Below are 143,533 nucleotides of genomic sequence, written 5' to 3'. Positions count from 1 at the left end.
ACATTAAACCATTGCCCAGATGGCTTCTAGAGCTAGAGCTTTTTCCTTGAAGTACATGAGTATGGCTGTCAGACATCTGAAAGCCGAAGCCATCTTAAAACATCATTTTGATGCTACCCACTACCCGCCTTTTTTTTCCATTTGTAAGGGGCAAGGATCCAGGAAGGGAAGTATCAGCTTACAAAGGCTTTTGTTACAATTAATCGTTCATGTTCTTTTTTTTTGGTATCTTATTCTCTGTTTACATTTTATTTTTATTTTATTATTATTTTTTTTTGAGACAGATCCTTGCTCTGTCACCCAGGCTAGAGTGCAGTGGTGTGATCTCGGCTCACTCCAACCTCTGCCTCCCAGGTTTAAGTGATTTTTGTGCCTCAGCTTCCTGAGTAACTGGGATTATAGGCGTGTGCCACCACGTCCAGCTAATTTTTATGTTTTTAGTAGAGACAGGGTTTCTCCGTGTTGGTCAGGCTGATCTTGAACTCCTGAACTCAGGTGATCTGCCTGTCTCAGTCCCCCAAAGAGCTGAGAGTAAAGGTGTGAGCCACTGCGCCCGGCCGCTGTTTCCATTTTGTAACGCTAGCGTCACCCCAGTGTAGGGTGGCTAGGGGTATTCTTCTTTCCTGTTTCCTGGTGTATTTTCCTCTAGAGTATTGATCTCTCTTTAACATACTTTTTCGTTGTCTGTTTCTACCTACAAAAATACATGTTCCCTGTTATATCACCAGTGCCTGGCACATAGATAGTTAGTCAATATTTGTTGAATGAATGAATGAATGAATGAATGGGCTGAAAGAACCTTATTCTTCTTTCTTCTGTCACTTCCCACCAAATGCTTTTGGAAAACGCTATGTGAACAGGGATCGTAAGCAGGAGAGGTTACACACATGGCTGTGGGATAGCCCATCATCCTCAGATACTTGTCTGGAAGGAGGTGGAGTACTTGAGTAGAAATGATACAAGATAACTTCTTCAGGAAATCAGCCAAGTGTCACAGTTTTTCACATAGGCGTGTGATGTTTGCGTATGTGTGTATGAAGAGCTGTCGTGGCCTAGAATCACGAGCCTTTAGATCCCCTGTACAGAGAGAAAAATAAAGGCCAAGGCCCAGGAGTGCTGCAGACCACCGAGGTAGAGTCCCTGTCTGCCCTTCTCAGTGTCCGGGCACTTCTCACTGCACTCCCCTCTTTACTGCTAAAGCCACCTTCCCTGACTCTGAATGTGTAACCACGAGGGAGAAAATGTACTCCAGGCTCACAGTTTGTGGAGAAAAAGCCCAGCAGCTGAAAATAATGTTCACAAAGTTTGTACCTAGAAAAAGTGGCCATTTCTATCATGTCTTTAAATTTCCCTGTTTCTCATACATTTTATAAACAAGACATTAGAAGGAGATTCGGGAACAGCAACTTTAGAGCAAAGGGTAAAAAATCAAACCTAGAGCATTCCAGTTTCTGTTTTCTTCTCAGTTTAGGGCTGAGGTACTTTAGCTTCCTGTCTAAGGGACTACTCAAATCTGATTAGAAGCCATTGTGGGCTGGTAATTATCCATAATTTTAGGAAGACAGATGCAGCACCAACTCTGTTCTCTAACAGCAGGCTTATTAATTTTAAATTTGCATGGCAGGAGAATCAGATGGCGAGGCGGGATAAGTGTTCAGATGTTTGGTCATTGATAGCTTTTTACTTCCACGTATCACATGGGGATTTGGGACTCGGGGAGCCCACTGAGAACTGATGATTGTCTGTCCCCTAACCAGCTGGGTTCTTTTTCCTCCTGAGCTCAGAAAGATTGCTCCTACTGCAGCCAGGGAAGACAGGTTGTTGACTGGTTAGAAATCATGGCAGGTTATTTTCTTCACCCGCAGTTCGCAGTTGGAAAGCAGAGCTATCGAAAGTTATCTTCTCTATTGTATTTCAAATCTGGGTGTTTAAAAAATTATATAAGCAAATTAAGCATTTATTTAATGGTAGTTTTGTGTGTTCTTGATGTGAACGAGAGGTGCATTCCCTGGTAAAATCCCTGGGACTTTATAGGAGGATGTGAGCCTTAGAAGAGAAGTTGCTTTTCTAGATGATCACGTAGACATGATGCTGAGCACTAGACAAAAATGTTGATTGAAGTGATTTAAAAAAATTTTGTCTGAGTTCAGATTTTACACCAATATTTAGAAAATCAGCAAAAGAACTTGGAGGAATGTTCTCAGGCATCCAGTTCAGCCCCCTGCGCACATTGTCATAAAATCCGAGTGTGCGTACAGGGAGACGCATTCCATTCTGTTCTCATCACAGGTCCTTCCCTGGCTCTGCAGCTGTCTGTCACGCACGTCCGTGTGAGGAGACCACCAAACAGGCTTTGTGTGAACAATAAAGTTTTTTAATCACCTGGGTGCAGGCAGGCTGTGTCCGAAAAAGAGAGTCAGCGAAGGGAGATAAGGATGGGGCCGTTTTATAGGTTTTGGGTAGATAAAGGAAGATTACAGCTAAAGGGGGGTTGTTCTCTGGTGGGCAGGAGTGGGGGTCACAAGGTGCTCAGTGTGGGAGCTTTTTGAGCCAGGATGAGCCAGGAAAAGGAATTTCACAAGCTAATCGCTTAGGGCAAGGACCGGTCATTTTCACTTCTTTTGTGGTAGAATGTCATCAGTTAAGGCGGGACAGGGCATTTGCACTTCTTTTGTGATTCTTCAGTTACTTCAGGCCATCTAGGCATATAAGTGCAAGTCACAGGGGATGCGATGGCTCGGCTTGGGCTCAGAAGCATGACATTGCCCTCTTCCCGACCTTCCCTACCTTTTCCCTCCTGTGCGGTTCTCTCACAAAGTGAATGGCCTCAGCCACAGCTTCTCTGCAGCTGCATCAGACTGTGGAGACAGGAGTGGTGGCTCCTGCAGGGCCTGCTGTCCCCACGGAGCCCAGTCTTGCTTGCCGCTGCAACCTGGTCACCATTTTGCACCGAAAGTATGTAATTCTACGGAATGAGAGCCAACATGCTGGGAATGAAGGCATCTTTATCACGGTGCTCTGCATATTTTAATCTTGGGTGGAAAGTATGGAAAAGTATGTGACACCTGTGGTTTGATGTCAGAAGGACGTTGTGAACTTGATGTGGACTGAGGATGTTCAGGTGCAACAGGCACCCCGGCTTCATTAAATGAGACTTCTCCATCTCCCTGCCAGGCACGCACAGGTGTATGGCCACATCTTATGTGTTATCCTTATCTAGAGTGTGCCTTGGCATCATGCTTAAAGTTACATGATGATATTCTGCCTCATAGGGTAGGTCCCAAACCACATTCAACACAGAAATGTACTCTTGCTGTTCTACATCGAAAGTGCTTTCATATACCAAGTGGGAGAGCAGTCCTAAAATCCTAAAATCTGGGCTGGAATCACAGAAGGAAGGCTTTGGGAAGCAACAGATTCCCTAGTCCAAAGCTGGGTTTTGATGAACCTAGAAACAGGACCAAGAGAAGTGAATTTGCCTAAGGCCCAGACAGTGTCTCACGGTAGCATTTGAACGTGGCAGTTTCTTGACCTATTTCTTTAAATGATTAGTCATGCTTCCTCTGATTCCTATATAAACGTATTCCTCATTCATTCTTTGTTTCAGTGAATTATCGCAGTGCTACCACGTAACAGTATTTGAGTCAAAATGTGGCAGTGTTTATCCCTTTCCAAGGTTTTTAGTTTCACAGTTTGTCAAAGTTGTGCTTACAGTTTCCTGTTGGTTGCAAGGTGTCCTTTCAGAAGCCAATTGTGTGGTGTATTTACATTGCTTGTTGGAGGTAGTTTGGTTAGAACCTACTTTGAGTGTCTGATATGGGCCTGGGGGACAGTGACAACTACCTGCTTCATGGGCAGAGATGAAGTAATTGCTTCCCAGGAAGTACCATCCTCCTGGCCACACTCTCCAGCCCATTTCCTTTGTGGTGGTTTCCTCGCATCTGCACGTTTCTGGCTTCATGTGAGTCTCATTGATTTTAGCATATGACTTCAGGCTGTGGGGAAGAATGGCCATGTTAGCACAGAGATGCACACAAAGGAACAACTGGCTAAATGTGAGGGAAGACATTCTTACAGGGGGTTTCATTTCTTTTATTCTGTAACAGGCAGTCTGGGAAGCATTCTGGACACTTGGCCTGCACTGTCACAGCTCCTCCCTGCAGGATCGCAGATGTTTGGAGATTGTAGTGATAACTGTTATCATTGAGAATGTCATTCTCACAGGCTCTAATAAGTCAGGATTTATTCAGTGTTAATTTGTTAAAGACAACTGTATTTCTAGCCAAATCCATGGGAGACGTTTCTCCTGGCAGTGTTGCTGGGGGTATTCCCGTGGCTTAGTCTTAGGGAAGCACACGCCTTTGAATACTGCTGCAGCTGTGAGTACCCAAAGCGCACCACAGTACTTTTGCCATACGGGGTGTTAGTCACTGATACACGTCTCAGTCAGACCTGAGGCATTCTTGACCTCTTCCTTTTTAAATTTTTTAATTTTTATTTTATTATTATTTTTTGAAGAGCACAACCCCTCAGGTGGCCACCATGAATCTCTGGTGTTTTCAGTTGGCTGCAGCCTATTTGCCGTCTCTGGTTCAAACATACTCGAAGCCTGATGATGCTTGCCTCGGTTGTTCTTCTGCTGTGTGACCTCCGCGCCCGCAGGGTTCAAGACTGTCAGAGCTGGGAGCCACCTTCACAACTACCAGGGTTTCCGGAACCTCCTTTATCTAGCCCTGGGGATGGAAGAGGTGTCATCAGAGGCGGAGGCTTATTAGGTTTACATGCCATTGATAACGAATGAGGAGGTTTTCTTTTATATAAGGGGAGCTTCTTAGAACGTGCTTTAGTAGAGTAAAGAAGCTTTTGAGGTTTGCTTTCTCTGGAAAGATAATTTGTGATCCTGCTGTTGCTTTCAACAAAAATATAATTTGCATACCAGTGCATGTTGTATTACTGAGCACTGGCTGACAAGTGGTTCTTAACTCGTCATTCACTCTGCCACTGTTTCTTGAATGGCATATGTTTGCCAGCTGTAGTAGGAACTTGCTAGGCTCTAGGACTAACCGTTATGAAACGAGGGTCCTGGGGGAAGCAAATGCATATAACTATAAAGGTTTGAGGGGATATCAGAGGGGGTGCCTATAGGTGGAAAACTTTGTTCATTCATTGTCCCATCTAGGAGGTTTTGTGTCTTAGCAACGTGTTCCATAGCAACACATCCCTCTGTCAAAATATTCATCATATTAAATTGAAATTCTCTGCTTAGGTATGTATTTTTCCGACTAAGTTTAGAACTGGTTAAGGACAGGCTATGGGGTATGTATTATATATATCTGCACACACACATATATTTATATATATACACACATTACCGTTGTAAATATACAATATATATTTATATATATACACACATATATATTTCTCCCTCTCTATATGTACATACAACCCACACATATATATGCACACACACATATATATGAAACGCACACACACACACACACACACACACACACACACACACACACTTCTGCTGCCAAGCACAGAAAGTCAAAGCTAGGCAACATTTCTTTTAGTGTTCATGAAAAAATAGATGTGTTAGTTGAGAGCGTCCTTAAGTTGCCAGGGGAAAGACAGGATGGATTCACAAAGGGAGATAGTGTTTTTTTTTTTTTTCTTTGTTTAATTCTTCAATTCGAAATAATCCAGACTTATGGAAAAGTTGCAAAAATAGTACGGAGAATTCCCATATACTCTTCCCTCAGATTCCCCAAACATTTCACCCCATTTGTACTTTCTCTCTCTGTGGATATAATTTTTTTCTCTTCTGAAATGTTTTAGAGAGGAAGGTAGAATGCAGGGCAGGGTGAAAGGTGGAAGGAGAGAGGTGGGTTGGGAGGCTTTTTTTTTTTTTTTTAACCTCCTGAGATGGAGTTTTGCTCTTGTCACCCAGGCTGGAGTGCAACGGCACGATCTCGGCTCACTGTAAACTCTGTCTTCTGAGTTCAAGTGATTCTCCTGCTTCAGCCTCCCGAATAGCTGGGAGTACAGGCACCCATCACCATGCTTGGTTAATGTTTTGTATTTTTAGTAGAGGGGTTTCACCATGTTGGCCAGGCTGGTCTTGAGCTCCTGACCTCTGATGATCCACCTGCCTTGGCCTACCAAAGTGCTTGGGATTACAGGCATGAGCCACTGTGCCTGGCAATTGGGAGGCTTTTGCAGTAACTCAAAGTGCTATGATGAGGGCTGGACCTGGTTGGAAATGATGAGGAAGGTGAGAAGTGGTTAGGTCTGGCATATATATTGAAAGGAGAGTTTAAATGGGTTGGATGACAAGAGAGAGAAAAAGAAGTTTTCAGGATGATGTCAAGGATTTTGGCCTGAGTAACTGGAAGACTAGAGATGCTGTTATTGGGATCGGGAAGACTATGGAAGGAGTGGGTTATAGCAGGGGGAATCAAAAGTGTGTTTTTGGCATGCTAAATTTGAGGTCCAAAAAGAGATGTCAAGAAGTGTTGGCTGGTCACGGTGGCTCACGCCTGTAATTACAGCACTTTGGGTGGCTGAAGTAGGCAGATCACCTGAGGTCAAGAGTTCGAGATCAGCCTGATAATTATTAAAATCGATCATTGATGTTTACTAATTAATCATATTATTGCTCCTAATACTGCAGGGGATGTACACCTAACTGTGGTGTTGTTCCTAATATCCAGGGACAGAGAACATGATCTTAGTTTTAATATCGCAGTAGGTGTACACTCACCCTGTGATACTGATCCTAATATCCAGGGGGTAGAGTATGACATGACTCCCAACATAGGAATGAATGGACAGCCACCCGGTGACATTGCTCCTAATATTCATGGAAGAAGCACATGATATTACTCCCAATATCGCAGGGAGGGTACAGCTCTTCTGTGATATGGTTCCCAGTATCCGGATGGGGAGAGGATGATAATAGTTCCAGTATCGCAGGCTGTGTTCACCCGCCCTGTGATATTGTTATGAGTATCCTGGAAGGGATATGACTCCCCATAGAGCAGGAGGCGTACATCCAGCCTGGGATATTGTTCATAATATCCACGGAGAGGAGAGGCTGATATTACTCCCAATATGGTAGGGGGTGTACATCCACCCTGTGATATTCTTCTTAATATTCCAAGGCTGAGAGGTTGATATTACTCCCAGTATCGCAGACACCGTACACCCCCGTGTGATACTCTTCCTGATATCCAGAAGGGGAGAAGATGGTATTAATCCCCATATCGCAGGAGGTGAACACCCACTCTGATATCTTTCCTAGTATGCATGGGGAGAGGGGTTAATATTATTCCCAATATTGCAGAAGATGTACACGCCCCCCCGTGATATTGTCCTTAATATTCCAAGGCACAGAAGACGATGTTACTCCCAATATCGCAGAAAGTGTACACCCCCCAGTGATGTTGTTCCCATGATCCAGGAGGGAAGAGGATGATATGACTTTCAACCCTTGCACCCTGCAATGCTCTCACCCTGCAACACCGACACCAGCTCAACCTGACATGGGAGCAGAGGTGCTGGCTGGGGGTGTTCATTGCTTCTCTTTTCTCCCTTGCCAGACTCAGTAGAGGAAGCTGAGACCGAACAGCCACAGGAACAAGGTGGGTTTTGCCAGTGGCTCAGGCTTCCTCTGGTTATGAGTTGGGCCTTGGGGTAATGCCGGGGGAGGGGACAGAGCTGAGTACAGTGGGCATTGGATGCGACAGTCACCCCTCTGTGGTGCGGGCTGGGGGCTTGGGGGACGTCGCCAGAGGTGGGCCTGAACCTCCCGTCTACTCTGGCACTGGAGGCTGTGGGGTCCCACACTTCTTCCAATGAACATGCTGACCAGCGCCTGGTCCCCGACCGAGGTGGGGCATCCTTTCCACTGCTGGGGCCCACACGTAGCTGTGGGTTCCTTTTTCATGACCTGGAGAAGCTGCAGCTTGCCCTGTGCTCTGCCTCAGAGATGGGAGGCCACACAGTCCTCAGCGGGGAGCAGAATTCAGAGCCTTAGGTTGCAGGGGCCTCGACTGAGGTCCCTGAAGGGTCTGCTCCTTCCTGAGGGGCTGATTCAGGGAGGCCCTCCCGTCTCCCCTGTGCGACTCTGTCGCTTCCCCTCACACAGGGCCCACATGTGGACAGCCTGGTGATGTGGATGCACCAAGGGCCCTTGGAAGTTCCCTGGGAATGGGATCCATCCCAGTACATTTGGGATGCAGGCACAAGGTCCCAGAGGAGGCCCGGGAAGCCAGTGGGGAAGGGAAGGCTGTTGTAGTTTTGCCTCAGGGAGGGGGTGGTTCCACTCTCTGCCAAAGTCTCTGGAGCAAAGGCACGTGGCTCTCCAGCTGCCCGGAGGCCAGGGTAGTGGCTGGGAGGGGCTGTGTGCCTCTGCCGGGTGGGGGAGATTTCTTAGCTCATCTAGTGTAGTCAAGTCACATTTGCCTCTAAATCATATTTATTTATTTTTTTAATTCCAAGGCTTTACAGATGAATAAGGAGACAGTTTGTATTGAAAATAGTTTTTACATGTGAGCTTGAAACAGAGAGTCTGTTTAAATCTAGTTTTTTCCTTCCCAGTAATGCCTCCTTTCATCCCAGGTTTTCCAACAGGAAATGCGCGTGTTTGCTCACCTCTGGGAGGGGGCTTTGGCTAGGAATCCAGCAAAGCCAGCAGACACCAGTGGGCTGCTGGAGCAGTCTGGCCTTTGTTTACCCTCTAGGAACCGTGGGCTTCAGGTTTTCAGACCATCCAAGGTGAAAGTGGCCACAGGGGCCTGGAAGCTTTCCCATCCTTCCTGCAGGGATGGTCCGTTTCCCTGCACGGAGCTGGGTACATGGGTACAACACCCCTGTCCTGTGCCGTCGGTGGCTTTACCAATTTTGCATAGCAGCTTTTGAGCTGATCCATAGCTCTGATTGGCTGTTGAGGATTTCATGGATTCCTGTACCCCACCGGGGGGCCCAACATGCTGACAAAAGTTACATTTGTAGTTGTTGTGCTGCATATACATGGGTCCAGTTAGAAGGCTTTGATTCTTTCTAAAGGGAAAGGCATCTCTGAGGGATCACTGAGCTGACATAGTCTCCTAAAACCATGCTGTGAGGTGGCGACAAAGCAGGACAGAAGGGTGATTTTGTAGGAGAGTCGGGCCACGGGCCTGCGTGTTCTGTGTGTCCCCGGAGTTCGTACGTGCTCCAGACCCCGGGTTTGCATTGCGCATAATTCTCAAGGGCTCATGGCAAGCTGCTCCAGGGACACAGAGGACGGGGATGTGGGGATCCTGCCCCAAGTGGACCAAGGACTCACTGTTGGACTCTAATCTGTCTAGGTGTTTTTGTGACTTGCAGAAATACCTCCACCTTTCCTGGGCCTGGAGCCACAGGAGACCCTGCCGAAGGTGAAGAATGTTCTGGAACAATGCAAGACCTGCCCAGGCTGCCCCCAGGAGCCAGCGTCCTGGGGTCTCTGTGTAGCATCCAGCAACGTGAGCTTGCAGGACCCCGAGGAGCCCTCCTTCTGCTTGGAAACTGAGGACAACTGGGAGGATCCAGAGGCCCTGAGATCACTGCTGCTGTTCCTGAACACCTCTGGATTCAAGGCCAGCTTCTGTGGCCTGTACAACATCGCGCTGCCATGGCTGAGCAGCATGTTCAGCAGCTTTAGCGACGAGGAGGAGCTGACTGGGGGCCTGGCACAGGCCCCAGGGGCGGCCAAGAACGGTGGCCTCCTCATGGCCCTGGCCAGGTTCTGCTTCCTCCTGGGGCGGCTGTGCAGCAGGAGGCTCAAGCTGTCCCAGGCCCAGGTGTACTTGGAGGAAACACTGGGGGTCCTGGAGGGCAGCTTTGGGGACCTGTTCCTGGTGGTGGCTGTGTACGCCAACCTGGCCAGCATTTACTGGAAGCAGAACCGGGAGAAGTGTACACAGGTGGTTCCCAAAGCCATGGCCCTGCTCCTGGGGACGCCCGGCCACATCTGCAGCACCGAGGCAGACGGGGAGCTCCTGCAGCTGGTGCTGCAGTGGGCGGTGGGTGGCCAGAGCCAGCAGGCCTAGGCCCGGGCCTGCTTCCTGCTGGCCAGGCACCACGTGCACCTCAAGCAGCCTGAGGAGGCCCTGCCCTTCCTAGAGCAGCTGTTGTTTTTGCACAGGGACTCGGGAGCCCCAGACACTGCGTGGCTCTCAGACTGCTGCCTACTCCTGGCTGACATCTACAGCCGCGAGTGCCTGCCCTACCTGGTGCTGACCTGTGTCAAGGTGGCCTCATTGAGGACACAGGACTCGCTGGCTGGTTCGCTGAGGAACGTGAACCTGGTGCTCCAGAACGCCCTCCAGCCCCACAGCCTCCCCACCCAGACTTCCCACTACCTCAGGCGAGCGCTGGCCTCCCTAACCCCAGGCACAGGCCAGGCACTGCGTGGCCTTCTCCACGCCAGCCTGGCCCAGCCGTACAGCCACCATGGCTACCATGGCCCAGCCATCACCTTCATGACACAGTCGGTGGAAACCAGTGCTGTTACCAGAGTCCGTGCCATCGTGGACCCCCTGGTGGCCCTGGCCTGGCTGCATGTGCTTCATGGGCAGAGCCTGGTGGCCCTGAACATCCTGCAGTCTGTCCAGGATGCAGTGGTGGTCAGCGAGGACCAGGAGGGTGTGATTTCCAACATTGGTGGCCGTGGCTCTGAAGAGGACGGGACGGACGAGGCAGGCAGCCGAGGGCTACTACCACGCCCTATGGGTGGCTTGGGACCTGGGCCAGCGGAGGAACCAGGCAGTGTTGCTGGCCAACTTTGGCACCTTGTGCCTGCACGCGGGTGCCAGCAGGCTGGCCCAGCACTACCTCCTGGAGGCTGTACGTCTGTTCTCGAGGCTTCCCTGTGGGGAGTGTGGCCGGGACTTCACCCACATACTCCTGGGTTACCTCTTCACCCGCTAGGGCCCGGCCCAGCAGTGCAAGGGCTACTACGAGTGGGCCCTTCTGGTCGCCGTGGAGATGGACCACGTGGAGAGTGAGTGCCCCAGTTCCTCCTGTGCGCCTTCTGGGACCACTTGGGTCAGGGCACACCTAGGGTTTGTGATTCAGAAACAAGTGGTGGTTTTTCCACCATCGAAAGTGCTGAGTCATGGCCAGCAGCAGATGTTTGCAAACGCCCTGGAGACAGGCCGTTCCCATGCAGGGCCAGGCCCTCTGTGCCCTACTGAAGCAGCCAATTCTTCCTGGTTTGCCCAGGGACCATCCTGCCTTGAGCATGGAAAGTCCTGCATGCTGGGAATCCCTAGACATAACCCTGGGATCAAGGCATGTTGTGCTGAGCTGGGACTTGGGGCCCCTCCATGAGCCAGGCCCTGAACGCCAGTTCTTGTGCCTGTGTTTGCTTGGAATCTCGGCAGCCCTGTGTACCGGTCATCCCACTTCACAGAGGACACGGGGCCGGCGATTGCCCAAAGCCGCAGAGCAGTTCACGCAAAAGCAGCTTGTGCTGAGTGTGCCAGGCCACACCCACAAATGGGGTTTGTGGGGTCCTCGGGAGGGAGGTGCTGAGCGTGGGAATGTGAGCTTCAGGCCAGAGAAGCCACAAAAGGGTGAGTGGCGTGATGGCGGGGCAGCACTTGGCCCCGGATGAGGGAAGCCTCTTTAGTCTGGGACCAGAGGGTTGAGAGGATTTAGTCAGGTAATAGGTGTGGATGAGGGGCTGGTGGTGTAGCCTGTGTGAAGGCCCAGGGGTGAGAGAGTGGGGGTGAGTCAGCGAGGATGGGTGGGGTTTGAGTGGTGGTGAGTGGGCGGGAGTGTGAGTGGGGATGAGTGGGGTGTGAGTGGGGGTGAGTGAGCGGGAATGTGAGTGGGGATGAGTGGGGTGTGAGTGGGGGTGAGTGAGCGGGAGTGTCAGTGGGGATGAGTGGGGTGTGAGTGGGGGTGAGTGAACGGGAGTGGGAGCGGGGATGAGTGTGGTGTGAGCAGGGGTGAGTGAGCAGGGCTTGTGCAGGGAGGTGCAGAGTTGGGAGTAGGTGGGCTGGGTGCTGGATAGTGAGAACCTCTTCTGGAGAGCTAAGCAGGGTCTGGGGCCTCAGGCTGTGGCTTGGCCTTTTCCCCAAGAGCACTGGGGAGCCATGGAGTGCTATCGAACAGTCAGTGCAGACCGAGCAGTGAACGGACAGTAGGTGGGCAGGGCTGTCCGAAATGTAGGCTGCAGAGAATAGATGAGGAAGTTGAGTGCAGGGAAATGGCTGAGACAAGGGATACTGTTGACTGCCCTCTGCCTTGCAGCGCTTTGTCATGGCATAGTGAGACCACTCAGAGGTGCCTCCTGTGGCCTGGACCAGAGCTCCAGGGGCTGTGCCCAAATCTGAATGTGCTCATTTCCCAGCACAGGCCTGGCACCCACTCTTGGCCCTAGGAGGGATGAGATTTTGGAAAGGACCGTGTGAAGGGGCCCCGGTCCCACACATCTGCCCAAGGAGGGTTGGGGGGTTCAGACCCAGGCTTCTTCCCCAGGGGCATTCTGTGACTGGAAGGAGACCCTCCAGGAACCCCGCGCCCCAGCCCCCGCTGCAGCCTCCGGTGGCTCCTGGCACAATAGTCTGTGGCACCTCCTCCTACGAGGCCCTCCCCTGGGTGCTGGGGGATTCAGACTTGGAAATGCAGGCCATGGAACGGGGATCATGCTTCCCTGTCTCCCCACCCTGCGCTGAACGGTCGAGGAGACGGAGGGCGGGGCTGACACCCCACATGCTTCCTTGGGGTCATTTTTGAGTCACTTTCGGTAGTTTGTGTCCTTCTAAGAGTTTGGCTGTTGTGTCTAGATGGTCTGGTTTCTTGGTGTACAATTGTTCGTAGTGTTTTTATGGAATCCTTTTATTTCTGTCAGGTCGGCAATAATGTTTCCTCTTTCATTTCTGATTTTAGAAACTTGGGTTTGTAATTGTTTATTTATTTTTATTAGAGATGGGGTCTTATCATGTTCTCCCAGGGGGGTCTTGAATGCTGGCCTCAGCGATCCTTCCCCCTCGGTCTTACAAAGTGCTGGGATGACAGGCGTGAGCCATGGTGCTCAGTCTCTGATTTTAGTCGTTTGTGCCCCATCTTTCTTTTCTTGGTCAGTCTGGTGAAAGATTTGTCAATTTTGTTATTATTTTCAAAAAACCCACTTTTGGTTCTGTTGATTATCTCTTTTGTTTTTCCATTCTCTGTATTTTTACTTCCCATTTCCACTCTCACGTTTATTATTTTCTTCCTTTTATTCACTTTGGGTTTAGTTCATTTTCTAGTTTCTCAAGGTGCAAAGTTAGGCTTTTGATTTGAGATTTTTCTTCTTTCTTTGAATGTAGACATTTACAGTTATAAATTTCCCTTTCAGCACTGCCTTAGCTACATCTTGGTGTTTTTGATACACTGTGCTATTTTTTGTCTTTTTAAAGTTTTGCTCTATTGCCCAGGCTGTGTTGCAGTGGTGCAATCTTGGCTCACTGCAACTTCTACCCAGGTTCAAGTCATTGTCATGCCTCAGCCTCCTGAGTAGCTGGAATTACAGATGTGCACCACCACACCCGGCTAATTTTTGTATTTTTTTTATAGAGACAGAGTTTCACCATGTTTCCCAGGCTGATCTCAAACTCCTGGACTCAAGCGATCCTCCCGCCTCGGCCTCCCACAGTGCTGGGATGAGAGGCGTGAGCCACCGTGCTGGCCCGGGCTGTGCATTTGTTTGTATTCTTTTCAAATTAATTTTCAGTTTCCCTGATGGTCTCTTCTTTGACTCACTGGTTGTTTAGGAGTGTGTAGTTTCCACATATTTTTGAATTTCCCACGTTTCCTTCACTGTCGATTTCCAGTTTCGTGCCAGTACAGCTGAAGAACACCTCTGCTTTGGTCTCGGTCCTTCTCCCTTCACCGAGGCTCATTTTGTGGCCTGGCACATGGTCTGTCATGGGGGAATGTCCCATGGGCGCTCGAGAGGACTCTGTATTCAGCTGTTGTTGGGGGGCGTGTGTGACAGATGTCCATTCGGCGTACCTGGTTTCCAGTGTTAATCTTCGGAATGTTTCTGACACTAGAAAATCAGAAGCTTTCCACCGTTCCCAGCGCCCTGGCTTTGGGAGAGGCCAGCGAGCCTGTGGGTTTGGAGCCTGGTTGCATGAGAGAAGCATGTGTGGAAATGCCAGGGGCCGGCTTTGAACCCCATTCCCCCAACATGATGCCATGTGTGGCAGACATGACGCTTGGCTTTGCTCTCTCAGGGTTCCATCTGCGACAGGGGCTACTTGTGCCCCTGGTCTCATCATCTCAGGCTGAAGACGGCCCTGGTCCTGGCCAGAGGGGCTTTGTGAAGCAGAAATAGATGGCCTGGTGCAGGGGCCGAGCCTGGCCAGGACCTTGGCCCTGGGAGTTGTAAAGAAGGCCAGCCTGTACCATGAGCATGTGCACCAAGCTGTGCCCATGTCACGGTGTGCTCGGCGCCTGCCCTTGCACAGGTGCATGGCCTGTCTGAGCCCAGGCTCCCCGCCTATGGGGCCCAGGTTCACAGAGGTGTGAAAGAGACAAGCACAGAGCAGGGGCCTCCGAACCCAGCCAGCCTCGCTTCGATGCTGGGAGGCTGACGTCTTCCATTTTGTCTTCTGCCCAGGCCAGCTGCGGGCCGTCCAGTGGCTGTGCTACTTCTACAGCGTCGTCATGCCCAGCGAGACCCAGTGTGTCATCTACCACGAGTTCCAGCTCTCCCTTGCCCGCAAGGTGGCGGACAAGGTGCTGGAGGGGGCAGCTCCTGGAGACCACCAGTCAGCTCTACCGGCCCCTGGGCACCGAGCGGTGAGGGCTGGCTTTGCAGTGGTGGGGGTGTGGAGGGGGGCAAGGGGGTTGGGGGGGCTGGGAGGGGGGCACAGGGAAGCTGGCCCAGGGCCTCCTCAGCCCCTTTCCTTTGGATCATTTGGTTCCTTGGCATCAGATGCTTTGAGCTGGTGGGTCTGGGGTCGTCCCAGGGCTGCTGCTGGCTTGTGAGTCCCAGCTTGAGTCTCCCTTGTTGGGTCAAAGGTCATCTCAACCCCAGCAGAGACAGTACATGCACACTGGGCTGTTCTTCCTACTATGGTGGCCTTTGTCATCTGACCTCTGCCTGCCCCGAGTCTTCACTCCTGGCCTTCATCTGTCCCCTTAAATGTGACCACAGCAGCCACCTGTGGCTTCTCTCCCACATAAGACAGAGCCAATTGTGTCACCTGCTTCCCTGGGGCAGGGTTTCAAGGTCTCACGTCCCATATGTGGCCCACTGGGCTTCCCCCGAGCATGCTGACCTGGTGGGGTAACCATGGCCCTGGCCACCCCACCCACAGGGCCTGGTGACATTGCTGCAGTCACAGCCCCTCAAGTGTTGGACTTACTGAGAGAGCAGGGAAGGGGCCAGATTCCATGGGGACCCGGGAGACTGGCTCCAGTCTTGGCCTCAGGTTCACAGAAGGAAAATGGGCCAGTGTGCTAGAGCCATACTTCTCAAAGTGTAGTCCCTGGACCAGCAGAGCAGCATCCATGTCACCTAGGAGCTTGTGGCAAGTGGGAGTTCTAGGGCCTGCCCCAGGCCTGTGGAGCCGGAAGCTCTGGGGGCAGGGCCAGCAAGCTATAAGGACAGTCCTCCGGGTGACTGTGATGCCTGCACACCTTGAGAACCATCGGCCTAGATAGCCTCTGAACACTAACGGCTCCTGGTGCATCTGGAGAAGACACAGGCCATGTCTGGGAGGCAGGGGAGATGGACTAGCACACTCCTCCTGCCACAGGGCAGCATGATGCTCGATTCCCTCAGAAGGATGTCCTTCATCTTTTCCATGCCGTGTGTGTTCACCCTGGCCCTCCCAGCAGCCTGGGAAGGGCAGAACACTGCACACACAAGAGGGCCGTTCCCAGTCCCCACATGCCAGATTCATCTGTCACCAGACCCACGGGAGGAGGCAGACTGGTTCCAGGAGGATGAGAGCCCTTGTTCTGACACCTGTGTCTGATTCCAGTGATTCCAGGGCCTACAAATCCGCTCTGGACTACACCAAACGAAGTCTGGGCATTTTCATTGACCTCCAGAAGAGAAGGAGGCGCATGCCTGGCTGCAAGCAGGGAAGATCTATTACCTCCTGCAGCAGAGCGAGCTGGTAGACCTGTACATCCAGGTGAGTGGCAAGGGATGCAGGAGGGCCCCTGTGCTGTTCACTCTCTGTCCATCCACCCATCCACTCATCCTTCCATCATCTATTTACCTGTTCATCCTTCCATCCATCCATCATCCATCCATCTGTCCTTTCATCCATCCATCATTCATCCATCCTTTTATCATCCATCTATTCACCTGTCTATCCATCCATTCATCGTTCCGTCATCTATCTGTTTACCTGTTCATCCTTCCATCCATCCACCAACTATCCATCCATCCATTCTTCCATCATCTTCCCATACACCTGTGGGTCCTTCCATCCATCCATCCATCCATCCATCCATCCATCCATCCTTCCATCATCCATCCATTCACCTGTTCATCTTTCCACGCATCCATCATGCATCCATCCATCATCTATCCATCTTTTTATCCAGCTATTCACCTGTTCGTCCATCCATCCATCCTTCCATCTATCTTTCTGTCATCGATCCAACTGTTCATCTATCATTCATTAATCTGTTCACTTGTTCATCTATCCATTCACCTGTTTGTCCATCCATCCATCCTTTCATCCATCCTTCCATTATCCATCCATTCAGCTGTTCATCCTTCTATCCATCCAACCATCTTCCATCCATCCATGATCCATCCATTCACCTGTCCATTTATTCATTCATCATTCATCTTTTTATCATCCATTCATTCACCTGTCCATCCATCCATTCATTCACCTGTTCATTCATCCATTCACCTGTTCATCCATGCCTCCATCCATCCTTCCATCATCCATCCATTCACCTCTTCATTCTTCCATCCATTCATCCTTTCATCATCTATCTACTCACCTGCTCATCCTTCCATCCATCCATCCTTTCATTATCTATCCATTCACCTGTTCATCCATCCCTCCATCCATCTTCCATCCATCCTTCCCTCATCCATCCATTTACCTGTTCATTCTTCCATCATCCATCCTTCCACCATCCATCCTTCCATCATCTATCCACTCGCCTGCTCATCCTTCCATCCATCCATCCACCCATCCATCATCCATCCATTCACCTGTTCATCCTTCCATTCATCCATCCATCATCCACTCATCCATCCATCATTCATCCATTCTTTTATCGTTCATTCAGCAACCATCCATCCACCTGTTCGTCCGTCCATCCTTTCATCCATCCATCCTTCCATCATCCATCCATTCACCTGTTTGTCCTTCCATCCATCCATCATTCATCCATCCATCATTCATCCATCCATTTATCCATTCGTCCATATATCCATCAATCTATCATCCATCCATCCTTCCCTCATCCATCTACTCACCTCCTGTTCATCCTTCCCTCATTCATCCATTCATCTATTCATCCTTCCATCGATCCATCCGTCCATTTATCCATCCATCCATTTATCCAACCATTCATCCATCATCCATCCCAGTGTCCATTCATCCATCCATCATTCATCCATCCTTTTATCATCCATCCATCCACCCGTGTATCCATCCATTCACTTTTTCATGTGTACATCCATCCATCCATTCATCCTTCCATCATCCATCCATCCATCCTTCCATCATCCATCCACTCACCTCCTGTTCATCCTTCCATCCATCCATCATTCATCCATCTATCCATCCATCCATCCATCCTTCCATCATCCATCCATCTGTTCATTCATCCATCCATTTATCCATCCATTCACCCGTCTATCCATCCATTCATCTGTTCATCCATCCATCCGTCCATTCATCCTTCCATCATCCATCCATTCACCTCTTCATCCTTCCATCCATCCATCATCCATCCTTTCACCCATCCATCCAGCTGTTCGTCCATTCATTCATCCGTCCTTCATCCATCTACCCACCAATCTACCTATTAATCCATCCCTGCATTCATCTATCTCTCCATTTGTTTATCCATACATTCGTCTCTCCACCATCTATCCATCCACATGTACATACATCATCTACCCTCCACCCATCCATACATTGTCTATCCACGCATACATACATACATACACACATCATTCCACCCACCCATCCATCCATCCATCCAAGCATTAATCTATCCACACACCCATTCATCCATCCATGTGTCTACATCTCCTCATCCATTCATCCATCCACCCACTCATTCCTAAGCCACTGCTGAGCACCTGTTGTGTGCCTTTTCCCTTCCTCCAACTGGTTCCCTCACATCCTCCCCCGGTGGCCAGCATCTTCTCCCTGAGGGCAGAGGCGCGGCCCCTCACAGTGCACAGCACCTGCTGGTATACAGCACATGCTCAAATAATGTGACCACTCAATTAACACACAGAAGAACTTGCTCCAAGCCACATGTGGCACATCTACTTACAAAATGAATCTATCATAGTGGCTGTTTTCAGAGGCTTTCCCAAACACAGTGTGATCTGGAACAAATTGTGAAGCCCACGAGACTGATTAAGCTTTCATTATTGAGCACCTGCTGTATACCTCCTTGAGCTGAGGAGAGGGATGAAGAGCTTATGGCCAAGAGGGGACCAGGCCCACCCACAAACACTGCTGATGTGGCAGGGATGTGGCAACGCAGAAAGGAGCCAGGGGCTGGGCTCCCAGCAATCTGGGGGCCACAGAGACTGGTTTGAGTGCAGGGGGAGTGGGCTAGGGCTAGCCCTGGTGGTAGGATTCACAGGTGTCGGTCTCCTGGGCTGCAGCTGCTCAGTCACTTCCTAGCACTCAGGAGCATACTTCATTGTCCTCATGCCAGTGGTGGGGGCAGCCCTCATGCACAGGTTCTGAAAAATGCTCAAGTGTACCTGTACTGTGGGAGAGGAAGGAGCCTGGCAAAGATGCGCATAGCCACCTCGCCAGGTGTGGGTCTTGAGGGAACTTCTGTCTCCTCTCAGGTGGCTCAGAATGTGGACCTGTACACAGGCGACCCCAACCTGGGACTGGAGCTGTTTGAGGCAGCTGGAGACATCTTCTTCAATGGGGCCTGGGAGCGGGAGGAAGGCCTGTCCTTCTACCGGGTGAGCTGGCCTGTGGGCTGATGTGGGTGGGCCTCAGTGGGGCACCTGGAGGGCTGAGGCACAGGTGTGGCAGGGTAGAGGCCTCCCAAATGGAAGCAGGGCCACCCATGCACATGATGAGTTTCCAAGTGGTCTGACCGGGAATGATATTGACCATGCCCCTGCCTGGAACAAACTCTCGGGGCCTGGACGTGATAATGGCTCTACCCTTGTACCTGATGACCTCAAGCAACCATGAGTGGGAAGTCCTGTCCCCATCTTCCAGATGAGGAAACTGAGGCTCAGAGAGGCACAGGGACATGTCAAAGGACACACAGCATATCAGTGGGAGGCCCAGGTCTGCATGCACCCCGAAGTGGGACGGCTTCTCCCTTCCTCTGAGCTCACGGTGTGGCTCAGCCCTGGGCACAGATCAATGTGGTGTTTTTAGAGCAGAGAGGAGTGCTGGCTCCCCCCAGTCAGACCTCCGGTGCCCAGGTGGGAGAGGCTGGTCTGCGGCTATCGGGTGTAGCTGGATGGGCCTCAGGTGACTCTTCAGCCCCCAACTTGGATGTCTGAACTGTGTGTTATCCCAGAGCACAGAGCTGTGTCAAGGTGCAGGGGTAGCTGGGGTGTGGGAAGCTCCAAGCACGTGTTTGAGCTCTGAGGAGGGCGCTGGGCAAGGTGGGTGCTGCGGGAAACCTGACCCCACCTACCTGTGTGGTAGGACCGGGCCCTGCCCCGGCAGTGACTACGGGCAACCGCAAGGTGGAGCTGCAGCTACAGCTGTGCAACAAGCTGGTGTCACTGCTGGCCACACTGGAGGAGCCCCAGGAGGACTTGGAGTTTGCTTACATGGCCCTAGCACTCAGGATCACTCTGGGTAAGTCCCCTGAGCCCCCGCCCTGCCAGGACCCACACTTTGCCAGAGCCCAGCCTCCAGGTCTGCAGGCCAGGAGCTGAAACAGCTGCTGGATTTTCCTGGTCTCCTGTCCAGGCAGGCAGATCTGCCCAACTGGCTTCCCCGTCCGGCTGTGGGGCACAGCCCGAGGTCTCTCACGCAGTGCAGAGCTCCCTGCCTGACTGAGCTCTGCTTCCTGTGCCTGTTCCCGCTGCTGACCACAAGGGCCGTCCAGTGTGCCCTCTGCCTTCCAGACATGCCAGGCATCTCGTTGGTCCCTGTATGTGCCAGACTGAGTGGCACATTCCCTTTCTCTTGTGCCCTTCCCACCCTAATCAACCACACGGTTCTCTGCCTGATAAAATCCCAGTTTGCCTTCCAGCAGTCTGCCCCTTAAGGCCGTGCATCCCCTGGTGCTGTGCCAGGGTTGTCTGTCCCCCTCCAGAGACAGGGAACCCTAGGCAGGCCACATGCCCCAGCGCCTTGTGCCCCGTGGCCCAGTACACAGTAGGTATGCAGCTGACTCCCCAAAGTAGGGGGCTCTGATCATGACACACCCAGGAGGAGTCGGATGTCACGTCTGTGGGTTGCCTGGAGCCGGGGAGCCCGGGAGCACCTGCACTGCATGGCTTTTGGGCTCCCCTGGTTAAAACCAGTGAGCAAAGGCAGGTGGCTATGTGTAGGCACAGAACTGGGCCATCCAAGTCCGACTTTGCCAAAGCCTCTCAGTAGACAGGGGCAGGCCTTATTAGTTCTGCTTTGCAGATGGGAAAGTGAGTCTGGGAACCTGGAAGGGAATGGCCAGAGCTGCCCGGGTGACCACAGGTGCCTGGAGACAAGCCAGGTGTGCTGCCTGGGATCTGTATACCTGCTCCTGAGGGGCCTGTGCCCTCCCTGCCCCAGGGAGCCACATCCTCACACCTGCCCCTTTGGCCTGCTCCCCAGGGGACCGGCTGAACGAACGCGTGGCCTACCACCGGCTGGCCGCCCTGCACCACCGGCTGGACCATGGCAAGCTGGCGGAGCACTTCTACCTCAAGGCCGTTTAGCTCTGCAACTCGCCGCTGGAGTTCGACGAGGAGACCCTCTACTACGTGAAGGTGTACCTGGTGCTCGGTGACATCATCTTCTACGACCTGAAGGTGGGTGGGAGGAGCAGGGCTCGGGGTGTTCCTGGCCCCCTTGGAGTGGGATCTCCACCCGGACCCCAGAGGCCTGGGTTCCAGCCTTTCTTAGGAATGGCCCAGTGTCCTCCCTCGAGCTCTACACCCAGCTGGAGGAGCCGGCAAGGTTAGCAGGTAAAACCCAGCTCCCCAGATGGCCAGGCCCCACCCTCAACTCAGTCTCAGCCAGGGAGGCTGCCACATGAGTGGGCAATGGTGGCCTCTGCGTAAAGAAGGGGGATTGTAGTCAGGGGGCCCTCCTGGAGGAGGTGACACCAAAGCTGAGTCTTGACAGTCAAGTGTCAAGGTGCATTTAACAAAGAAAACAGGGTCGGGAGAGTGACATTTCAGAGGACGGCATCATCCTCACATTGAATCCACGTTGCAAGATCCAACCCAAATCCTGGCGCCTCCTCTAGGAAGCCTGCCCAGGGTGCCAGCCTGCACTGAGCAACTCCTTCCTGGAGTCCCGAGACACCTTGAATCTTCACATCACCCAGGAAGGGTGGGGTGAGACCAGTGTCTTACCATTGGGTTCACAGACAGGGAAACCCCAGCTCAGGGCAGGTGCAGTGGGGCGGGGCCCCAGCCAGCCAGGCTGAGGCCTTGTTCGGTCGGGTGTGTCGCGAGGGGAGGTGCTGTGCTCCCTCTGCCCCCAGCCCTGTAGGGGTGGAGAGCTGAGATTGGCAGACTGAGACCTGTGGTGTCTCCACCCATCTGCCCAGCAGGCACCGCCCCTCCTTAGCATCACACCAGCCTCGTGTCAGTGCTCCTTACGGGCTGAGGGGCCAGGGCACTCCAGTCCAGGGGCTGAGATCTTGGGGGCCTTAGAACAACATGGGGAGCTGGGGCAGCCCTAAGACCCTGCCCCGTATACCCCACCGCAGGCCTGGGGCTGCCCGGGAGGCCCCCGCCCAGTACTGGCGACACCTGGTGGTCAGACGTGATTTCTGTGGCCTCCCAAGTCCCAGCCAGACAGGGAGGTGCCAAGTATCAGGCCCAGGGGATCGCTGCTCACCGCTCAGGGGCACGCCGGGGACCCAGGGGGACGGACCTCCCAGAAGAGGCCTTTATCTCTCTTGGTCAAGCCTGCCGCCCACTCCGCCCGTCCAGGAGAAAGGAAAGCGCCAAGTAGTACCTGAGAGACCAAAGTCCACGGTTGGGGTCGAGGGACAGAGGCCTCCTTCACCTCCTTCCCATGCACAGCCCTCCTTCCCATGCACAGTCCTCCTTCCCATGCACAGCCCTCCTTCCCATGCACAGTCCTCCTTCCCATGCACAATCCTCCTTCCCATGCACAGCCCTCCTTCCCATGCACAGCTCTCCTTCCTATGCACAACCCTCCTTCCCATGCACAGTCCTGCTTCCCATGCACAACCCTCCTTCCCATGCACAATCCTCCTTCCCATGCACAACCCTCCTTCCCATGCACAACCCTCCTTCCCATGCACAGTCCTCCTTCCCAAGCACAGTCCTCCTTCCCATGCACAGCCCTCCTTCCCATGCACAGCCCTCCTTCCCATGCACAGCCCTCCTTCCCATGCACAACCCTCCTTCCCATGCACAGTCCTCCTTCCCATGCACAGTCCTCCTTCCCATGCACAGTCCTCCTTCCCATGCACAGCCCTCTGGGCCTCATCGTGACTATGCTGTCAGCACAGGCCAGCTTCCCAGAGGGAGGCCCCCTTGGAATTCCCCAAGGGCGGCTGTCTTTCCAAGGCTACACCCTCTTCCTTGTATAGGAGGCTCTGGACCCAGGGCCCAGAGGAGTGGGAGAAAAAGCCAGGCTTGATGGGACCTGGAAGGCTGGCAGAGAAGCAGGGGTAAATGAGCATCTTTGCCAATTGCCTCTAAAATGGGGTCCCCTGTAGTCTACACATGAGAGTGAGCCCTGGAATAGGGTGGATTAAGTGTTCACTGGCTCACGCTGTCACTCACTAGCTGCAGCACACACTACAGGCACATGGAAATGCACACGCAAATGCACACAGGCACACGCACACGCACACACAGGCGCGCACACACAGACATGCACACACAGGCACACACACAGGGACATGCACGCACAGGAACACAAACACGCACATTCACATGCACAGGCACACGCAGAGACATATGTATTGCCTGGCTCCTTCCTGTTTAGTTGGGAAGCCCCCACCCCTTCAGGAAGCCTTTGCCTTCCACCCCCGGCTGAGTCTGGGGCCTCCTGGGCTTCCCTCTGCCACAGCCCGGGCCACCCTGTGTGGTCAGTGTTCACTCCCACGTCCCTCAGACTGGAAGCAAGGACGTTAGGCTCAACCATGCACCCAGCACAGAGTCCAGTGTTCGGCTGGGCCAGGGGGCATTGGATGAGCAGTGGCGGTGACTCGGGGCCTTCTCACGCCCCTGCTCCGTGTGTGGGGCGGGGCAGTGAGGGAATGGACTGCTGCATCTTGGACTTTGTCATTGGCCCTGGGAGCCATCTTGAGATGGTAAAGAGGGACAGGCCAGGCATGGGTCTTAGAGAGGTCCCTTGGGTGACCGCCATGTGGAGGAGGTGCCTGGGGAGAAGCCGGGTGGGGGATGGGAGGGTGAAGGAGGAGGTCTGGGAGGCGGCATCCCAACCCAGGGATGGTGAGTTTGAGCCAAAGACGCATTGACAATGGGAGTGGATGTCTGGGGAGTCACGCTCCGTGAATATTTCGGGGAACATTGCCAGAGAGGACACCTGTGAGATGGTTTTGTACCTGGCCTGGCCCGTGGAGGGCCTGGAAATGGTCAGCATGGACAGGGGCCAGAGGGGAGCCTGGGTCACTCAACACCGTGCCCCTGCTGTGGCTTGGAGCCACGAGTCCTGCATGGAACTCTCAGAGCAGGCAGGATCTGCCCTGACCTCAGCCCATGGGGGAAGCAGCCACTGCCTGCAGAGAGGGTGGCACTGGGGCAGGAGGCTTGGGGTGAGTGGGGCGTAGGGACAGTCAGGAAGGCTTCCAGGGGTGTCAGGGTCATCCCCACCTCCTGCAGCTGAGACCACAGCAGTGTCACAGGCTTCGGGGCTCATGGGGCGAGCCAGCATCGGATGGACATGTGGAATGACCTGGAGACAGGAACGGCCTCTGGGAAGACGGGTTCCGAGTCCCCCTTTTGCTGACCATGACCTGTCCCCTTCAGGACCCGTTTGATGCAGCCGGGTACTACCAGCTGGCACTGGCAGCCGCCGTGGACCTGGGCAACAAGAAGGCACAGCTGAAGATCTACACGCGGCCAGCCACCATCTCCCACAACTTCCTCCTGGACTGCGAGAAGTGGCTCTTCTACCAGAAGGCCAGGACCTTCGCCACAGAGCTCAGCGTCCACAGGGTCAACCTACCTCCTCTGCTACTCTGCGGGTGGGCCCCCTGGTTGGCCTCCAGCCACCCTCGCTGAGGACAGTATCCGAGGGAGTGGGTTTTGTGCAAGGAGGATGATCTCCTGCCTCTCCTGGTGTCTCCCGTAGCTCATTTTCTGGGTAATGGAAGCATAAAAGCAGGGTTCAAATAGTAATAAATGTTGTTTTTTTTTTTTTTTTGCAAAAACATACCGAAGTCCCCATGGCATCCTTCCCTGTGTGCTTCCTGGGCTGTGTCTAGGGGCCAGCTCCTTCCCTGGTGGCAGCCCTCTGATCTTGGGGATGAGAAGGACCGTGAGTCCAACAGACCTGGGCCAGGTCACCATGAGCCTCGGTTTCCTCGGCGGCCAGAGGGGAGATGGTGATTGAATTCTGGGCAGCTCCCTGCTCTCCCTGCTCAGAGTTCTTGCTGTAGGTCTCGTGCCACCCTTGCCTTTAACCTTCAGGCCACTGTGCCCAGATGTGGGAGCTGCTAGTGTCCCTGTTCGCCATTGAAGAAATAGAGGCACAGAGAGGTTAGGTGTCTGGCCCACCGTCACACAGCAGGTAGAGGCGGACACGCAGAGTCCAGTACACTGACCACCACACCACCCTGCCAGCCTGCAGCCAGGAAGGTGTCCCCCATTAGGACCCAAGGTCAGCTCCTGGACCTCTCTCGTGGTGTCAGGAGAGCCGCAGGCCAGTGAGGGTGGCCCCGGGGATCCCTCACTCAGTGTCCTTTTCTCCCAGACTTGGTTGGGCCGAGCCTGGCCAGTCCCACTTCTGGCCACTGGTCAGCCCTGCGGGAAGTGAGATGCAGGGATCTCCGCCTGTGTAGACGCTGCTACCCAGTATTGAAAGCCTTATCTGGGCTGCCCCCCAGCTGTCCCCACCCACCCCCTCCCCTTCCGGACCCCGGCCCTCATCCCAGTCCCAGGAATCCCAGGTTTTCCTTCTTGGAATCTCTTGGCCCCAGGGAATACAGTTCACACGGTCTCTTTGCCAGTTTACGCAAGGAAACTGACGTTCAGAGACTGTGGGTGTCCCACGTGATTCTCACATACACTGCACTCTCCCAGACCCCTCTTTTAAACACTTTAAATGAGGTGATTTTCACATCGCATGCAATTAACTATTTCCACGCAAATAATGTGGTGGCATTTGTACATTCACAGTCCTGTGCAACCACCCACGCCATCTAGTTTCAAAATGTATTCATCTCCCCAGAAGAAACCTCCCATCCTCACTAAGCAGTTACCCCTCCTTGGTATCCCCCAAGCCCCTCGTTTACTGGAAGGAGAAGCTGAGGCCCGGAGAGAGACTTGCCAGTGGGCAGCGCTCTGATAATAAGGAATCAGGCACCCATCTGCTGCTTCAGCCCTGGGTTGGTTTTCCACCCAGCAGAGGTGACAGAGCCAGGAAGTTCTGGGAGCGCCACAGGTGTCACTGGTTCAGTCCTGGGTTGGTTTTCCACCCAGCAGAAGTGACAGAGCCAGGAGCTTCTGGGACCCCATGCTTGCAGCCAGAGCCCTACCCTAAGCCTCCCCACCAGGGGGCAGCAGAGAGCTTTCCAGAACCGGCCGCGGGGCTGGCGGGAAGCAGCGGGTCAGAGCTGCTGACAAACCTCACGTAGACCCCAGATCGCTGTCTCTGTGGGTTGGGTTTGGGAATTGGAGGGGAGGCCGCATGATTGGAAACGTGAAGACAGCACGGCCTGGCTGGAGCAGCCGGAAGCGCCGTCACGTTGACTGAGGACACAGACCTCCTGCCCGCTGGGCCGGGCCTGCAGCCATTCTTCTCGGGGTGGGGCCCGTAGGTCCGGGTTGCTCTTGGTCCCTGACCTGCTTCAGAGTCCGGGGGGCTTTGGAACTCTGCCTCCCCATCTACGCCCACCCTGGCTGGTGCCATGAGGGGCCTGGATCCTGGGATCCTGTTCCTCTTGGGCAGCAGAGACTGGGGGACCAGAGGAGATGATGGGTCTTCAAGCCCCACATTCAAACCCCAGCCCCCCACTGACAGTCTGGGGGTTCGGGATGAGGGAGTTGATGTCTCTGAGCCCCAGTTTTGTCACCACTAAAATGAGGCCGATATAATGGGGCAGAGTGCCAGCCCCCGGGCTAACAGAGGCCTGTTTCCTACTGACAATACCTCTTACTCCTAGGAACAGCTCCAACAACCACACACTAGGGAACACTCAACCCAGGCCAACTTGTCAGAGGCACGTGAACCAGAGCGACTCCATCTTGAATGGGGGCTGGGTAAAGGGAGGCTGAGACCTGCTGGGCCGCATTCCCAGGAGGCTGAGCATTCTTAGTCACAGGATGAGATAGGAGGTCGGTACAAGATACAGGTCATAAAGACCTTACTGATAAAGCGGGTTGCAGTAAAGTCGGCCAAAGCCCACCAAGCCCAAGATGGCCACGAGAGTGACCTCTGATTGTCCTCACGGCTCATTATGTGCTAATTATAACGCATTAGCTACTACAAGACACTCCCACCAGCACCGCGACAGTTTACAGATGCCATGGCAGCATCTGGAGATTTCCCTACATGGTCTCAGAAGGGAGGGCAGAAACTCTCATTTCTGGGAATCGTCCACCCCTTTCCTAGAACACTCATGAATAGTCCAACCCTTGTTTAGCGTATGATCAAGAAATAACCATGAAAATGGGCAACCAGCGACCTTTGGTGCCTCTCTGCCTATGGAGCAGCCATTCTTTATTTTCTTTTTTCTTTTTTTTTTTGAGATGGAGTCTCGCTCTGTTGGCCGAACTGTAATACAGTGGCATGATCTTGGCTCATTTCAACCTCCACCTCCTGGGTTCAAGCGATTCTCCTGCCTCAGCCTTCCTCGTAGCTGGGATTGCAGACACCTGCCACCACGCCCAGTTAATCTTTTGTATTTTAGTGGCGACAGGGTTTTGCCATGTTGGACCAGGCTGGTCTCGAACTTCTCACATCAGGTGATCCACCTGCCTCGGCATCCCAAAGTTACAGGATTCCAGGAGTGAGCCGCTGCGCCCGGCCAGAGTAGCCATGCTTTTATTCCTTTTCTTTCCTAATAAACTTGCTTTCACTTTATGGACTCGCCCCGAATTCTTTCTTCTGTGAGATCCGAGAAACCTCTCTTGGGGTCTGGATCGGAACCACTTTCCAGTAACAAACTTGCTTAACCTCTCAGACCCTTCGTCTCTTCATCTGTAACCAAAGACAAAGCCTTCCCCGAGGTTCCAAAAGTGTGGAGAGAACGCATGGGAAACGAGGGGCACAGAGTTGGTGTGCAGAACCAATATCACAGACTGGGTGTCAAGCCACTGTCATACTGGAAGTAATATCATGCTCTCCCCCAAGTTATGAGGAACAATATCACAGGGGGGTGTGTACCTTCTCTGGTGGTGGGAGTAGTAGCATCATCTCTACCTTTAGATGACAGAAACGATGTCACAGGGTGGGTGTACACCCCGTGTTTTTGGAAGCAAGAAACGATGTCACAGGGTGGGTGTACACCCCGTGTTTTTGGAAGCAATGTCATTCTCTCTTCTTCTAGGTTTTACGATTCACATCACAGGCGGGATGTACACCCCTTGTTATATTGGATGGAGTCTCATCCTCTTTCAACCTGTATCTTTAGAACAATATCCCATGGGGGTTGTATATCTCTTCAATATTGGTAGTAATACCATCTTCTCCTTTCCTGGATATAAGAAACAATATCACAGGAGGGTGTACACCCCTTGCAATGTTGGTAGTAATCTCACCTCTCCCCTGTGGTTATTAAGGACAAAATCCCAGGGTGGCTGTACGGTTCCTACGTTATTGGGAGTAATAACATCCATTCACCCCCTGGATATCAGGAACCATATCACAGAAGAGTTGTCCGCCCCCTTCGATATTGTCAGTCATGTCATCTTCTTCCCGCCTGGATATTAGGAACGATACCCCGGGGTAGGGGGCGGTGTACACCCACTGCGATATCGAAAGTAAAATCAGCCTCTTTCCCGCTGGATATTAGGAACTATATCACAGGTGCGTGTGCACCTTCTGGGATATTGAGAGTACTATCAGCCTCCACCCCACTGCATATTAGGAAAAACATACAGGGGGCAGGGTGGTTACAACCCCTGCGATATTGAGAGCAATATTCTTCTCTTTCCCCTGTACATTAGGAACTACATCACAGGGGTCTGTACACCGTCAGAGATACTGGGATTCATGTTATCCTCTCCCCAACTGAATGCCAAAAATGATATCACAGAAGGGTGTACACCCCCTGCAATATGGCCAGTAACATCATCGTCTCTACCTTTAGATACTAGGAACACCATCACAGAGGAAGTGTACACTCCCCTGCAATGGGCATAATGTTATACTCTCTTCGCCTGGATATTAGAAACGATATCCCTGGTGGAGGGAGGTGGAGTACATGAAGAACAACATCACTGGGTGGGTGTACTCCCCCTGCGATATTGGGTGTAGTATCATCCTCTATTGCCTAAGATATTAAGAATAATATCACAGGAGGGGTGTACAGCCAAAGTCCCTGCGTTATTGAGAGTAATAGCGTCTTCTCCCACTCTAGATATAAGGAACAATATTCCAGGGATTGTGTACATCCCTTGCTATATTGGGCATATTGTCATCGTCACCCAACGTGGATATTGGGTGCAGTGTCTTAGGGAGGTGTACACCTTCTTCGATATTGGGAGTAATATCATCCTCTTCCCTCAGGTTCGTAGGCTAAATATCGAAGGGGTTTTACAACTCGTGCGATATGGGCAGTAATATCCTCCTATCCCCACCTGGATGTTAGGAACTATATCACAGGCAGCTGTACACTTCTTGGCATGTTGGGAGTCTTATCATCCTCTCCCATCTTGGATATTATGAAAACTATTAGAAACGAGGTGTACACCCCCTGAGATATTGAGAGAAATATTACGCTCTCCTCTTCGGGATATTAGGAACAGTATCGCAGGAGGTGTGTACAACCCCTGCGATATTGGGGGTAATATTCTCTCCCCATGAATATAAAAAACAATATCACAGGAGGGTGTACCCCCCCTGTGATACTAAGAGTCATATCATGTTATTCGGAACAAAAGCACAGTGGGTGTGTAAAACCCCTGCGATATTGCCACTAGTATTATCTTGTCCATCCCAGGATATAAGGAACAATATCAAAAGGGGATGTACATCCCTGTGATATTGGGGATGATATCTTCCTCTCCCCGGCTGGCTATTAGTAATATCTTCCTCACCCCTGCTGGATGTGAGGGAAAATATCAAAATGGAGGTCCACGCCGCTTGCGATATTGGGAGTAATATCATCCTCTCGCACCCTGGATAGAAGGAATAAAATGACCGAAACGATGTAAAAACACTGCGGTAGATTCAATTATGTCATCTTCTACCCCCTGGTTATTAGGAAAAACATCATAGAGGAATGTACACTTTCTGCGATATTGGGAGTAAAATCATCTTCTCCACATCGGATATCAGGAAATGGTCCATTAATTATTAATATTAATAAATATAATAAAATTAATACTAATCATTGACATTAACAATGACAATAAAGATACAAAATATTAATAGGGATTAAAAATTTTAATATTAGTATTAATAATTAATATTAACACTATTAATAATAAAATAATGATATCAAAAATTAATGTTACTTAAATCAAAACTAAGTGATACTGCAAAAAAATAATTAATATTACGAATTAATATTAATAAATGACATAATTATTAAAAATTAATTTTTGATATCCATCATCTAATTAAAATCATCAATATTAACAGTAAAATATTAAGTGATAGTATTACTGATAATTATTACAATTGATTATTGATATTTAATAAATAATTATATCGTTTTCTGAGCAATACACTAAAGATGCACACACGTCAGTGAAATAGTTCATTATTTGCAGAGGACGAGACGATACTACTCATAATATTCTAAACAGGCTGTGAGACCACCATGGCTCCCAATTATTCTAAACAGGCTGTGAGACCACCATGGCTCCCAATAGCCAAGGGGGGGAGAGGGGCTGGCTATTGGTCCCCACCTCGCGGGGGGTGGCTCACCCCCCTGCGAGGTGGCTCCCAATAGCCAAGGGGGGGAGAGGGGCTGGCTATTGGTCCCCACCTCGCGGGGGGTGGCTCACCCCCCCTGCGAGGTGGCTCCCAATAGCCAAGGGGGGGAGAGGGGCTGGCTATTGGTCCCCACCTCGCGGGGGGTGGCTCACCCCCCCTGCGAGGTGGCTCCCAATAGCCAAGGGGGGGAGAGGGGCTGGCTATTGGTCCCCACCTCGCGGGGGGTGGCTCACCCCCCCTGCGAGGTGGCTCCCAATAGCCAAGGGGGGGAGAGGGGCTGGCTATTGGTCCCCACCTCGCGGGGGGTGGCTCACCCCCCCTGCGAGGTGGCTCCCAATAGCCAAGGGGGGGAGAGGGGCTGGCTATTGGTCCCCACCTCGCGGGGGGTGGCTCACCCCCCCTGCGAGGTGGCTCCCAATAGCCAAGGGGGGGAGAGGGGCTGGCTATTGGTCCCCACCTCGCGGGGGGTGGCTCACCCCCCCTGCGAGGTGGCTCCCAATAGCCAAGGGGGGGAGAGGGGCTGGCTATTGGTCCCCACCTCGCGGGGGGTGGCTCACCCCCCCTGCGAGGTGGCTCCCAATAGCCAAGGGGGGGAGAGGGGCTGGCTATTGGTCCCCACCTCGCGGGGGGTGGCTCACCCCCCCTGCGAGGTGGCTCCCAATAGCCAAGGGGGGGAGAGGGGCTGGCTATTGGTCCCCACCTCGCGGGGGGTGGCTCACCCCCCCTGCGAGGTGGCTCCCAATAGCCAAGGGGGGGAGAGGGGCTGGCTATTGGTCCCCACCTCGCGGGGGGTGGCTCACCCCCCCTGCGAGGTGGCTCCCAATAGCCAAGGGGGGGAGAGGGGCTGGCTATTGGTCCCCACCTCGCGGGGGGTGGCTCACCCCCCCTGCGAGGTGGCTCCCAATAGCCAAGGGGGGGAGAGGGGCTGGCTATTGGTCCCCACCTCGCGGGGGGTGGCTCACCCCCCCCTGCGAGGTGGCTCCCAATAGCCAAGGGGGGGAGAGGGGCTGGCTATTGGTCCCCACCTCGCGGGGGGTGGCTCACCCCCCCTGCGAGGTGGCTCCCAATAGCCAAGGGGGGGAGAGGGGCTGGCTATTGGTCCCCACCTCGCGGGGGGTGGCTCACCCCCCCTGCGAGGTGGCTCCCAATAGCCAAGGGGGGCAGAGGGGGTGGCTATTGGTCCCCACCTCGCGGGGGGTGGCTCACCCCCCCTGCGAGGTGGCTCCCAATAGCCAAGGGGGGCAGAGGGGGTGGCTATTGGTCCCCACCTCGCGGGGGGTGGCTCACCCCCCCTGCGAGGTGGCTCCCAATAGCCAAGGGGGGCAGAGGGGGTGGCTATTGGTCCCCACCTCGCGGGGGGTGGCTCACCCCCCCTGCGAGGTGGCTCCCAATAGCCAAGGGGGGCAGAGGGGGTGGCTATTGGTCCCCACCTCGCGGGGGGTGGCTCACCCCCCCTGCGAGGTGGCTCCCAATAGCCAAGGGGGGCAGAGGGGGTGGCTATTGGTCCCCACCTCGCGGGGGGTGGCTCACCCCCCCTGCGAGGTGGCTCCCAATAGCCAAGGGGGGGAGAGGGGGTGGCTATTGGTCCCCACCTCGCGGGGGGTGACTCACCCCCCCTGCGAGGTGGCTCCCAATAGCCAAGGGGGGGAGAGGGGGTGGCTATTGGTCCCCACCTCGCGGGGGGTGGCTCACCCCCCCTGCGAGGTGGCTCCCAATAGCCAAGGGGGGGAGAGGGGGTGGCTATTGGTCCCCACCTCGCGGGGGGTGGCTCACCCCCCCTGCGAGGTGGCTCCCAATAGCCAAGGGGGGGAGAGGGGGTGGCTATTGGTCCCCACCTCGCGGGGGGTGGCTCACCCCCCCTGCGAGGTGGCTCCCAATAGCCAAGGGGGGGAGAGGGGGTGGCTATTGGTCCCCACCTCGCGGGGGGTGGCTCACCCCCCCTGCGAGGTGGCTCCCAATAGCCAAGGGGGGGAGAGGGGGTGGCTATTGGTCCCCACCTCGCGGGGGGTGGCTCACCCCCCCTGCGAGGTGGCTCCCAATAGCCAAGGGGGGGAGAGGGGGTGGCTATTGGTCCCCACCTCGCGGGGGGTGGCTCACCCCCCCTGCGAGGTGGCTCCCAATAGCCAAGGGGGGGAGAGGGGGTGGCTATTGGTCCCCACCTCGCGGGGGGTGGCTCACCCCCCCTGCGAGGTGGCTCCCAATAGCCAAGGGGGGGAGAGGGGGTGGCTATTGGTCCCCACCTCGCGGGGGGTGGCTCACCCCCCCTGCGAGGTGGCTCCCAATAGCCAAGGGGGGGAGAGGGGCTGGCTATTGGTCCCCACCTCGCGGGGGGTGGCTCACCCCCCCTGCGAGGTGGCTCCCAATAGCCAAGGGGGGGAGAGGGGGTGGCTATTGGTCCCCACCTCGCGGGGGGTGGCTCACCCCCCCTGCGAGGTGGCTCCCAATAGCCAAGGGGGGGAGAGGGGGTGGCTATTGGTCCCCACCTCGCGGGGGGTGGCTCACCCCCCCTGCGAGGTGGCTCCCAATAGCCAAGGGGGGGAGAGGGGGTGGCTATTGGTCCCCACCTCGCGGGGGGTGGCTCACCCCCCCTGCGAGGTGGCTCCCAATAGCCAAGGGGGGGAGAGGGGGTGGCTATTGGTCCCCACCTCGCGGGGGGTGGCTCACCCCCCCTGCGAGGTGGCTCCCAATAGCCAAGGGGGGGAGAGGGGGTGGCTATTGGTCCCCACCTCGCGGGGGGTGGCTCACCCCCCCTGCGAGGTGGCTCCCAATAGCCAAGGGGGGGAGAGGGGGTGGCTATTGGTCCCCACCTCGCGGGGGGTGGCTCACCCCCCCTGCGAGGTTCCTCCCAATAGCCAAGGGGGGGAGAGGGGGTGGCTATTGGTCCCCACCTCGCTCACCCCCCTGCCGTACTTGGAGTAATGTCACCCTCTCCTCTTCATGAATATTAGGAACACTATCCCAGGCTGGATGTACGCCTCCTGGTCTATCGAGGGTCATATCATCCTCTCTCTTCCAGGGTATTAATAACAATATCACAGGTCGTGTGTACACAGTCTGTGACACTGGAATTATTATCATCCTCTCCCCCTTCGGATACTAGGAAGCATATCACAGAAGAGTTGTTCTCTCCCTGGGCTATTTCGAGCAATATCATACGCTTCTTCCGTTATTATTAGGATGAATATCAGGTGGCTGTTGTTCGTTGTTATGTTTGGTGTCATGTCATACTCTTTCCCCAGAGATATTTGGATTATTATCACAGCTTTAGTGTACACCTACTGCGATATTAAAACTAATATCATAATCTCCGTCCCTTGCCATTGAGAACGACATCACAAGTAGGTGTACACCCCTTGTGGTATTAGGAGTAATAATATGGTTAATTATTAAACATCAATTATCGATTTTAATAATTATCAATGACACTATTAATTAATAAGATACCATTATTAATTTTGGATAACTATTTCATGTATATGATTATACACGCTTAAAATTAATTATTAATATTAATGTCATTTAACAATATTATTAATTCTTAATAAGAATCATTATTTTATTACCAACATCTCTTGGTAATGATTTCAGTGACATTAATTGCTGATATCATTATTTTATTAATAATCATATTAGTATTAATTATTAATATTAATAATTAATGTATGTAACGAGTATAAATTTTTACTATCTTTATTGTGATTATTAATATCCATAATTATTATTAATTTTTATATTTATTTATATTAATAATTAATAAACTTGTTCCTGATATCCGTCGGGAAGAAGATATTACTCCCAACATTGAAGAAAGTGTACACCCCTCTACGATGTTATTTCCAATAGCCAGGAGGTATAGGATAACATTTTTCAAACTATCACACTGGGTGTCTATCCCCTCAGTGGTCTTGTTTCTTATATTCTGCGTGGGAGAGGATGATATGACTCCCAATATCGCAGTGGGTGTAGACCTCCCCCGTGATCTTCTCCCTTACATCCAAAGGTGGAGAGGATGATATTTCTTCCCCTTTCGCAGTGGGTGTACACCACCCCTGTGATATGATTCCTAACATCCAGCGAGAGAAATAGTCTCAATATTGCAGGAGGTGTACACTGCCGGGTGATGTTGTTCGTAATATTCAGGGATGGAGAGGATATCACCCCCTATAGAGCAGGGAGTGTTCACTCCTTCTGTGACATTGTTCCTGATAGCCAGCGGGGGAGAGGAAGACATTACTCCCAATATCGTAGGGGGTGTACACCACCTTGTGATATTGTTTCCTATATCCTGGGAGGGAGACGATGATGCCAGTGGTAATATTGCAGGGGGTGTACACACCCACTGTGATATTGTTCCGAATATCCAGAGGGAAAGAAAATGATATGACTCCCAATATCACAGGGGGCGTACATCTTCCTGTGATATTGTTTCTTATAATCAGGGGGAGAGGATGATATGACTGCCAACATGGCAGGGGTTGCACACACCTCCTGCGATATTGTTCCTAATATCCCGAAGGGGAGAGCATAATATTTCTCTCAATATCATAGGGGGTGTACACCTACTTTGTAATATTGTTCTTAATATCCACGATGGGAGAGGATGATATGACTCCCAATATCGCAAGAAGTGTACAGCCACCTGTGATATAGTTCCTAACATCTGGGTGGGGAGAGGATGATATTACTGCCCATACCGCTCGAGTTGTAAAACCCCTTTGATATTTTGCCTGTAATCCTGAGGGGAGAGGATGATATTGCTCCCAATATCGAAGAAGGCATACAGCCCCCATGACACTATGCCTAATATCCACTTTGGGAGACGATGGCACTACGCCCAAAATCTCAGGGGATGTACACCCACACTGGGATATTGTTCCTTATACAGAGAGGGGGAGAAGATGCTATTGCTCCCAATAGCGCAGAGACTGTGGCTGTACACCCCTCCTGTGATACTGTTCTTAATATGCTAGGGACGAGAGGATGATACTACACCCAATATTGCAGGGGGAGTACACCCACCCAGTGATATTGTTCGTAATGTACTCCACCTCCCACCACCAGGTATATCGTTCCTAATATCCAGAGGAAGAGAGGATAACATTATGCCCAATACCGCGGGGCAGTGTCACACCCTCTGTGATGTTGTTCCTAGTATCCAAAGGTAGAGACGATGATGTTACTGGCCATATTGCAGGGGGTGAACACCCTTCTGTGATATCGTTTTTGACATTCAGTTGGGGAGAGGATAACCTGAATCCCAATATCACTGAAGGTGTACAGACCCCTGTGATGTAGTTCCTAATGTACAGGGGAAAGAGAAGAATATTGCTCTCAATATCGCAGGGGGTGTAACCACCCTGCCCCCTGTATGTTGTTCCTCATATGCAGCGGGGTAGAGGCTGATAGTACTCCCAATATCCCAGAAGGTGCACACACACCTGTGATATAGTTCCTAATATCCAGCGGGAAAGAGGCTGATTTTACTTTCGATATCGCAGTGGGTGTACACCGCCCCCAACCCCGGGGTATCGTTCCTAATATCCAAGCGGGAAGAAGATGACATGGCTGACAATATCGAAGGGGGTGGACACTTCTTCCGTGATATGGTTCCTGATATCCAGGGGGTGAATGGATATTACTCTCAAAAAAGTAGGAACCGTACAGCCACCCTGGGATTTTGTCCTTAATAACCACAGGGGAGAGGTGATATTACTACCAACATGGCAAGGGGTGTACACCCCTCCTGTGATATTGTTTTTTATATCCAGGAGAGGAGAAGATGGTATTACTACCAATATTGAAGGGATGGACAGCCCCCAAGGGATATTGTTCTAAAGATACAGGTTGAAGGAGGATGAGATTCCATCCAATATAACAAGGGGTGTACACCCCGCCTGTGATATGAATCGTAAAACCTAGAAGAAGAGAGAATGACGTTGCTTCCAAACACTCACGGGGTGTACACCCACCTTGTGATATTGTTCCTGTCATCTAAAGGAAGAGATGATGATACTACTCCCACTACCGGAGGAGGTACATACCCCCCTGTAATATTGTTCTTCATAACCTGTGGAGGAGAGCATGATATTACTTCCAGTATGACAGTGGCTTGACACCCAGTCTGTGATATTGCTCCTAATTTCCAGTAGGTAAAGTACAATGTTCCTGCCAAGAGAGTAGTGGGTGTACAGCCGCCCTGTGATATGTCTCCGAATATTCAGGGAAACACAGGAGGACATATACCCCAAATCTCCCAAAAAGCGTACACCCATTGTGTGATATGGTTGCTAATATCCGGAGGTGCAGAGGATGGTATTCGTTCTCCTGTCGCAGGCTGTGTACACACAACCTGTGAAATTCTTCCTAATATCCTGAACAAAAGAAACTGCTAGTAATGGACACACATTGCAGGGGGGAGTAATTGGCTATTACGATCCACATCGCAAGGGGTGAGGAACTCCCCACTATATGGGGAGTAATATCAACCCCCTCTCCCCGCTGGCTCTTACGATCCACATCGCAGGGCAATTCAGGACACCAGCCCTGCCCCAAACTTGACCCAGACAGTGGGTGTCATGGGACCACCTCAGGGTGGGTGGCAGCTCAGCTCAAAGGTATCCTTGCTGCCAAAGACCAACTGCTCCTGCTAGTTTGAATCTGGATACAGGGTCTCTGTTGGTGAGACAGATGACCATGAGGCAGACACCCTGAAATCTAGCACGACAGAGCTCAACGCCCCATGAGAGGCACCATAGCACGCAGGCTTTGCAGACATAGTAGCAAAGGCCACAGCAGGCCCTGAGAGAGGAACAATCTGACCAAGATCCTGGGGTCCTGCCACACAGCCCTTAAACCAGGGACTGGAAACTGTTTCCCTAAAGAGCCAGGAGTCAGTATTTTCAGCTTTGCCAACTGATCTTTGCCTCCAGGATGCAACTCTGCAATAGCTGCACGACAGCTGCCTTCTGCAGGTGGCCTGTGAAGAGATGGGCATGACTGCACCCCCATCAAACTTTACTTATGGACATGGAAATTTCTCAGTGTCATGAAGTGTTAGTTTTTTATTTGTTCAACCATTTGGAAATGTAAAATCTGTTCTTGATTCACGGGCCACAAGAACAGGCAGGGACAGGCTGCCCCTTGCCGACCTCTGGAATGAGCTTAGAGAAGGAACGGACAGGCTGGGCCAGCGCAGCCTCCTCACAGGGGATTCGCTGCAGGAGGGTCCTTCGTAGCAACCACTTCTCATCCTTCGTCTTGGCTTCAAGTGCAGTTCAGGTGGAGAAAGAGAACAGAACCGGCCCCAGCAACAAGAAGGAAGGAGATGCAGGGTCAAGCAGCCGTGTGGATCCATCACACTCAATATTCACACCAAGCGGAGCACAGGCAGGACCAGCCCGGGGGACCGAAGTGGAGGCTCTCTGGTGGGGGACCTTTGGGTGCGCAAGATTCTCTACCTAAAAGTCAAATAGAAGATCTACACAGCAGTAGTTCCAGAAAACGCACGCTAAGAAAAAGGCCAAAATAAAAATAGGACACCAAGTTTGGCCAACCGGGTCTCACAAGCCAGTAGGTAAGAAAGCCCAGGAGGGCCCACCAGAGGCGCTGGGGGTGGGTTCCTGCCTGCAGGGGGCCTGGGACACCCCATTCCCACAGAGGAGGACCCAAGCTTTGGGGAGGAAGCTGTCAGAGTCACCCAGTGAGCTGCTCAGAGCTGGAGCCACAGAGCAGGGGAGGAGCCCTGGCTACGTCCCCGTGTGCGCTGAGAAGCTGGGGTGGGGGCACACCCCCAGGGGCCAATGCAAACAGTGGACCGCTGGCCCTCCTCCTGCCCAGAGGATACTCAGCTCCCAAGGGACCACCAAAGCCTGGAACCCAGGGACACACCACCTGACCCTTATGCCCAGGCCTCCTGGACCAGGCAATGTCCAGTACAGGCAGGCAGTCTGGGCTTGGGGCAAGGATAGGGGTGGGTGGTCCTGCTAGCCAGGCCTCCTTCTCCCTACCAGCTGGGCTGGTGGCACTGTAGTTTTGGTTCTGGCAACATATTGCTGCCCTCTTTGGCCACACCAGTCCCCAGCTCCCTGGATAGACCCAGTGCTGTCCAACCCACCTACACAGGTCCCACACACCCAGTGCCCAGCAGGCTCCTGTCAGCCAGGAGGACCCGTGCTCATCCCCTGAACTATCTGTGGGAGCCTGCATCCCACAGGGACCCACAGCTCGGGGCCAACCTCCATGGGGTTTTCTTGGTTGTGGTGGAAGGGGTGGGGGGGTGTTGACCTCCAGCCCTCCCATTCTGGCCACTGTGTTTTATGGGAATCATTCAGTCCTGGGAGCCTCCTGGGGACCCCAAAAGGAAGAGAACAGGGTGGCCATGGCAGCCTCAGCCCCAGGCTCTGCGCCCAAGCGCAACAGAAGGAAGAGAGCAGAGTGGTCATGGCAGTCTCAGCCCCAGACTCTGGGCCCAAGTGCAACAGTCTTCCGGTTCTGGTTTGATCTGGGCGGTAACAACAGGTGAAGTCATTCACACAAGGATTGGCTTCAATATAGTGCATCAAGGGACTGTGGAGGACACAGATCAGCCTCCAGACCAGTTATACCTGGTGACTTACCCAGTACAGGCTGGGGAGTGGAAAAGCTGACCCCCGACCTCCCCACCTATCCTACCCACCAGATGCCAGTAGCGGCCAGGGATCCCTGACGTCAGGCGGAGGCAAACAACACAGTTGCTGCCTTCTTTGATCCCATCCCAGGGCCCACAGGGCCTGGAGAAACCTGGCAGGGGCTGAGTTGGGAGAATCAGGCAGGGAGATGCCAAGTGAAGAATGTGAGGGACTGGCTATGAGGGGCACTAGGGCACAGGGTCTGCTTCCCCTGGGGAGGTGGCAGTGAGACATATAGTAGCCAAACCTCCACAGGCACCACCCTGCTGCCAGGCACACGAGGTTCCCATAACAACCCCAACGGCTGCAGGAAGGTTCTTCATCAACAAAAGGAGAGGACGCGCCCACATCCACATAGGCATTGGTGCCCACACACATCAGAGAAGAAAATTGCTGCTGTGCCCAAGGTGTGGGGAAAGGGGCAATGTCCCCTTCCTTCCCTTGGTGGGTCCAAAATTACCTGTTCCTGCCAGCACCCCCACCCCCAACTCCACAAGCTGCTGACCTCCACCACAGTGCCATGCCACATGCCAGGAACAGCTCAGCGGTACACCCCAAAGGGTGCTATCCTGGAGTGGCTGTGCTGGGCAAGGGACACATTTCCTAGTCACAGAGGTTTTCTTTCTTTACCGCTCACCGGCCCTGTGTCTCGGTTTCCCCCACTGTGGCACAATGTAAAAATCCCATCTTGAAGGCTAGGAACCCAGAAACGTCACCACACCTGGTGAAATGGGGGGTGAAACTCCCTGTCTTGGACCTCTTGCTCCAGGACTGATGTCCATTGGGACATGGCCAGGCCAGCATCCTGGGGAGGGCTGCATTCCCTGCCTGGGGAACCTTGCTCCCAGTTAGGGATCACTGGAATTGAGGCCCCTAATGGATTGGGGGAGGCACAGGGGTAGAATGGAGGTAGCCCCATCATACAGGCCTGTGTAGACCCCAGAAAACAAGCATTGAGTTCAGACTCTTCTCTGAAGTTGGCCACCTGAAAGTATTTGGGCTTTGGGGTGTGATGAGGGCCTGGGGTCAGGGAACAAAGTGTTCTGGTTTGGACACGCAGGAGGTTCTCTGTAAGTCTCTCAGGTATAGCGTATGTTGCTAAGTATATGCTTTTAAAAACCCTAGGAGGAGGGGGCACCTAGAAGGGGCCCTGAAGTCAAGGGCATGGTCCAGTCTTTCCACCTCCCCAGCTGAAGACAGGCTGCCGGACAGTTCTCCAGAGTTTCCTAACAAAGAAGAGAAAAAAGAAATCAAAAAGACCTGGAGGATAGGCAAGCTAATGAGGACTGACTGGGATTACCCTGCCTAATCCTCAAAACAAGCCTTCCCTATCTGTCCTTTGGGCCAGGTGAGGAAAGAGGTCATAGTAGGACATTCAGACCCTGGGCAGACAGCTGGCAGCCTGGAGCCCAAGAGGTGCAAACACATTTTCACTAAGGCACGTCCTGCAGAGCCCTAAATCCATTCAACCTTGAGTCAATACAGCACATGCTTCTGTGAGCACAGGGTTGGGTCTAGGGTTACAGATTAACAGCATCTCAAGGCAGAAGAATTTTTCTCAGTACAGATCAAAATGGACTTTCTTATGTCTTCGTCTTTCTCCATAGACACAATAACAGTCTGATCTCTCTTTCTTTCCCCCACACAGAGAGTGTCACCACTGTATGTCAGCCACCGGGGGACAGGCTTCAGCTTACACCCACCTTCCAAATTCCACCCTCTCACCTTGGCAGAAGCTGGCCAGGAATTGGGGCCAATGGATGGGTGGGGTCTGCAACGACACCGTGTTCAGGTCCCCATGACGGCTTCATACATGGGTGGTGGCCCTGCAGTTCCAGGTGCCACACACACGCCAGCCCCTGCTCAGGTCCTGATCTTTGAGGAGGGGGAGCAGCAGAACCTGGGCACTGACCCCACAGTACCACTCACATCCACAGATGATTCTGCAGACAGGCATCAGGTCTCGGTCCTGGCCACCACCCCCTGCAGGGCCTCAGCTCTCTCCCAGGACTCACGTGGTCCTTCCTCACATGCAGCTCTGGTAGGATGCATTGATCTGTACACTGGGGCTCTGAGGTGACAATGGCCACGGTCATGCAGAGTGCAAGGGCACAGGCTGGGTGCCCATTGTGGGGACCCTGACTGCAGCACTCCCAGACTATCATTGGGCATGTTGGCCCCCAGGCTTAGCTAGGGCACCAGCAGTAGGAGTGCACTGCTCTGGACTCTGCAGGAGGAGGACAACTGTCACCGCATCTTCATGTTCTCCTGCTGGTGTCACTCTGTGCTTCTCATCTCCTGGTTGTAAGGGCAGACTCTCTGAACACCTTGTGAGGAACAGCAGAGTCCAGCAGAGAAGAGGAGAAAAGCCCCAGTTGCAATGATAAAAAATTGGCATGTGTGACATGGGCCCCCATTCAGATTCTGTATTTAGATGAGGTCTTCCGGAACACCTGCTCTCGTTGGATAATACTTCAAATAAGAATGTATACATAAATATACATATACGCATACATATATATATATATATATTTTAGACAGAGTCTCACTCTGTATCTCACGTTGGAGTGCAGTGGCATGATCTCGGCTCACTACAACCTCCGCCTGCCGGGTCCTGGTTCAAGCAATTGTCCTTCCTCAGCCTCCCGGATAGCTGAGATTACAGACATGCACCCCCATGCCGGGCTAATTTTGTGTACTTTTAGTAGAGACGGACTTTCACCATGTGGGCGAGGTTGGTCTTGAACTCCTGGCCTCGGGTGATTCACCCACCTTGCCCTCCTAAAGTGCTAAGATTACAGGCATGAGCTACAGTACCCGGCCCATTGTGGCAGCTTAATCACAGAGGAAAAGAAGGCCTGGACCCAGCACGAAGATGACGAAAAGGGGTAAGAGCAGCTCTCTCACCTATGGTGTTGCCAGGTGCTTCCAACTTTCAACATAAGGGACACTAAATAGCTTTCCCAATGAAAACAACTGAGATGTTGGGTAAAACCTACCAAAATGCATCTTTGTAAGTGCATTACTGAGCTGGCATTGAAGGATGGAATCCACAGCAGTCAATAAAGAATTGGCAGGAACCAAAGTGGCATTCTTTTTTCTGTTTAGACAGTTGCACAGAGGATGGGGCATCAGAAACAAAACTGTATGTCTCTCCAAAATCAGGTCAGAAATCTGACATCTTAGACTTAAAATGAAAGCCCACCTCAGAGCAGGAGCAGCGAGGAGAGCAGCTGTCCCTGCATTGGTGCTGGGTGGAGGGAAAACCCTGACCCTGAGAACCGACGAGAAACAGTCCTCCAGGAGTTCATGCTGGAAGACCTGGAGAGCATGGGTCAAATCGACGTGGCACCAGGCGGCTGCTCACTTCACCTCTACCCCATGTGAGTGAACATCTTTGCTGAAACAATGCAACCCTGTCCTCAAAATATCTCCCCACATAAAATTCCAAGGAAGATAAGTCCGCGTGCAAAAAGTTACAAAACTTAAGTCAACAAAGTACTGTGGATACATCCAATAATTCAAGAAACAAATTCAGCAGAGTCACAAAAATCCAAAAGGTGGAAAAGATCAACTGGTGGCAAAGGATCCACTGCTGTTGCTCCTGTTAAGAGACTGTATTTCATAAAAAGCTAGACACGCCCCTCTGTGGCTTCACACTTGCCTTGTCAGGCATGTCTGCCCCAGAAATGCCCTTGCACTATCTTCTCCAAGAGAAACGTATGGGACAAGAATATTTAGGCAGTGATTGTAGAAATAGAAAACACCTGAAAGCCATCCAAACACACCTCTATCAAGGAAAAAAGCTGGCATAGTCACATTGTGGAATATGATACAGCTGTGAAAATGAACTGCAGTTAGAAGCATCAACAATGAAAAATTACAGTGAACAAAGGAAATTACTGAAAAATACACTGCTATTCCATATACAGTTCACAAACTATAACATATGACATGGCTTCTTAATATACAGAGAAATGATAAACCTTATGAAAAGCAAGACAAACATTAACACATTAGTCCTATCTCTGGGTGAAGAAGGGAGACCCAGGTGATCAAGGAAGGGCATATTGTAGCCTTTCAAGACAGTTGATGCTAATGGATGATGGCATCAGTGCAATTATTAATCTTTGGTATTCTGCATTCAGTTTTGTTTGTTGGTTGGTTTTTGAGGCAGAGTTTTGCTCATGTTGCCCAGGCTAGAGTGTAATGGTATGATCTCAGCTCACTGCAACTCCTCTTTCCCGGGTTCAAACAATTCTCCCACCTCAGCCTCCTGAGTAGCTGGGATCACAGGTGCCTGCCATGATGCTCAGCCAACTTTTTGTATTTTTTTAGTAGAGACGGGTTTCACCATGTTGGCCAGGCTGGTCTTGAACACTTGACCTCAAATGATCCACCTGCCTCAGCCTCTGAAAGTGTTGGGGTTACAGGCATGAGCCACCGTGCCCAGCCAAATTTTATAGACTCTTACGTGTCATATATTTCAAAATTAAACATAAAAAATAAAATATTTACTGTAGTTTGTAAATGAAAGAGCAATAAAAAATGTTGCAAACTTTTAAACATCAAACCTGTCGTATAGCTCATAGTGACCCTCGTATTAAGCTGTGGTAAGTTCCAAGCTGCATTTCACTGTAATTTTCTAAAAACTAGGTGAACAGATGAAAAACAGAATTCAGTTTTAAAACAAGATATTAAGATAATGTTACTGGTTGAAGGTTTCCAGGTTCTTGGTGCCTTGAACCAAGACTCGGACACAACGCAAAAATGGAGCAAGGAAAGAATGAAGCAGCAAAGCAGAGATTGACGGAAAATGAAAGCACACTCCACAGGGTGGGAGCGCCTGAGCACAGGGAGCCCGTTGCTGAAGTTTCTGGAGTTTGAATCCCCTCTAGAGGTGTCCTTTGGTTACTTGGTGTGCACCCTATGTAAATGAAAAGGAGGAAGTACAATTACAATGTCATGTACTCGGTGTATGCCCTGTGTAAATGGAGAGGATATTTCCTGTGATAGCCCAAGAGTTTCCATTTGATTTCGTTCTCCGAAGTCAGGGTGAATCAGTCTCATGTTCCTGCCTGCAGATCCTTTTCTCCTGCCTCCGTGGAATGGATGGCAGCACATGGAAAAGTGTTCTGTCCAAATGACATGCCCCAGAGCACTGGCAGCTGAGGACGAGAGAGAACCAGTTGGCACCACTGAGGAACGCTCGCCCGTGTCTCCACACCGCACAGAACAAAGTGAGTGTCCTTGTCCTGAACCCTCTGAAGTGGGTATCTCGCCTCAGGGCTTTCACGAAACCCTTTTTAGAAGAGGCTCATTCTCTCTCCTTCTGCAGCCACAAGGCAGCAGGGATAGCCCCTCTCTCGCTGAAGTTCTTCTAAAAAAACCAAAGAGAATAAAAGAATAGAATAAATGTAATGAATAATAAAATAATGAAAATGAAACTTTTTTTACAGAAGCAGCTCTGGAATTTCATGTATTGGTGGCATTAAAAGCAGAAAATGGGCCTATAGGCGTGGTGGAGTGGCTCATGCCTGTAATCCCAGCACTTTGGGAGGCTGAAACGGGAGGATCACGGGGTCAGGAGATTGAGACCATCCTGGCTAACACGGTGAAACCCCGTCTCTACTAAAAATACAAAAAATTAGCCAGGCATGGTGGCGGACGCCTGTACTTCCAGCTACTCAGGAGGCTGAGGCAGGAGAATGGCGTGAACCGGGGAGGCGGAGCTTGCAGTGAGCTGAGATCGCCTCACTGTCCTCCAGCCTGGGCAACAGAGCAAGACTCTGTCTAAAAAAAAAACAAGAAAAAAAGAGAAGAAAATGGGCCTATTATAGAGCTCAATTTAATGGCAAAATTTAAAGAAAGAATAAAAAGACTCTGCTAATAATGACGACATGAGGTGCTCATATTGTCATTTTCTCTGGGAACCTATATTGGGGAGGAGGTGGGACCACCTGCCACCAGGCTCCAGGTGATTTTCAGGCTGTTCCCCAAAATCACTGCAGCCTCTTCCATGCTCGTCCCTTGATGCTGCTGCCGCGCCGGGCGTCCTGTGTGGCAGGACACACCTCGGCAGCTTCCAGTGGGATAGGCTTGTGGCATTCTGAACCTGAATGCCGTGATCACTAGGAAGTGAGGAGACACAAGCAGGAAGAGTTCAGGGATGGAGCGGCCGCTTCTCAGGGATCAGTCTCAGGCCTGAGCTGGGAAGAATCCCCTTTCAGGACAATGGCTCCAGGCTGAGGTCAACGCTGTTTCTGTGCATTATGATGACTGACCTGCATCCACAGGGAAGCGTATCTGGGCTCCTTTTTTCCAGGCGATGTTGGGAACACCTTGAAATGGGCACTGGTGGATTTCAATTCCAGCCTTCCAGAAGCCACTCCAAATGGAGATGTAGCTGGAGTAAGTTAACAACTTGAGATCCTGAACAACAATTTTCACATACAATATAGTAGGCAGGGAAAAATGAAGCCTCAGGACCCTAATTCACAGCCAAAAAGAAAACAACATTAAGCTGGAAGCTGAATCATGCAAGAAACTGCCTTTCCTTTTGTTCCTAAGCGGATAGCTACAGATAAAGGGTTACATATCTCCACAGGAAGCCGGTCTATGTTCACCTTATCTTATGTAAAGGACTGATTTACCGCATGTGAGATGAAGACATAACTGACCATTCCCCACCTGCTCTCTTTCTCTTGCAACCTGAGGACGACCACAGGCTCCCTCTTTCCCCTCCAGCCCACCCTTCCCTCCAGCCCACCCTTCCCTCCAGCCCACCCTTCCCTCCAGCCCACCCTTCCCCTCCAGCCCACCCTTTCCCTCCAGCCCACCCTTCCCTCCAGCCCACCCTTCCCCTTTAACTACTGAAGCCCTCAAAATCATCTTGGGAGGAAGGCACAGACCACAGATTGTTTCTGTGATTCCATGTTTTTTTCTTCCAAGCATGTCCTTAACCTTGGCAGAATTATCTTTTAAATGGATTGAGATTGGTCTCAGGTACCTTTTGGTTTACAATCGCATGCCTCAGCCATCACAGAGCTCCCTGGCTTTTGTCCTCTTTTACCAAAGGAGGAGGGTGAATTCCATGATCCTAAAACCCCTTCAGCTCTCCATAGGTTTCTGGGGGGACACAATTACCTAAGAGATTAGAGAGAGCATCCTAAAATATAAGTAGACGGTGTGTGGCAGTTAGGGTTAAGTTTGGCTGCATAAAACAGAAGACACAAGCTAACAGAGGCTCACACATAGAAAGGTCTGTCTTTTCACATGAAAGGAATCTGAAGGCAGGCAGTCCTCCCCTGTGCACTGGATCTGTGATGTTATCAGAGAGCCCAGCTTCTCCTATCATTCCCTCAGGCACTTTGACTGAAGGTGGTTGTATCTTTTAGATCACCTCACACCCCAAGAGAGCAGCTTTGTTCCTGCAATCACAGCTGCATTCAAAGCAGCAGGAAAAAGAAAAAATAAAACAATGTCATACTCAGTAGTTTGGCTTCTTTTAAGTCCTTTTGGATGTCCTACTCAACAATTCCACTTATATCACATGGGCCAGAATGCACCAACATGGCCACATGGGTGCACAAAGACAGCTGGGAAACGAAGCATTTAGTGCAGAGCCTTGGTCAGAAGAGGAGGAAGAAATGGATGTTGAACCAACTGTTTCTGTCACATGGCGTTTTAGTTGAGCTTGGAAGGATGAGTGGGTTATTCACAGACAGGCTTGGAGAGAGACACAAGCAAGGATCGTGTGTGGAAGAAGCACGCTGGGAATTCGGAGGATAAAAAGAGTCTCCCCCTCACTGCAGATTCTTCTTGCTAAAAACTCAAGGGCTTCTGAATTATTTCCATACTTTTTCTTTCTGAATTTAGAAGATTTACAATTCAATTATATGTAACGCTGAGACGTCGTCTTCTTGGGGATTGTTTAAACACTAGTCCGTTTGGGTTGGGAAAGAGAAACCTAAGACCCAAGTGCAGGGGGAGGGAGTTGCAAGGTTCCTGGAACAAAATGCTGGAAGGAATTCAGGCAAAATATTCCATGGTCTTCTGATTGCTCTCTGGTGCCTGTTGTGAAGTCTAAAAGCTGTGATGCTCCCCAGGAATGGCTGTGTTCTGAAAGCTTTTCCAGGAAACTGTCTTGAGCTGGGCTACATTGTTAGCTCTCTGCTTCACAGAAAGAGCCTTCTGGAAGTCCAGAGGGCACTTAGATAAGACGGATTACATGGCACTCAAGGTTTCCTCCGTGGTTTTCTTCCAGACATCTCTGAGGCATCAGAAGCAGGGGTCAACAACTCAGTGTAATAGAAATTTTAAAATGAATAAAATATTTGGATGGAAGGAGAAACCTTCAAAATTATGCCTATTATTTAGCATTTTATCTTCCACAAAGCAAAACAAAGCTATAAACTTCTCACTGCAACTGTGAGGGAAGAGAATCCTAAAACATTTTGTCTTAGCCGGTTTTCTGCTTCTCTTAGCAGAGTGCCTGAGACTGGGTAATTTACAAAAACAGAGATTCACTTCTCACAGTCCTGGAAGTAGGAAGTACAAGGTGAAGGGGTGGTGGGCATCTGGCAAGGACCTTTGTGCTGTGTCATCCCACAGGAAGGTGGAAGGGCAAGAGAGCATGAAGGAGTAAGAGGGGTCAAACTCACTTTTGTAGCAGACCAATTCTTGTGATAAGGAACCCACTCCCCCAATAACAACATTAGTCCACTCACCAGGGCGAAACCCTCATGACCTGATCACCCCTTAAACATCCCTCCCCTCGGCACTACTGCATGGGGGATTCAGTTTCCAACACTTGAAATTTGGGGGTGATCAAGCCATAGTAAGAAAGAAATGGCAAAAATAAATTACATAGACAGTGTTTATCACTAATAATAAGGTATGCACAAAACATCATGTATAGTCTATATTCACTATAATATGTTGTGCTCTATTTTCATGTTACTTTAGGCAAAGAAATAAAAAACAAAGAGAAAGATTTTTGAGAGAAGTACTAAGAAACAGCACCATAACTTTAGTTAAACTGAGAAACTGGTGGAAGTAATTGTTTTAAAAACCTTTTTTATTTGTTGGTTGTTTGGAAGTCAGTGGTGACATTTCAAGAAGTTGTCATTGGGAAGGCAGATTTCAGGAGGCTTTCGTAAGAGTGCGTGAGGAAGATGGGCAAGGAGGGAGGACAGGTGACTTAGAAAGATTCTTGGTGGCAACTGGCAGTGCAGAAATAGAATGGTGACTTCAGGGAGAAGCAATTCAAGGAATGTTGTGCTTTTGCTTCCCTCTTTCTGTCCCTCTCCCCATCTCTCTTTCCATCTCTCTCTGCCTCTCACTTTGTCTGTCTCTGTTTCTCCCTCTCTGTGCCTCTCTCCTGGTTGCTCTGTCTCTCTTTGTCTCTTTTCAAGACTCTGTGTGTGTCTCTGTCTCTCTATTCCCCTCATTTCTTTCTCCATCTTTCCATGTCTCTCTGTGTCTCTGCTTCTCTGACTTTTTCTGTCTCTCTCTCTCTCTGTCTCTCTCTCTTTCTTTCTTTCTTTCTTTCTTTCTTTCTTTCTTTCTTTCTTTCTTCCTTCCTTCCTTCCTTCCTTCCTTCCTTCCTTCCTTCCTTCCTTCCTTCCTTCCTTCCTTCCTTTCTTTCTTTCTTTCTTTCTTTCTTTCTTTCTTTCTTTCTTTCTTTCTTTCTTTCTTTCTTTCTTTCTTTCTTTCTTTCTTTTTCTTTCTTTCTTTCTTTCTCTCTCTGCGTGTGTGTGTGTCTCACTCTCTTGGTTTCTCACTCTCACTCTCCATCTCGCAGCTCTCTTTGGTTTCACTATGCAAGCTGACTTTCCCCACCTGATGATCCAGTAGTATTAGCAGGAACCGGGTGGACTACCCCCACCACCCGCATCCTGTACCCATCTATGAACTGGGGCAGAGGAGAGGACTGATCTCGCTACTTGGCCTGGCTGGACATGTTGACCCTCAGGATCACAGGCAGTGGAAGGAGCAGCTCCTGGAAGGTCAGAGTGGGTTCTGTGATGGATGGAAGTGACAAGTATGTTGAGCAACAAAAATGACCAGCACTTGGTCTATGGCAGCAGAAGCTCAGAAGTGAGGAATCCTAGGGCCTTAAGTGAGTGGCTCATTGTGGCAAAAACTTTTTTAACAAAAAAAAAGCCCCTTGGGCCACGCGTGGTGGCTCAGGCCTGTAATCCCAGCACTTTGGGAGGCCGAGACGGGCAGATCACGAGGTCAGGAGATCGAGACCATCCTGGCTAACACGGTGAAACCCCGTCTCTACTAAAAAAAATACAAAAAACTAGCCGGGCGAGGTGGCAGGCGCCTGTAGTCCCTGCTACTCGGGAGGCTGAGGCAGGAGAATGGTGTAAACCCAGGAGCGGAGCTTGCAGTGCGCTGAGATCCGGCCACTGCACTCCAGCCTGGGCGACAAAGCGAGACTCCGTCTCAAAAAAAATAAAATAAAATAAAAATAGCCCCTAAGGAGTGTTCCAATGACCACCTCTTAAGCAATACAATTGACCCGTGAACAATGCAGAGATTCGGGCACCAAGCCGCCACACAGTTGAAATTTCTACAATAACTTTTGGCTATACCAAAAGGAATTTACTAATAGCCTATTCTTGGGTGGAAGCCTCAGTGATCACGCAGAGAGTCGGTTAACGCACATTTTGTGTGTTGTATGTATTGTATAGTGTATTCTTACAGTAAAGTAAGCTAGAGGAAATCATAGGAAAAATGTGTTTACTATTCATTAAGTGGCTCATCATAGAGTTTCTTCTCCTCATTTTTGCATTGAGTAGGCTGAGGAGGAGGAGGTGGGAGGAGAGCAGGAAGGATTGGTCTTGCTGTCTAAGGGGTGACAGAAGTGAAAGAAAGTCCAAGTGTAAGTAAGTGACCCACGCGGTTTAAACCCTGTTGTTCAAGGGTCAACTGTTTGAACAGGGAAGTTTTGAAGTGACCTCTTTTTTTTTCTTGAGACAGAGTCTCACTCTGTTGCCCAGGTTGGACTCCAGCGGCGTGATCTTGGCTCACTGAAATGGAAGTGACTTCTTTTCAAATAGGGCATGGCAGGGAAAGGGGGCGGAAAATGGCAGAAGTCTGCCCCACAAACTCAGGACCAAGATCCCCAATTTCTTCACCTGGTGAGTGGGACTCTCATTCCCTAGGCCACAAAGTCTATTTGGGTTCAAAGATCACCTAGGCTCTGGGCTTGGCCTTCCAAGAGAAGAGGTATCTGGGTCCTCCCAAGAATGCAGAGCTGTCCATTCCTGGATGAGTGACCGCAGCTCTGACCCTGTCCCTGGTCTGGGCTTCACTCCTCCTCCTGTAGGCGGCCGCGGCCACAGGCTCAGGAGTTCTCTAACCCAGGCAACACGTGGTTGTGGGTGGGCGTGCTTGCAGGCAGAGGAAGAGGTCTGGGGCTTACTTGAGAATCTCAATGCTGACACACAAAAAAAGGTAAAAGCTCCTGCAGGATGCTGGCATATACAGCTAACAAGATAACACTGTGGGTGTACATCCTGGCACACAGGAAGAGCATTCTTGTTCATGGCGGTGGTTTCAAATATTTCAGTGAGTTCTCCCTTGAATGCCTCTGTCGGGAGCCACTTCAGTTCAGCGTGGGCAGCAAGGGAGCGTCAAGGACTGGTAGTTACGAATTCAAGCTTGTACACAGCGACAGGTCACAGGTCTCTGGAAGATGCCTGTCCATCAATATTCAGAGGTAGCATTCCATAACTGAAGCAGAGGGCATATCTGACCTCATCTGACATGGCTAAAATCATGATTGTTTTTCTAACTGGGAAATTTATGTAACTGATTTGCCAATAAAGAACCATCTCTCTCCCCCTTTTTCTGACATAACGCTAGTCATTAGGGAAATGTTCTGATGATGTTCGTGAAAGAACAAACCAATGTCTTCCGCTGTAATACCACCCATTTCACACATATGACTCTTGCTGCTTCCATGTGACACTAAAAGTATCAGGAGTGCCAGGAAGTCTCTTTAATCATCGTTCTCCAAGGTGCTCAGGAGATGAAGTCATTCTGTGAAGTGGACTCCAGTTAACACCACTGAGAAATTGTCCTAGAGAAAGTAAAACTTGTAATGGCCTCATACTTTACAGAAATAATGCAACTTTCTTCTTTCGTTTCTTTCCAGTTTTTAGATATTAATATTAATTGGTTCAGGGCAACCTGTTTCTGCATCAAAGTCTTGGGAAGCTTCCACCTGTTTTTATTTTATTTTATTTTATTTTATTTTATTTTATTTTATTTTATTTATTTATTTAGAAATAGAGTCTCACTGTCACCCAGGCCAAAGTGTAGTGGTGTGATCACAGCTCACTGCAGTCTCAACCTCCCAGGCTCAAGCCAATCCTCAGGCCTCCACCACCTGAGCACCTGGGACTGCAGGTGTGCCACCATGTCCTGCTAATGTTTTATTTTTATTGTTTTATTTTGTGTAGAGTCAGGATCTTGTTATGTGGCCAAAGCCGGTCTCAAACTCCTGGTCTCAAACAATACTTATGTCAGCCTCCTAATGCGCTGAGATTATAGACATGAGCCACGGCACACAGCTGATTTATTTATTTATTTTCTCAGAACTATGCGACCTGATTCTTTTTTTTTTTTTTTTTGAGACGGAGTCTCGCTCTGTCGCCCAGGCTAGAGTGCAGTGGCGCGATCTCGGCTCACTGCAAGCTCCGCCTCCCGGGTTCACGCCATTCTCCTGCCTCAGCCTCCCGAGTAGCTGGGACTACAGGCGCCCACAACCGCGCCCGGCTAATTTTTTGTATTTTTAGTAGAGACGGGGTTTCACCGTGGTCTCGATCTCCTGACCTTGTGATCCGCCCACCTCGGCCTCCCAAAGTGCTGGGATTACAGGCGTGAGCCACCGCGCCCGGCCCTGATTCTTAATACATAAGGAAATAGAAGCCAGACAAAGGTGGAAGTGGTTACACACGATGTGAGTGTCATTTGGCACTTAGACAAGAGAGGCGGATTATAAAAATAAAAGATCCACATGTCGCAATTGACTGTGGGCTTGGATATGAACTCCAGCACTTTTTATTTTTATTTTCTAAGAGATAGTGTCTCACTCTCTTACTCAAGCTGGAGTGCAGTGATATAAGCATAACTCACTGTAATCTCAAACTCCTGAGTTCAAGTGATCCTCCTGCCTCAGCCTCCCAAGTAGCTGGGACTACAGATGTGCCATCGCTCCAGGCTAATTTTTTTTTTTTTAATTTTGTAGAGACGAGGTCTCCCTGTGTTGCCCAGGCTAGTCTCAAACATGTGACCTCAAGCAATCGTTCCGCCTTGGCCTCCAAATCGGTGGGATTATAGGTGTGAGCCACTGTACCTGGCCAAGAAATCAGCTCCACCTGTTTTCTGTATAAAGTTTAGCATCTAGATACAAAGCAAAATAACGTTTAAAGATCAAGGAATCTGAAGGGAAGCTTGTGGGAGGGGAATGGGCTGAAGGCAGCGTTTTTTGGTCTACGGTTTTGCTTATTCTTGGACTTTCCAAAGTCCCGAAAGAAGCAGAAGGCAAGTGAGAAGGGAGGAAGAGGCGGGAGGAAAGGAGGAGGGCTGCGCCTCTGAGGTTGCAGATTAGCCCAAGGCGGCTCAGTGGCTGGGAAGGAAGGAAGGAAATTCCCAAGCCCGAAGGTAGAGACAGAGTCCTGGGTCCAGCAGAGACTGGAGGGGAGGAGGGTGCCGGGAGCCAAAGACCTTCCTGCTAGCATTGCAGCCTCTTAAACTGCTTAGGCTTTTATCCAAATTTGGTATGTCCGCATTTTGTAGACCTCCAAACCAAGTCACTCAGGGTTACCCAAGCAGGAAGGAGAGGATGATAGGAGAAGGTGCCCCATCTGATGATGCCCTTCTGGCTTTTATCCATTCCTGGGAATGACTCTTTCTCCAACTCGGGGGATGCCCCTCTGGGAGAATACAGTGGCATGGACCAGCAGTGGAGAATTCCAAGTCCAAAAAACGATTGGCATTTTAAGGAAAGTAAGAAATCATCCTGCATATATGAAACATTGGGAAAAAAGGTTATTACTAATAATTCTCAAGAGACCACTCTGGTGAGATTGGGTTTCTTGGGGATGTGTGGAGCAGGGTATATGTACTGAGTGGGCACATCCCACCATTCAGACTCCTCCCTCAGCTCCTGTCTACTGTAGCAGTCAGAGGGCAGCTCCGGTCCTCATCTCCGCTGAGCGACCCACTCACTCATTCACTCACTCCTTAACTCATTCACTCACTCACTCACTCATTCACTGCTTCACTCGCTCACTCACTCATTCACTCACTCAGTCCTTTATTCATTCACTCACCGTTTTACTCACTCGCTCATTCATTTACTCATTCAATCACCCATTCACTAACCCATTCACTTACTCACTCACCCATTCACTCACTCACCCACTCACTCACTCACCCATTCACTCGCTCATTAACTAACCCATTCACTCACTCATTCACTTATTCACTAACCCATTCACTCACTCATTCACTAAGCCATTCACTCACTCATTCACTCACCCATTCACTCACTCATTCATTCCCTCATTCACTCACTCAGCCATTCACTCATTTGCTCACTCATTCACTTACTCACTCATTTCCTCATTCATTCACTCAATCATTCACTCACTCAATCATTCACTCAATCATTCACTCACTCAATCATTCACTCACTCATTCACCTCTTCATTCATTCATTCACTCACTCATTCACTCACCCTTTACTCACACACTCACTCATTTACCGACTCATTCACTCACTCATTCGTTCATTCACTCACTCACTTCTTCACTCACTCATTCACTTGTTTACTCACTGACTCATTCACTCACTCTTTCCCTCACCCATTCACTCACTCACCCACTCGTTTGTTCACTCACTCATTTACCCACTCACCCATTCACTCACTCATTCATTCACTCACACACTCATTCATTCACTCACTCGCTCATCACTCATTCCCTCAGTCACTCACTCATTCACTCACTCATTCACTAAGTCGCTCATTCATTCACTTACTTATTCACTCACCCATTCACTCACTCACTCTTTCACTCATTCACTCACTTAGCAATTCACTCACTCACTCACGTTCACTCATTCACTCATTTACCCACTCACTCACTCATTTACTCCTTCCCTCATCCACTCACTCACTCATTCACTGACTGACTCACTCACTCACGCATTGACTCATTTACTCACTCATTTACTCCTTCACTCACTCACTCCCTCCTTCATTCATTCATTCAGCAGCATCCATGACAGGTTCACTCTGTCGTGGGCTCTGCTGTTGCCCTGGGCCTGCAGCAGGGAATAGTCAAAGATCTCTGAATCCACGGCATTCAGAGTTCAGCAGGGGGACCTCTGGAGAAGCCCAGTAGATAGGTGAAATGCCCCATGTGTGACACTGATGAGGATGTTTTAAGAGAAGCAGGGAGGGAACAGGAGTGTGCATGGAGCCCAGAATTTCTAAGAGGGTGATCTGGGGACGCCTCAGCACTGCAGAAGACCTTGCAGGACAGACTTGAGGAAGGTGGGCAGAGTGGGTAGGGAGAGGAGGGCCTGGGCTGAGGAAAGAGCAGGCTGGGCCTGAGGTTGTCGGGTGCCTGCATCGGCCTCTGGGCAACACCAGGATCTGAAGGGACCAGAGGACAGGCCAGTGTACCATGTGTGGGGCCTGTGACTCCAAGTCAGCAGAGAAGATGCCTGAATTACTTCCTGATAGGTGCACCCTGACTTTGAAGTTGAGCATACCCGAGGCATGGAGGTGGGGTGGATGTGGGGGCAGAGCATGGGATGGGGAGGGAGCCTGTTCTGGTCCAGGTCAGAGGAAGTGACTTGGCCCCAGTGGCTCCAGATTCAATGAAGAGCCAAGATGGACTTTCCTGAGGGACTTAGATGCTGGGGCGGAGGAATACTGCAAGGCTTCAGCCTGAGTCCCTGGGAGGATGGAGTCACCAGGAGCTGAGGTGAGGAAGACTGAGCGGTGGGGGGTTGTGCGGGGGTGCAGAGGCCTGAGCTCAGTGTGGCCCCTGCAGATTTGAGATGCCCACTCCATGCACAGGCAGAGAGGGCAGGGAAGGGGAAGAGGCTGCAGCTCAGGTAGCCCTGGAACGTGCAGCCCGACATGCTGGGGCACTGGGTCATGGTGCCCTCATGGCTGGTAGCTGCTTCCCTCCTGGGATGCTACAATTCCTTTAGAGCACATCGGCATCTCCTGCGCTCACCACAGAGGGGAAGCGGGAAGGACATCTGTCCCTATGCATGTTCTCCTTCACCTGGTCCTAGGCAGGTCCCAGGCAGCACCTCCCCTCCCAAGTGGCTCACCTTGGCCCCTGCCGCTAGTGTTCACAGCCAGACCCTCGAAGAGGGCTGGACTCAGCGGCTCCCTTCTAATGAATAGAACCAGGCAAAAGAGATGGCCGTCTCTCCTGAGATTGGATTGGGAGGGGCTGCAGGTTCTGTCCATTGGAACTCTCCCCCTGGGTCTTGATAGGTGCTAGTTCTGGCAAAGCCAGTCACCTGCCCAGGGCAGAGGGAGGCCTTAAGCTGATGCCACGGAGAGTCTGGGGCCTTCAGTCCAACAGCCTGCAAGCAATAGAATCCTGCCAGCAACACAGAAGCGAGCGTGGAAGCAGCTCCTCCCCTGATGAGCCTGAGCCTTCAGAAGACACAGCAGCCCTGGGCAGACACCTGCTGCAGCCGCGGAGAGCGCCTGGGGCAGAGGGCCCAGTGAAGCCTGAACTCCCGGCCCAAGGAGTAATCATTCCTGGGGTATAACTGTGTGCTGGTGTGGGCCACAGTTTGGAGTAACCTGTCAAGGGACAAGGAAGAACAAACACACACCTCAGGTCCTACTGGGTGGAAGCTGTACGGTCAGCACGGCATGTAATATCTGTCAGGCCTCTGAGCCCAAGCCAAGCCATGGCATCCCCTGTGACTTGCAGGTGTAGGCCCAGATGGCCTGAAGTAACTGAAGAATCACAAAAGAAGTGCAAATGGCCTGCCTCGCCTTAACCGATGACATTCCACCACAAAAGAAGTGAAAATGGCTGGTCCTTGCCTTAAGCCATGATATTATCTTGTGAAATTCCTTTTCCTGGCTCATCCTGGTTCAAAAAGCTTCCCCACTGAGCACCTTGTGACCCCCACTCCTGCCCGCCAGAGAACAACCCCCCTTTGACTGTAATTTTCCTTTACTTACCCAAATCCTATAAAACGGTCCCACCCTTATCTCCCTTTGCTGACTCTCTTTTCGGACTCAGCCCACCTGCGCCCTGGTGAAATAAACAGTCATGTTGCTCACACAAAACCTCTTTGGTGGTCTCTTCGCAGGGACGAGCATGACAATATCTTCCAGGTGAATTAGAAGATTCATTGCTAAGGCCAAAGATTTAAAAAAAAAAGAGAACCTCTAATTGTAGCACCATTAAAATATATGACTTGCAAAAAAAAAAAAAAAAAAAAAAACAGCCATAGCCATTCTTTTCCATCTTAGCTACAGGTATATGTTAATATATGTTAATTCCCTGACTGACTGAGCAATGCGCCAAACTCATAAGAACAGATGTGTGAGGACCGTCAGTGACCACCCTGACCTCAGCTCTTATATACAGACAAACTTTTGAACATAATCTGTAGCCTTGGGGGTCTTGACACTCTAAATTTTATTATTTTTAATTAACTATTTCTATTCCCTAAGCAATACCTGTTCATCGGAGAGAAAAATGGCATTACCTATACTAAGCAAAAGAAAGGAAATAAAATGCTCAGAAACATTTACATATATACGCAGACACACACACACACTCGCACACACAGGCTCGCACTGTGTCTAGGCCTGCCTTTTCACTTATTTGTATGTCCTGAACTTATTTCCATGTCAGTAGACACTTATCTTCGTAGCGGTAACAGCAACTAAATATTATTGCAGCGTCTATTTTTACCATCATTTTTTAACTCATCATGTTTGAACTGTTAGGTTGTGTCTATGGTTTTCTGTGTTATAGACAATTTGATGACAAATGACCCATCCCCTACTGTTCAATATAAAAGTATCAATTGTATAAGGAGATAAGGGGTATTTGGCTGAATAAAATTCAGTGTGCCCTACCTTCTCCACATGTAATATGCTCTGAAAAGGCATGAAGAATTAAATTAGCCCTTCTATTCTCCAGCACAGATCCTGAGTCCAGCGGTGGGTGCAGGTGCTCAGAGCCTCGGTCTGCTCTTCTGCCTGCCAGAGGGCAAAGGCCACTCAACTGCCACCTTAAGACACCCAGGATTCTCCTCTCCTTTTTTATTAATAGAATAATGCTCAGGCTCAGTGCATGAGAGCAGCGCTCTCTGACTTTGCATTCATCAGAGTAACCTAGGTGGTTTGTCTAAAAATATACATTCCCTGGCTGCGCTGGCAGAAACTGGACTTCAGTGGTTTCGTGGGCGTGTGCATAGGACAGGTGATTCTGAGGACCACGAGGGGTTAGGAATTTCCCCGTTCATTCTGGCCAAGGGAGAGATCAGACCATCCAGCATTGTCCGCAGCATATTTTTTTTTCCTCTTTTGCAATGAATATTTGATGCTCAGCGGGATGAGCCCCAGGATGAGACACACATCCAAGAAAAATCCATGCCTCTCCATCTTTTCCCCAGGATTGCCCTTTGGCGAGACTCTCCTTTGCGATTGCTTCGTATACCCCGGTTCATAGAACAAACCTCTTCTTAGTCTCTTTTGTTGTCTCTTATCTGTTCAACAAACACCCACTGCGCAGGACCATCCTCCGGTAAGCCCTCGAGTGGGGCCGTTTGGCAGCCCTACTTCGTGGGGTGAGCACTGAAGGAACCGGGGCCCCATAAGCCCGTGCTTTTGTGGGGGCTGCCCCCTCTCCCGTCGCAGGGTAACCGGCACCAGGCTGTTAAGCTGTGGATGGACAACCGCACACCCCATCGGGTGTGCGGATTTCAGTACGTGGAGTTGGCCAGTGAAGTCAGCCGAGGTCAGCACAGCGTACAGCAGCGCGCGTGTCCGTGGGGAGGAAGGGTCGTCCCGCCTCCCCTTCAGGCCAGTCCTGTTGCGCCTCCTCCTGCCCCACTCTGACTTCCGCGCCCCCAGGCGTCTCTGAGGGTCGCGCCCCGATACCCTCCTCCACCCCAAGGCATCTTCTCCCAAAGGGCCGGGCTGGTGGCTGAGGAGTGCCACAGCCCCCGTGGGCCCGGGAAATCGCAGCTTCGTCATAGCTAAGCCCGCCGCGCTCAGCTTTTCTCGCCACCTGAATGATCCACTCTCCGTGCGTCCTTCCCGACCTCAGGCTGCAGAGAAAACTTGGGGGCGGGGGTCGAGGAAGCCGCGCCCCGGGGCTCCCAGTGCAGCCCCCAGAGGAATCCTGCGGGCAACAACAAGCTGTGCGAGCGGCCGGGCTAGGCGCCGACAACAGCAGGAGCGGCCGGGCCTGCCGCGAGCCTCCGCGTCCAGGTAGGGTCTCCGCGCCCCAATTCCATCCCGCCCCGCCATCGGCGCTCCCAGCAAGTGCGGGGTTTCCACCCGCCCCGGCGTTCGCGCCCACTCACGGTCTCCCTTGCCCCCCCGGGAGATGCTCCCCGCGTTCTATTCCGCCCCGCCTTGGCGCGCCCAGCAAACGTTGTGACCTCACCCCCCTGCGGTCTCCCCCTCCCCTGACACTGCCCCTGCCCCCACCTGTGGCGCTCCGGGCATCTCTAAAGCCCCCAACCAGAGTCCTCCAACCCACCCGCGAGGCTCGCGCACCAGCAACGCGACCCCACCCACAGGGACCCCGCCCACCTGTGGCGGTACCCCCGCATCTGCGACCTCCCCCATCGCTAGCGCGGCCCCTACCTACGACGACCCCCGCGTAGGTGCTCCTGCCTACACACGCCCCCTCCCCGCCAGCCCCTGCCCTTTCCCTGCCCCTTTCCCTGCTCCTGCCCCTAGCCGCGCCCCCGCCCCCGCAGGCCCTCAGGTGCGCTCGGGCCCCGCCCGTCACTGCCCATTTGCGCTGGCGCCAGGCGGGGGCGCGGGCGGGGCAGCAGTTCCGAGTCCGGCGCGCACGGGCAGGGTCCCCATTGCCTGCCGCGCACCCGGACTAGCGACTACCCTCGGCCTCCTCGCCATGGACGCGGACGACTCCCGGGCCCCCAAGGGCTCTTTGCGGAAGTTCCTGGAGCACCTCTCCGGAGCCGGCAAGGCCATCGGCGTGCTGACCAGTGGCGGGGATGCTCAAGGTGCGCGCCCCCCTCCAGGCGGCGAGGTCGGGACGGATGGAGAGAGGGAGAACAGGGCGAAGGGGATGGGGGGATAGGGCAGAAGAGGCGGGGAGCGATGGGAGGACCCGGGGAAAGATGGGGAAGCGATGGGAAGAACCGGGGAGAAGAGCGGGGAAGCGATCGGGAGAACTGGGTCGAAGCCTGTGCCCGGGAGCGGCAGGGCAGGGGTACCTGCGGGGCAGCGTGAACCGTCAAGGCAGCCCCGGGGTCCTTGCCGGGTGGGGCGGAGGAGGAAGGGACATGGCGGTAGGAACCTCCATCCGAAAGATAGTGAGCTTTCCATCCCGTCCGGTTTATGTTTTAAATTGAACCTGGCAGAGGGGTCGCCTGGAGCGCCCTCGGGGGTCGTTCTGCCTCTGAGCTGTAGGACTGGGCCGGGCTTCCCCTCCGAAGCGAGGGTACAGCGCGATCACTTCCCAAGTGGCCCCCCGCCCCCCAACTCCGCCCCACGCCACCACCCAGCATGTCGAGGAAGAAACGGCCGCGTCCCCGCACACCTCCTGTAGCCTCGTGCCCCGCGCGGTGTGGGCGGGGTCCCGGCTGCGCAATGCAGGACGCGGCGGGGGTGCTCTGGGTTCCCGCCTGGCGTCTCCGAGGCGGTCCGGCAGCCCCTCGCGTTTCCGCTGGAAGATTTACAAAAAGGGTTTCTTGTGCTCGCATGTGCTGTCGCCTTCCGGCTCGTGACAAAACTGAAAACTAAAGTGGGTCTCAGGCCCTCCCCGCCAGCCTCCGCGGACCGGAAGGACCAGGAAGCGGGGACTCCGGGACGTCAGCGGCGCCGCGGCGCGGGCTCTGGGCTTCCCCTGCCCTGCAATGTGGAAGCGGCTCTCCAGGAGGGGCCCGAGCCTGGACCCACGACGCGGGCGCGCCGGGAGGACATTTAACATTGAAGAGCGGGAGGTGATGGAGAGTGCGCTCCCTAGGCCCCGGGTGCACGTAGGGGCGCCTGTGCCCGGGATCGGGAGGGTGAGGCCTTCTCCGTCAGGTAGACTTGTTAAATCTATCTGAAAGTCACAGATAACTAAGTGTCAAGTCGTCACAGATATTTATGTATCCTGAATGAGATGGCTACGGAAAACATGAAAACATCGTTACTGGTTACGTGCATGATGCATCCAAAACATTGTTACCTGCACAGTGGCAGCACTGATACTTGTGGGCTTTTGAACGTGTGGACTGGAGTGTTAAGAGTCCTTCAGAGTCATGACAGTAGTTTGATTTGAATGTTCTTTTCTTGGCGAATAAATGCTGTACATTGAATTTACCCAGGAAACTAGGAAGGTGAACCCACACGAAGGACACAGGCCTGTGGGCTGCTCCAGGCACCATTAGGGCGTTGCGGGGCCTGAGCCATGGGCTTCCCGTTCAGCCTCTTGAGAGCCGTGACGGCGTCTCTGTTCTGCCTCACACTGGACCCGCTAGTTTCATATTCTTGTTATGGTTCCGAAGCTACAAGCGGTTGGATTCTGCGAGTCGCTCTCTGTCTTCCTCCTCCAGCTGCTTTCAAATGGGTCGTCTCTTTTTTTAGAACTGCTTTTTTAAGCAGTGATTGATGGGGTGAGTTGTAGTGCTGTCCTGAACTGCAGAGGGAGCGCACTGAGGAACCTGGGTTTTGATGCTGTGCACATCAGCTGAGTCAGCAGCCCAGGGTCCTGTCAGTCCCATTATTAAGCTTATTTCTTGCTCTTCGACGCCTTAAAAAAAAAAAAGCAAACTCCTGCTTGCTGTCACTGGCTGTTTGGCAAATGGGTGTTTACCCTGGAAAGAGGGACATTTTGTCCTCTGGACCGTCTAAGGCGCCCTTTAGTGACATGGTCCGTTTCTGACCACTCTATTCTGTGGGCGTCCTTCCTGCTTCCACCTTCCCTTTCCAAACGCCTCCGCCTCCAGGGCTTTAATTTTCCTTCTGTGTGTGTGTCACGCAGAGGTTACGACTATTGCGCCAGTGCCCTTATTTTTTATTTATTTATTTTTTTTCCTGCGGAGGTCCCAGAATTTGCTACATCTCAAAAGAAGCAATTGCATCCATTTGTTCGCGATGATCATAAACAGTGCCCTCTAAGGGAGACTAATTGGTCAACCCGTCTGCTGTGGGTAGAAAGACAGCGGTGGCCGCGGAACGAGGGCTCTGCCTCTTCAGAGCCTGCACAACCATCCTGCTTTCTTTCTTCAATATCCAGTAGGGGGGTTAATTTGAATAAGCCCTTGAAACCAACAAAGCAGGAAAGTGCAAAGACATTGAGTTGCGAGATTTAAAATGACAACCAGCAGCCTCTCATTCTTCCTTCACTGGGGGTTGCCGCTTCGTTTTGGGGCTGCAGGGTATGTTTGGCAGCGACATCGGACCTTTGTACTGTGTGACTCATGAATTGAGATAGTTCCTTACTAAGTGCTTTGTGCTGTAGGTATGAAAATGGGGAAAGAGGGAGCACTGTCCCGGGTGGAGAGGCGTGGAGAGACGCTGTGGTACATAGCAGGTCCTTTTCTTCTGGGCTCCTGGTTATAAATCTTTTTTTTTTTTTTTTTTTCTAATAGCCTGACAGATGGTTTTTGTGTCTTTTTTTTTTTTTTTTTTTAGTCGGAGCTGGCTCTGCCGCCCGGGCTGGAGTGCAGTGGCCAGATCTCAGCTCACTGCAAGCTCCGCCTCCCGGGTTTACGCCGTTCTCTTGCCTCAGTCTCCCTAGTAGCTGGGACTACAGGCGCCCGCCACTTCGCCCGGCTATTTTTTTTGTATTTTTTAGTAGAGACGGGGTTTCACTGTGTTAGCCAGGATGGTCTTGATCTCCTGACCTCGTGATCCGCCCATCTCGGCCTCCCAAAGTGCTGGGATTACAGGCTTGAGCCACCGCGCTCGGCCCTGGTTTTTGTGTCTTAATTAAAAGATTGAAGACTGTGGGCCCGACCCAAACTAATTCCATTGGCATCAGAGAGAAGGATTCTGTGCATATTTATCTATAGGCATAATTGATTTTTTTTTGGTCCAATTATCTGGTTAGTCAAATCATACATTACAGAAATAATATTTAAAATTAAAAAACTAAAAATAAAAAATGTATCTGTAAACCTATCCCGCTTCCATTCCAGTCTTTGTCTCTGTGTAATTTTAGAACCGTGAACCACGATGTACACAGAGTTTATACTCTTTTAATATCTTGCTACTTCATTGTTTTAATGTTTAATCTTTAGGTTGATGTATCACAGGTTGCTTGATCATTTCTTACAGGTGTTTGGTTTAGTTTTTTTTTTTTTTTTTCCCTTTAACTCTAATGTAAATTTGAGTATTTGGCTGGTAGTTTTAGCAGGATTTAAGGCAGAGCCTCAGTTAGGGCCGCGGATCGATTTATGGTCCCTAGTTTGAGGAGGGAGGCGGCAATCTGCCCTTTCTTCTATAATTGATATGTTGAATCACAATGGACATTTACTTGATTTTGAGCACTTGGAACTCCCCTGGGGTTCACTGATATTGCAAGGTCAGGACTGGGGATCTCCTGCTGGAGAGGCCCCCAGCGTGCCCAGCGCAGGGTCCTGAGCGCGTTGCTGCAGGACAGAAGCCCTGGGCTTTGTCCTCCAGCAGCCATCACTCTGGGAAGGACTGGCTGCTCCAGGAATGAGGTCTATGCTCTGAAACCCACAGTCAGCAGACCAGCAAAGGTCAGCACAGACGACCTTCTATGAATCATTCATTTAACAAGCATTCATGGAATACACACTCCTTGCAGTTGGAACTTAGAGTGGAAGGCCATCAGCTCACTGTTGTCTGAGCAGAGCTTGATCTCTGGCTCCCTGTTGTAGCCTCCGCTCCTAGGAGGTGCACAGTGAGTGTTGGGGAACCCTCCACAGGCACAGTTGCCGAACAAGGACCCCTCCCAAGGGCGTCAGCCCTGGGCCCTGAGCTCTGAAGAGGAGGAGGGCATTCCTAGGGTCGACTTCCCTTCTGGATACTGAGCTCTGCACAGAGAGAAACTCTTCCACATTCACTGCGGTGAAGTTCCTAAAACAAATAACACTTTAGAGACTGGGGCCTGCATTCCCCGGAATTTCATGGCCACAGGTGGTGGCTGTACCGTGCGACTGGAGTCTGCGTTCCCCAGAATTTCTGTGGCTGCAGGTGGTGTCTGCACCATGCAACTGGTGTCCCTGGAATTTCCGTGGCCAAAGGTGGTGACTGTACCATGTGAATGAGGGTCTGTGTTCCCTGGAATTTCCATGGCTATAGATGGTGGCTGTACCATGTGTCTGAGGGTCTGCCTTCCCTGGAATTTCTGTGGCTGCGGATGTAACTGTACCATGTGACTGAGGGTCTGCATTCCCTGGTATTTCTGTGGTCGCAGATGGTGGCTGTACCATGCAACTGGGGCCTGCATTCCCTGGAATTTCCATGGCCACAGGCGGTGGCTGCACCATGCATCAGGTCCTGTCTCAGGAGTTGGTGTCATTCTCTCTGTTACTCCCTCACCTGACACAGAGCGGCAGTTCCTGACCTTATCACTCCCAGGAAACACACAGGCATCTGTTTTGGATCCTTGTTTTATTTCCCCATTACCTTTGTCATCAAAGGGAAATTCACATCCCTATGAAGCCGAAAATGGTGTGGGGCCCCCTGGTGGTCTTTCCAAGGCATTATCAGCAGGTAAACTAGACCGTATGGGCCAGTGTACCTGAAATGAAAACAGAAAGGTAAGTCGTGTCACTAAGCTTTGCTAGGAGATTCAGGGTCTTTGTCAGTGACAGAGTCATCCAAAGTAAGTTGTTTGTTCACTGCAGATCGACACGGTTAGCTGTGTCGGGATTAAACTTACCCAGTGTCGACAGAGTGTAGCTTAATCCTCACGGAGGGGTGTCAAGTACATTGAAGAATAGCTGCTGAGCCTGCTATTGTCGGGAGAGGGGCAGGTGCCTCTCTCGCTTAGCCCAATGCTGAAGGAGGCCGGGCTCACGTCAGGCGGTGCGTGTGAGCGAGCTGGATGTTTAGCACGCTGGGACGATAGAGCACAAACATCTATTTTTAACTTGTGGGTGACCTTCTTCTGTGCTGCTTGAGTCTCTGTGGACCTTTCTCTGTTTCCTTCCTGAGGAGTCTATGCCAGGGTCCCAGGCGTTCTCTGCGCTGCACCTCGGCGCCTGCCCACTCAGGAGCCTCCTCCTGGTGGCTGTGGGACTGGGCTGGGCCCACACTGTCAGCATCGTCCGGAGTAAGCAAGCCCGTCCCTCCACACCTCAGTGTCCCCAGCTGTTGAACAGGGCTAATCAACTGACCGTCAGGATTAATGGGGATCAGATGCGCTCATCTCATAGCCCTGCTTGGTAAACAGCCACTTCCACTCTGTCCTCCAATGTGCTACTCTAGACTTTTTCTTTACCTCCATTTAGCCAGGTGATTCGAGGTGACAGTGACTATCAAGAGGGACGTACAGAGGAAATCAGTGGAAGAGAGCTGGAGGAGCAGACATGGGTGCAGGAACACAGTGCGGGGAGCACGGGTGCAGGGAACATAGGCATGGGGAGCACAGATAGGTGTGGGGAGGTGAGGATGGGTGCGGGGAGCGCGGATGTGGGCAGCACGGGTGCCCGGAGCACAGGTGTGGGGAGCACGGGTGCAGGGGGCATGGGAGCAGGGAGCACGGGGACCCGGAGCACAGGATATGGAGAGCATGTGTGTACTTGCTCTGCTCTGACAGATGCTGCTGAGCACGTACTCAGTGATCAGATGGGTCAGAGCCTCAGTGCCTTTTTTTTAGAAAAATTATTTCTTTTTTTAAAGATAGGACTTCCCTCTTCCTGGTGGCCCCTTTTAGTCGATACTCTTTTAAGCCTGCTTTTCCAGAGGAAAGCTAGGAAGGATGGCCTGTATAGGTTCCAGTCTGGGCATATCTGGAAGAATGACCTGTTTTAGGTTTGAGTCTAGTGTATCTGGGGACAACTTTGAACCTCCATTCAGAGTCCCCCAGCCACCTGTAGAGGCTTCCCAAATGTCTGCTGGGACTTTCCCCTCTGCTCGGGGATGATGAAGAGCAGAATCTCATCCTGCCACGACCTCTGGGGTCCTCCTTCCTGGAGGGCAGTGCCTTGGTGGCCAGTGTGTGTAGGAGGCTGGGCTGGCACCTTCGGGCTATGCTCTGCAGCGGGGGCTCGTGACATGGGGCATTCTTGTGCTCTGCACCGGGACTGTTGACGTGGGGCATCCTCGTGCACTGTGGACCACAAGCGGTGCACATGAGCCAGACAGCTCCTGGAATTCGGAGCCTGATTCTACCTCAGGCCATCCACCTGTCTGTGGCACTTCTGGGAGATTGTGGGGACCATATGAGTCTGTGTCCCCACCCTCACTGGCTGGACACCTATGCCAGGCTGGAGCTTTATGTGTCACCATGCCCTGTTCTGAGTTGTGTGAATATTTATTTTCATTACCTACTCTCATAAGCTTTCCTTTTTTAAAAAAAAATTCAGAGACAGACTTTGAAGTCCCCTGGCCCCACCCTCTGTGGACCTAATGGTATTGCAGAAATTATGGCTTCAATTATGTGTAATAACTGGGGCTACTTTAAAAGTCATGTAAAGGAACAAGGTGGAGTGGCCATTTCAAGCAGTACATCATGCTGGATTCTTCAGTGAACATTATCAGGCTTTCAACACATTTTCTCTTTTTATTTGCTTTGGAGAATATAATGGGTGCTCGGAAGCTGTTGGAATTTAGTAACAGGAAATCATCCTTAAGGAGCTATTTAAGCAAGGGGGCAGTTGGAGTAAATGTAAGTTATGAACACACACTTATTCCAAACCAGAGAAATAAAAGCACCAACTGTACTGGGGTTGAAAGTTGGTTGCTAGTGTGTCTTTCCTGCCCACAGTGACTGTGGCAGTGCTGTGGCCAGGAAATTCTGGAAAGAAGACTTGGTGCCAGTGGTAGTTTTTGTGACGATTCATTTGCTTTCAGCTCAAGTGACTATAGTCTAACTTGCAAATGGCTAGGTCTCCACCAATGGACCACGACATTGACATAGGACAAATGAGAAATGGCCCTTGGGTTTTTAACAATTATTATTTTTAATGGACACATTATGGTACATATCCATGGGATACAGTGTGATATTTCAATACATGTTTATCATGTGTAATTAGCAAATCAGGATAATTAGCATGTCCGTCTTCTCAAACATTTGTCATTTCTTAATGCTGGGTATATTTAAAATCCTCCCTTCTAGCTGCTTGAAAATATACAATAAATTATAAACTACAGTCACCGTACAAGGCTATAGCACACTAAACCTCATTTTTACTATCTAGATGTAATTTTGTATCCATTAGCCAACCTCTCCTTTTCTGCCTTCCCGCCGCCCTTTCCTGTCTCTAGGTTCCACTGTTCTACCTTCAGAGGGTAGAATATCATTTTCCTCATAGAGATCTTTAACCCTCTTGGTTAGACTTCTTCTGAGGTATTTTTATTTTTATTTTATATTTTTGTAGCTAAATTGGATTGCTTTCTTGATTTCTTTTTCCACTGGCTCATTGTTAGTCTATAGAGATGCTACTGACTTTTATATGTTTATTTTGTATTCTGTAACTTTACTGAATTTGTTTATCGGTTCAAAGAGATTTTTGCTGGAGCCTTTTTTTTTTTTAATATATAAGAGCATATTGTCTGCAAACAGACAATTAGAGTTCCTCCTTTCCACTTTGGGTGCCCTTGATTTCTTTCTCTTGCCTAACTGCTCTTGACTAGGACGTTCAGTGCTGTGTTGGATAGGAGTGGCACAAGTGGGCGTCCTTGTCTTGTTACAGGTGTCAGAGAAAAAGCGCTTAGTATTTCCCCATTCACCATTATGTTAGCTGTGGGTTTGTCACATATGGCCTTTATCGTGTTGAGATATGTTTCTTTCAGTGCCTCGTTTGTTGAAACTTTTTATCATGAAGCAGCGTTGAATTTTATCAAATGCTTTTTCTGTATCTGTCGAAATGATATGGTTTTTGTCCTTAATTCTGTTGATGTGATGTAGCGTGTTTATTGATTTGTGTTTGTTGAGCAATCCTTGCATCCTGGGATAAATCCCACTTGATCATGGTGTATAATCTTTTTGATTTACTGTTGGATTCAGTTTGTTAGTATTTTGCTGAGGATTTTTGCATCTGTGTTCATCAGGGGTATTGACCTATAGTTTTCTCTTTTTATTGTGTCCTTGTCTTATTTTGGTATCAGGGTAATGCTTGGCTTGAAGAATGAACTTGGCAGAATTCCCTCGTCTTCAATATTTTTGGAATAGTTTGCGAAGAATTGAAATAAAAATTTGTAGAATTCAGCTGTGAAGCCACCTAGTTCTGGGGTTTTCTTTGTTGGAGACATTTTATTATTATATAGTCATACGTGTTACTCATTATTGGTCTGTTTAGGATTTCCGTTTCTTCTTGGTTCCATCTAGGTAGGTTGTACATGTCCAGGAATTTATCCATTTCCTCTAGGTTTTCCAATCTGTTGACATAACAGTTGTTAAAAATAGTTTCTAATGATCCCTTGTATTTCTGTGGTATCAAATGTAATTCTCCTTTTTTGTTTCTAATTTTATTTATTTGGGATTTCTTTTTCTTTCTTAGTGTAGCGAATGGCTTGTCTATTTTATTTATCTTTTCAAAAAACCAACACTCTTTTCTTCATCTTTTATATTTGTTAGTTTCCATATTATTTACTTCCTCTTTGATCTTTGTTATTTCTTTTCTGCTACCACTTCTGGATTTGATTTGTTCCTGCTCTTCTAGCTCATTGCAGTTCATTGTTAGGTTGTTTATTTTAAATCTGTTTTTTAAATGTAGGAGTTTATTGTTCTAAACTTTCCTCTTAATACTGCTTTTGCTGTATGCCATAGGCTTTGATATGTCGTGTTTCTGTTTTCAATTATTTCAAGAAATTTTTAAATTTCCTTCTTAATTTCTTCATTGACCCATTGGCTATTCAAGGGCATATTGTTTAATTTCTATGTATTTATACAGTTTTGAAAGTTCTCCTTGTTGTTGATTTGTTTTTTGTTTGATTGTTTATTAAACTTTATGTTCCAGGGTACATGTCCACAATGTGCAGGTTTGTTACATATGTATATATGTGCCAAGCTGGTGTGCTGTCCCCATTAACTTGTCATTTAAATTAGGTATATCTCGTAATGCTATCCTTCCCCCCTCCCCTCACCCCACAACAGGCCCCGGTGTGTGATGTTCCCCTTCCTGTGTCCAAGTGATCTCACTGTTCATTTCCCACCTATGAGTGAGAACATGCGGTGTTTGGTTTTCTGTCCTCGCGATAGTTTGCTGAGAATGATGGTTTCCAGCTGCATCCGTGTCCCTACAAAGGACATGAACTCATCCTTTTTTATGGCTGCATAGTATGCCATGGTGTAAATGTGCCACATTCTCTTAATCCAGTCTGTCATTGATGGACATTTGGGTTGCTTCCAAGTCTTTGCTATTGTGAATAGTGCCGCAATAAACATACGTGTGCATGTGTCTTTATGGAAGCATGATTTATAATCCTTTGGGTATATACCCAGTAATGGGATTGCTGGGTCAAATGGTATTTCCAGTTCTAGATCCTTGAGGAATCGCCACACTGTTTTCCACAATGATTGAACTAGTTCACAGTCCCACCAACAGTGTAAAAGTGTTCCTATTTCTCCACATCCTCTCCAGCACCTGTTGTTTCCTGACTTTTCTTTCTTTCTTTCTTTCTTTTTTCTTTCTTTCTTTCTTTCTTTCTTTCTTTCTTTCTTTCTTTCTTTCTTTCTTTCTTTCTTATTATTATTATACTTTAAGTTCTAGGGTACATGTGCATAAAGTGCAGGTTTGTTACATATGTATACTTGTGCCATGTTGCTGTGCTGCACCCATCAACTCGTCAGCACCCATCAACTCGTCATTTACATCAGGTATAACTCCCAGTGCAATCCCTCCCCTCTCCCCGCATCCCATGATAGGCCCTGGTTTGTGATATTCCCTTTCCCGAGACCAAGTGATCTCATTGTTCAGTTCCCACCTATGAGTGAGAACATGCAGTGTTTGGTTTTCTGTTCTTCTGATAGTTTGCTAAGAATGATGGTTTCCAGCTGCATCCGTGTCCCTACAAAGGACACAAACTCATCCTTTTTGATGGCTGCATAGTATTCCATGGTGTATATGTGCCACATTTTCTTAATCCAGTCTGTCACTGATGGACATTTGGGTTGATTCCAAGTCTTTGCTATTGCGAATAGGGCCGCAATAAACATATGTGTGCATGTGTCTCCATAGCAACATGATTTATAATCCTTTGGGTATATACCCAATAGTGGGATGGCTGGGTCATATGGTACATCTAGTTCTAGATCCTTGAGGAATCGCCATACTGTTTTCCATAATGGTTGAACTAGTTTACAATCCCACCAACAGTGTAAAAGTGTTCCTATTTCTCCACATCCTCTCCAGCACCTGTCGTTTCCTGACTTTTTAATGATTGCCATTCTAACTGGTGTGAGATGGTATCTCATTGTGGTTTTGATTTGCATTTCTCTGATGGCGAGTGATGATGAGCATTTTTTCATGTGTCTATTGGCTGCATAAATGTCTTCTTTTGAGAAGTATCTGTTCCTTGTTGTTGATTTATAGCTTTATTCTGTTACCGTCTGAGAATATCCTAGATGTTATTTCAATTTTTAAAAAATGTATTGAGACTTCTTTAGCAGCCTAGCATGTGGTTGATTCTAGAGAATGTTCCATGTGCCGATGAGAAAAATGTGCGTTTGTATCTGTTGGATGAAATGTTCTGTAAATGTCTGTTAGGTCCATTTGGTCTACACTGTACTTTCAACTTGATAATTTGTTGTTATTTTCTGTCTAGATGATCTCCAGTGCTGACAGTGGGGTTTTGAGGCCCCTACTATTGATGTGTTGGTGTCTCTCTCTCTCTCTCTCTCTCTATATATATATATATATATATATATATATGTGTGTGTGTGTGTATATATATTTGAGACGGAGTTTTGCTCTTGTTGCCTAGACTAGAGTGCAGAGGTGCAATCTCAACTCATTGCAACCTCCATCTCCCGAGTTCAAATGATTCTCCGGCCTCAGCCTCCCAAGTAGCTGGGATTACAGGCGTGTGCCACCATCCTGGCCTAAGTTTTTGTATTAGTAGAGACAGGGTTTCACCATGTTGGCCAGGCTGGTCTTGATCTCCTGACCTCAGGTGATCCACCTGCCTCCACCCCCCAAAGTGCTGGGATTACATGCATGAGGCACCGTGCCCAACCTCTCTCTCTAGATCTACTAATATTTGCTTTATGTATCTGGGTGCTTTGTTGTTGGGTGCCCATATACTCGTAATTGTTATATCCTCTTGCTATGTGGATCTCTTTATTATATAATTACCTTTTTACAGTTTTTGACTTAACTTGTGATTGGTCTGAAATAAATATAGCTACTCTTGCTCACTTTTGAGTTCCATTAATGTGGAACATGTTTTTCCATCCCTTCACATTTAGTCTATGTGTGTCTTTACGGCTGAAGTGAGTTTTTTGTAGGCAGCATATAGTTGGTTTTTCTTCTTTAAATCCACTCAGCCCGTCTATATCCTTTAATTGGGAAGCTTGGGGTTATTTTGCTATTGATATCACAGTCCAGACATTAAGATTTCCTCACTTAAGTTATTTGTACACAAATTAATATGAAGAGGAAATAGAGTTTTTCTTTTGTCTTTTAAAGATAGCGATGGATTATTATTTTGATTTCATGCAAGTGAGGGACTCACCATGCCTGTTGGAATTTTAGAATTTCTTTCCTGTTATTAGGAACAGCAATGATCTGTAATGGGTTCCTGGAATCATCCAGTGGTGTTCTGAATATCTTAAAAGTTTGCTTTCGTGTCTCATTTTCTATTTCTCCCCTAGTAGCCATGCACCCTGGGCAGGAGATGACCTTACATTTCCTTGGTTTTTAATGATTTCTTAGGTTTAGTGTTTGACACAGTTCGGATTCTGGATAAAATCAGCCCTTCTGGGAAGTGTGTAAATCAAACAAGGACTTTCTGGTGGTGTTATACAGGTTTCCCATGCCCCTGAGTACAGGAATAGCTCCCTGGGGAAGGAATATGGGCACATGATGGCAGGGAGCCATTCTTGGATGGTCCCATCGTTCTGCAGGAATTCTCATGCGGGGAGAAGAAGCACACGGTGACTGAGCTGGTAGGGATTCTGCTGATACTTTTGATCGTTATGATTTGATCCTGAAAGGTGATGTGGGATGAAGCGCAATATTTAGAATGCTGACATTCTTTGAAACAAAGATATGGAAAAAATCTTATAATTGCAGGGTGCTTTGTAGTTTTCAGCTGCTCTCATGTGGATCCTTTTTCATCCTTCTGAAATGCTTTCTCAGGAGAGAGCATTGTTCTCTTTATATAGATGAGGAGCCTGGGTTTCAAATGGTTAGGAATTCATCACAGGCATTGGAATCTTTGGTTTCCTGGAACATTTTCTATTCAAGTATAGACCACATGGCCTCTAAAGGCTGGCTCACTCTTTTTGTTTGTTTGTTTTGTTTTTTGAGATGGAGTCTCACTCTGTCGCCCAGGCTGGAGTGCGGTGGCCAGATCTCAGCTCACTGCAAGCTCCACCTCCCACGTTTATGCCACTCTCCTGCATCAGCCTCCAGAGTAGCTGGGACTACAGGCGCCTGCCACCTCCCCCGGCTAGTTTTTTGTATTTTTTTTTTTTTTAGCAGAGACGGAGTTTCACCGTGTTAGCCAGGATGATCTCGATCTCTTGCCTTCGTAATCCACCCATCTTGGCCTTCCAAAGTGCTGGGATTGTAGGCTTGAGACACCGCGCCCAGCTGGCTCACTCTTAACACCTCGATTGGGGATCCAGCCTCACCTCTGGGATGGATGGCAGGAACTCCACAGCCATCCTGGGTGCTCTGGTGTGGGGTGGCGGAGCTGTGGCAGCCCCTCCCAGCTGAGTAGCAAGGCCGGGGAAAGCTCATTCCATTCCCCTTGGTTCTAACCAGGTAGAGGCTTACACTGCACATTTCCTTAGCTGGGAACATTTAGAACTTTACATTTAAAATCTAATCTGTGATCCAGGGGGTAGATACATTGGTACTCACTGTACAAATCCTACATTTTTTGTATATTTAAAATTTTTTTCATGTGTGTCATGAACGACAAAAGAAATGCAAGCCCTTTGAGTTAGCTTTTCTGTATAGCATCTTCTAGAATCAGGAGGCTTGCCAGGGTTTTGTTTCATCACAAATCTTAATCTTTCTGCTCAAGAGATGGCATTATTAAACTCTTGGTTGTGTGGTTTCCGGGAAAGAAATATTCTAACTGAGTTCCAGGAATCACCTCTGTGGCGTTTCTACAGGAAAAGTGACCACTCTTGAAGCTTCACTGTCACTAGCAAGAATGATTGTGATGGTTTCTAAGCGGTCTCCGGCCAATCTTTAGTCTTTTATGCAGAGTGCTTTTATTCCAAGTGAAGTGCCCTTCTGTTTAATGGTGACCTCCTGTTATTACAGGGATTGCAGCCGCATTTGATGGACGTGAACCTGCTCATCTCTGGCTCCCCAGCTTCACCTCTGGGGTGGGTGGCAGGAGCTCCACAGCCATCCTGAGTGCTCTGGGGTGGGAAGTCCCTAGTGGGAGTGGAAGGTGCATGGCCGGGACGTTCCTGTCCCATGTTCCACACTGGTGTGTGCGCGTCTCTGCCTTGTTTCTTCCGTCCGTGCGTCTGTGGCGTTTTCTCCCTTCGTGCATCTGTGGCCTGTTTTTTCCATGCGTGCCTCAGTGGCGCGTTTCCTCCATCCATGCGTCTGTAGCATTTCTTCTGTCCGTGCGTCAGTGGCGTTTCTTTCGTCTGTGCGTCTGTGGCGTTTTCTCCATGTGTGCGTCTGTGGCGCTTTTCCTCCCTCCGTGCGTCTGTGGTGCTTTTCTTCGCTCCGTGCGTCTGTGGTCTGTTTCCTCCGTCCATGCATCTGTGGTGTTTTCTCCGTCTGTGGATCTGCGGCGTTTCCTCTGTGAGTCTGTGACCTGTTTTCTCCGTCCACGCTGAAGGCCGTCGCTTCTCTCTAGTCACCACTTACTGATCGCTCCCTGTGTGCTGAGCCTGTGTCAGGCGTGTGGCGTGTGTCACCTGTGTGGCAGGGGTTTGCGTGACACACAGGGACACACGCTTGGGGAGCCGCAGTGATGGGGTCATGGCCACGCAGCTCAGCCCTCGGTCTGAGGGGCTTGGTGCCCACCCAGCTCTTCCCGAAGCAGCCTCGGGGCAGATCCCAGGTCTGCTTTCTCTCCTCAAGGCACCTCATGAAGTAAATTAAGCAAATCTAAAGTAGGAAACAGTTGTGAAATGAGACCTGGTTTCAGGTGTGTGTGGTCATTTCTCTTTACATGCTTACTTCATATACCCCAAATGATATACTTTTCCACCTGGTGTAACAATTAATTACCAGCCATTACTGGTACAAAATTCCATGAAGGGTATTTGAGGAGGGCATAGTCTCAAAGCCATGCTTTATTTTCACAGCTGTGATTTGCATGATAAAACTGTCAGGACTGTGACTTTGTTATCTTATTTTTATTTTTAGACCCTTGAAAGGAAGTTATTTAGTGATTACTTATAATTATGAAAATAATCTAATGATTAGAGAACCTCATTAGAACAAGTATTATATTTTCTGTTCCTTATGTAAATGAAATCTTCTTAATCCAGGCCGATGTTGGCAGGAATGGTCACGTTTAAAATGGGTAAGATGTTTATGTGATGTGCAGACCTCCCTCATATCGTCTCTGGAACATTCCAGGACTTCCATCTCAATTCTCACTTGTTGACACCCTACCTTGTTTTGTGATTATTCTTGTTTGCATCAGAATTTTGAATCCACATACCTGAGATGATACTTACGTATGCATGTACACATGCACGTGTGTGCACGTGTGTATGTGCGTGTATGCGTGTCCATGTGCACGTGTATATGCATGCATGTATGTACATGTGTACGTGTGTATATGTATGTGTGTGCGTATATGCGTGTGTATGCATGTATGTGCGTATGTGTGCGTGCATATGTATGTACGCACACATGTGTACATGTGTGTGCATGTGCATACACGTGTATGTGTGTTCGTGTACATGTGTAGGTATGTGTATGCATGTGTATGCATGTGTGTGCACACAGGTGTAGCTTTCCCTTTCATACATGCTGTGTTGAGTATTGCTGTTAGGCAGTGACAACTTTCCATTTCCTCAGTCAGAAAATGGGTAGCTCATCATTAATAAAGATGAGCATTCAATATCAGGAATCCCTAAAGACAATTGAAATTGTCATATTAAAGAAATACATTCCAAAACAAAGATAGTGTTCTGTACTATGTGTTCACATTGAACTTTCCTATAAAAATTGGTGTGGATGTTTCCCACTTATTGGAAATCACATGACTAGTTTAAGCCAAAACGTGGAATATTAATTCTGTCTTCAGATCACCTTTGCATATTTATGATTGATCTGTTCTGTTGTTCTGGAAGCTCTGAAAGCCACTCTGTCTTACCCTAGCTGGTGCCACGGTTGTGAGAATTCAGGGAAACAAGGTGTCTGCCAGTTTCAGTATTTTAGATCTCAAGCTGCCTCTTTTCTGCATCATAGACCAGTCTTAAAGAAAGACACAGTGTGACTTGTAGTGGATTATATCAGTTTTATTTTCTGTGGCTGAATCGTCACTCTACCTTGTGAATTAATGTTATTTTTCAGATCGTCTTCATAACACAGGGAGGTTCTCCAGTGTTGAGTGCAGGTTCAGTGAAAGCACTAACACTGTTACTACGGACTTCAACAGACTTGTTTTCCGAGGTGATAACCCTGGAGTCAGGCATTCAGTGTCCGCCCATCACTTCACTTGGTTCCGAGTACTCGGTCCCCTCCTGCTCTCCTTCCCCTGCACCCTTACTTCTGTCTTACCTTCTTTTTGACTCATAGGCCCTCGGCAGATGGTGTGTTGGGGGCAGGTGTCTGCTGTGAATCTTCGATAACCTTGGGAGAGAACTTTTTCTTTGGAGCAAGACCCCTCTCAATAAACTTTCAGTAGCCCGAGTATCATCTGTCGTGTGAACTATTTGTGGAAAATGTTCAGCATTTTTCCTTGGGTTTTGGCCGATCTTTCTCCACCTGCCAGTTTCTTCTCAGTTTGCCGTGTCTGTACCCTCAGCAACTCCGTTCCAGCCCTGGTTACGTGTGAAGTAATTGAAGCAGAGCTCTGCAGATGAGAGAGTGTGTGTCGCCCCCCGAGTTCCCTTCCTGGCCTCTGAGTGTGGGTTGTGTTTTGTTCTGAGGGACGACTCTGAGGCTCCTGGCCCCTGTTTTGGAGCACCCCACGCCAAAGTGGGTGTAAAATGAAAACTAGGTTTATGCTGTATTATTATAATTCATAGAGCGGATGATAAAAATGCTTGAATCTGAGCAACAGCTGAAAATGAGGACATGGTACCAGTTTGGATGTTGGACGATCTTCTTGAAAACAGTTTCATCATACTTTAGAAACCGTGCGTGTGCTGTTTTCTATTTCATACTTAGAATCTGTACAGTGTGTGTTGTATGAATGTGTTGCATGGGTGTGTTGTGTTGTATGTGAGTTGCAAGGGTTGTATGTGTGTTGTATGTGCATATTGTGTTGAGTTGCATTTATTGTATGTTTGAGTGTTGTGTGTTGTATGAGTGTGTTGTACGTGTATTTGTGAGTTGTATGTTTTGTATGTTGTATGTGTGTTGTATGAGTGTGTTCTACGTGTATTTGTGAGTTGTATGTTTTGTATGTTGTATGTGTGTTGTGTGTTACATGAGTATTGTGCATTGTACGTATGTGTGTATGTGTATGTTGTATATGAGTTGCATGTACTGTGTGTATGTTGTGTGAGTGTTGTGTGTTGTATGAGTGTGTTGTACGTGTGTTTGTGAGTTGCATGTGTTGTGTGTTGTGTAAGTGTTGTGTGTTGTGAGTGCATTGTACATGTATTTGTGTTGAGTTGCATGTATTGTGTATGTTGTATGTGTTGAATGTTGTGTAGTCTGTTGTATGTGCATGTTGTGTTGTGCGTGAGTTACATTTCTTGTATGTGTTGTATGAGTGTATGTGTATGTTGTGTTGTGAGTATGTGAATGTTGCGTTGATTTGCATGTGTCGTGTATTTTGTACGCGCATGTTGTGTTGAACGTGAGTTGCATGTTTTGTACGTGAGCTGTATGAGTGTGTTGTATGTGTATGTTGTGAGTTGTATGTATTGTGTGTATGTTGTGTGAGTGTTGTGTGTGCATGTTGTGTTGTGAGTTGCGTGTGTTGTGTGTTATATGAGTGTTGTGTGTCGTATGAGTGTGTTGTACGTGCATGTTGTATGTGAGTTATGTGTTGTGTGTGCTGTATGAATGCATTGTACGTGCGTGTTGTGTTGTATGTGAGTTACGTGTGCTGTATGTGTGTATGAGTGTGTTGTACGTACATGTGTGTTGTGAGTTGCATGTATTGGTTATGTGTTGCCTGAGTGTTAAAAATGCATATTGTGTTGTGAGTTGCATGTATTGGGTATGTGTTGTATAGGTTGTGTGTGTTTGTGTGCATTGTGTGTTGTCAGTGTTGTATAAGCGCATTGTACATGCGTGTTGTGTTGTTTGTTAGTTGCATGCTGTCAGTGTGTGCCGTGTGAGAGGCGGGGCATCCACATGACTGCTCCTCAGCGAGTCCTGCCTTGCAGCCCCTTCCGAGCTTGTATCCTCCGGAGCAGCCTAGAAGCAGCAGCATGTTTGCCTCTGCCCCTCCCCAGGAGGCCTCCGCCAGGTCCTGGCCAGGCCCTGCGCTCAGCGCGTCGCTAGGCAGCCTCTCTTGTCTCTTTTGTCTCTCTCATCGTCCTCCTGCGCCTCCTCCTTCTCGGGACCTGCATCCTTCCTCTGTGCTCCCTGGCAAGCCACACCTGGGACGTGGGAGTTCAGGCTCTCCCCTAAGCCGTTTGCTCCTCTCTGAAGAGCGCCCCCCTTGGCTGGCCGTGAGCAGCTGGAGTGGATTGCAGGGAAGGGAGGTGGTTGTTCCTGTACAGACGCCAGGGTCTTATCTGGGGAGAATGGAGCCTGTGCTGGGCAGGCCGCCCTCCTGAGGAAGGGGATGGGGTGGGAGGAGCCTCTCGTGGATAAGGGGCCCACCTCCTGCCCTCCTTCCCTCTATCCCAGTCTGTTGGGAGGGAGGGCGGGGCCCTAGGTGATTTCTATGCAGATCTTCAATTATCCAGGCTGTGAATCAAATACTTCTGTTTTTAACATCAGAGGAAATCTCCTTTTGTTTGTCTGCCTTTTATTTTATTTTATTTTATTTTATTTTATTTTATTTTATTTTATTTTACTTTTTTTGAGAAAGTGTTGCCCAGGCTGGAGTGCGGTGGTGTGATCTCGGCTCACTGCAACCTCCACCTCCCGGGTTCAAGCGATTCTCCTGCCTCAGCCTCCTAAGTAGCTGGGAATACAGGTGCCCGCCACCACATCCGGGTAATTTTTGCATTTTTAGTAGAGATGGGGTTTCACCATGTTGGCCAGGCTGGTCTCGAACTCCTGACCTCAAGTGATCCACCCACCACGGCCTTCCAAGGGGTTGGGATTACAGGCATGAGCCACCGCGCCCGGTCCTTCTGCCTCTTAGTTAGAACCTGTATATTTAATGTTTTAAATTTCACTTTTCCGGGTCAGAACAGTCGTGTTTCTTTTTCGTAGTGTTGCTATGAATGTCCTTTACGATTAGGAGACTGGGCTGGCTGCCCACTGGAGAGTGGTATCACTGGGTCAAGATCACCATCTGCCCCAGCAGCCTCCAGAGTGTTTAGAGTCTTTCCTGGGCGTAGACACCCTTTTGTCTGACGTTCAGATAAAACCAATCACCGCATTCAGTTAATCAAAGAGGTCAGAGCTGGGAACCGTTAGTGCACATCCACCTCTCCCGAGAGTGTTCACGCCCCTTCCACGCGGGGCTAGGCTGCTGCTGAGCGTGGTTCGACTGGCTGTGGGTGTGGCCTCTTTCCTCAACCACAGCCATCGCAGGCCTGCCACAGTTTTGATTCTTCTAGAAGAGAATAGGCAACACAAGAGAAACAAGATATGTTACATTTGAAACCTTTAAAAATTATTTCCTCAAACATTGTGTATATTTTTTGCCCATACCTAATATGATAGCAATGTAGAAAAGATTAAAATGAAAAAAAAAAATTCCCCCATATTAAGTCTTTGAAAGGCATCCAACTTAGTTTTCATACAATTATTCTCTCCTTGGAGTCATACTTTATTGGTTTCAGTAATGTGTGACAAGTGCACCGGCATACACAGATTTAGGAGCAAACAGCTGCTTCATGATTATAGTTCAGCTCGCGGGGCCCAGCTGTGGGAGTGCAGCCTGCGCCTGCCTGTGCGCCAATAGGGTTGGTCACCTTGAGCATCTGGGAGTGTCTGGGTAAGTGAGGTCTGGGCAAGGCAGCATCCACACACCTGCGTAGTTCTCACTTTGTCCACGTTATCCAGCAATGCCACAAAATTATCAAGTAAATGTTCTCCAAGCGCATATTCAATTAGTGTTTGGAAAGTGCATAGGTAGCTCATACAGCACCTTCAGGAGGAGCTAGGAGCCCAGGAATGAGAGCAGGTGTGAGGCCTGTACTCTCCTTGCATAGATAAAATATGCATGTGCATATCTGAGGCCAGAAAGTTAGATTGGGGCCAGAATGTGGAAGTCCTTACCTGTCGGATAGGAGGGAGCCACTGAGGGTTTCGGAGAGAATCGCCTCTGATGTGCGGCACGCCGTGGAGCCGGAGGGACAGAGCAGGCTCATGCAGGGCACTCGCCGTGGCGAGAGGAGGACAGAAGGCAGCCAGTGAGCTGAGCGATTCGGTGCCTGGGTCAGGAGGGGAAGAGGGAGTGCAGGAAGGCGGAAGAAGCTGCGAGTCTGCACCCTGAGGTCGGCGTTGCGCTTTGCTGGAAATCAGAAGCAAGTGTGGATCTGACTCGGAGATACTTACAGACACCACTGCAAGCTGCGAGTCTGGAAATACAGGAGGAGGCTTGGGGAAAATCTGGAGCAAGGTGCATTTGGGAGCCTCTTAGGTAGAAGGGCAGGTCAAGTAGCCAGAGTGTGAGGCGTGCATGTCTGGAGAGAGGAGGCCAAAGGAAAGCCCACATTTGGAAATGGAGGCAGGGTTGGAAGACCCAGAAAAAGCCCTGCTTAGAGTCCAGAGAAGAGCTGGATGGCGCAGTTCACTAAAGTCCAGAGCCGAGAGTTTCCAGGAGAAAGTCCCAAGTGTTGTTGAAAACCAGGGGGCAGGACTCCAGTTGGAGCCTGTGAGGGGAGCCTGGCGGCCCTGATCCCTGAGAGCAGCCAGAGCCTGGGAGTCTCGCGGAAGTGGGTGGGAAGTGCAGGGAGCAGGTGGAGATGGTCCTTCAAGGCCTGGTGCTTCACACGGGCAGCCAGCCGTGGACCAAGACACAGCTGGAGAGGGGCCTGAACCCAGAGCGTCGCCAGGTGAAGCAGGGAGCCGGGAAGGGCAAAGGTATCCGGAAGAAAGCGGGCAGGCATGGAGCCAGGTCCCCAGGGAGGCTGCAGTCTTCTTTCTCTGTTCATGGACTGGTTGTTGGTTATTTTGAGTTCTCAAAGTCATCCACTCGGTGCGGTCCAGAGAAAGTTCCCAGGGGTCTCAAGGCCGGAGCAGGCCTTGTGCTTTTCCGAACACGGTGCGTGTTGACTCAGGGTTACCGTCAATGGCTAATTCTAGCGTGTCTTTTGTTGAAGTCTGCAGAAGAGCCTCAACCAGCACCAGCTTTTGAAGAACTTAGAAAACTTGTGTTCTTCTGATTCTGGATTCTTGCCTGAAATGCCTCGTATATTTTTGGCTTAGGTGTTCTTAGCACTTGTGTTACGGCATTTGGAGCTCTGTATTTTTGTGATGTGCTAGCTGTGAGGATGTTTAAAATTAGATTCCTAGAAATCAGGAGATTCCTGATTATAGATTCCTATAATCTAATTATAGGAGCTCTCGGCCACGCTTCATGGGTTATGTTTTGACCCCTCATAGTGGATCCCGTTGCGGTGGCTCTTCTTAGTATTTGTGGAACACCTGACTCGTGATGCTAGGAGAATGTGATTTGTTTTCTTTGTAAGTCTAAAGTCTAATGACCTTGTAGAGTCTTTATACCCATCTCTTATAAATCAGCTTTAATATACTTGAAAATATCCTCATTGTGCCCTTGAAAAGCAGGTGCACATTTTAAAAGTCATCCTTTTAAAATCCTCTTCTGCAGCCTGTGCCCTTTGTCTGTTTTGTTTCCTTCACTGCAACATCATGAAACAGGGACAAGGACTAGAATCTCTGTTTCATACACAGAGCTGAACTGTGCTGAGTGACCTGCTATGCTGACGTCTGTTTCTGTCGTGAGAGGGAACGCAGGCCTCTTGACTTTTCCTTTTGTACATTTTCAAAAAGAATATTTTTTCCTCTCTTGAGTCCATTCCATTGTGGGATTCACTCCTAAGACTGTTTCTTTGCCTTCCATTTTGACAAGTATGATTTAGTTTCTGAGATTGAGGAAAGGGCAGCGAAAAGGCCTGGGAAAGAGAAAGCAGGAAGAGAAGGAATTATCTCATGATTTTAGTCAGAAGGAAATCACTCAGACAGAAACCCTATTACAAGTGGGTCAGATCCCAGGAAGTGGGATTGAATAAGTGACATGGTATCACACAACTCTGTTTTACATTCTTGCTGTTGCCAGGGGTAACGAAAAGAACGAGTATAATCATTCCGAGGTCAAATATATATCTTTGCTGACTCTGACTATAATTAGCAGAATTCGTTCAGTTCAAGTTTGAGAATACCTTTACAGAAGAGGGCCTTCGTGCCCGTGTGCCTATTTCTATGTATATGTTCACACGTATTGGAGTATAAATGTGTGTGTGCTGTGTGTGAGACCTCATTATTTGAAACAAGAAATGTGCAGTAGAGCTTATTAATTACGAGAAGGTACATTTGGGGGATAAACCACTTTGTTTAGAATTGAATAATGGGGTCTTTGAGGGGTGTATATATGTATGTGTGTTTGCATTGATGTGTATGAAAGTTTGTATTGCATGTATATGTGTTGTGCATGTATGTGTGCCTTTGTGTGTGATGTATATGTGCATGCATGTGTATATGTGTGCATGTGTATTTGTGTTGCATGTATGTGTGTGCATGTGTTACATGTTTAGGCACGACTGCACACATGTGCAAGTAGGCATGCATGGATGCTCGTGTGTGTATAGTTATACATGTATATTTGTGCATGTTATGTCTACGCATTTACATATGTATGTGTGTCAGAATGTGTATGTATATGCATGTGTGTTTGAGTGTTGTGCGTATGCTTGTGCGTGTTTGTTTGAGTGTTGTGTGTATGTTTGTGCGTGTGTGTTTGAGTGTTGTGTGTATGTGTATGCATGTGTTTTGTGTTGGTATTATGTGATTATGTGAATGTGCGTGCATGTGTGAATGTATGTATTACATGTAGGTGTGCGTGTTCACGTGTATGTGTGTGTGTGATATGTGTCTGTGCATGCATGCATGTGCACATTTGATTTGTGAATCCTCTCTGGGAGGGGCATGTTCCTGGAGACAGTGCATGGGATCCTCCGCTGTCCTCTCAGGGAGAGAGACATTGTGAAATTCGAGCCATTAGGTAAACATGCCTGATGTTCTATAAAATATATATTTATACCCCTGGGGTTAAATATATGTTAAATGGGTGCAAAGGTGTTATATTGCATTAAAAGTCATCTTAGTACTTCCTGGTTAAAGGGTTTGTGAATGATTTCCTGTACATGGGGCATAATACACCACACAGAATTACAGCGGGTCATTGGTATTTGCCAGGAGGTCTGGCTTACGATTGGTATTTCTAGTTGCAGACATGCAGGTTGAGCTTTGCTGGACTTAGAGGAGGGTCATTGACTCTGCCCACTGAATGATACCAGCCTCTCTGCTGCTTCCTTGTTCTGCCGGCTTCATCCAGAGCTGGGAGCGCTGCTCTCAGACGCATTGTACTTTTCTCTCCATAAAAATCTGCAGCATTTGTTAGCAGTCCAGTAGCAGACTGAGTGGCAGGTCCAGGGGCAGGTCCAGCGGCAGGTCCAGGGGCAGGTCCAGCGGCAGGTCCAGTGTCAGGTCCAGTGTCAGGTCCAGCGGCAGGTCCAGCCAACTTTCCACCTGGCCCATGTGAAAATGTACCCTCTCCCTTCCATTTTTTAAAGCAGTAGTTATTAGTAGAGCCTACTGCCATTTCTCCTTGAGCTCCTCATAGTGGATGGTAAGCATTTGCTTTATTAAAGCAAAGTTCCATGCTCTTTGTGCTAAGTCTCCTCTGCCTTTCTGTGAGAGGCTAGAATTGGGATCGACCCTCAGCTGTGCCAGAGCCTTGGTTCCTGTCTCAGTTCTGGAATCTACTCTGTGCTTGTTGCCTTCCATCCACCGACAGCCGTCTGTCTTCCTGTCCCTCCTTCAACACGGAGTCCAGCAGTGTGCACACAAGTGAGCCTGTGTGGATGCTGGTTTTGTAGGATCTTATCGGGACCTTAGTCATCTTTTCACTAGGAAACCAGACACTGCAAAGGACTTACAGAAAAGCCCAAAGAAGCCGTATCAATAGAATCATAGAGACAGAATTCTATAACCATAGGAAATGGCATTGATTATCATGAAATGTGCATTTATGTGAGGCATAGTAAAACATCACATTTCTTACTGGGTAAGAGCTTGGAAAAAAGATTATGAAAGTATAACTGACTCTACTCTTGTATCGTGGAACATGGTAAAATGATGCAAGGTATTGTATAGAATGGAACAAACAGATTAGAATTATATAGAGTAGCGCAGAATAGAACAAATAGTATACTGTTATATAGGGTAGCATAGAATAGAAGAAACATTGTAACATTATGTAGTATAGTATACAATAGGACAAATAGTATGACATGGTCTAGAATAGAACAAGTGGGATAGTATTGTAGAGTATACAGTTGAACTAATGACGTAGTATTGCATAGCATAATGCAGTCTAGATTAGAACACACAGCCTAGTATTAATATTAAGTAGTATGGTGTGGAATAGTAGAGTCGCATGGCACAGAACAGAGAGGATAGTGTTCTGTAGCACTGACGCAGGAGTTTTGCTCTTTAGCTCAGCTGGGTAAAGGTTCTTGTCTCATGACCAGGAAGAAACAGGCACGGGGGCATCGAAGAGTGAGTGCAGCGGAACTTATTAAGCTAAAAGTTAAGCTCTCGGCGAAAAGAGGGGTCCTGAGAGCAGGTTGCTGGTTGCCCCCTTCCCAGTTGACTACAAGGGCTTTTATATAGAAGCTGATGGGGCTGGGCTCCCTGTCTAAGGAGCAAATTTCTGGTGGTTCCACCCCATTCCCCCGTGTGCATGGGGACCCTTAGTCTGCTGTGAGCATGTTTAGACGAGACCCCCGTGCAAGTCCCCCTATCTGCACAAAACATGGGCTGGAGGCTCTCTGGGACCCTTCCCTTACTATCTGCCTAAAGGAAGCTGGCTAACTGCTTTCCGTATAGAAGAAAATAGAATAGAATAGAACAGATAGTACAGTATTTTATAGTATAGAATGAAGCTGTAGTATTCTATCGTAGAGAATGGAATAGTATAGAATAGAACAAACAGATCGTACTAGTGTAGTATAGAATAGTAGCCTCAGGCAGCACGGAGCAGTGTTGTGCTCCCTATGTACAGAGTGTAACCACCAGGAGAGCGTTCTTCAGTGGGGCGCCACTGGCCCTTCATATTTCTTTGGTTCTGCGGAAATGAGGAGAGGGAATTAAGAGAGGGGGAGGAGGTTGGCTTTCTTATTTTAAGGCGCTCATTACTTCTTGGGGATCATTTGATGCTCCCCTTTGGTAGTATTCTGTGAAGCAGTCTCTGTACTCTGTGTGGGGTGAAATGTGGGGCAGTCTGTGGACTCTGTAGGGTGAAATGTGGAGCAGTCTGTGGACTCTGTAGGGTGAAATGTGGAGCAGTCTGTGGACTCTGTAGGGTGAAATGTGGGGCAGTCTGTGGACTCTGTAGGGTGAAATGTGGGGCAGTCTGTGGACTCTGTAGGGTGAAATGTGGAGCAGTCTGTGGACTCTGTAGGGTGAAATGTGAAGCAGTCTGTGGACTCTGTAGGGTGAAATGTGGGGCAGTCTGTGGACTCTGTAGGGTGAAATGTGGAGCAGTCTGTGGACTCTGTGTAAGGTGAAACATGAAGCAGTTGAGAAAGGATGAAGTCAGAAGTAGCTCAGCAGAGATGCACCAACTCTTACCTGGGAGACTGTGGAGCAGTCTGTGGACTCTGTGTAAGGTGAAATGAGGTGTTTTATGTAAATAGTTGTCTCATACCTGGCACATGGCAGAGCCTCCGTGGATCTTGCCATCATGAACCCTCTGATAACTTCTCTACAGTGCCCTCCACACTATGAATACCATACATTGTGGGAAGTCCAGGCCTTTTCAAAGGCTGGGTTTCATTTTAACAAAATTGGAATGCCCTGCATATTTGGAATGGCCAGATCATCCTGCACTTTTGACTTCCCCTGTCCAGCTGGGTACACCTCCCTGCGTGCTGCCAACGTTTACGGTGGAATTCCCTGATGCCACTATCCTCACTGCCTGCACCTGAATCTGCTGTGGGGTCATTTCCTTATTGGACTTGTCTGGGGACCTCTTGAGGGGTGGATGGGTCAGGACTGGGTTATCTGGGGAAGGTGTTCACAGCATTCCTGTTTGCAGTCTGTGTCTCTGTTGGAAGAGATGCTTTTAGCACATCGGTTAATCCAGACGTGATTAGCAAGCGGTGTCTCTCCCAGGTAAGAGTTGGTGCATCTCTGCTGAGCTACTTCTGACTTCATCCTTTTTCAAGTCTGTTACAAAGAGAACTTTGGTTTCTCAAGGTTTAAGAATTAATGTCAAAGAGCAATTTAGTGTTCTTTTTGAGTCGCCAGCCTTGCTGTGGATGATTCGTGAGTCCTTGGTGGTCAGGGCCACAGCACAATTGGTGGGCCGTCTGTTCCCCACCCTGGTGGATACTTTCTGACCCAAAAAAATGTATTCTGTTAACATGTCTCAATTAGAATATTTTAGTAGGAGACAGACTTATGGCTCTTGTTTTAATTTGTAATAGATGATGACTGTAGCAGGGTCAAGGTTGAGACTTGCAGTGTAGCTCAAGGAAAACATTGATTAGGAACACCCAAAATATATCACCAGCTTTGTTGTTGCAGCTCCAAGGGACTAGGAATGCATATATATATTTTTCTTTTGTTATTATTTAATATTTTTATTTTTGAGACAGAGTCTTGCTCTGTCACCCAGGCTGGATTGCAGTGGCATAATCTCAGCTTTGTAACCTCTGCTTCCAGGGTTCAAGAGAATCTTGTGTCTCAGCCTCCCGAGTAGCTGGGATTACAGGTGCCTGCCACCATGCCCAGCTAATTTTTGTATTTTTAGTAGAGACAGGGGTCGCAACGTGTTGGCCAGGCTGGTCTTGAACTCCTGACCTCAAGTGATCTGCCAACCTTGGCCTCTCAAAGTGCTGGCATTACAGGCATGAGCCACTGTGCCTGGCCGCCATGACCATTTGAAATGTGGCACTGAATATCTGCCTTTTTTTTTTTTTAAGAAGTGCAGATGTTACACCTCACACCTCTATTCTGGGGCTGGCCTGGGCTGGCCAGCAGGGTTCCCAGGCTCGAGGCCATGTCTGAAGTGTTGTTGGACAATGTGGATCTGTGACCCTTGGTCTTTGGGGACGTGGGGCACCCCAAGACACCCACAGTCTTGCGAGGGTTTACGGCTCTGTGTGTGGCTGCTGTGAGGCAGCTTTGGGCGGGGAGGAAAGAGAGCAGAGCCCATCTGTCCTGGTGCGGAAAATGCCCAAGAAAGTAAAGAAATGATACAAAAAATCATCATCTGCCCTGGTGCCATTTCTGTTAAAAAAAGAAAAAAAAGAAAAATTCACTCTGAATGTGGTCCTGTGCTTGAGGAGGATAGAAAATACCTGGAAAGACGCACAAAGTGTTCTTATGGGGCCAGCGCCGGGAAGTGGGATGGGAGGCTTGGGAGTGTGTGGAAAGGAGGACGCGGCGTATTTTATTCTAGTCTATTTGGTAGAGCGAGTGACGAAAGTGAAGTTTGAGTGATCCGAGCAGCTCGGCCTGGCCATGGGTAGATCCCAGCCATGGGTAGATCCCAGCGTGTCCCGCCTCCCGCCTCCAGCTGCAGCTCTATTTCTCAGTCACAGATGAGACAGGTGGCCTGAGGCTGTGGGCGGAGGAGGGGCAGCGCGGTGTCCCCAGCACGTGACTGTCCAGGCTGCTCTTGGGCCAGCCTGAGAGAAGGGGCGGAGGAGAGCTGGGAGGGTGCACAGTGCGTCCCCCTTCCCTGCCCTGGGACTGAGGTGAGCCCAGGCTGCTGTCAGGATGGAGGAAGATGCCCTCAGGACGGAGGAAGAGGCCGGTGGAGTTTGGTCAGCAGCCAGTGTGGTCTTTCCCACAGGGGATACGCAGTGCGCCAACTCGCAGGAAAAAACTCTGCTTTAGTTTTTAAATTTTGCTCATTCTGTTTATCGTGCTGGTCATGGTAAGATTTGGATATTGTTGGTAGGAATCAGTGTCAATTGCATACAGTTGACTCTTGTCCAACACAAGCTTGAGCTTTGCGGGTCAACTTATAGGTGGATTTTTTCAACCAAACTCAGGGAGAAAATACAGTGTTCTGCTACGTGAAACGCATGTCAGAGGGCTGATTCTTTGTACACGCAGAAAATACAGTGTTCCTGCCATGTGAAACGCGTGTCGGAGGGCCGACTCTTTGTACACGCAGCTTCGGCAGGTCCACCTGTGCGGCTTGAATGTGCCTGGATTTGGTGTCCATGGGGTCCTGGAACCGACTTTCTGAGTCCAGCGAGGCTGGCCCCGGGATCGACTCCTTGAGGACAGCGAGGCTGGCCCCGGGACCGGCTCCCTGAGGACAGCGAGGCTGTTTCTAGTAGCAGGTGGTTTATTTTGTGTTTTCCCCCTGGCTCTACACCCCATTCTCAGAGACACGGCTGTCACAGGGGGACCAGCTGGGGCAGGGGAAGAGTGGAGGGCACCTGGTAGAAGTGGCCATGGACTCTCTTAGGAACGATAACCGTGGCACCTACTGTAGATGAAGATGTTGTTGGTCTGCACTCTTCTCGTGTTGGTCTGGGGCATGCAGTGGCCGTGGGCTGGTGTGGTCCACAGCCCCGGTCTGGGGCATGCAGTGGCTTTGGGCTGGTGTGGTCCACAGCCCCGGGCTCCGTGGTCCCTGACCCTGAAATCCCATCCGGTGCTGTGTCACCTTGGGCCAGCTGTCTCCTGAGGGGAAGGGAACAGGAAACAGCCCTCCCCGCATGGCCTCCCCAGTACCACCCACCCCCAGGACCTCCAGTGTTGACCCTGCTGGGGGTTCCTCTCTGCTGGGGGGGACCTTGTCCCAACAAGAGGACTCCATGGGCTGCAGGAGGTGTCGAGCTATTTTCTCTCCTGGAACTGGGTTGCTGGCAGCTCCCAGATGCAGGAGGAAAGGCTCAGAAGTGCCTTCATAATAAGGAGTTGTTGACTTGAACTTTGGACAGCAAACACTGCTTACATTTCCTTTTCTGTTTTGATGCGTTAATGGTGTGTGGCAACACCGTGACACACGGGGATGCGGGTGATGGGTGACCCCCCCGCAAGGGGGCCATGCACATGTCTGATAATAAGAAGGCATGCTTCTCTTACTGCAAATAAAACTTTTAATGGTTTTCTGCCAGAAAGACCCTGTCCTTTATGTAGGATACATAGAGGATCATTTGGCAAAGGATTGGGGATTTGGGGTTAAACTAAAAACAAATTAATTTCATTGTATAGCACTCTGAACCCATTTGAGTTAATTATTCATTGAGAATTTGAATAGCACACACTGTTCTGACTTCCCATTTCCCCCTAATGAACGGCATTTGCTGTAACATGACAAAACCCTGAGTCTTAGAATTACTGGGTAATGTGGAAAAAGTCAAAGTTGGTTCTCTGTTGTCTTGCTTTAAGGAAATTATATTATTTTGCAGCCACTTAGTTTTCTCCTTTCCAATACGAAAAATTGCTTTCTTACTACCTGAAAATTCGTGAAGGTCAAGGGGACACAGGCTTCAGTGCATTAAAAGCCACCATCAAATGTGGACGTGGACCGAGTTTTCCCCTGTTCTCTCCCACCATCAAATGTGGATGTGGACTCAGTTTCCCCCGGTCTCGCCCATCATCAAATGTGGATGTTGACCCAGTTTCCCCGTGTTCTCGCCCATCATCAAATGTGGACCTGGACCCAGCTTCGCCCGTTCTCTCCCACCATCAAATGTGGATGTGGACCCAGCTTCCCCTTGTTCTGGCTAACCATCAAATGTGGACTTGGACACACTTTCCCTCTGTTCTTGCCCACCATCAAATGTGGACACGGATTCAGTTTCCCTCTGTTCTTGTCCACCATCAAATATAGATGTGGACCTAGTTACCTTCTGTTCTCACCCACCATCAAATGTGGATGCGGACCCAATTTCCTTCTGTTTTCGCACACCATCAAATGTGGACATGGACTCAGTTTCCCTCTGTTCGTGCCTACCTTGCCACCATGGCTCATTTCATAATCACTCAGGAAAGGAAGAAACATTATTTTTAATAGGCATGAAGGCAGTTATTTTTAACCTAAGAAGCAGGACATAATTCCAGCAATGGAAATGACCAGCTGAGTGGGTCTGTGTGAGGTTTGGAAGAAAAAAAGGACTTTACCTTCCCCTCTCTGTGTGTGCCCACCTCCCCCAGTTGAGAGTCACAGATTTAATTACTTTAATTTTGAGCTTAAAATTATTTGACAGCCTAACAAAAACTACTACAGTCCTATAAAATTCTGCTGTGTGTTTGGTTTTTCAGTTGCTTTTCTGAATATGGTAAATGAATGCATTATGAGTTGTTATTTTAGTAATTGCTGTAAAAATTAATGTATGTTATAACCAAGTGTTATAAAGTTAATTTAGTACCAAAGTAAAGCTAAAGCTGCATTGATTTCCCACTGTACTTGTGCATAACAACGGCTCCATGAGGCAGGCGCTGTGACCCTGTAGTCTGGTGGGAGCAGGTGCCACCTGGCTGGTGTGGTCGCTGCCTGTCCCCTCTTGCTGCCAGGCAGCTTTGTAGTTTCCAGACTATGCGGGAGTTGAAGCGGGTGGTCAGTAAGTGACGGTGGGGAGTTGGGTGGTGCAGGTTGGCGTGGGGTGGAAGGAGAAGTGGAGAGCCTGGGGAAGGCTGGACAGCAGCTCCGGTACCTGCACAGGGGGGCAGGGTGCGGCGGCACCGGGCAGTGAGTAGCTCCTGGAAACAACCCTTGAGGTTTTGATAGACGAGTTTGTCTTTAGCTCTGCACCCCTTTCCTGCTGAGTCCAGGTGGAGGGTGGAGGCGTCGAGCGCTTGTTTCTCCAGGTGAGGGCCCATCGGACACAGCCAGTGTTACCTGGAGTCCCCTCACGTGGGAACGTGCCCCTGCTCTTTTCAGAACAAAACAAATCTTAGTTAAACTTGACACATCGACTTTCCAGAAGGTGTTTAAGTCTGTATGCCTGTTAAGTCACCTAACTTTAAAGAGTAATGATACAATATGCTTCTTTTTAGGGGAGAAAACCTAACTGATTTAAAAGATAAAATCAGAGGTTGGGGTCGCAGCATTTTGGAGGCGACTTGGTTTATGTCCTAGTGGGCAGTAGTGTTTCCTCAACTGTTGTGTTTGCTCTATTATTACATTACAGAGGTGACACTTGAAACATAGGGAAATGGAAGGCAAAACAGCCCCCCCCCCATTCAGAGATGTTATCAACATATTCATGCACTTCCTTCTGCTGTTTTTGCTCTTCACTTTTGATTTTAAGATCACGTTCATAGGATGGATATGTAATTGTTTATGGTGACTTTAAAAGCACCTTTCTTGCTAAAAAGAGTATTTTTTTCAGTCTGGAAAATTTAGACAACATGTTTTGTTTAAAAATTAATTATAATACCACCATGAAGTCATCAATGTTTTTATACATTTTCTTGGTCTCTTTATGGACTTAATATATACAATTTAACAAATGGGAAATAACGTAATTTTATGCATAAAATGTTTCTTGGCATTAGAGATGGAGCAGAGAGGAGGCACAGGGCCTCCCGCTGGCTGAGGTCCTCCCAGGGTGTGACCAGCAGCCTCCCAAGTTTAGGGTCTGCACAGAGTAAGATTTCTAAATCGCCTTACACCACAGGCCCTGCAGACATGCGCCCCTTTGATAAGAGAATGTACTCTGATAGATTTTTCAAGATAAGAGTTTGCTGGATCTGAGGCTGTTTCAGCTGCTTCTGGAGACGGCAGCTCTGGGACGTTTGTGCCAGCTCTCCCTCAAGACCCCACGGATGCCACATCCTCCTCTTTTGGAACCCAGTGTTGTAGAGGAGAAGTCTGAAGCCAGTTTGATTTTTGCTTCATGGTAGGAAACTGATGTTTTCAGGCTTTTCCCCTTTATTTACATAATGAAGATGATGTACCACCTCATCCAGAGGTGTTTTTGTTTCCTTGTCGGGAATGCCCAGCCCTTATGTGCCCCTTCAGGTCCTCAGTCCCTTTCTCAACTTCCTCGCAATCCTCCCCATCTCATCCATCTTCACTGTAATTCCGTTATTTTTTTCATTTTTGTGCTCACTTTCCCATGCGACTTTTGTTCTTGTTTCACAGATGCCCGTGCCAAACTTTATGTCTGAGGCTCGGGGGCCATGTTTTATTCTGTTTGCCTCTGCATCTACTTCTGAGAAGTGGGGTTGGAGGTTGCCCCCCAGGTGCTGTTTCGGCTGGACCTGCCCAGACTCTGTGGATTGGGGGCGTCAGGCAGAGCCCATGTGGCTCTATGGTGGGCCGTGTTGCTGAACCGTACGTCTGAGGTTTGGGGGCCGTGTTTCATTCTGTCTGCCTCTGCATGTGCTTTTGAGAAGTGGGGGTGGGGGTTGCCCCCTGGGTGTTCCAGCTGCACCTGCCCAGACTCCCTGAAGTGGGAACATCGGGCAGATCCTGTGTGGCTCTACGGTGGGCTCTGGTGCTGACAGAGCAAGAAGCCGCACTCCCAGGACGTGCTTGCAGCTGTTGGCAGGTCTGGGATTGTGACAGGATGATTTCCTTCTCTAAAATACATCTCAACTGTTATCCACAGGTTTGGCTGTAGGCTTTCAACAGCTTCACTCTTCTTAGTGACCAGGAGACAATTCCCTAAACAGAGTTGCGGTCAGGGTTTAATTAGGAATTTCTGCGAGAGGCTGGCGGGACAGCTCCCTCTGCAAGCCTCCTGCAGCCTCCCTGTCCCCATTCTTGGGCCCAGCCACCTGCGTTGGTCTGTGGAGGCTGCACATTCTCTGTTCTCCTAAGGGGCTCCTGGACTTCGGGGCAGCCTTGGTAAGCTGATATGTAACTCCCAGTCTCTTCTCTCTTTAAGTAAGTAGGTTCATGGAATCCTGATCTTCTAAATTGTTTCATCTTTGTAAAACAGCCACAGTTTCCTAAGCCACCTTGTGTCTGAATGTGAATCACTTGTTATTTTTCACTGCAGAATGAACAGAACTGGAATCATAAGATTTAGAGGGTGATGAAAAGACAGAGCTTAGCATATTCCATTTTTTCACCTTTTCCTTACACTTTTTCCTAAAATGCACCCCTCGTATGTCTGTGAAGTTCTTCCCAATTCCGTAGCGTCACTCCATCCTCGAGTGGAACATTTGTGAACGGTAACAAGTATTGATGTGTACACCTCTGCAACCCAGCAGGAATTAATGCTTTTTATTTATGAATGGATGGTCATCGGATGGCCAGAGGGATTCCCTGTGAATTGCGGGGGTCCTCAGGCCTGCTTTTGAGTGACATGCACATGGCGAGTGCTAGGGAATCTCAGTCTCTGTGATTCGAGTAGTGACATCGTTTACGCAAGGCAGGTGGACGACTGTTTGAGCTTGGCATGCTCCTGGGTGGCACAGCACAGCTGACATGGAGTGGGGCAAGCGCTTGTTCCACGAGTTTCTGTGTTTTTGTTGTTGTTGTTGTTGCTATTTTTTTTTTGAGATGGAGTCTCTCTCTGTCACACAGGCTGGAGTGCAGTGGTGCGATCCAGGCTCACTGAAAGCTCCGCCTCCCGGGTTCACGCCATTTTCCTGCCTCAGCCTCCCGAGTAGCTGGGACTACAGGTGTCCGCACCACGCCCTGCTAAATTTTTTGTATTTTTAGTAGAGACGGGGTTTCACAGTATTAACCAGGATGGTCTCGATCTCCTGACACTGTGATCTACCCACCTTGGCCTCCTGAAGTGCTGGGATTGCAGGCGTGAGCCACCGTGCCTGGCCTGTTTTTGTTTTTTGAGACGGAGTCTTGCTCTGTCGTCCAGATTGAAGTGCAGTGTCATGATCTTGGCTTACTGCAACCTCCACTCACTGCAACCTCTGCCTTTCAGTTCGAGCAATTCTCTTGCCTCAGCCCCCCTAGTAGCTGGGATTACAGGCATGTGCCACCATGCCTGGCTGATTTCTGTATTTTTAGTAGAGACAGGATTTTGCCATGCTGGTCGGCTGGTCTTAAACTGTTGGCCCCATGTGATCCGCCCGCCTTGGCCTCCCAAAGTGCTGAGATTACAGGCATGGGCCACTGCACCCGGCCCTGTGTTTGACTCTAAAATCTTCTTTTTCTTTTTAATATTTTTGCTTCTGGACGGCCACTCAGTGGATATGGAGGAAGAGTTCACAGATGTCTGTATTACATTTCCTTCTTAAATTAGCCTCCGTTGAACACTGCTATAGGGTACAGACGCATGAAGGGCTGAAAGGGTGGTTGCGTCCCAGTAAGTGTGAGCGTGGAGCTGGTCTGTGAGACCCCGGTGCCGGTGAAGGCACCCGTGTGAGATGGCCTGGGATGGGGGTGTGCAGAGCCCTGACTGTGGCACACACCCTTAAGCTTTGATGCTTCAGGCCATTGCTCTGGTCATCAGTGAGCAGAAGGTCTAACAGCAGTGATATTTATCACTAGTTGTGTTGACCAATGTGTTAGGAGGGTGAACCTGTTTGACTTAAACTGTTTGACGGGTTTGCATTTAAATAGACAACTGGTGACCTGGTGCCTGGGACGCTTGCTCTGTGACCTGCCCCACGTGGCTTCTCCCTCTGGTATGCATTAGATGAGATGGGCGTGCTTAGGGTGGTGTGGCCCTAGACTGGAATGCATTAGAAGTACAAACCCTGCCTCACCCCAGATCTGCCCCACCCCAGTGTGACTTTTGGAGGTGGAGGCCCAGAATCCTTCACCTGCCCTCCAGGTGGACCTGAGGATGCTGAGGTTTCAGAGCGCTGCTTTGCTGGCACTCCAGGAAGTCCTGCTTAAAGAGGTCAGGATCTGAAATGGCAGGTTACCAAATTGTATAGCAGAAAAATAGAAACGTTTCCTTAGAATGGGTGTAGGAAGAAAAATGATTTCCTTCACCATATCTGAAAAAGATTTCAAATTAGCAGGCACTATTTGGAATTATTAGTGGTCTCCTGTATTTCTTATCTTTTTTTTTTTTTTTTTTTTGATACAGGGTCTCACCCTGATGCCCAGGTTGGTGTGCAGTGGTGCAGTCTTGGCTCCCTGCAACCTCTGCCTCCTGGACTCAGGTGATCCTCTCACCTCAGCCCCCTGAGTATCTGGGACTACAGGCACGATACCACACCTGGCTAATTTTTTTTTTTTTTTTGTAGAGACGGGGTCTTGCTATGTTGCCCAGGCTGGTCTCAAATTCAAGCATTTGTCCTGCCTCAGTCTCCCAAAATGCTTTTGTACCCCTGACCCAACAAGGAAGGACAAGAGGTGTGAGCCACACTCCCGGCCTCCTGTCTTGCCTTGTTGGAGCAGGGATGTGGAAGCACTTGTCGTAGCTGACTTGAGTATATCTCGTTTTGTTTTGTTTTCCTCACGGGTAACCTGACAGTGCTGTGCACCAGTGCTGCTGACCAGCTGTTTTTTCGATGGACTGGCAGAAAATCAAACTGAGACCCGGGTTCCTTTCTCCCTGGGTACTGACCAGGTGAGAGAGGAAGGACGTTATCTGAGTATCATCTTCATGAGGGCTGGTGGGGAAACGTCAACTTTAAGGTGCCTGGGATCTAAGGCATGGAACCCAGAGTGCAGCAGAACATAGGGGATGTAGCCTTGGGAGCAGAGACGTGCGGGCCGGTGCCCTCGTTCCTGGCGGGTTCTGAGTGTAAGAAAAGGTTAGTGAACCAGCCGAGGTCAGGGAGCAACCTGCCAAGACCTGCCTGGATGTATGGCTGGCCCCAAAACTGTCCATTTGGGGATTCCTTGCAGTTTCAGATCCACCTAGGGGTCCGGAGAGCGTCCAAACCATGACCTCAAAGAACGAGGTGTTGCCTTGAGATCCTCCAAGGTGAGGGTAGAATTTTTTTTTTTTTTTTTTTTTTTTTTTTGCAATTAGCAATAATTTGTTGTGATTGGTCTTGGACCTATTTTCACTTCTTTCTATAGGAAGAGAGATAGAATAAAAAGTCTCAATGTGCCAGATGCCATGTAATGAAGTCGTGGGATTAACATTGTTGATTATTACGTAACATCACATTAATTGGAACATATTCACACGTGTCCACAGTGTGTGTGTGTGCCCAGTCCGATGAGCACGTTGGGTTGGGGTCGCTGCTGGTTCTTGCAGCCCCTCTGGGTGGTGCTTTCTTTGTGACTTCCCAACACCGTTGCTGCTGCCTCTGTTGGAGTTCAGCCTTGACCGGCCTTGCTGCCACCAGGTTCTCAGAGCCTGTGCCCCCTCTACCCCGCGTGCACCTTCTTCCTGGGGCACACCCTCGTCTCCGCGAGCACCCTCGTCTTCCGTCCTGCCCACCCGGGGTCTGCTGTGTGTTTCTACTCAGCCTATGCCCGCCTCTTGCTGTGAGCTCAGTTTATTGAGGTGCGGTGAGAAACCAACAGAGGGGAGCAGTGTCCCAGCCTGTCAGGGCAAGAGGGAGCCTTGGGCATCTCTTCCGCAGCTCTGGCGACCCACCCTTCGCGATGTAGTGCTGGGCAGAGAGGTGAGTTCTAAAGGTAGGACCGCCGTGATTTCCTGAGTCTTAATTACCTGACACTGGGTCATCTGCAATGTCGCCTCATCGAAGGCACCTCTAGAGACAAAGCAAAGCCTCTGGTGGCCGTGGGCGCGGTGGCCATGCCTGTCTGTGGGTTCTGTAGAACCTACCCGGAGCCCCTCCAGCCATGGGGATGTTCAGGCACTTGCCGCCAGTGGGAGGTGTGCGTTAGCCGCGTGGTAGGTGCGGACCCCTGGAGGGACAGGCACAGGCCCACAGGCGTGGTGAGTGTGGGAGATTTAGCCGCCTGGGGATGTGTGGAAGGACAGGCACAGGACCACAGGCGTGGCGAGTGTGAGAGAAAGTGCACAGAGTGCCCAGCAGATGCCGTGTGGTCAGCGGAAGCCGTGAACACAGGCCAGGGTCGGGAGATACATTTGGAAATACACTTCAAGCAACGTCAATGGATAATGCTGCAATTTGGTTTCCTCCCGTGGTCCAAAACACATTCTAGAGAGGCCGCTGCTTTGTGTGTACCTGAGACAAGGGTCTAAATGTATTAGGGCCTTGATGTAATCTGTAAGACAGGCACAAAATGCCTATCTCAAAGAGGCACTGAACAAGAAAGCGTGCTCTATTCAGTGCAATGAGAATGCTTCATTGTCATAAGCAAAGTAAAATGCCTCCAAGGCGAGCTTGCCATGTGTTTAATGACCTTGGACACGAGCCTCCTAAACCTGCCAGGAAGTGCTTCCAGCGTGGCTTCATGCAGTGGTTTCATGCAGTGGCTTCAGTGAAGAATGTGCATATGCGGCTGATACTGAGAGCTGCGCAGCACCCTCCTGACATGACAGGTGCCCGTGTGTGGACCGTGAGCCGGGCAGCACCCTCCCGACCTGACGCATCCCCATGTGTGGACCATGAGCCGCGCATCCTGACCTGACAGATCCCCATGTGTGGACCATGAGCCGGGCAGCACCCTCTTGACCTGACGGGTCTCCTTGTGCCCATTGTGGGACCTCCGTCAGTCAAACAAGTGACACGCGTCAAACTGAATGCAGGGAGGAGGGTCCAGGATTGCACACAGGCTCCGTGTCTCGTCCTTCTGAGGCCTTCTGGGAAGCCAGAAGGGCAGTGGGGTCTTTTGTGTGTTTCCTCCTGGTGGCTGTGAATTTGTAGCAATGGCTTTTTGCAAAAGGGCCTGGAGGCGGAATCAGAGCCTGTCTTGGAAAGGATGACGTCTTCACGGGCACCTCTTTCCGCCACTCCAGTGCTCCTGTGATTTTCAATATGTGCACCCTGCAGACTTCAGCCTGTTGGTGTCTTGGGGGAATAGATACCAGGATTGTTCCAATGTCTGCAAACCTGAAACAGGAATTTCTCTGCATGAAGTTGGTCACCAAAATGGGAGGTAAGGGGAGAGGGGAAGGAACTTCTTGGCCTCGTCAGCCCTTTTCTTGAAACTCACAGTCAAACTTTGTCAAATTCTAGATGATGGTGCTTCAGGCGATGCATTTAGATATGGTATGTCTTGTTTTCTGAGTATGGTGCTTCGAGAATTTAAATATTAAGGTGAAATTGCCATGCACAGTTGAATTGGCACCATAATTTGACTCTCTGTAAAGCCTTTTGGTTTCCTGTTAGAGTGACTTACCATTTTTTGAGTTAACTGAAGCAAACTCTGCTGTCAGCACGAAGGAGCCACTGTATAGTTAGGATGTCCAATTAAATAGAATTCTCCTAAATAGAGCGTGTTCTTTTCATAAATTTTAAAAATTCATTTATTCATCAAACACATATTGAGTACTTATCAACCTGGTTGCTAGTCACTGTTCATATATATTTTTAAGGAATTACTTCCACCTAGCTCTGAAATAACATTGCATTTAGAATTTAGCACAGAGGTGATTAAGCATGAACTTTTCTCAGCAGTCTTGTTTTCATTTTTACTTGAGAACATGTTCTCAGACTCGGTGCCCAGCTGACATTACCGTGCATTGCCCAAGGCACACACCTGGCGGGGCTGTGTCTCTGGGGCTTTAGAGCAGGAAGGAAGGGCTGCCAGGTGTCTGGCCCTTCCATGTTTCCCTGGGGAAAGGATTAGGCCTTGGGCAGGAGTCTTGGCTTGTCTTACTGGATTAGCTGGTGTCTTTCAGTCAGCTCTGCCTTGGTGTTAAGCTCTGGACTGACACTGACCTCTGAGTGGCAGAGGAGAGGATGGCGATTTAGAATCAGTCATGCAGACCAGGGCACCCAGCGGGTCTCCGATAAAAAGTGGTGGCAATTGATCACTTCCCTTTTTGGGAGAACTGTGTGGATTGACTGAGACCTCTTTCTTTTGATTTTATCTTGAGACTTTGTAGAAGCAAAAATGCCTTTAAAAAAATTAAATGATGGGCTTTTGTAATGTTTGTATCTCTCCAAGATTCACAAGTTGGAATCCTCACCCGCGAGGAGATAGTGCTAGGAGGGGGAGCTTTGGGCGGTGAGGAGGTCGTGAGGGTCTCATAAATGGGATTTGTGCCCTCAAAAAGGGACTACAGAGAGCTCCCTCGCTCCTTCCACGGTGTGCGGACCCAGTGAGAAGGCGCCGTCTATGAACCAGGAAGCCCTCACCAGGCAAACCTGTCAGGCCTTGGCTATGGACTTCCCAGCCTGAGACTGAGACTGAGAGCTGTTAGAAATGAACTTGTGTCGTTCACCAGCCCCCTCCCACCCTGTGGTGTGTTGTTAGAGCAGCCTGGGTGAACGAAGGCAGGTCGTGAGTTTTCTGTCGTACTTTCTGGCTTCAAATACTTGCTAGGGAGATGTCACCATCTTACCCAGGTGGGACTGTCTGGAATCAGACGTTCCGTTATGATTTGACCTTGTTCTTGCCCCACGCCTGTGCCGTTCACCCCTCCAGGTGTCTCGGCTGCCCACGGCCCCTCCAGATGTTTCTGATTCGGGGTGTGGTGCTGGTCGCGGCCGCGCCAGGAGTAGGAGCTCCCGCCCCTCGTGAACCAGCAGCCTCACCCGGAAGCTGCCGAGAAGAAGCGTTTGACAGAAGGTGATCGCGCCTCAAGACTGAAACTTCCTGTTTACAGGAAATGGAGGTGTATAGTAGGGAATTTAATGATGGCCCTAGAAACAGATGCCTCTGGGGTAGGGGATATTCTGCAGGACAATGGCCCCGACTCTCGAAAAGTGAAGATCACAGATAAAAGGGGTTCAAGGCTGTCCCTGACGAAGACGGGGAAGGAGACTCACTCGGTGCAGTGTGTGGCCCGGATAGAAAAGATGTTTTCGGTACGATTGTGCTACCTGAACATAACCTGGACAGCGATGCTCTGAAATCATTCTTGTCTGCTGATGATGGCACTGCGGCTGCAGAGGGGCCCTTATTCCTAGGGAATGTGTGCCTGAGGACTCGGTGAGGCAGCAGGAGCCTCTCACCTTCAAGTGGCTCCAGAGGAGAAACAAATCTGTCTCTGTGTCTGATCTACAGAGAGAGTGAGAAAGAAAATCTAACGAAATGTTAGCAGTTGTTGGAGCTCCAAGTGGAGAAAACTTGACCACTCGTTGTACTGTTCTTCCACTTTTTAAATATGTTAGAACATTTTCATAATGAAAATGTGGGGAAGTAAAAACAAATCTGGGAATTAGAACGGAAGTGAGCCCAGCCAAGCGCTCTTGGGTTCAGCCGGGAAGAGCCAATGGTCCGCTGGTGTTCTCTCGACTCGTCGTGGGGATTTCCTCCTCCTGGGTTCACCACCTAGTTTTCCTGGTGATCGTTATTTTATACATAGCTATGAACATAGGTGATACTGAAAACACACGTTTAGTGTGGTTTGTCATTAAGAATTTGGAGAACTGGCTAAAGAAACCACTTGTACAGAGTTGAGATGAGCACTGCCTGCCTCAGTGTCTGTGGTAACAGCTTCATTTGGGTGCAGAGCTTGGCAGAGGTTTGAGTGACCCTGTCTCGATGGTCCTCTGTCAGAGGACAAGGTTAAGCGTCACCACCGAGGGCCCTGTTGAGCCTCTGGGCCGGAAGTAACCTCCCCTGGGCTGGTAAGGCAGCCTCTGGGGGCCTTTCCTGACAAAGCCCTTCACTGAGCTTCAGTTTGGCCACCTCTGCCCTCGCCTCCCCGACTGCAGGACCTCGAGGTCTCACCACCTCCAGCCTGAGCACCCAGTGCCCAGGGGCAATTTCCCGCCTTCTCTGGGGGCTCAGGATGCCAGCTCCCGGGGCAGTGCCCGCAGCTGGGCCCCTCCTCCTGGGCTGGGGGTAAGGCTGGCCACGACCTCCTGCTATGTCCCACTGGCCACTTCACGACAGCTGCAGCCCACACTGCGTGGCCGCTCCTGCTTCTTTTGGAGGAGGAGATGCAGGCCTTCACCGAGGCTTCCCGGCCTCGCCCCTGCTGGCCCCAAGGCTGTGCCGCTTCCCCCTGCCCAGCCCCTGGTCTCTGTACAGTGTCTGTCCAGGATGTCTGTCCATCCGTCCTTGACATTCTATCCAGACGCGGCCACTCTCATCCTAGTCTGTGAGGGGTGAGCAGAGCCCAGGTGCGGTCGATGTGGAGACGTTGATGGACTTCAGTGTGCAGGGAAGTGAGTTCCTTCATATTTACAGCCTCTGCGCAGACAGCTGGGGGCTCACCCCATTCACTGGTGGACGTGCCTTGGTTTTTAGCCCAATCGCCTACATTAAGTCAGACAAGTCACAGTTCCCTGCTTTTCCGGCTTTCGTGACCGTCTGCCTCCCTCCTCTGCCTGGGGCTGAATGGTGGGGTCTGTCGTGGGTTCGTGGGAGCGTCTGTTCTTGTGAGGCCACCAGGGACTGTTATCCAGGCTGATTCCACAGGAGGAGTTTGGGGTGAGCTCCTGAGCGAGAGTTGGGAAGACTGACATCTGCGTAAACCTTGCTTGTTCGTGGTTATTCCTCTCAGTCTTCTTAAATTCTGAAAAATTGGGGCCAGTTTGAAATAAGGATTTAGGTATGGATCGGTGAGGAAAGAACGTTGATCTGATTGAGTTTACGTTGTGTGTGATAATTTTATGCTACGCTCGGGAAGAACTGAAGATGTTGACAGTGTCTTGAGAATCTCTTTCTTTCTTTCTTTCTTTTCTTTTTTTCTTTTCTTTTCTTTTCTCCCTTCCTTCCTTCCTTCCTTCCTTCCTTCCTTCCTTCCTTCCTTCCTTCCTTCCTTCCTTCCTTCCTTTCTTTTCTTTTCTTTTTTTTTTTTTTTGATGGAGTCTCACTCTTGTTGCCCAGGCTGGAGTGCAATGGTGCAATCTCAGCTCACTGCAATCTCTGCCTCCTGGGTTCAAACAGTTCTCCTGCCTCAGTCCCCCAGTAGCTGAGATTATAGGCACTCACCACCATGCCCAGCTAATTTTTTGTATTTTTGGTAGAGATGGGGTTTCGCTTTTAAGGAGATTGTTCTTTAAGTATTAATTGGTGGCCTGCCATTGAACTAATGTTAGTGTAGTGCTGACATCCTCAGCCACGGCAGAAACTTACTTGGCACCCCTGGAAAAGAGGGCAGGGAAGCATAGTGCCCTGAAACCACCTCATTCTCCAGTGCTACTTTCAACTCTGAGCTGATGGTCATTATGAGTGGATCTGCCCTGGACAAGTAGTTTAGTGCAGCTGCCTTGGACAGGCAGGTTAAAAGTAACAAACTGCCACAAAACTCAGCTAATAAAATGTCAAGAGAGACATGGGACACCAGGAAGGGGTGAGGCCTGTCTCCCTGTGTGCCATCTGTGTGGAGCCTCAGTACCTAGGGGACAGCGTTTACACAGAGCCCCAGGTTTTTAATAGCATTTCCCTGAATAAAATGTCACTTGTGAGCTGCGGACTGGGAAGCTTTTTCTGATGATTAGGTTTTGTAATGTGGGATCATCAGTAGGCAAGGTGGACCTGAGGGCTGTAGGATCTGGAGACTGTCCAGGACGGCTTTCTGGGGAAGATGGGCTTGTCCCGTCAGCAGTCAAGACACCAAAGAGAGTCTTTCTGAGAATAAAAGACAGAAGCTTTTAAGGAAAAAAGCAGTTTCTCTCTCTGTTTGGGAGTTGAGTGCATTTTCCTACATTTATTCGGAGATGTTCCTTGGTTCCCACCATGTGCCATTGCCCCGCTATGGGGTAGGGTCACCCCACCGCGTACCTAACCCAGGAAAACTCCTCTGCAGTGATTTCAGAGGCTGTGTGCATTTCTCTTGCCTCAATGGGTAGAGTAAGTTTTTCTTCCTACTGTTTTTAGTCAGTTTTCTTAATCTAGCGTACCTTGCGTAGAGAGCAGTCCACCTGTAACCAGTTTGTTCCTGGAGGTGCTGCAGTGACTTTGGTTACGCGAGGGCCCCGTGGCTCAGGATGGGCTGAGGAAGGAGTGTGTGTGTGAGCAGTGGGCACTGGCCAGAGGCAGGGGAGGTGTGGCCACTTGTGGCTTAAACTCCCCCCATGCGCTCTACTGCACCGCTGGGACGTGAACACTCTCGCCCTGGACGTTTTCTCTGAATGCTCAGGGCCCAGGCTCTTGGGTACACAGGCGGCCCCGGGGTTTATTTGAAAAAGGTGTCATGAACAGTGAAGTAACCCACGTGCCTAAGCTTTGATTGACATGAAGGAATGTAGAGGCTGCTGAAATCCTGGTCATTTTAGAACAAAGTATTTTATTAACAGTTTTCTGACAGAAAGAAATCGTTAAAAAATTGATCCCTGTTGAGGTAGAAGGATCTCGTCCTCATGCTCCTCAGTTCTTTCCAGAATCAGCTTCCAGTTCAGCTGCACAACAGGTTCTGCTAGTGGCTGGAGCAGCCCAGGCAGGTGCTGTTGGGTCTGAGTTCACACTGGTGCCCGTGTCGTCTCCAGTTATGGTGTGGGCTGTGGGGTCTGAGTTCACAGCATTGCCCATGTGGTCTCCAGTTACGGTGCTGGCCATGGAGTTTGAGTTCACACTGGTGCCTGCGTGGTCTTCAGTTACAGTGCTGGCCATTTGTGCCTTTCTGGGAAGTTAGAAGGAGGATGATTTCTTCACCTCTCTGTCCTCCCACACCTGATCTATGCTGGGCCACCGTGAATTCTTCTTTTTAACTGTTTCTCTCATCACGGGCAACACTGATGTTCTGTGGTCCACGTTTGCCTTTTCTGAAAACGGATTCTGTGTTGCTTTATAGAATCACCTGGTCTCTTTTATGAGTTTCGCTTTTCTTTAAGAAAATAATCTTCTTTAATAATCTTCTTTAAGAAAATAATCTTCTTTAAGAAAATAATCTTCAATCTGAACTCTGTTCCCTGACACAGGCTCTTGCCAGCTCGAAAATTAAAAGTAATCTTTGATTATACTTAATACTTTCTAAACTTTTCAAAAGTTTATCAGCATGTGGGTTACTGAACATTGACTGTTTATTTAATGGAAAATTACATTCTAAGAAGAGTATTAGAGTGAAAATGATCTTTTGATTTTATTAAAATATTCAGGTAAAAATATTAAAATGCCTTCGCCAAACTTCATGCCTGCATATCGTGAAAACATTAAGCTGCTCTCTGCTCCCGGGAATGCATGAGTAGAGTATGTGTTTGAAAGCGTCATTCCAGTCTTCACTTTTAGGTATTCTTAAATGGGTAGGCTGGAGAAGTGACATTTAGCATTGAGTGAACGTTAGATAAAGATATGTCTTGATAAAAAAATAGTTAAAAACAATCTTTAGTGTTTCCTGTCGGGGTTCACCCATTAAAGAATGGTCTTGTAAAAAACTCATTAAGAGTGTCGGCGCCCAGAGGTGCTACCTTGCCCACAGTTTTGTCACCTGCTGTCACCAGGCGACACGCTCAGCGTTTAGCTGCACGTCAGATGTGGCCACGGGGCCACAGGGCATCTCGGCAGATGGATGTTCTTATGCAGATTAATGAGGATGGGGACCGCTGCAGAACTGTAAGCCCCCCAGGGGCTGACGGAAGCCTGGGAACACCCGAGACACCAGAGTCGCTGCTGCCCTGGGTGGAAGGATACCTGCCCTGGAAGATGGGAAACGCAATAAGGAGAAAGTACCAAGGTACGTGACGCTGTGAAAACGGAGATGTTTTAATTAAATTAACAATTAAAATCATTTTAATTATGTGAATTATTTGAACTCATGTTAGTTCTTTTTAGGAAATTAATACTTAAAGCAAGTTTGTTTTCTGAATTGTTTGAATTAATTGAGTCAGCACAAGAGTTAGCATTGATATCTGACCCTCTTCCAGGGTTGGGGCAGAGGAGATGGGGACAGAGGAGACGGGTCTCCCACCGGCTTTCCCCTGGAGCTCGGCCAGAATTTCCCATTGAGGAGCCCTCAGCTCCGTGAGAGCCAGGAGCTCTTGCAGAGAAGCCGCTGTCGGCATGCCACCCGCTTTCATGGCCCTGCTTTGCCATCCCTGTGCTCCAAGGGCCGGACCCTGCTGCTGCCTGTGCCAGACGGGTCTCACGGATATGCTAGCTAGGGGGTATTCATGGCGAGGCCTGGGTATCGCTGTCCAGATTCCATGGCTACAGGTTTCATTCTCTCGCTGTTTGTCCCCCTAGCAAGACTCATGAGGTTCCTTGAGGACAAGACCTCCTCCTGCCACCTGGTCTGTTTCCTGAACATTCTCTGCACTAGCACAGCTCCGGGATGCAGCCCTGGTGAATCAGGGTGTCTGCCATAGTGTGGCGGGTCGCACTGCTGGGCACCATGATGGATGTTAGCCGCTGTGCTTCACTTTGGGGACACGTTTAAGTACAAAAGTAATTTTAAAATTTCACCATTATTTCAAGACAGCTGAGAGCCTATTAGCACAGAATCCCTGGTCTGAATGAAATCAAAGAGTTCTTATTAATTATTCATGATGTCATGAATAGGTAGCCTTATTTTTTATAATTACCAGTCTGTATAATTAATCTTTCATTTAGTTAAAGTACTTAACAGTAAGTAGAGCTATAATTGCAACTGTTTTTAAAAGTATAGGGAAGAATGTTTAAATGTTTACTTAGAACCCCTTTTTTTAGCTTCATAGAGAATTTTTTTTACTTGTCAACGAGGATCTTTAATTATTTAAACCAAAAGAGAAAAACAGACCAGAAAAGAAAAACAACTAGTTAAGCTCGGAACCGCGAAGGTGGCATCGTTCCGTTAGTCTCGGGTTTTTCTTCCTGGGTTTGTGACATGGTCAGAGTCCTTGTCTTTGATTTCCTAACACAAGTTGTTAAAGTTGGAAGTGAGTGTGAAATTGAGTTTGTCCAGCTTTATTCTTTCACGGATGAGAAGTGAATTATCTTCAGCAAGGTGGGTGCAGGCGTGGTCCCCGGGGGTCACTGTGGTGAATAGGCCGCCCTGTGAGGAGCCAAGTTCGTCATCACTGGGACAGAGCCCAGGATACTTCCCCGGCTGGCCAGCCTCTTCCTAGAACCCCACACATTGCAAAGGATGGAGTCCAGATCTATACCATAAAGAAACGAGGGTGGTTACAGAAAGCACCACGATCTCAGCTGAGTGGCTCTGAGCACCCCAACGTTGGGGCACCTCAGCATCCTGTGTGGCTCAGGCTGTGCCCAGCAGGGAGGCTGGCCCGATCGAGCTGCGGTCTCCACCCTGAGAGTGAGGGCTCCTTCCCCCAGCACAGGTTAAAGCACCGTGTGTCCACCTGTGCAGTGGCTGGTCCCAGTGTGCCCTGGAGGGCAGAAACCTTGGGTCCTGCCACTGGTCCGGGGTGTCTGCTTCCCTTTCCTGCAGTTCCTGTGTCTGTGTGTCCAGGGGGCTCCGATACCTGCCTCAGGACCATGCGTGAGGTTTTAAGTTCGCCCGCTTTGGAGCTGGCCCGGATCTTGGTTCTGTGGATCCTCGCTGTGTGGCTCTGGAGCAGTTCTGTCCTCAGGAGACGGATCCTCACAGCCGCCTCTTGGGGCCATGAGGAGAATTAATAGGACGACCCCCGGGTAGCTGCTCAAAGCCCTGTGCGGGGCCAGCCCTGTGTCTCCACCAGTTTCTTCCCTCTGTGCTGCCCCCCACTGTCACATCACCAGCCTTTATTTCCTTTTCCTTGGACCCAGGCAGCGAATGCCCCGCTGGCCTTGGTAGCCCCTTCTCCAGTCTGCCCTTAAATCACTTCCTGACGGACAGCCCTGACTAGCCATTGGCGTGACCAAAACCCCACAAAATAGAACCCAACTTCCTATTAAGCTGTGCAGAGCTGTCCCAGCCCCACTTCCCACAGGCTGGCCTCATTCGCTATGGGATCCGTGATTCTCACCTGGGGCTGGGGGTGCCCCTGGCATCTGGTGGGGAGTGTCAGGGATGTCCCTCCAGGCCCAGTACAGTCCCCCAGCCGGTGGCCAGCAGACAGCAGCACCCAACCTGATGTCCCTGTGGCTTCTGGTTCCCTGAGGCCGGTTGTGCTTTGCTGCCTCTGCATCCTCTCAGACGGGTGCCCTCTCTCCACCTTCACTGGTTAGCTGTGTTCCATCCATTAGAGCTCAAAGCACTGCCTCCCGGCAACGCAGCCCCTTCTCCTGGCCTGCCGTCTGCCTGCACCCCACGGTCTGTACCATGTCCTCGCGGGCCCATCAGAGCGAGGCTCCCAGGGAAGGAGAGGTTCCTGTTTGTGTCTCTGTCCCATCTTCTCTGGACCTGGCACCATGCCCTTTGCCGACAGAGGTCTTGGGTTGATTGTCAGCGAAGCAGACAATCTATATGGCTCTAAATGGCTGTGAACATGCTTGATTAGGTTATTTTAAAAATAATTGGATATGTAAACATTTGAGTGTGACACAGGTGGATTTTTGGGCTAATGGTCTTGTTCTTCAGGGAGTAACCACAGGCCCATCCACGAGGACCATTTCCAGCTGATTTATGGAACACTGTTCTACCTGGCTAATTTTCAACGTTATCTCAGCCTGAGAGGTAGGTCAGCATGTGACGAAGATCATTGGTTTGAATCCTAATCTGCTCCTTAGGAGCTGCACCTTCCATGCCTTCGTTTCTTCCTTGGTTAGGTAGGGAAGGTATGAGCTACCTCAGAGTCGTGAGTGAGGCCTGCATCGAGTGACTGCATTAAAGTGACAAGAACTGCACCCGGAGTGTTGATATTTAAAGTCCTTTAAACATCACGATGCTGCATTTTGGTACCCAGGTAAAACAGCAAAGTTATTACAGATGCAGACGCAGACCCTTGGTGAGGTGGGTGACTGACGGCAGGAGGTGGATCACCGACCCTGTAACCAGGGCGTGGTCTGTTCGAGGCTCAACGAAGTGCACGTCATTGCGTGTACCACGGAGGTCCCTCTCGTGACGTCCTGGAAGGGTCCATGTGGCTAAGCCGTGTGGTCTGTTCATGACGTCCAGCAGGAGCAGAGCTTTCGGGTGCAGCCTTGCTCTTGTGTGCATAGCCCTCAACGGTCTCAAAAGTCTGAGGCTTAAAGCAGGCTTGGGATTTCCTTACACCTCCTGGACATCTAGTTTGCCTGGCAAACATGTTTTTCTTGGGTGTAAAGGTGAAGGAGTGGGTGACTCTGGTGATAGTGTACTAATTACTGCACTTCTGGGTCAGTGGCGCTTGGTTGAAGACACTATCTGCCCTGGGTGGACATCTCTGGGGTGATGAGAACCGGTGGCTGGATGTCGCGGAGTTGCCAAGAAGATGCCAATTTTTTCCTTTTTCCTCGGTAACAACACCCTACTTTGTTTAGGGAAGCAGCACACCCAGTTGAAAATCCAATTCTCTTGCACGGCGGAGCGGCTGGTGACACAGGTCCAGATGCTGGGATGCCGAAGGGGGGTCCTGGAGAGGGAGGTGTCAGGAGGCTTTCCCGACCCTCAGCAGCCCTGAGCCCTTGTCCGGCCTTCTTGCCTGGAGCAGGACGCCTGGAGGGAAAGCAGCTTCGGGGGCCCGAGGGCCCGAAGGCAGAGTCCTGGCGTGTGAGGCAGGCCTGGGCCAGGCTCCTCGGAGGATGTCACAGAGCTGCTGCCCATGCGGGGACCACCCACCTCTGAGCCCCACGTAGATTTTCCTCCGTAGCCGAGTGAAATCCTGGTACATCGAGTGAGGCAGTCAGAGGCACCTTTTGTGGAAGGAGGACAAAGCTGGAGGGAAAGAGGTTTTCCTAAAGGCACAAGGCGCTGATTCTGCATTAGGGATAATTCCTAGGAGTGTGGTTGCTGGTGGGTGGAAAACTGTAGCCAGAGAATAAGTAGGAGTGGCCCTTGCTGGTATTTAACTGATTCGTTCACGAATGGTCCGAGCAGTTCCAGTGAAAAGAATATTTCAAACACAGAAGTTTTCATCCTGCCTGACAATCAGCGTGACCGTGGGCTGTTCCATCCTTCCTGGGCGACAGTGAGAGGGTCTCAGGCCCTTCCGGCCCTGTGCTGGCAATTCCCCAGGGTGTGTGCCCCATTCCGAATAGGCTGGAATGCCTCTGGGTGCAGCTGAGCCTCTTGAAAAGGGAAGAGACATGTGATGTGTTCTGGCTGAACAGGAAAATGAGGGAGGACAGGGAGAGGGGCCTGGAGGTGATGAGGATGGTGAGCAACACTGGGGACAGGGGCATGGACGGTAACGCCGGGGACAGGGGCATGGAGGGTAACGCCGGGGACAGGGGCATGGAGGGTAACGCCGGGGACAGGGGTTGTAGGGTAACACCACTTCTCCAGGTGCCTTTGGGGGATGCTGCCGCCTCTCGCACCCCAGAGTGAAGTCAACAGGATTCTGTGCCCAGAAGCCCCAGAGCCTTGCAGCTGGGATTGGCCCAGTACGAACCACCGTTCACTGGCTCTGCCCCCTGAGACAGGCTCCTTGGTGTTTCCACCCTGGTTTTCCATCTGGACAGTGGGACCCTGAGTGTCCCTGTCACAGCTGCGCCCAGAGCCCTGGACTCCAGCGTGTCTTCGGCACTTGTTAGCGTTTCTTTTATTGTGGTCGGTGGATGAAGTGGCTCTCTCTTTGTGTGTTCACAGCCCTCCTGCTCACTTTACCTTCTGGGAACACTTTTTACATAGCTTCGTATGTGGGGAGGACTCGAGTGATTAATCGAATGTTTCATCAGGTGCAGTTCTTCTGTTTCCCAGTTTTGACACAACATTTGGTGACATTTCCAGGGACTCCTGTGGTCAGCCTCACGGTTTCACTCTGTCACTTTCTAATGCAGTACTCTTTGGGAGTCTTTTAAATTAAGCGCCATCATTTAAAAATATGTTTTATAATATGCAGTTTCAGGTTAATTCTTCACCTTTGTGTCTCAGGCAGTGGCTCCCCACCTGTGAGTGTTCAGAAAGGTTCACGCAGTTTTCCAGGGCGGCCTTTGCATTTACTGGAACTATTACGAGCTCGTTCCTGCTTCCGCGGCAATTGACATGCAGTGCGCGTGAGGCCGTGCGTGGCTTAGTGTCTTCTCTAGGCTTACAGGTAAGTTTTTGTTCTTCCCCAAGCCTGCTCCGCTGTGCGGAGTGTTCACTGCGGGCGACGGTCACACTGTCTGGCACAGGCCACCGAGGCCACAGGGCAGGTTCCACGTAGCGGAGCCTGCAGAATAGCAGAGCCCGGCCTTCTTGCCGCCCTTCATGGGGAGCAGAAAGCGCAAGCCTGTGATCAGAGCTGTGCTAGCCCAGAAAGCCTCCGAACAGGTTGAATTGAGGAATCGGCTCCTACCAACTGCCCATGTTTAGGATGTGTTTGAATTTTTGTGATTTTTCCTGCACTGAAGCTACTGGGCTGGCTCTGAGTCACCGTCATGGGACTTCACGTTGCCCCGACGGGAAGCGGCGGGGGAGGAGGGCTGCACAGAAGCTTGCGGCCCTGATAATGAAGGGTTTGTTGCCTCTTGGGACAGCGAGTTCAAACTCTTTGTAATTGTCAGCGTAAATAGTGACCCGCTGAGGACACGGCTGTAATTCAGGGTGGCATGGTTGATTGTCATCGTTGATATCAGGTACCTGCCTCTAAAAAGACGGTACCTGTAGTGTGGCTCCAGGAGGGAAGCGCCTGCCAAACACACATGCTCCTGGGCCCCTGCAGACAAGGTCGTGCTGCCAGCCAGGCCTGCAGTTGTGGGTGCAGAGGGGTCTACAGGGCACCGAGTGCCTCCGCCGTTTGCTTGTGGGGCCCAGCCTTCCATCCCTCCCGGTCCCCAGTGCGTCTTCTCCCAGGATTCTCCCAGACCCGTGCACACCTCCGTCTTCACAGCTTCCGTAGTTTTCTCGTGGGCGCCCCAGGTGTGCGCCTGGGCAGGGTTCGTGTGTCAGTCGAGTCCCTGGCTCGTGGCTCAGCAGGTCCCTTCATGAGTCAGCCAGCTGTGTGCCTGCATGTTCAGGATACTTGTCAGGGGCCTTCCTCAGGTCAGAGCAAGACCAACGCTCACCTCATCCTTGGGAGTTTGGAGCCCGCCCTGGAGAGACTCCAGCCACCTCCAAAGGGGCCATCCGGGTCCCGCAGGCTGGTGGGAGTGACTTCTGAGAGACTCGAGACCACACTTTGTGTTTCTACACCCCACAAAGCCACTTAAAGTGCCATGTTCTGGTGCCGTGTGCCTCTCGAGTGTGGCACACAAGCCTGGACGGGGATCTGAACGGGCGGTGCCTTCCTCAGTCTATGCTTGAGTTTTGGGGCAAGTGGAGCACTCCTGGCTGTGATTTTCGCCACTGTCTGGAGAATCACAAGACGGTCTCACCTGCAGCCTGAGGGACACATCGGCAGCCACTGAGGAGCCGGCAGGTCCGGCCTTGGTCCCACTCAGTCCTTCTCGACTTTGGTGACAGAGGAGACAGCAAAGCTTCAGCTGGGAGTCCCAGGCCTTCTCTGCTTGGGGTCCTGGGGCTGAGATAGCACAGATTCTGCCATCCACGTGCTGGGGGCCCCGCTGTGCGGCTCCCTTCTCTGGTCAGGGGCCGTGCCCTTGGGCTGGGCAGCTCGGGGTCCTCGCACTCAGGGGCTCAGGGCGGGTCCTGGATGCAGAGAAGGAGAAGGGCGGTGGTTTGAGCCCAACTGTGTTGGCTTCATCTTCTGCCTCTTGTCCCTAAATACATTTGCAAAGTTTTCCAGATGAAAACTCAGAAGGGATTTTTAATGACTGGAATCTGTGAATTCCATGGAAGCCAAGTCTGTCCACCTCTTTCACCCCCCTCACTTCTCCCCGTTAGGGCTGATTTTGGCAGCGTTCATAGGGGCAGGGACGCAAGGGGTGGTGGCCAGCCCTCAGCCCTGCATCCCTTCCCTCCTCCCCTCAGCGCCACAGCATTTCGGTGTCATCCCCTTCCCTGCACGTGTCCTCATGAAAACGAAGTGCGGCTGGAGGTAGATGCCTGCGCCCACTCCCGTGACCTTCCCGGCCAGCCCGGCTGCAGTGGCCCCTCGGCAGACATCTGTCTGGTGCTGCCTCCATGCCCCTCCCATCACCTGACACTCGTGCTCCTGAATCTTCACGCGTGTGCTCCGTGCAGCCACCTCACGGGCTCCCTGGGGACGGAGACAGTGTCTCACACCGGTCAGAATGCTCTTCTCTGTCCACTGAATAGTCCAACACAGAATCATTCCTCTGTGATTATTTATGCTTTGTTATGTAGAACTGGAATAAAGAAAAAGTGAATTTAGACATTACAGCCTTCAGGTTGAAGCTAGGTAATTGCATTAGGGAATGAAATGAGAACATTTGAGCTTCTCGAGTTCTATTTCCACATCTTCGTATCCCCATCACCCCATACCCAGTGTCTAACACAGCTCTTGGTCTAGGAGTTTCCTGATAAATGCTCATTGAATTGAACTGGCCTGAGCTTAACATTCCTACCCAGACTTAGAAGCCAGTCCCTGAGCAAATTGCATTTAGAACGTGAGTTTGACGTTACTGTGGTAAGGGGTATCCTACACGTCATAATTCCTAGTCAATATCGGGTATTTAGTTAAAATAGAGGCAAGTATGGAGAGGCATTGGCCCATCTGGCGAAAGGGCAAGGCACGGTGCTTTAGGTCCAGGTCCCCAATATCAACTATGGAAATAAAACGTTGTCAACTCCAATTGCAGCCCTGTCCTCAGCGGGTCATTGTTTATGCTAACAATTATAAACAGCATGAACTTGCTGTCCTGAGAGGCAACACACCCTCCATTCTCTCTGCAGTGCAGCTGCCTTGGTGGATGGAACATGCCCCTCCTCCCTCCCTCCACCCTCCTCTCTCCTTCCCTCCCTCATCCTCTCTCCCTTCCTCCCCCCTCCTCGCTTCTTCCCTCCCTCCTCCTCTCTCCCTCCCTCCCCCTCTCCTCTGCCTCCTTCCCCCTCTCCTCTCCCTCTCTCCTCTCCTCTCCCTCCCTCCTGCCTCCTCTCTCCCTCCCTCGCCCTCCTCTCTCCCTCTCTCCCCCCTCCTCTCTCCCTCGTTCCCCCCTCCTTCTTCCTGTTTTCTCTCACCTTTCTCCCCCCACCTTCTCTCCTGGGGTGAAGGGCAGGCGAGAAGAGACCTCCGGAATCTTGTGCTTCATCCAAGCAGCTTGGGGGCAGCATCAACAGCTGCAATTTGGCTGCCCCAGCAGGTGCCTCAGGGCAGCCTTTCTAATGGGAGACCTGGAATCATGTCTTTCCTTAATGTGTCCTAAAGGCTGGAGGACATGAAGTGAAACAATGCTCCATGCTCAGTCCTGTGATTTTCTGTATTTATTGGACTTACTTTGAAATTAAACTAAATGATATCCAAGGTACAGCATGAGAAAAAAGAAAAAACAGGCTATGGTGTTCGAAAAACAAACAAAACCATTTGGTTTGTTGGTTTGTTCTTAGACCTTCACAGGATCCTAGGTCACACGTTTCAGTTTCTCAGCGAGTGACATTCTCTGCGGAAGCCGTGTCCGCCTCTTGTTTGTTGATGTCAGCCACAGCAGAAAGAAGCACTCCGTAGGCCCCGTGCTCAGCACCTTGGCGTGAGCTCTTGCAATCTTCTGTTCATGCTCATCACAGCTCTGTGCAGTGGGCGTCCTCCTGATCCCGGTGGGAGGATGGAGGATGGAGGCGGAACGGTGAGTGACAGCAGGATCACACGAGGGGTCTCTCCCGAGGTAGAGAGGGGAACCGGCCCAGAACCTCAGTGCCCATTACGTCCTTCCTACTCCTCCTCTGCCTCTCTGTGACTGACTCAGGCTGCAGGGACAGACGTGAGTATGTGCAGAGTGTGTGTGCACCCCTGGGGGTGTGTGCTCATATTGGCAGGGAGGGATGTGAGTGTGTACAGAGCGTGTGTGCACACCTGGGCATGTGTGCTGGCATTGGCAGGGACAGATGTGTACAGAGTGTGTGTGCACACCTCGGGGGTGTGTGCTGTTGGCATGGACAGACGTGAGCGTGTACAGAGGAAGTGTACACACCTGGGGGTGTGTGCTGGTGTTAGCATAGACAGACATTAGCGTGTACAGGGCATGTGTACACACCTGGGGGTGTGTGCTTATGTTGTTTTGTAAGCGGCAAATACGTGGCCTGATGCTTCTGGCGGCCCTGCGCCCGTGCTGACTCCGTCAGTGGCTCTCGGGTTGGGGTCTCCATCTCCCCAGACAGCACTCGAGTGGCTTGAGGTTTCAGATTCTTCCTCTCCAGTTACTTGGGCCTCCTCAGACCAAACATCAGAACCAGCCAACTGCAAACTACAAGAACATTCAAATGCATCTTCAGTAGAGAAAACAAAAGCAATTGGAATAATTTTCCAACATGACCCCGTGGTTAAGCCGTTAGATACTCCAGCTAACAGACTGAGTCACTTTAAAATTCACACCAATTAAAATGGTTGTGACAGTTGCAGAGCTTTACCGCTAAACCTTGAAATAATTGAAGAGTTCTGCTCCACTTGCTTACAAACTGGGGTTGGGGATAACTTTCAGTCCAAAGTAGCAACCTTCTAAAACCAGCTTAGATGCGAGGCTCCCACTCACACAGGAAGAGACAGTGGCCCTTGATTATTCTCCTGTTTCAGATGCTTTGTCATTTTTTTTTTGTATCCTGATCATCACTTCTGCTTTTCCAATTCAAACTAAAGGGAGTTTAGTTCTGTTTTGGAGAAGCTGTGGTTAGTGGTTTCTTTTCATGGTTTGCTTAATCTCTTAAGTCTGGCACTTACATTTACCCAAATGGACTTTTCTTTAGTAAGACGGTGCCGTAGCCCAGGGCTTCTCCCTCCATATCTGCTCCCCAGGAGGCCCCCTAGGGATGGGCGCTAGAGATCCAGCCCCTCTCAGTGTGCCATTTTCTTTGAGTCCAATGTAGGTTTGGCTCAGAGAAGAAAAGAGGCCTCCGGGTTAGGTGCCTTTGACTGCTTGCTTGTGAAATGTTTAATGATAAGGCGACTTCCAAAGTAATTTTACACATTAATAGTTGTAGCTTAAAGTATCACTGCAGTCATAAGAAGAAGAAACACTCCCATAAAGTAGATAGGCAGAAAAAAGCCATAAAAGTTTAATAAAGTGCAAATAAAATGGTGTTGTAAGAATGTACAGTGGGAAATGTTCTCAGTCCAGCCAGATCGGCTGTGGCATCCTCCTGTAAATACATGCAGCCACGTGTGGCCCAGATCGCAATCAGTACTGTGAATTGTGATCCAGAATGTTGTTGGGGGCCGATACCTGGACTGTGCCAGCAGCTGAGTCTGATTGGACGTCACGGCGGTGATGTGCTTAGCGTGGCCAGCTGGGCCGAGGGGTGGCCACCTGTGCACTAGCCACGTGCAGCTGTTATTCTTGTGATGGAGTTGCACGGGGCGCGGCCTGTCCACCTGGGCTACTTAAAGTACCGGGAACCCAACCACTGGTGGGTGCCTCCCGACATGGGAGCTGTTTTTTTATCCAGGGCCCTCTGGCGCGTGCAGACCCTGAGTCCACGGGGAGGCAAAGGAGGGCTCTGCTGGGCCATGGAGGTCCCCGAGCAGGTGGTCACTCATTACTTGTGGAGTGGTCCATGGCCTGTGAGTTTATTCCCGGGGTCTGTGTGAGCGAGGTTAACCAGTTCACAGCTGGACACTTACCCCTTACACAGGTGATACTAGTTAAGGTGGAATCTATATTAGCTCGCACGGGAGTGTGTGAGGAGCTGGGAGGGTGGTGAGGTTTGGCCTTAGCGCTGGAGCCCGGGCTCCTGATGTTCTGCGTCTTCCTGTTGAGGGGCCATCAGGGCCGCTGTGGGTCCTGAAGACAGTAGGTGCCATATGGACCAGGGGACGCGGAAGCCTCTAGAGGCTGCGGGAGGCAAGGAGACAGTCGCTTCCCCAGAGTCAGCCCTGCGGACACCTCGACGTTAGCTGGTGGGACCTGTTTTGGACTCCAGCTTTCAGAAATGGGAGAAAATAAGTCAGTGTTTAGGACGCTAAATTTGGGGTGATTTAGTGGAGAAATAGAAAACCAGCCCACGAAGGTGCACGCATTGAAATGTGCTGTGTCCAGGTGTTCACAGTGGTGTGAGGGGGATGACGTCAGGGTTCTGGGAACTGTGCAGTTTTACTGAAGGAAGGGGGCTCGCCACGCCTTTCCTCATGTAACTGAAGGTATGTATGCCTGCCACACTGCCCAGGAGACAGGGACTAGAATTCTGACTTTATTTCTTATGGGAACCAAGGTCAGAACACGGTGAGGGCTAAAACGAGCTTCCTACAGCCTGAACTGGGCAGAGGAATCGCAAGTAGTTTGTGTTTTTCTACACAGATCTGTCCTTTCAGGTTTTGTTAAGTTCTGGAAAAAGGGAGAAGCCAGGCACACCTCGGTGACGGACAGTGTTTCTGGAGGTGGCGCGGCTTCAGCCTGAATGTGGCCGTGTGGCTAGGAGGCTCAGAAACTGCCCTCCAAGAGCACTCATCTGTTCCTTATTGCACTAATACCTCATTTACAGAAATCCACAGAAATTAGAGCTGTGCAGGAGGCCTCTGGTCTGGATGGGTTTGTGTGGACTGAGGTCACGGGGTGTTGTCCCAAGTGCTTATCCTGATCTGGCAGAGGCTCTGTTCCCAAATGATTATGCCAGTTTGAGAGCCTATATCTGAGTGATAGTCTTTTAACTTTGTTGCATAAAAGCAAACAAAGTATGTCTTGAGAGTCTAAAAATCCGTTTAGTAGCATGGCTGTTAACTCATACGTGGGGCATTGGGATGGAGTGAAAACCATCCCCTGGCGTGGACGCTGTGTGGTATTTTGTGTGGTGGCCTGCTCGTGCCTTGAGCTCCATCTGCAGTGTGAACAACAGCTGTGCATTTGAGAAATGTGGGCAGGTCAGCTTGCTCCTCCAGGGGCCTGCAGGCATCCGGGAGAGGGGCCTGGGATGAGGCCACGTCAGTGGGAAGGAGCTTGGTTGTGTCAGCAGATATGTCTGCCTCTACAGGCCCGCAAGCCCGCCAGAACCTAGTTTTCCTTTGGTCATCTAATGCCAGAAAACCCGTTTCTTAGAGATTCTCGTAATTTATGTTAATGAACCATTTGACCATACATAAGATGTTATAAATGCATGAGGCTTTACAACTTGGCAGATGTATAACTCGCATGTTATGATTGAATCAAACTGTTGAAGATATTGGTTTCACTTGAAGATTTTTAGCATTTTATGCGCAAATCAAATGCCAGTAGCATTTTGAAGGAGTATTTTGGAATCGTAAATACAGTGGGACAGTGCTGGGTCTCTGGGATGCTGGTGAGGTGTACGTGACCTCAAGCTCTTGGAGCTTACAAATAAGATTCCTAAACTGTCACACCTGCAGTGCTGGAAGTCAAAGTGGATTTCTGTAAAGGAGGTATTAGTGCAATAAGGAACAGATGAGTGCCCTTGGAGGGCAGTTTCTGAGCCTCCCAGACACCCCAGGAGGAAGCGGGAGAGGGAGGCAGTTACCCACCAGAAGCTGGATGGTGGAGCTGGGTTTGCTGGTGGCCCTGCGTGGCAGGTAATTACGTGCAATAAGGAACAGGTGAGCGCCCTTGAGGGCGGTTTCTCGCTCTGCTTCGGAACTGCAAGTGGAAGACGCCCCAGAGTGGGGCTGGGGGGTGTGGTCAGTTATCCAATGGGGCCAGATTTGCTGTTGGCCGCTGAGTGGCAGGTCACTCCGGGGAGCTATGGGAGGTGAGTGGAGTGGGAATAGAGGATGCACCCTCCACAGCTACTGCTGGGAGTTGGTTCTGGTAGCAGAGGGGGCATAGAGGGATTCCCATCAGGGGCAACACGGCTGGGGTCCCACGTGTGCTGGATGCCGAGGTGTGGCTATATGTGATCTCAGTCTCCACAGCCGTCCTGGGAAGTGGGTTCAGTCACCTTCCTTTCTCACATTTGAGAAATCTCAGGGGCTTACATCACAGCTGGGTGGGTTGGAACTAATGTCTCAGGCAGGACGTTGGCCCGAGAGCCCATATCTTAACCCCCCCTGCTCTTTTCAGTTCACCAAGCTTATAGAGGGGGGTGTGTGGTGGTGGGGGGCGGTTAAGAAACCAACACAGTAGAATGGGGGAAGGAAATAAACCAGGCAGGAGACACAGGCAGTGCTTGGGAGGTCTGTGTGGGGTGTGGGTGGCACCTCTGGGCCTGTGCTCTCGGCTTGCCCAACCTTGGGCCTCAGCCATATGCTGTGCACTTCAGGTGAAATCTCAGTCCCTTGTGTGGTGCGGGCATCTTTTCTCCCTGGCTTTGCCTCTCCTTAAATCACGGAGTCTCAGTGGGGATGGAGGGGTGGTTGGTGGTCCATGGAATTTGCCCTCCACTTCCCCATCCTTGTCCCGTCCTGTCTGGCCTGTTACCTGAATCTGTGGCTCTTCAGAGCCTGCAACTGAGTGGAGGCCACGGCAGCCTCTCGCTGACCGGCCTCTCAAACTTTTTTATTCATCAGAATCGTGTTAAATGCTGATTCCTAGGCACCCCATTAGACTCTATGCCTACCTGGCATGGGTACTTTGGGGAAGGTACAGAGGGTTGCTGGGCTGTTCCAGGAGGAAAGTTGCATTTGTAGAATGTCCACTGTGGTCTTTCCAGCACTCTACTTTCCAAGCACACATGGCATTAAACCTGGAAAACCTCTGGGTGCTATGCTGGTGAGGAAGCCCCGGCTGGACGAGGGGCTGCTGGGGCTCAGACTTGATTCCTGGGCTGAGGGCTGTGGGCTTATTCTCTTCCGTGGGCCTGCTGATGGGATGCCCTGAGAAGTTCTGCTGTGCACTCGGGGAAGGTGCAGAGACAGGCTCAGGAAATACAGACCATGGATTTAAAAATTCCTACTGGAAAATCTTTTATGAGCAAAGAAATTTGCATCTAACTGAAAACAATCATTGCTTGAATAATTGGTTTGTTTACCAAATTGGTCCTATGAACAGATTAAAGTTTTCATTCATGCCTTGTCTATAACGTAAATAGGAGCTATTACCGCAACCTAAATTAGCTTTAAATTTTGTATCAGATTGCAGTCCAGATTACAAACGGCTGCTTGATAATCTAATTGATAAAACGGAGGAATTTAGTACTTGGGACCCAGAGTGAAGAGAACAGAATTACTTTGGTTTCTCAAAAGCGTGTGACTGAGGGGTGACCTGGGGTGAAGAGAAGTGGCTGGAGTCATTACACTCGAGATGATCTGCCCCAGCCTTTCTCAGCTGTCTTCTGGATAAAACAAAAGGATGATAAATGGAAAAATTCAGCACTGAGTTCATCTATGCCCTGAGCTTCTCTTATGGTCATTAATGTGACCGGGCTGTATCTGTGAAGGCTCCATACAGGCACAAAGGAATTAGGCTAGAGTAAGGCGGCCGGCGACCTGTGGCGTCTGGGCCGCGTGTCATTTCCTAAAGCCCTTTTGGGTGAAATGACAATCACAATGTCTGTTCGGAGAAGTGTAATCTCACGTATGAGATGCAGATTTTAAATGATGCATATTTTAAATACCAAAGTCAGGAAGCTTGGTGGGAGTGGCTGTCTTCCGAGTGGTTTTCTGTGCTGCCATGGATGAGGCATGGATGGGTCATCTGTTGGTGAGATCCAGTGGTGAAGGGGCTAAGCAAACCCTGGAGCTTGGGCGGTGTGAAGTTACATCTTTTCTGGCATCCCAAGTAAATACATTTTGTAAAACTTGTGAATTTGACCCTGACCCTAACCCTGAGTGTTGAAGTCTGGTGCAGTGTTTTGAGCCCTCTTCTGCATTGAGGGTGAGTGACTGTAAATGACCAATTCCTCAGTGATGAAAGTTCAAATTTAGCTTGCCTGAGGAAGCCAGACCTCAGTCACACGTATCTCCATTGTAAGCACTGTGACCTCTATGCAGGTGGCTGCAAGTTTCCAGGCCCTCCTTGGAGACACAGCCGTGCGGTACTTGATGATTTGATAACATCAGCCACCTTCTGTCTAATGACGGTACAAAAGTTTCTCCTACAAGGAAATGGATCTGGTTTCTTCCCTGATCGTTGGAAGAAGCAGCCCGCCTAGGGACTGCACCGTCCTCTGCACTTTCACAGCGAAGCCTGTATCTGTCTCCGAGGAGTGTCGCGTGTTGTGGGAATAGCAAGAATTGCCTCTTTAATTCTTCCTGCTTTTGAGGGCTCGGACAGCTCTGCCTGTTTCACCTGGGACGAGCAGCGGGTGGTCTCTGGCTGCTGTGGGACTAGGACTTGGGGTGCATCATCACATCCGGTGACCTGTCCAGGTGGGCATCGTTGTCTTTTGCCTGTTGGCTGAGGCAGCTGTGATGTCATGGGGGTCATGTTTGTGTCAGGGCCAACCCAGTTCTTCCCATGCACACCTCTCCTGGAGTGCCTTTCCTTATGATGACGTGTTAAATTAGCGTGGACAATGCAGAGAGGCTCTGGGCCTCTCCTTCCCATTCTTACTCCCTGGAGCTGTGATGCCGGACAAGGGAGCCCATAGCCAGAGGCTCCTTTAAATTTAATTAGAATAAAGATTTGATTACATAGCCAAACACATTTGAAAAGAACTTCACAGATTAAATCCCACATTCAGCCCTTCAGGCCCAGTGGTCACGTTTCGGGGCTCAGCAGCTGTAGGTGGCTGTTGTCTTCCTGTGTTGGCTCAGCAGATTGGGATGTTTCCAGTTCGGCTGGCAGTTCTCTTGAATGGCTCTGCCTGTGGTGATGACACCTTGGCTGGAGAGCCTCGTGGGGATCCTTTAGGCCTCTGGCTACAGCCAGGCTGCACGGTTCCTGTGCCCCACGTCCCCTGCAGACCCAGAACTATCCCACCACAGAGTCAGCACTGCTAGACTTGGATACTGTGTGCAGACAGCAGAGGGGCACGTCTGGGTCTTGCAGGGGCTGGGGTGACTGGCCTCCTTGGCCAGGATCCCCTCTCCAAGTTTTCAGAGGAAATGCATCCACCATCCACACCGTGCACCAGAGAAAAACTGCCGGCTTCTCTGTGGATGGTGAATTGAGATCATGCAGAGTGACTAGGCTTGGGCTCCTGACCAGTGTGAAACCTGATACCTTTAGGTGGAACCTGACATGCCTCCATGTGTACATGGCAAAGAGAATGCAGCGTTGTCAGCTTGAATCCAGATGTGCTCCCGTTTTGAAGTGGAAGGTTCTGGGAGTATTGGCCGTTGGTGATTGTCCTGCCATGGAGGACTTTGAATGCAGGCACTGGTTTAGGATAACCCTGGTTTCCTGGTCCTGTATGTGGGCATCGCTGAATATCCCGGGCTGGAGGAAGGCAGGGCAGACGGGAGGGTGACAAGAGGTCAGGTGTTTCCAGCTGTGGGGAGTGATGCCATCAGATGGCCGAGATCAGGTGACCAGGGACCAAAGCAGGGGTGCATGGAAATGCCATGTTTCCCGGGGCATGTGGAGGACCTGTTGAACTCTATTCCTGGGCAGCAGTTCTTCCATTCTCAGGAATCTGTGCCATTGTAATTGAGTATCAAATTCTGTAATTGCTCAAATTACTTACTGTTAAGTCCCCATCCCAATTACCATGAATTAGCAACAGTGATAACAGTTTGCCTGGTCAAGCCTTGCCAAGAAAAACCAGTGGAACTAGTTTTAGTTGCCTCAAGTTCCCTCCAAGTCGGATTCCTTAGCAGCTTATGTCCCTACAGCTGCTGCAGTTCCTCCTGGGCCTGGCAGGCACATTCCAGACATTCACATCTCAGCTTAGATGCAGGCCTGTATATTATGGAAAATCGCACTGCGCTGTGATCAGCTTGAGCTGACGTTCTCTAGGTGGGAGGCGGAGGCCGAGGACCTGTGAGGGACTATCCGAGTGTCCTCTCATTGACTTGGAGCAGGTGTACATCAGTTCTTCAAGAGTTCTAATGGGATGAAATTAGAAATATGAATTTTTAAATTTCACGTGTTACGAACTCTGTTCAGTGATTTCCTCTGAAATGAGAGACTATTTGCAGACGAGGCATTCAGGCTGCAGCTCTCCTTAGAACTGTCCTAGACCTCGATGCAGTCCTTTGGCCTCTTCCTGGGTGTGGGGTGCTCTGCTTGAAGTAAAACCACGTGGTCTGTGCATCAGTACTGCAGCCAGTTCAACGTACACACCCACTGGGAGGGGGGCCGGATCACTTAACATTTTAAATGCATTTAACATTAAACCAGCAAGTCAGCCAATGCTTTCTGAAACCAAGCTGCCTGGCTCATGGGAACCTCACACTTAACTTTTCGGAAGAGAATACTTGCTTCTGTGGAGTGTCAATATTTGTCTCATTCGTTGAGACTCTGCTCAAAGTGATGAATGTGTGTAAATTAGGACCTTTTTGTGTAAATTGGGCCACAGAGCTCTCTAGGCACAGTCAGGGGAGTAAACGGCTGTGAAAGATGCCGCCTGATGTGAGCCGTGACCAGGCACTTTGGAACCTGGGATCCCATCTCCAGCCTTTCAAAGGACATAGAGGAATCGGCCTGATGTGAGCCCTGGCCAGGCACTTTGGAACCTGGGATTCCATCTCCAGCCTTTCAAATGACATAGAGGAATATAAAATGCCGATGGGAGAGTTCATATTTTGGGCATCTCTGTTCTTTTGAAATCAAAGTGCAAAGAAAAAGTTTTGCCTTGAGGTCTTACCCCATACTTGTTTTTCTCCTGAAGTTTTAACATTTTCTTAACTGCTTTTTTCTCCCCCGATCCTTGGGGAACTTCTATCTTCGTATCTTCTTAAAAGATATGGTTAAATTCAACACTGAAATTTAAAAACATGCTTTCATATTATTTTTCTTTAAACTGATGTATCTGACATTGGTGAAAAACTATCTGGGCGTATTGGTGTATTTTTATTTTTTGGAGACAGTCTTGTGTTGCCCAGGCTGGAATGCAGTGGCACGATCTTGGCTCACTGCAGCCTCACCTCCTGGTTCACGCCATTCTCCTGTCTCAGCCTCCTGAGTAGCTGGGATTATAAGTGCCTGCCACCATGGCTGGTTCATTTTTGTATTAGTAGAGATGGGGTTTCAACATGTTGGCCAGGCTGGTCTTGAACTCCTGACCTCAGGTGATTCGCTCACCTTGCCCTCCCAAAGTGCTGGGATTACAGGCATGAGCCACCACCCTCGGCCTGTGATATTCTTGATTGTAACTGTAATAGATCCCTTTAATAAAAACAAAATAGAATAACAACAACAACAACATAAACAACTCTCTGAAAAGTCCCGAAATTAAAGAGCTCACTTGGACAGGGATTTGGACACCAGTTGAATGGCCCAGCACAAACCATAGTTACGTGGGCCACTCGGCCTGTTAGATCCTTAGGGTATTTGAAGTCATGTGGATATTTGCATTTCTGCTTCTGGATATCGTGTCAGTATGAATTCGGCTAGTGTTTGAGGGCCAGGCTCAGATCCGGGAAAGCAAGATCCCCTGCCCTCACGGCACTTCTCTTCCATGTGTGTGTTAGGAAAATAGAAAGCATAAGATATTTTTTTCAATGAGCTGGGAAGATGGAAAGACAAGCCTAAGATGTTTACTTGTTCAGAAGAAGGGAATTGCAAGGAATACTCAGCTTTGCTGCTGCTGAAGGAGGCCGTTTCAGAGGTGGGGTTTCTCTGAGAAAAGTGGTAAGAGGCAAATAGGATTCCCCATCTGGTTTGCCAGAGATGGGGAAAGTTAGTATCCCCAAAACAGCCTCAGCATTCTGGCAAAGACTTTGGAAAACCAGCTAGGGTGTGGGACCTTGTTGGCCACTGGGTGGAAGGAAAACATTGCTGGTCCTGAGGACTGTACTATTCTTCCACTGCTATAAAGAACTACCTGAGGCTGGGTCATAAGGAAAAAAAGGTTTAATCGGCATACAGTTCTGTGGGCTGTACAGGCTTCTACATCTGGGGAAACTTAGAGTGGAAGGTGAAGGGGAGGCAGGCATGTCTTCACATGGCTGAAAGGGGAGAGAGTGAAGGGGAAGGTGCCATGCACCTCCAAACAACCAGATCTCAGAACTATCATGAGGACAGCACTTGGGGGATTGTGCTAAACCGTTAGAAACCACCCCCATGAGTCAGTCACCTCCCACCAGGACTCACTTCCAACAAAGGGTTAGAGTTCAGCATGAGATTTGGGTGGGGGGGACACAGTCACACCATGTCAGGCTTCCCATTCTTCTCCTGCACGTGCTTTGCAAATGGTTCTGTCATTGGTTTTTGTTTTTGTTGATACATAATATATGTACATATTTTCAGAGTGCATGTGATATCTTGATTCATCCCTATATTGATGAAATCTGGGTACTTGGGATGTCTTTCACTTTAAGTATTTTCTTTTCCTTATGCTGGTAATGTTCAAGTTATTCTCTCCTAGCTGCTTTGAAATCCACAGTAGATGACCCACTGCCATCCCCCTGCTGATTTATCAATAGTAGGACTTGTGCTCCCATTAGGCTGTGTGTTTGTGTCCGTTACTAGCCTCTGCCCATCCTGCTTATGAGTGGGCTCTGCTGGGCCCTGTTGACCACGTACTCTTGGCCTCCATGAGATTTGCTCTCAGCTCCTGCTTATGAGTGAGAACATACTCCGTTTCTTTGCTTGGCTCGTTTGCTTAACGTAATGTCCTCCAGCTCCATCCATCCTGTCTTGGATGACAAGGATCTCAGCTGTGTGGTGGAGTATTGCTCCTTTGTATGTTCAGGCCACGTTCCCTTCATCCCCTGTTGACGGGCACTCAGGTGATTCCGGACGTTGTCTGCTGTGGATGGTGCTGCATTGAAGCTGAGAGCAGTCACTGGCTTTATACTCGGGGGACGTGAGCCACTTTGATGTTCTCAAGCAGCCATTCCCCAAAGCCCTCCGTAGAATGCCGCATTCCTTTGTGCCCATGGCTTCCACTAGGATGAACAGCTGGGAAAGGGCTTTGAGTGAACGCTTGGGTTTCTGGGTTTAATTGGTACCCAGCTGCACTGGCCAAGTGGGGGTCCCAGTGACCCTGGACACTACTTCATATAAGGTCCAAAGATGCAGTTAGGTTCTTTTTTTAACTTTAAAAGAAAAAACAAAAAACGCTTTTGACCTGGTTAAGCTATAGCATTATCGGTTAGTGTTTTTCATATTGGAAAGGTGTATATTTTATTTTCTAAGAAGGAAAGAAATCCTGTTAAATACTCTAACCACAGATTAAATCATGTCAAGGAAAGAGGTACTATTTTGGGGGAAAATGACCCCTTCATGTCAAAGATCAAGGAGATGACTTACATTGTTTGAGTTAATTATGAAATCTTAAGTGGTTTTAAGAAGATGAGCTGTGGATGCTGCAAGACATGAGACTGATGCTGATTTCATATTAGTCAGCCCTGACAGAATGTGGCTAATATTTAAAGCTTGCTCCAGTATTGCTTGAACTAGTCACACTCAGTGCATTGTTCGGCCCGAGATGGGCTGCCTCTGGATGAACCCATTGTAAGTTGAAAGTATTATGTCAAATGCACTTTCTATTTAGGATATTTTCAGCTTACACTGGGTTTATTGGAACAGTTTCATCCCATGGTAAGTCAGGGAGCATATATGCTCATAAAAGTAGAGAGGATCTCATAGATACCATGAGATATAATGTCTCTGATGTTATAGAGATATGATGAAAACAATCAAGTGGGACTTGGAAGCCTTGAAGGGACTCACAAGGGTGGCTCCTGGAATGCAAACGTGAGTGCCACTGCCTTCTGGATGTAACATCTGTGCCTTCTGCTTAGCCCAGTGGGTTATTGGCTGCTCCCGAGGGTAGAGAGGTCCAGCGTTCCTGTGTTTAGGTGTTTGAGCTGCCTTAAGAGGCTAGGGCGCTCATTGGTGTCTTCAGGGCTTTAGGCCTTCTGAACAAGCAGGAGGAAGGGTGACTTTGTAGAGCTTTGGAAATCTCAACGGACTTCAGGGCCATCCCCCTTGGCAGGAGAGAGCCCCACTGGAGGCGAGCAGGGTGCCGTGCGTGCCTGTGCTGGGCCCAGACGTGTACGGACATTGTGAGAACCACAGGACACAGATCGGTCTTGGTTTACAACTGGTGTCGATGGCCACGCAGCATTTCTTCCAGGTACATGACTGCGGGGACTTGGGTTTTGGGGTGTGCGTCCTGGTTGCCTAGTTGCTTGGAAGACCACTATTCAGACCCCAGCCTGAGTCACCGTGACAGGCCGCCCACTTCACACGCCACATGGAAGCCGTGGCGTCAGTCACTGACGCCCACCAGCTGTCAGATGTGTGTGTGTATCTTCCCTGGTCTCAGGATTGGTCTTGTTTTGAGGTTATAGTAAACGTTCTTTAAGAGGGGTTTTGGATTTTTTATGTTGTTTGCAAGGAGGCAGCAGGGAGCGCTTGAGCAGTGAGATCCCCTTTCCAACCAATGCAATTTCAGATTACAGCAGGTAATTAGGGCAGCGGATCTGTGGGATCACCTTTCCAACCAATGAGAATTCAGATCCCAGTAGGTAATTAGGGCAGCCGGGCGGGTGGCAGAACCCTGAACTGTGGCTGTATCTGGTGTCTTGCCCCGGACAGAGCGTGCTGGGGCCTCCGTGGTCCTCTGTGGGGTGGGTGGAGCACATGAACTGGGTGCTGCTGGGCCATGGCTGGCTCCCCAGCCTGGGGTTTATGCAGGACTCATTCTGAAGACAACTTGGAACCCAGAAAGCAGCACGAGGAGAACGTGTTTGTGCGTTTCTGGATCCTTGGCGCTTCCCAGTCTCAGACGCTGTGCAGGCTCTGAGGGGTCTCGCCAGGAAAACTTGCACAGTCGGCCCCCAGGGTGGAGTGGGGCTGTAGCAGGTCTTGCAGGAGCTGGAAGTGGGGGTGAGTTTCTCGCCAGCGGGACTTTTCAAATGGGCCCAGCAGGATGCATCTGTGGAAATGGTGCCACCTAACGCAGGGCTGCGGCCAGCAGGGCCTGAAAGGCTACAGCGGGCTCTGTTTCTGCTCTCTCTTGAAAGAGTCTCTGCACGGTTTTCCTTGGTCTTTGTCTATTTGAGGGACGCTTCCCCCTTTGTTGGGCTTACCTAGCCTTCTGAGCTGCCGTGTTGAGTACGACAAAGCCCTGAGAAGGCATTTTTATTGCATAATTATGTTATCCTGGTGGCTGGATTAATGACCTGCAAATGTGGGTGACTCAATAGCTCTGAGGGTGTTCAGTATCCAAGACAGGTGGGAAGGAAATGTTCAGGCAGGCGTCAGAGGATCTGTTCTCTGCTACACACTGGGGCCCTGGTTTGCTGACAGTCTTCGTACTCGATCCAAAATGGGATAATGAAGTCTCACGGATTCGGCTTCAGCTGAGAGCTGCCTCCAGCACAGTCTTGTGTGAGTAACAGTTTATATGTTTGGTGCAAAGGGCGGGCATCAGTTGATCTTATTTGTGGTGGTGCTTATGGTGGCTTTTCCGTAAGGAATTTAGACTTTATTAGCTTTGGCAAGGGAATCCTGAGTGATAAATTGGAAGAATGTTTCAGGAAATTCTGGAACCTGCAGTGAATCTGTATGAAATTGAGATTTGGATTCCCACGATTTCCTAATGCTACCCTGAAACCCAGTTGTTGACATAGTCGTAGAGCTTCAGTTGTGCTGCCCCACTTCCCCAATTTAAAAGGAACACGTTGCTTTCATCTAGAATGTTCTAAGCTCTGAGTGCTGCCGGCGGAGTGGCCAGCTCTCAGCGTCAGAGGGGAAGCCAGGGCTGCGTTTATGGCGTCGCGGCAGCTGGGAGCTGACCCTGGACCTCAGACACGTGTGATATTGACCATTTTCTGTAAACTCCAAGGGTGTAGTGGTCTCCTTGGTGCTTTACAGTCTTCGGAGGCTTTTGATGTGTCTGGACTTTATAGATTTTTCAGAAGTAGACGGCCTTTTCCCACACCCTTGGGCTGAGTTTTGTCAGAGGCTGGTGTGTGGGAAGCACCACACCCACATTCTGATAGTAAAGACTCTGGTGCCCAACTGAGGTCAGAGTGGAAATTCCTTTTTTCCTTCCCTCCAGTCTGGTCCAGCTGCTCCCTGCTTGGCCAGAAGAAAATCATGCTTATCCAAGTCGTAGGCAAACCCCTAAATCAAACATTTCTCTTTTTTCTTTAATATGCCCATTTAGTTTTTATGGGACGATAGATAGAGAAATGTCTTTTAGGGAAAAATTAATTTCTTTAATTACAGAGAACTTTTTGGATAAAAACTGCAATCAGGAGGCTATTTTGTAATATGATCTAGTTAAATACCACAGTGGAAAGCTCCTTATATTTGATCTTAAACTTGGGCCTGGTGTGTGTGGCCGCACACTCGTACTCATGACGCCACGCTCAGCTGTGAACTACAGGCACGGTACATACTTTGTGATAGCTTTTTTGAAAGTCTTATTGCTTGGCCTCTCCGACTCAAATGTTGAGTTACGTTGATTCTGTTCAGAATGTTCATCCCTCCGTCTATGGTCCAGTCGTCCATCTCAGAGGAGGAGACCTGAGGATGAGATAGAGGCCAGAGGGCTGTGGGGCTGACGGCGGGTGTGGGGTGGGGGCCAGAGAGGCATGGGGCCAAGGGTGGGACAGGGGCCTGAGGGGTGCAGGGCTGAGGCCGGGGCAGTGGGAGAAGGGGTGTTGGGCTGTGAGCCAAGCTGCATGGTGGCCTCTATGAATTGGGAGACTCCAGGCAGGAACACAACCTACTGACCCCTTGACTTCAGCCCTGGGACTCCTGACTTCCAGGGCTGAGAGGAGGTTTGCATTTGTGGTAATTTGTTTCAGCAGCAATAGGAAGTTAATGCATTGTATCTGTTCTTCACCTCCAAACCTTTGAAAAGTAACCCTGTTGTATCGGCCTTTTGTGTGCCCTAAATTCTAATGAGATGGTTTGTAGGAAATAACGGACACAAACGACGGCAGAACACAAAGTTGGACAGAAGCAGTGTCTTCTGTGGTTCTGTAGTTTGGGTCTGTGAAGTTAGATTTCGGTCAGAGAGTGTGTGGTCTTGTTCAGTGTATACCTGGAGTACTTGTTCAGAGCTCCTGGGGGAGTGGTCTTTAACACTGTTAGCATTAAAACTCCAAGCACATCAGGGCCAGAGTTCCTGAGTTAGTGTTAGGCGACCTTTAAATAAGAGTTGGCATGTAGAATCTGCCCACTTTACTAGTATGAAGCAGCAAAATCTTTTTTCTTTTTTTTTTTTTTTTTTGATGGTGTACACGGGAGACAAATGAGCTCCCTTTGCCCCACCCTGAGCAGAGACTGGGCAGGCGGTGGCAGCACTGTCCCCCATGGTGCATCCTTGGTGCATTGAGGAAAGTGTGTTCACCCTTAAAACACAGTCCATCCTCTCAAAGGCAGGGTGACAACCACATTTATATGTGGAATCTTAAAAAAGGGCCCGTCTCCCTGAGAGAAGAATGTGGATGTGTGTGTACACCTCCTTTTTTTTTTTTTTTTTTTGAGACAGTTTCCCTCTGTCACCCAGGCTGGAGTGCGGTGGTACGATCTCAGCTCACTGCAAGCTCTGCCTCCCGGGTTCATGCCATTCTCCAGCCTCAGCCTCCCGAGTAGCTGGGACTACAGGCACCCGCCACCACGCCTGGCTAATTGTATTTTTAGTAGAGACGGGGTTTCACCGTGTAAGCCAGGATGGTCTCGGTTTCCTGACCTCGTGATCTGCCCACCTCGGCCTCCCAAAGTGCTGGGATTATAGTTGTGAGCCACCGCACCGGGCCGTATGTGTGTACCTCTTTACAAGTCTTGCCTGACCTTTGCATATAAAAATTATTGAAAAACTTAAGGATGTAACTGACAAGTACTTTATAGGTTTCTCCAAGTAAAAATTTGGAAAAGTTAAGTGAACCCATAATGTGTTTTATTTCTATGAGTCCCACACTTGGATTTTTAAATGTGGGCAAAACATCTGTATGTTCTTCAGCCTGATTTCCATGGAATCGTGAATGAAACGTGCTGAAGTTGCCGTGTGGATTTTGTTATGTGGCGGTGACATGTGGGGGCTGGTCATTAAACAACTGGAGAGACCCCTGTCCTTTCTGTGCTCCTGTTGGACATTAGGCACGTGCTTGGGTGTTTTCTGTGTGTGAGGACAAGATGACAGAATTTCCAGATTCACACGGTGGTATCTTCTCCCTTTTCTGTTAAAACGTGTCTTCTGCTGCTTCTACATAGACAAAATGTTTCTTTCTCTTGCCTGTCTACATAAACGCTGTTTAACAAAAACTGTATTGTAGACATGTGAAGCTGAATTCCACATGATAAAGCAGACAGAGATGACTGAGTATACTGTTTTGTGGAAGGAAGGTTTAAAATGATTTTTAGCTTTTTCCCTGAAACAGGGAATAATTTTAACTTTTTCCCTGAGATAGGAAATAATGAAATGGGAAAATAATTAAATTTTCCCATGTAATTGTTAGATTATATTTAATTATTAGATTATTCATTTATTGCAAGGGAAAAAGGAACTCGATCACCCCATGTACCCAAATGAAAATTTAAAGGGTATGGGCGAATTCATCTGAACTCCTTTAATTTGTTTTTGTTTGTTTGTTTTTGACAATCTCACTCTGTTTCTCAGGTTGGGTGCAGTAGTACAATGACAGCTCACTGCACCCTCAACCTTCTAGGCTCAAGTGATTCTCCTGCCTCAGCCTCCCCAACTGCTGGGATCTACAGGCGTTAACCACCACACACAGCTTATCACCTCTTGGAGACTAGCTTTGAGTTTGGGCATTCACTGGAACTATATTTTGGTTAATTCTCAAAGTTTGTCACTGTTTATCTTTAATTTGCTAAAAATCTACAGGTATTGTGAAATGCATTACATTTCCTTAGCATTTATGGATTCCCTGTTAGTGGGGCAGAGATGCAGAAGGGCAGAAGGCGTTCGGGCATCATCAGGGTTGCAGTTGAGTGCTTGCCCCGAACACACTGGGGCTCTGGGCTCTGTGGCCCTACGGGGGTCCTCTGTCCACTGAGGGGCCGGGTTACCTGGAAGGTCCCTCCAGCCTCTGCCATTTTGCCCTTTTCAGGTTAATATCTCATCGTTGTCCTGGACAGCACTGCCATTCGTTCACTGACCCACGAGTGAACAGCTGGTCCATGGCCAGTGCTTCTTCCTGCAGCTTGGAGGTGGTGATGTGATAACACTTCCTTGGAACGTGGTTCTTGGTGTGTATTAATGGTTCAGTTGTATGTTTCTTTTTAATCTGCACCTCTGAATTGGTCTTTTGATTGCAAAGAGATTGCTTACTGGATTTGTTTCTGAATATTTCGTGGATAACAGGAGAACCTTGTTTATCTGTGTGTTCATTTAATGTGTTTTTGCCAGGCATTTGAATGGGTGTGTTAGCCCTTAGCCCACTTTCTGTGTGTGGTGGAGTCATTGAAATCATTTATGTGAAGTCTCTCTTCTATTAAGGCCGGAGGACGTGGGGTGGTGTCTCCCTAAACTAGGGGGAAATGACTTGTTCTGCCCTCCTCCCTGGGAATGCTGGTGTTTCCAGGTCTCTGAACTTGGCTCCCACACTGGGAGAGTGGCTGTGGCTTCTGGAGCCCGTTTTGTGCGGGACTGACTCCTTCACTTGCTTTATTCCCCACCGTCTTTGTTGCTTTATAATGCAGGGATGAGGAAGTTGGGCCCGGGGGCCTTGTCTGTGCCTGAAGGGCCCGATGCAGAAACTCCTCGCAGAGACTCCTCGTGGGAAGGATGTTCCTTGAGGGCAACTTTTGGAGTCTTTTCCTAATTTTAACTGAGAAGTAGCTATTCACATGGTTCTATTCTGCTAGGGTGTTTCAAAATAATTGGTGTAGAGTTACGAAGATGTCCGAGACACCCATGATCCACTCCGGGCCAGTGCTGGACATTGAGCTCAGATGCATTCAGACCACATTCAGATGCCAAAGATTCTTGCTTGGTTATTCTCAAACTTATGAGAATCTAAAACGCGAGCCACGGTATGGATTTTCTCTTGAGCCCCCATGACTTTGCCTTGTATTTTGGGCATAAATGACTTCATCAAGGGGAAAGAATTTGAGGAAGGAGCCTCTGAGGCTAGGAGAGGGTGGGAAGGGGCGGTGGGAAGAGAAGGGAAAAGGAGCTGTAGAGGGAAGAGCCAGGCTGGGGCTGCGGCATCTCCTCATGTTGCTCCCCCACCCCTGGCGCAAGGCCCCAGGGACTGACTGATTTTCCCACAGGAAATGTGTATGATTGCATGTCTGTTTTGTGGGCTGGCCATTTGGATTGAGGGAATGTCCGTGTTGTGATTCCTTATTGATTTGAAGGTTGAAAAGGTTTGTGCTCAATACACGGGTCTCTTGCTGCGATGAGAAATGTGACCGCAGCCGCCTTCAGGGTGGGGAGAGCCCTTGAGGCCCTCAGTGGTGGGCGGTGTCGGCCTTCGTTTCCCTGGGTGAGCTGCCCTCAGGGTAGGAAGGGAGGTCCTCAGTGGTGGCCGCTTTGGCCTTCGCCTCCGTGGGTGAATATTGCTCCATCCCCGGCTCTCTGACTCCTTGCCTGGCATCTTCTTCGTTGGAGGCCATGATCCATCAACCTTGCCCACGCGTGTCCTGTAGACTAGTGCTGACTGTAGGTTCAGGAGTGGTCAGAGGAGGCCCTCGTGATGCGAAGCTAAACGTTTAATGATGGCGCTGCTGAGTGCATGAGCCACGTCAGCCCAAGTGGCTGGGTAGGAGGGAACCGCGGGGTGGAGGGAAGACTGGACAGATGGGTGCTTTCCTCGGCCCCTGGGAGCACGGCCAGGTCCATGCTCAGACCTCCTGGTTTCTCCCATATTTCCATAAATAGCAAGGGAAGGACTCGGGGCACCCAGGGACCTCAGGGGGTATAAGCTGTGTCCTCGCGTGGCCCCAGCTGTGGCCAGTGATGATATTCTCTTTAACCTCAGGCTTATTTTGTATAAAAACACAAAGGGACAGAAGTAGTTCAAGGGCCTCTAAAGATTTACGTAATTGTTAATAGACCTACTTTTATGCTTTCTTATGTATTAAGAGCAAATCATGAAACAAACTCATTTCTGTTTGAAGAAATCTTGACGATTCTCATTTTTGTGGCAAGCAACATTGATTCTTTGCTTAGTGAGCGTTAGTGCCCTCCTGCCCAGTGCTGCTGCCTGGCGTGTCCTCGCACACAACTCTGTCCATTGGTCTCCGTTCACCTTTCCGCCTAGAATTGTAGGAGGGGCGCTAGGATCTTAGGGCTAGAAAGAAACTCTGAAGACCACTTTTAGGGGCGGCTTCTGGTCAGGGCTCTCCAGAGAGACAGCCAGCCGGGTGTGCATGTGTCTCCAGCGGGAGGGCTGTTGCAGGGGTACGGAGTCCAAGAAGCCCCAGGACCCACAGCCTGCAAGCTAGAGTCCTGGGAGGGTGTGGCTTGAAGACTTGAGAAGCGGAGGGTGCAGATCCCACCCGGGTCTGAGGAGCTGAGACCCAGGAGCATGGGCTGCAGAAGACAAATGTCACTGGCCCATCAGCCAGATAGGTGGAGTGAACCCAGTTTTCCCCGCCTTGCTGTTTTACTCGGGCCCTGGGTGGATGAGGTGGTGTCCCCCACACTGGCGAGGATGGGTCTCCACTCAGTCCAGAGGCAAACATGCATCTCACACAGAAATAATGCAGAACCAGCCATCTGGGCACCCCGGGCACGCTCAGGTTGATGCACAAAACCAACGCCACGCGTGGCCCTGACGTCTGCGTGTTCGCATCACTCCACGCACATTGCTCGGTCATCGCCTCGGTGAGTTTGTAAGCTCGTTGTGTGGTTCTGGGGCTCTTTGTCCGGGTGGTGGTGGTGGTGATGACAGGCTCCCCACTACCCCAGCTCAGGTATGGAAGGTGTTGGCATCAACGGCTCCTTGTTTCTCAGACACTTGAGCGGGTGCTCTGTGCAGCCAGTTCCACCTGCAGCAGCATCTGTTCCCTATGCCGATTCCATTCGGAGGGTGTGCCTCCCTTCTGTTGAGGGTGCAGCCTTCTTTCAGAGAAGAACTGTGTCCTGTTCGCCTATATCTCCTGTGGTGTATCTCATGGTTGAATAAGTAGCTATAGTATACCTCAGTGGCTGAATGATAGGTTCATTAGAAGGAAAACTTTATACTTTTTTTTTTCTTTTTGGGATGGAGTTTCACACTCAATGCCCAGGCTGAAGTGCAATGACATGATCTTGGCTGATTGCAAACTCTCCCTCCCGGGTTGAAGTGATTCTCCTCCCTCAGCCTCCCAAGTAACTGGGGCTATAGGCGTCTGCCACCATGCCTGGCTAATTTTCATATATTCTTTAGAGACGGGGTTTCACCATGTTGGCCAGGTTGGTCTTAAACTCTTGACCTCAGGTGATGCACCCACCTCGGCCACCCAAACTGCTGGGATTACAGCCATGAGCCACCACACCCAAGAACTTAATACCTTTTTTTTTTAATCATAATGGGCTTGTTAAATGCTTACGTTAATGTTTATTTTTAAAAATGTTATCTGTGACCTTTCAGCTTTTCATAGCACTTCTCGTGTGAATATTTAAAAAAGGCCCTTTACTCGTGGGGGAGAAGCCGTTACCCCTTTCAGCAGAGGGAGATGGAGGAACACGCCCTGGTGCGTCTGAGCACAGGCAGTCACCCCAGCCTTGGTGCTTGCTTAGGTCTGTTCTCCGTTCACCGTAGCACATCCACTCTCATTGTCAGCTTAAAAATAAGCTTTTTCCTCTTTCTAATCAGAACAGTTAGTTTGTTAACCATCACGTTAAGGTATCGAGAATGATGGCTTTCAGGCCTCAGATATGACACAAGTAGTAAATGCAGCTGACCCTGAACAACATAGGTTTTGAGCTTCGAAGGATCACTTATGGTAATTATTTTCCAACCAACCCTTACTGAAAAAACCTGGCTTTGTAGAGGGCCGAGGTTTCCTACATGCGGTTCCATAGGGTGGCCGCGGGTCCTGTGGATACATAGATTTGGGTAAACTCGGGGAGTGTTCTGGAATCCATGTCCCTGTGTATACAGAGGGACAACTGCAGCTTTTTAAAAGTTTGTGTCCTGCCTTGTCCTAAAAAGGCTCCAAGGTGGATGCGAAATTATTTCATCCTTTTGGTTTTCTTGGTGGGATATTGATGTTTATTCTTCAGTGTCTAAAATCCTGAGTGAACAGAGTTAGTGCTTCAGGAACAAAGCCAGTCTGGAAACACATATTGAGATATCCACCTTTTCTTCATGGTTTCACAAAAGGCCATGATCATATTTTATTCGGTTGAACTGTAGGAAACTGCCAATATTTGCTGTTTTTGGTCTACAAAATGGCAAGTTCGTACGATATTAAAAACAAAGGCTTCCTGGATGGGGAAAATAGGAATCGGTGAGAACCTGAAGTTGTCTGTCATGGCCTCTGAGTCACAGGTAAATAAACCTGCGTGAGGGGAAGTTGGCTGTACAGTATTTTCCTTCTGTTTTGAGACTGTCAGAAAAAGGACAGTTCCATTGCGTCGGGTCCCTTTTCCTCACCTTTGCTGCAGAGGGGACTTGCCATTATACCTCTTGTTTCCAGTGCTCAGGAGGCTGATGCCACATAGAAGACCTGCAGGTCGATGGATGTGAAACAGGCATCGGACACGCTGTGCACCTTGGGATGCATCTGAGAAGTACGTGCTTGCAGCAGGTCTGAGGTGAGGGCGTGTTCCATCTCCTCTCCCTTCTCTGGCTTTGCAGGCCTTTGAAGTTGGTCCTGGAAAGTGAAATTAGTTAATGCTGATTAGCTCCAGGTCAAAGCCAGGGGGCCGAACAGACCCGCCCTTCACTAGGGGTGTGAAGCATTGGGCCTTCCCATCAGGAGGCAGCAGGGACTCGAGAAAGCCCCACATGCCATCCAGTTCCCTTATGTTGAAATGTTTTGTACTCGACCATGCCCGGTCATTTTGGGAGGTAAATGGGGAATTCACATGGGGTTGTCCAGTATTCTTAGGTGTCAGGTGCGAGAGTTGAATTTGTAAAAGCTGTGCGGATAGGAAAGGGCCTCAGGGAGTGCTGTTTACACGGAGCTAATTTAACGCGAGGTCTGTGCTCTGCCGGGGTCCGTGTCTGACCGGTGTCTCCCAGTCTGCAACAGGACGTTGGCGTGACTCGGCGCCATCGTCCCACTCTGTGTAGACGTCTGAGGATCTGTGCGCGGCTGCTCTGTGAGAATGAGTTGTGATAATGAACTGAGAAACAGTGAACAAACCCTGAATTGGTTAGCACTGGTTCCACGGCCACTTCTGCCGTGGTTGGGGTCATTCATAATAAAATGTGCTGGACTCCTATGCAGAGCTCTGAATTTCAGAGGCCCTTTAACTCGGCAGCTAACCAGTGGCTTCCTTCAGAAGACATTTGAGTCCCCTTTACCTACCAGGGTGACCCTGGGAGTTTGAAGATGAGTGAGACAAGCCCTCCCTGTCTTGTGGATTTTATTGTCCAGAGGGGAGACAGATGTGGATGGTGAAGGGGGCCCTATCAGAGGTCAGCGCACGTCAGTTTTATTTCTTCAGCACTTGCTGTGTCCAGGCGGTGCCCTGGGCCATGTGCAGAGCATCTGGGGACACTGCCCATGGCATCCCAGGCACAGCTAGCATCTGCGCCATCTTCATACTTGGCCTGAGTTTTGGGGAAATACCGAGGACGGCTTCTGCCCTTGCTGGAGAGAGTTGGAAGTCAGGGCAGCCGTCCACAAGGAGATGATCGCCAGCTGATTCCTCAAGAAAGAGAGGTGGTCTCCACATGGGCAGAGCAGCGAAGCATGCACAGCATGGGTGTGGGGTCTGGGGCATATGCATCTGAGTGGGGTCTGCTGGGATACAGCAGGGGGTGAGGTGTGAAGGCAGTTGGAATTGACAGGATAAATTATCACTAAGGCGATGCTGGCAAAACATAAAATTGGGACTCTCTGGGGTAAACGTGGACTTAGGGTGACCCTGGGCGTGGGTGTTTTCAGGCTCTGAAGGCAGAGATTTAGGAAATTGGGGCAGAGCTGAGCCCCAGATGAGGATGAAGACCACCCTTGGGATGTTGAATGAGACGGGTGGAAACCCAGTGAATGTCGTGGGGTCAGTCCAGGAGGAAGGCAGCAGAGGAGACCGGTGTCCTCAAAGGCCCCGTGGGGCCTGCCTCTCAAAGTACTGGGATTACAGGCATGAGGCACTGCTCCCTATGGACACTTTTAAAATTTCTAAGCTACTCTCTCTCATACCCACTCCGGTATTTTTTTTTTTTTTTAGACTAGGTTTATGGCTATATTTTTTCCAAGGGAACCAACAGTTACCTGTTTGAAGTACAAATAACACCGTGTTTAAAAACCGAAAATGCCAATTTGCATAGAAGTTTCCAAATACCCAGTTGGTTTGAGCCTTGCATTGCAGTGTCACTACCTGCTCTTAAATTTCTACATGATGTATAGATAGTGAGGCAGGGACGGCTCGTACATCTTCAGGTTTTGATTCTACTAACTTGGGCTATATTTTCATTTATTTTGGCACATCTGTGGGTGTGGCAAGCAAGGCCAGGGTATTTATTTTGAAGCTTGTCCAATAACAGTTGGGAAGATTTTCACATTTTTAGAATTTTCATGGTAATTGTTATAATTTACAAAGAATTAAAAATTGTGTAGTCATTATTTTGCTTTTTTCTAGATATGCCCTGAAACAGGGTTGCTAACTATCATTCTACATCACAGGATTCAGAACAGTACCCTTTTGGAGATAATAACAGACCCATACCAACGTATGTAATAACATACCCATACCAACGTATGTAATAACATACCCATACCAACGTATGTAATAACATACCCATACCAACGTATGTAATAACATACCCATACCAACGTATGTAATAACATACCCATACCAACGTATGTAATAACATACCCATAGCAAGGTGTTGTGGGGCGTTGCTCAGTCCTCCGAGGGAGGGAATCGGCTCTTACCCGATTCATATTCAACAGGACCAGGGAATGTGTTCTTGTTCCATGTCCTGGTTGCCAGGAAGTCCTTGCCCTGGACCCTGTAATGCCCGGGGTCTTCCTGATAAACGCTGGTGGCCACTGGAGCACAGCCCGGCCCCCTCCAGTTTCTCCGCTTTGTAACTACACTTGTGTTTAGCAGGTCTTCCAGGACTTAGACGCTGCTTGGTGTGAGCCAGGTTTTGTGTGGAAAGAGGACAGATCCGAGCCGGCAACCAACCAGCCCAGAACTATCTTTTATGCTTCCAGATTCTGTGGCCAAAAACTTACCCGTGGACATTGAGGGTGATGCACTTCTGCTCCAAGACGTCTGTGGACTCAGCTAGATGGATGGAAAGGATATGGAGCCTCTTCACTCCTGGCCTGGGCTTAGACCTGCTGTGCAGCCTCTCAGTGGCACTAGGGTCCCCTTGTGTCACAGCGGTCTCGGGTTGGTGGCACTGCCCCAGGATGTCCCAGGCTTCATGATGTCCAGGCTCCTCTGGTATGCGGCCTCAGGTAGGTGGCACTGCTCTGATGGACGTCCCAGGCTTCATGATGGTAGGGGCTCCTTGTGCCATGGAGGCCTCCGGATGGTGGCACTGCCCCAGGGTGTCCCAGGCTCCAAGGCCAGTGTTCTGTCCAGCGATGGGAAGTTGTACTGTAAGGTCTAGTATCGGAAGATGCCTGGGGTCCTATCCTTCAGAGTGGTCCTACACTCACCACAAATCAAGCCAGGGGAGGCCCTGCCAGAATTTGCAGCTGTGTTTCAGGTCGTTCCACAAGACCTCTTTTATTTTGGCCTAGTCAGGTATATAATTCTTTATCTCTGATGTTTTTGAGACAGGCAAAAAATCCCTTTTTGTTGCCCAGGCAGTGGTGTGAGCACAGCTTACTACAGCCTCAACCTCCCAGGCTCAAGCGATCCTCCTGCCTCAGTCTCCTGGGTAGCCAGGACCCACAGGCACATGTTCCACGTGTCCCCATGCCTGACTTATTTTTGTATTTTTTGTAGAGATGGAGTTTTGCAATGTTGCCCAGGCTGGACTCGAACTCCTGGACTTAAGCAGTCCAGCTGCCTCAGCCTCCCAAAGTACTGAGATCACAGGCATGAGCCACTGTGCCTGGCCAAGTGTGTTTCTAATTTCAAAATTAAGAGGACCCAGAGTCAGTGAATGGCGTCTCTACTGGAACATGCTGCTTATAGTATATTAGGAAAAATCATCCAGAACTTGGAAAAGGGGCTGGACAGACACAGCCCTTTGAGGTCTGATGAATCCCTGGGGTCTTTGACCATCTGGAGGGATGTACCGTGTCAGACTCACTGTTGGCGACGGGCTGAAGCCCAGGTTTCATGACGTTATGTGTCGGCTTGTAGTACTTTCTCTGGCAGAGATGCGAGTGACTTCTGCTCACTGAGAGGCTCATCTCAGGGACTTCATGGCCTGAGGGACGGCAGCCTGTTTGAGCTAATCGAGCAATCTCGCACTACCCTTATTTTCTGAAACGCCTATGAGTGACTTCTCACACGGTCTTTGAAGCGGCTTCATGCCCGCGCTCCTTGGTAATGATCGAATGCTTTTTTTGACCCCTCGTCCCCTTTCTTTGGGGTGTTCCAGTCTCAATTCTCATGTGTTCTGCTTCTACGGGAATTTCTGAAGCTGCTGAGTGTAGAAAGCACTGAGGAGGCTGTGCTCCCACCCCTGTGAGTCTTCCAGGCATCATCCTCTCCGAGGCTTGGCGAGGTGGCGTCCATGGCACACCGAAGAAGCTGTGCTCCTGTCCCCCATGAGCTTTCCAGGCGTCCTCATCTCCCCTCCGGGGGGACAGGAGGAACCTTTCAAACCCTTCTTAAACTTGTTTTCATGTCTTGGTTTTAACAGATTTCTTTGCATGGTCTCCCTTATCCAGACGTGAGGGTGAACGCTGAGTTATTCACGGGAGTCAAGAAACCACACGCAGCCCAAAGAGACGTTTGTTTCCCTGGAATGATTTGTGTGTGTTCACCTTAAAATGCAACTCAGTAAAACAGGTGTGTTTTGAGGAATGACTTTAAATTACCCAGGTAAAAATGTGACAGTTAAATTTCATCATCTGTGCGGGTGTCCACAACCCCCTTCTGTGATTGCGTGTGAGTTTGTGACTTGTGGTTATTTTTGAAGAAAGAAAATCTGTTGCTGAGGACTTCAGAGGGTGTGCTGGGATTGTGTAGGGTGGACATCGGGGGCTTCAGTGTGTGGCTTCCTTGAAGAGGTTCAAATTAAGGCTGAGAGTCCCTACTCCAAAATGCTCTGAAACCTGAAACATTCCGAGCTTCCCCATGACACTCGAAGGAAATACCCTTCAGAGCACTTTGGATTTCAGGCTGGGGATGCTCAACTGGAAAGTGAAATATTGCAAGACCCTTCTGGCCCCAGGAGCTTGGATAAGGACATGGAGGGGGCCTGTGCCGGGTGTCCCTGGAGTGTGAGGCAGCCTGGGCTCGCTGGACTGGTTTTTGTAGGAGCCACAGAAGGGAAAGAGGGTCAAAGTGGCCACGCCTGGGTCCTGAGAAGGCTGAACCAGAAGGAGGTGGGCATGGAGGGCAGCAGTTGAGTCCCCAGTGTCCGGGGCTCCTGTCCCTGGTGGAGTTGAGAGCCTCCTCTAGTTGTGGCCTCTCCCCTGTCAGCAGCCACTGAGGCCTGAAGGGAGAGGGGGCTGAGGAGAGGAGGGAAGGATAGGCCTGCTTCTGGAGAGGGCCGGCGTCGGCCTGTGCTAGCCTCGTGTGTTACTCCTGCGTCCAGGGTGCACGGCCATGCCTCGTGGTGTAGCGGTTCCTGGGATGCACAGCACTCTTGTCTGCAGTAACGTCTTTGTCTCCAACCCTTGGAGGCAAGTTACCTTTTTCCCCAGTGAAAAGAGGTAGAAAATCTTATAGAAATGCATTTGCTCTAATGTCTGTTTTCCGATAAGAAGTGGTCGCTTAGGCTAAATCTTTGGGAGGTCAAGACAGGAGGATCACTTGAGGTGAAGGGGTTGAAGATCAGCCTGGACAACATAGCAAGACCCCATCTGTATAACAGAAAAATTAGCTGAGTGTGGTGGTGCGTGCCTGTGGTCCCTGCTACTCTGGAGGCTGAGGTGGGAAGATCACTTAAGGCTACAGTGAGCTGCGATTGCTCCGCTGTACTCCAATCTTGGCGACAGAGCCAAGACCCTGTCTCAGAAAGAAAAGTTAAAAAAAAAAAATCCAGAAATGTCATTTTCTTTTTAAATCATCCCAAAAGAAAAACCTTTTTTTCTAAGAATGTGAAGGGTAACTGATACGATTCTTTCCTTGCATTGTTTCTCCTTTTTGAAATATTTACAGTAGTCCGTCCACATCATCTCTCATCTCTCATCTCATTACAGAGCAGCAGGTTTCTTTGAGGTTAGTGGTGTTTCTCTGTGTTGCACCTTGGAGAACAGCCAGCATGAAAGCTCTTACCACGATCATGCGCATTGTTTGTAGTCTCAATTAAAATCCTCTCCAGAGACGCCTGTGCTACTTATTATAGCAGAACTTTGGTTGCGGTGAAATGTGCATTCAGCTAACGGTTTTAAGTTCATATCTGAGATGATGCTGTATAATTCATGAAGCATATGGGATCAGTAATGATTGATGATAATTCTGGCTGATGTCATTTAGAGGATATTTTTCACTTCAAATTAAAACTTCCTTCGCGATAGTCATTTTGGGATTCATTTAACTATGCGCTTTATTTCATAGCTCAAATTTTCATTAGTCATTTCATAACACAGGATTTTGAAAGCAGACTTGGCAAAATCTTTCTAACAAAATGTTTGCTTCTGACGTCCCAAGGAACAGCGCTCAGAATTGCTGGTAACTGTGGTACATGTTAAGGCTGATGATAGAAGTCACTTGAACGGGAAGGGCTGCTTTGTGAGGCAGATGGGGTTTGAACCCCGACCCTCCTGATACACCAGGCCTGATCCTGGCCTTCTCTCCTCTCCACTGGGAGATGAGAAGGGTGCCAGCATCCACCTCACAGGCCGTCCTGAGAACCTGGGACTAAGGGCTTGTGTTCCTCTTGCAGGTGGCGCAGATGTGGGAGCTTGACGATATACACACTGCAGGCCGCCAGTGTCGGGGTAATCCAGTTTTAGTCATAAAGGTGGGATTTGCTTTGCTCCGCTGCAGACCAGGTGCAGTGCTGCTGTTGTAGCAAGTGTGTGGATCCTCTTGGGTGGTCCTCAGGTGGACAAGGAGTCACCGATTCGGATTCCCAGTGTTAGATATGAGGGGACCGGCTGGGTGCGGTGGCTCAAGCCTGTAATCCCAGCACTTTGGGAGGCCGAGACGGGCAGATCACGAGGTCAGGAGATCGAGACCATCCTGGCTAACACGGTGAAACCCCGTCTCTACTAAAAAATACAAAAATCTAGCCGGGCGAGGTGGCAAGCACCTGTAGTCCCAGCTACTCGGGAGGCTGAGGCAGGAGAATGGTGTAAACCAGGGAGGCGGAGGTTGCAGTGAGCTGAGATCCGGCCACTGCAGTCCAGCCTGGGTAACAGAGCGAGACTCCGTCTCAAAAAAAAAAAAAAAAAAAGATATGAGGGGACCAAGGACCTCATGTGTTTAGAGGGGAGGAGTAAAAAGCTTCCCTTGTAATTCCAGGACTGTCTATCCCAGGAATGCCAAACCACTGGCTTTCACTTGATGCTGTCATAGGTGACACTGTATGGAAATGAGGACTCATATTTCGCATACCTGAGCCAGTACTCATCTCCCTCCAGGGCCGTGGCCGAGCCCTCCTGATTTTGCTGGGTTTCCAGCCTGGGGATCTGTAAGCCCAGTGACGTCTCCGATGTCGGCCGCCGCTCCCCGTAGGGACAGGAGATGGCTTCAGGAGGATGGTGATGAACGCCTGAATGAAGTCGACTTGTGACTGCAGTTCTAAGAGCCTCCCCGGGTGTTAGATGTCAGTAAATGACACCTGTGTGTGGATCTCATGTGATGAGAGAAACAGTGGGGGAAACCAAAGCTTGTGGAGTCTGCAGGTTCTGGACTTGGGGTTGTGTGCACCTGTGTACTTGGTGAGGGTTGTGATGTCTGGAATGAGTGTGCAGGTGTGTCACGTTTGTGCGTGTGTGGTGAGTGTATTTAGCAGGTGTGGATGGAGTGAGCATGTTCATGTGTGTCGTATGTATTTGAGGGTATGTGTGGAGTGTGTACACGCATCATATTTGGTGAGTGTATTTGAGGGTGTGTATGGAGTGCATACATGCGTTTGCACGCATAGTATTGGGTGAAGGGGTGGCATGTGTGGAGTAAGCATGCATATGTGTATGCTGTGTGTGGGGTTTCTACGTGGTCCTCCCCTGAGCCTGCTCCTGGGCCCTGCTGTCCTGGCAGCTTTCCAGTTTGGTGTGTCTTTGATTCCGGAAGATTCCGGAACCAAATTCTGAAGCTGTGATTACAAACTTGCAGCCCTGGAGGACTCTGGTTCATGGAGCCAGCACGAGGGTCTCTGTGCTGGCCTCACCCTGGGCTCTGTCCACAGAAGAGCATGTCTGATGATTGAGCTGTGTGGGTCTATGGCTCCCCAGCCTCAAGTCAGCCCTCAGTTCTGTCCCGCCTCTGTTTTTCTTGCTGAGGGGCTCCGGGAAGTGGTGCCTGGGATGCCGTTTTCACCCTGGGGTTGCTTCGTCAGCTACCCAGGTGCTGGCTGCCTGAGCCCTGCTGCCGTCCTGGGTGGACGGGGCTGTCACGGGGCCATGCCTGAGCACCTGTGGGAAGGCAAGGTTAGGAAGTGCCAGAGGTGAGTGGCTTCATCCCACACTTGATTTTTTGGAAAGTTCTGGATCTCATATTTTTCCCTAAGGGAAGTTAGAAACTGAGTTTCTCTTTAGGGGAATGTCTTTGCAGCGTCTGTTGTTTGAATGTTCTCCAGGTGTGGAATACTCGGGGCCGTGTGTGTTTGGGAACATCCGTGTCCTGAGCGAATTCAGTAGGGAATGGAGAGAGGCCTCCTGTCAGCTTGGCCTCTGTTTCCAGCTTGTTGAGAGTTGATGGCTGCTGGTATTCCAGGGAGAGTAAAACACTGGGCCGTGTGGGATGGGAATGTTCCCTCTGACAAGGTCAGTGGGAAAGCATCTAAACAAACGTCGCTGTTCTCCGGGCTCCTCGGGGTCGAGCTCGTTTTGTGGTGTTGAGGGAAAGCTACCCTTGTTCCTGTTCCTCACCATTTGAAAGGTGTCCAGGGCTCGTTCCTCTGGGGAGGTGATGTGCGTGAGTGGGGGTCAGGTCGCAGGCTCCGAGGTTATTTGGGACCTGTCAACTGATTTCCTG

General features: G+C 49.9%; 1 long non-coding RNA gene and 1 pseudogene across 1 annotated transcript; both read left to right on the top strand.

The window, feature by feature from the left end:
• Positions 1-7,698: 7,698 nt before the first annotated feature.
• LOC135966718 (SH3 domain and tetratricopeptide repeat-containing protein 1-like) lies at positions 7,699-24,727 on the top strand (annotated as a pseudogene).
• Positions 24,728-59,455: 34,728 nt separating this feature from the next.
• LOC135966765 (uncharacterized) lies at positions 59,456-140,683 on the top strand. Its single transcript, XR_010580357.2, has 4 exons — positions 59,456-59,615; positions 134,779-134,896; positions 137,473-137,721; positions 139,086-140,683. It is a non-coding gene; the product is annotated as an uncharacterized lncRNA (long non-coding RNA).
• Positions 140,684-143,533: the final 2,850 nt, after the last annotated feature.

Source organism: Macaca fascicularis, chromosome 13, assembly GCF_037993035.2.
Source record: "Macaca fascicularis isolate 582-1 chromosome 13, T2T-MFA8v1.1".
Classification (NCBI taxonomy): Eukaryota; Metazoa; Chordata; class Mammalia; order Primates; family Cercopithecidae; genus Macaca; species Macaca fascicularis.
The sequence above is the reverse complement of the archived record's forward strand: the minus strand, read 5'-3'. Positions and strand labels throughout refer to the sequence as shown.